We start from the raw sequence: 142,792 nt of genomic DNA on the forward strand, positions 1-142,792 counted from the left end.
TGTGCATGAGGTCATGTTGGAGCACCTCAAATCGTTGGGCCATGGATAACCCCACAACAGAGCAGGGCACTCCTGGAGGGACTGCAGCCATGGGTAAGGTCATGTTGGAGCAGGTTTACTTCTGAAGGGACTGTGGCTGTAGGTAAGGTCCCACTGGAGCAGGTATATCTCTGAGCATTGTGGCTCATGGATAACACCATGCTGGAACAGCTACACCTCAAAGTAAGGTGTTTATCCACCGCTTGTGGCTGTGGATAAGCCTGTCCTGCAGCAGCTATACCCCTGAAGAGACCTTGGCCCATAAATAAAGCTTCACTTGGAGCAGATGCACCCTAAGGGACTCCAGACTGGATAAGTCCAAGTCAGAGAAGGGGCGAGGGAGGGAATTCATTGCAATATTAAATACTACAACCTAACCCACAGGACATGGGGTTGGTATATCCTGCACTGCTTTCCCTAACACAGGGAGTTAGCTGAAGAAGCTGAAAGAATTTCTTCGGAATATATTCCAAAATCAATTTAATATATGATGTCTGCCGGGACTGGGTGAGTCAGAGCACTGTGATGGGCCTGTGAATATGCTGCAATTTATTTGTGCTGAAGTTTAAACAAGATTTATGGAGCCATAAAAACATTATTGAAGAGACTTCATGGTGGAACTGAGAGGGGAAAATAAAGCACAGTAACAGGCTCTTGGTTTTGCGGCATCCTCCCACCTCACTGTGGGGTTGTGATGGTTGTAGGTCTTTGTTAGCTGGGTTTGGATCCACAGAGAGCTGTGAATGGCTGTAGGTTGAGGTGGATGCCTGGGACTTGGAAGAGCCACCAAAGCTCTGCAAGAAGATTTCTCAGGAGATGAGAGATGGTTTGTGGAGCTGTATCCAGTAGAAGCTTAAGGTTAATCTGAGTTTTCTGGTTTAGATCTGAGCTCTTGTCAGAATTGGCCTTGAGGAAGAAGACTTGCAAATCTGCTGAGGTCGGGGGCTAGTTTGGTGCAGAAACCTTGGTGGGAATGCAGAGGCCCAGGCTGATTTGAGGATTTTTTTAAAGCATCTCATAAATTGAGAGCTTGAATCTCCTCCTGTATTCCTTGAAAAGGTGATAGTAGAGTAGACCAGAAGTAGCCTTCCGGCTGCCTGGGATGAGCCAGGGCCATGGCAGGGAAACGTGTTTCGGAGCAGAAACCAGAAAATCTGGAACTGCTGCAGGTTTTGCTGAGTGTTACTGGTGCTCAGACAGTTCAGAGGTGGCTTGGAACTGTAATACCTCCTGGAAAAGAGCATTCACACTCCTACGGGAGAAACTGAACCCTGCTGCTGGTTGTGGTGCCTGCGAGAGTCTTTGCAGCAATGGGAGACTGCAGTTAGGAGTAGAGATGCTTTGAGGGTCCAGGCACCTCCTGCTGAATCTGAGGCTGTCCCTCGACAGCCCTCTCCTCACCCCACTTCTCCTCAGTGCCAGTGCCTCTGCCCGCAGTGCTGTGCAACGAACCTCACCAGCAAACCCCACTGGGCTGGGACCTAGAGACGGCCCATCTGCCACAAAGGCTTTTGGAAGCAGAGCAAAAGAAATTGGATGGATGGGATAATAAAACTACAAAGGATTATTGGCCTTGGTTTGCTTTTCAAAGATTAAGAACCTCTTTCAAGTGTCTCGGGCTTCATTTATCACTTAGATGTAGACCAGCACAGGCAAGTACATTTATGGTGCAAGATATCTCTAAAGGTCTTTCTTTATACTTCACAGCTGTGAGGTATCAAACCCTCAGCTCTTTAATGATAATTCAGTCCAAGAAAGACATAAAGAGCACCAGCAAGTGTACATGGAGCTGTGGCAGTCTGCAGCCACAGGCTGGGCATCCATGGGCCTCAGGGCAGCTCCACTTTCCCAGCACTTATCACACTGTTACATTGCCTTCATGCTTCAGGCTTCCAGGGGTGGCCTGGCAAGGTTAATGAAAAACTTGCTGTCAAATGTTCACAGGCTTCCAATTTTGGCTGAACTCTCTCCATGTGGACCTGTAGAAAGGTTTAGTGGTGGCTGCTTCCTTGATGTTTTCAATGCCACATGTGTGCAGCCGACATGTACAGTATTTATCACTCAGAAATCTCTTTCCAAATGCACTAAGACCTCAGCTTAAGGGCAAGAAAGACCCAGGACACACCAGGATTTCCAACCGGGGTATTTCTATCGCTGCTGGCTAAAAAGAGCTGAAGCAGAATCCTTCTGAGTAATTCAGAGTCTCCCTTTGCGTCTGGGCATGTGAGTCATCAATGTGTTGACACATACTCATTTTAGTAAAATCTGGTATTTGTTTCACTAGTAGTGTTGATGTATAAAAGGCATTGAAATTAAGTGCTGCATGTTAAAGATCAATTAGCTTCTACTCCCACTGAAAATGACATTGGTATTTGGAAGACATATGTGCACACCCACGTCCCTGCTTATGCTTGCTGGGAAATTTATGGCCCTCTCCCCAGCTGCAGAGAGGCCATTTCCTCTGCAGTGAACTTGACACTTTGGTTTCTAGCTCTGCTCTTTCTCCACTTGAGTGCGTTTGTGTGTGCAGGAAGGAAAGCCCTGGAAAGAGTGAGTACTGGCCAGGAGAGGCTGAGAGCTGCCTGCTGCTCTTCAGACCTCACTGCCTTCTCACTGGGGCTAATTTAGGGTAACCAAAGGAGCAGACTTACATCATATGTGTGGGCTGCATGTGGACACATCACCTGATGTGAAAGCTGCACCCCTGGGGTCGTTAACAGCAGCTCAAGGGAAACACTGTCACAGGTACCTCCAAGGGAAGTGATGTGGAATCTGGTGCAGAGGTTTGCAAGGTTAGTACCAAGGGCTTTTTGTGCTGCTCGAAACCAGAAGAAGAGGGGAGGTAGGAGAAAGTATGCTGAGGGTACTTGCCTGGGTTACCAGAGACACTGAGTTAAGGTTATCCCAGTCCTCATGGGCATCTCTATGTGGGTGTCATGGGGCTCTGCTGATTGCTGGGTTGCTCCTCTGCTGGTTTGAACAGGTGGGCTCTTGCTGCTATTTTGCTACTCAAGCAGCTTTGTTTATCAGTTCCCTGTGGTCTTGGGCCACTCTTTTGAAAGAAAGTGGTATTTTGAGGAGCAAAGCACAACTCTTGGGTGCAGTATCTAAAGCAACAGCCATCCTTACATGTGCATCTGCCTGCACTTTCCTGTTCCTGTGGTTGGTGTTGCAAAGAGGTGGAGGAGGCTGTTGTTCAAGACCTGTAAGTAACACACCCCTCCCTGCCCACAGCTCTCAGGGGGAGCAGGCACCCTCCATCCCACCCCAGCCCTGCTGGAACCCGGGATGGTCAGCATGGGGCTCTGCATGAGCAGACCTGGGCCAAAATATCCCTGGAGAAAGGGAGGCAGGGGGCTCTTTTCAACCTGAAAATTTCCTTGATGTGGCTAAGGGGACTGCCATTCCTCTCTCTTATGGACTTGGAAACATTGCTGCACAAAGGATATGGACACCTTTTCTTGTGTTTTGGCTTATATCCTCTTCCATCCCTGTGTAAAGACAGATACAAACTGAGTTTAGTACGGACAACCTACAGAAGTGATTTTAATTGCTGAGAACAGATTGGAAAGAGAGGGGCAAGCATGCTCTGCCTCTCATTGGTACTAGAGTTGTAGCTGTTATTTGTCATTTCCAATCGTGTGCATGACTTTGTCAGTTTAATCCAATTTCTCCGTTTAACACCAGATTTGCTCAGGGGCTTCTTTCCATTCCCTTCTATGTCGGATGAGGATCCAGCTAGGGCAGGGCAGGGGAAGGCCATCCCGATGCCCTGCAGCCTCCCTAGAAGGCTGATGGCCAGGGATGCAGCTGGGGGGGCTGCTCCCAGCTTTGGGCACAGTCTGGGGCTGGACACACGAAGGCAGCACATTAGGGACCACCAGCAGTGTGATCCCTGCTGTGATGATGATCCCTGGGGAGACCCAGAGGAGCTGACCCAATCATGGAAGGCTGTGAATGATGGCAGGGAGGGCAGCAGTAAGAAACGTGATGTCACCGCTATGGCTGCTCGCTCCGTCTCGCCTGCTGGGGACTATTTTTAGCATTATCTCAAAAGTGCCTCCTCTCCAGGGTTTAGTTGCTTAGCAGCCGCCTGGCGGGGCGTGATTTGGATGGGAGCAAGCGGTTATTAATGCACACGTGCAGAGATTACCTTGTGGCTTCCACGTGGTGGCTGCCCAAAACCCTGGCAGCTCTCGGGTCCATGGGGCTGGAGACAAGGGGTTTTGGCCCCAACAGCAGATCTCCCCTGTGTGCAATAGTGACAACATGCACTGGCCTCAGGGGGCTGCCTGCATGCTGTCATGGGCTCATCCCTCCGGCACAGTGGACCCCTTTCCCTCTAGGTTCGCTCTGTTTGGGAACAAGCATCAAAAATGGGATTCAGGTTCAAAATATGCCTCTGTGGCACTCCACATCCTGCAGCCAAGAAAACATGGTGCACAAAAGATTGGCATGATGCTTTGTTTATTCTTTGGTGAGCCATTTTACTTTCAGATGATCTGTTTTCTCTGATATATATAGAATTGCATGTTTCTAAAACTGCCTACCAGGATCACTGGTGGAATTATGTTTGTCGTTAAGTCAGCGATACACTCAGAATTAGGGCTCTTGGAAGACAAAAGAAGTTATTTTCTCAAATTGAAAAGTTTAGTACTTAAATTATATCTGCTGAATTTGATTAAATAAGATTGCTGAGCCACAGGTAACTTTATAAATACATTAAGCTGAAGGAAAAAAGTCTTAAGTCTCCATGCACTGATAGGCTCCTTTTAAAGCTGGAAAATCCTGAAATGAGTTACTGTAGGTACAAATACAATACGCAAACAGGACTTCAAGGGACTGGTTCCCAAATTGGCTGGAGCCCAAGCTGGTGCACAACTGTAAGCATGTCCCAGCTGCTGGCAAAGTGATGTCTGCAAATGGAGACCACTGCAGCCCCCCACAGTCAGAGCATTGCAGCTCTCTTAGGAGCTACTACAAAAGGTTATTTAGACAGCAAAGTTGTCCTTCAGCCTCTGTTCAGGGATGGTCTTGCTCAGTGGTAGTGTTGGACAGTGCCTCTGGGACGGCCACTGTGCAGAGGGACAGTCAGCATGGCTCAGCCAAGGATCTGCTCTAAGGAACCTATATAAAGGCACAGGCAGGCCTTGGAGATCAGGTGGCAGACAGGGGTTTTTGTGGATGGGCAGAAAGAGACATCCACCACCTTAATGCCATCCTTGACCATGATCTAGCCCTCAGTGCACTCTTTTTGGGAGCAGTGTAATTCAAGAACCTCCACAGCAGCTCTTCATTAGCACCTCTAATCCTATTCAAATTCCTGGATAGTGCAAATAATACCCCTGAAGAGTGATCAAAAGCTTGCATGTAGACATGGAGCAAAACTGGAGAGTGCACAAAGTGGAAAATTGGGCATAAACTGATAAACCTGAAAAATCAGGCTGAGGCTGTGTGTGCCTACTGGGACCCATCCTATTCCTGTTTGCCCAGGACCTTTGGGGACATACTGAAGCTCCTGTTCCTGCACTTGCATCCCCTCATCGTGTATCACTAGATATGTCCAGGAGTGCATCCAAGCTGGAGAGTGGTGATGCAGAGCCACAGGTCTCTGAGCACGGGCAAAGCAGGTACTGGGAAGGAGAGCGGAGATCTGGGATCTCCTCAATAGCCTGCTGCCTGGTTATCAGGGAGGACCATGGCATTGCAAGGACAGGTGTTATTTCAGGAGTAACACTGTTTGTGAGACAGAAGGTCTCCATCAAGCACCAGAGCATGAATGTTGCTGGCAGGAGAGGGTTTCTGTTGCATGTCAGAAGCTGTCAGGAGAAATCCTGCAGTGTTCAACCTGGATCTCTGGATATCATCCCCTGTTTAATCCAGGGTAGGTTATGCTACTGTGTGTATTATGCCCAGGATCTCATCTGAAGCATCTCTACCTCTCCTAGGCAGTGGGTAGGGATAAGAGGTGGGAGCACTGGATCCCAGCGTGAACACCCTGCATGCATACCTGTAGTCTTACTGATTAAGCATAAAAGGCAGAAATTAAATATGATTTCAGCCTTCTCTGCCAGCTTGATTCACAGATCATGTATTTTTAGAAAGCCCTCCTACATCCTTCATGCAACTGAGAGCTATGGGCCACCACTCGTGATAAATGTCAGCCAATTAAGCAAGGTATGGGAATGGGGCAGTCATGTCCTTCCTGCCAGTGACAGTGATGCCAAAGGTTTTTCTGGTGGCCTGTGCTGGTACCCAGCTAGCTGGCAAGCTGGAACAGAGCTCAAACAGTTTGAGGAAAAGCAACATACAGTACTGCACAACAGAGGCGGCATTTCGGTCTGGCTATGGTTGGCACCCTAGAGTAACCTTTAATCACTTAGAGATTAAATGGCAATTCCTGAGCTACCATAAACTCAGCGTTTCAGGAAAACTGTTCTCTTAAAGCCTGCTTGAGTGATGGAGCTGTTTCCTCTTACTTGCTCCTCTTTAACCTATGTACAGTGAAGAATGTAGAGCCAGTTACTAAGCTGGTTTTTCCTGACCAGCCCTGGGTCAAGCAGCAAAATGCAGGTGTGTGTTTCTGTTACAGTTCCAAAAAGGCAATGGAGAATCAAGTACTGCAGTGCCTGTGCTCCTGTTCCTCTGCAAATACAGCCGTCTCCTGTCCACTGTCTGGCACATGTCCTGGCTGAATCAACCCAGTGCGCGCCCAACTGTCTGCACAGGCATGCCCCGAGGTGATGCTGGAAAGGTTATTCCTTGGCTTTTTGCTTCTATTAGTCATGTCAGTGCTTGCGCCTGTGTCGATCACTTTCAGACATTATGCAACATTATGCATGGAGTTGAAGCTCCTCTACCCAGGTGAGGCAGCATGAGAACAGATCCGTGTGCTTTGCTTCAAAACAGCTAAAACCATAAACCCGTGCGGCTGCAAAACCAGCCCTCACCAGGCCTCTGAACGCCTTTAATGAAACACTTTCTGCATTCAAATTCCAGTTGCCTCTCGCTCGGTGTGATAGTGCCTTCACTCTGCCACCTGCTGCCAGCTGCTGTGGGCACTGGCTTCACTGCCGTCAGGGTTGAGTGAAAGTAAGTCAAATGCCTTGAGTTCTTTATTGTAAATCAAATTTGAGATAAGAAATACTCTTTAGGTGTTTTAGGGCAGAGCTTTATCCTACTACTTGTTTGCTTGATCCTGTTTACTTCGGCAAGCGTGTCAAGAGTGGGAAAGGAAATGAGTGTTAACATTTGTCACACATTCGGTAATATTGCATATAGAAAGGTAAATGCCAAATGTACATATGCCATTTTATAAATAAATGCTCCTGGCAAGGAAAGGCGTTTTCTACCCATTTATGTGGCCTTTTTGATGTAAATGTTGTGAATGTGTGGTAATATTTGGCCATCTGCTGATGATAGTAAGAATTGCACTGGCATGGCTGAAGGAGTCGTGGCTCTGTGCCGCTGCAGGCAGGAGGAGGGATCATGGGGACCCCAGCGCCCCACAAAGGTACTGAGATCTACCCCACATAGCGAGATGGGGTGACAGCCTCATCCAGACTTCCTGACATCACAAGAAACCCAAATTCAGGTTTGGGATCACCACCTTGGTCCGTAATAGTACCTGTGGGTGGCAACTAGCAGATGACTCTGCTGGTCCATGGCAAGCTTTTCCCACACTGTTGACCACTTGTTGCTTTCAGTCACTGGAGACGTTTCTAGAAATGTGCTTGCCTAATGTCTGTAACCTATAGGGTCACGGACTGCAGCCAGGAACAAAACCAGGGTGCAGTATCTGAGTGAGAGGGGAAAAGGAAACGAGCAAGAATAAAGGGGAGATGAGAAAAACACAAAGCAGGAAAGGTCTAAATCAAAACAAGTCTTGATTTGTGTGGTTGAGGCTGTGTGAAGGAGGAGACAGAGGTGGAGAGAGTAAGGAAAAGCTGATGAGGGAAGACTGGGAGATAAGAAAAAGGCGAGGGGAGGTTGAAGTGATGAGCCCTTCTTAGATGAGAGTTTACGATCTGTCATCCAGATCCTGATATATAGAAACTCATTCCTTGAAAACCCCCTGTGCTCCCCCTCTGTATGCACAGGCTCTGGAACAGAGGGCTAGAGAGGAGAGTGCAGGAGTTCTCTGCTCCTGTCCAAACCCTGCCAGCACCAGTGTTTCACATCTTCTCAGTGGATGGGCAGTGGGATGTGATATCCCTGCATGTGTGGGTTGGGATGTTTCAGTGCCCTTTCAGCTCCTGGCTTTCTCAGTGGATTGGGGAATACTGTGGGCTCAGGTCTTGCACTCACAAGCTGGAGTTTGGATGAAGGAGCTGGGGCAAATGTGCTATGTGCTGGGGTAACAGCAGGGACACAAGACCATGACAGCAGAGATATGATCTATGCCTCGACTCCACTTCAGAACCAAAGGAAGTTGGTTAACAGTTTCATCAATGGTTTTGTTTTCCTTTTACTCTCTGACACTGGCCACGTTTTGTGTGCCAGCATAGACCAGCACTGTGTCACCCTGGCCAGGGTGGGCACAGGGACATGACTGTGTCACCTAGAAGACACCTGGTGCTGAGGTCTCCACCATCCTGTCCTCATCACATGCACATATTGCAGGATATTGGTACTGTGCTTTACAAAAACGAGTTGTGTAAAGGGATGTGATTTTACAGCCTGCCCAGCAGAAGGCAGTCAGGTGAGCTCTGACAACTTTTATCTCCTCCTCCTCCCATCAGAGGGATCTTTCAGTTCTCATCCCTGCCACCCCACAAAAGGTACCGAGGAGGTGTTTTAGAAGGTGAAAAAGGAGGACTTGGCTTTTAAACCCATAGAAACACAGTGAGTCAGGAAAGGCTTCTAAAAGAGACAGATAAAATAATAGCACAGCCATTTTCTTCTGATCTTTCCTAGATGTCTTAAATACATTTTTCTGCTGAATTAATTCTGAATATTCTCAGCCCACCTCCTCCAGACAGAGGGGCACCTGGCATCATTATAACACCAGTCCCACCTGTATCCATCCTGAGTCTCAGCTGTGGGTCATAAGCTGGGAACAGAGGACCATGTTCTAGAGCAAGAAGTAGAATTGGGTAAGGGAAGGTGACAAATACATGGTAGGGATGCTGAATTAATTGAATTCAATAGGAGTGTGGTCCTCAGGCTGATCAGTACTGAGAGCCTCCAGCATGAGGAGCAGTCCTTGAGGTGTGCAGTGCTGCTGCTCTGGCTTTTCTGGGGGAGAAGGAGAAATTCTCATCTGTCAAAAGTCATCCCCTGTAACCTCCCAGTCCCTGCTTCAGCCCTTCGGTCGTTCCACTGCTGCAATGAATTTGTGCCAGGTAGGGACTTTTGTTGATTGCATCTCTAAAAAATATGTGGGTTTTGTTACTTTCAGCTACCATGACTTTGAAAAACACTTCTGTATTTGACAAGCCGTGTATTGACTTGCCTCTGCTCATTTGCTTTCCTACTCTATTTTTCATTTCACATTTCTCACCATCTCACCATAAAGTTATTCAAGCTTGCACTCTTTCTGTGACAGGGCATGTGCTCAAACTGGAAACTGCACATGTTGGACAAGAGATGTCTGCTCCAAGGCTTTTAGCTAGGCTTTTTAGAAAGACCTGAACAATTTCCAAAATCTGGATCCAGCTGTGTTTCAAATGGATGCAGCCAAGACAGTATTAGGGAGCTCAAGTACAGCACCGCAGAACTATGATTTTGTTTCGGCTTAGAGTAAAAAATACATCTGATCTATATTAAAGGAATTTATGGAGATGTCATTCAGAAAAGTGAAGTACTTGTGTTAAGAGGTATGGGGACATATTTCCTGTTAGGGGATCCTACAGGGGACAGCCTGACTTCCAGGGATGGGATGTTCCTTTGGCTAAAAATCCTGTGTAATTCCTTCACTCTGCTAAGTGAAAAGCTGTGCGTGCTCTCTCTCTTTTACCACAGGCCTCGATCATAAGTGAAAATCTTTCCACATGTGGCTGATATCTTTCTGTGGCCTAACAGCATACATAGCAATTGTATTCCAATTTCCTCTCTTACGTGACAGTTTAATAATATCCTGAGTGGCATTTAATGCTACTGTTATACTTGCCTCATCTGGTACAGAATGAGTATCGATCCCTTACAAAACTGGAGGTTGGGATATTCATGAAAGCTTTCTTTAATGCCAAGTTCATTGTTGATTTGTTTAGTGTTCTATTTTTATATCTTCTCTTTCAACTAAAGAAAAAACAACTCTGAATAAGAAAGTAACAAGAAAAGGCAATTTCTGTGGGCTTATGTTAGCGTTCCTGACCTACACCCTCTTGGTTCTGCTTACCTTTAGCTCAGCTGAAGTCAAGCTGACATTCAACCCCTGTCGCTGTATCAGACTGGGCCATATGGATCTTTTAGCATAGATATCCCTAACTTCAAGTGGAATGTTTGACCTCTGAAGCATCTGAGAAACCCCCATTGCCTGGAATGGTAAAGGTGTGTTTGCAGGAGGAATCACTGAGCTGTATTTCAGACTACTGCTCTCTGCTCCAGAGATGGCTGCATTGCAGTAACAGTGAACGAAATCCCGGGCTGAAGTGCTGCAATGTTAAATTGAAGCAGACACGGAGTCGTTTCTTGCCACGAGACAAATGGTATTACTCACACAACGTGAACAAGATCTATCCCAGGACTTATGAAGACTGTCAGCTTTGCACATATAGATAAAAGGCATTAAGGAAATCTCTCTTATTCTTATGATGTGTTGTCTTTTCTGGGACTCGCCGGTTTGCTGGGTTTGTGCTCTCATGCTGAACGCAGTTTGAAGCTCTCAGGTGCTGTGTATTTAATTGGCTTTGCAGGCAGGCACCTCGCGCGACACATTCTGTCTTGCTGGCAGTCTCAGAAATATTTTGCCATTGTTGTCTTTCATTTGGCACACAAGGATCTGCACAGTGTTGGATAGCCAGGTCCAAGTCACTGATGACATCATGGCCTCTGGAAAAACTTCCTCAGGGAGCTGGGGCAGTGTGTGCAGCTTTGGGCTAACTACAAAGCAAATCCTGTAGAAAATGAAAAAGATGCTCATAAAGATAAAAGGAAATTATAATTCCTAGCAGAGGATGTGTTGGATGAGCCCAAAGTTGATGTGATTGTACTTTACACTGTATCAGCAGTTACATCTATAGTGTGAGCCCCATCTCCCAAAGAATTCATCCTCATGCATTGGTGGCCTTTTCCCTCTCTCAAGGGGCAAACTGTGGTCCAGATGACCTGCCAGGATTCAGCAGCAGCTGACCTAAGGGAAGCCTCCTGTCTTGGGAACCTGTCAGTTCCAGACTAGAGCCTGCTGGGCCAAGGGTTTCCCTTTTTTCTTCTTTTTCTTTACTTTTTTTAAGCTGATTGCACATAGCAAGTAGTAAAAGCAGCCTTTGCCAACACTAATGCAAATTCACAATTCCTCCTAGTTTCCAGGAAATACTGAAAACTCCAAAGCAGGGAGCAGTCAGTTTTGAGGGAGGCAGGAGGAACACAGCATGAGCTATTCAACTGTCCAGGGAGATTTGCATCCTTCAGCTATTAACTGAAGTAGGGAATAACAATGGAATCAAATTTAAATCACCTAAACAATCAAAGACCAATTACTTCCTTTCATTATAAGCAAGATGGAGAAAACAATAGGGTTTAATTTCAATAAAATCTCAACCAACTCAGCTATGATTTTTATTTAATACAAAAGTGACAGAACTTCCCGCTTTGCAGTACTCTCTGTGCCTGAAAATCACCATGCTTTATCTCCACCATACACAATGAACCATGGTACAGGCTTTGCTTAATACTCAGCACCTGACTGGAAAATAAACCAGGGCCCTACACTTTCTTTTTAAGTTATAATCCCAAGTCTGTACAGCAGTATCTGCTCTCAGTGCCAAAGTTCACTGGGAGTACCCAGCACTAAGTTGAATGATGCTCTGTTTGTTTTGGTATTATTTATTAATTATATATTTTTAGACCCACCCAAGTATCGTAATTCCTTTACAGAGCACACAGCCAACTCAATCTCTCCCTGGAGAGGCTGAGGGCTCAGCAAAGGGGATGTGAGAAGGACCTTTGGGTACTCTGAGCTGGAAAAACTTACCAAAACCTGGGTAAACAGAAAGGGAAATGAGAGCAAAAGTAACAGCTGGATTAGTTGGCCACTGGAGTGCTGCAAGCTTGCTGGTAAGTGGCACAGCTGTAGAACAGTTTTGGCTCATTTATTCCTGCTTTTTTGCCTTTGTAATTGCAGATTATTTTTTGCTAGTATTTTTAGCATTGTTCCAGTTTGGTAGCATTTAACCTTGCTGCTATAATAACTGCTGCAGAAATTGTCATGGGAGAATTTATTTTGTCTTGGTGAATGCGTTTGTATAGCATGAAATAAAGAAGGCCTGAGGCAAGCTATTGAACTACAAGCAAAAGACAAAATATTGACTCACCAATTCAGTAAGCATTATTTGCCTAGTGTGCTGAATAAGGCAGAGGTCCTGTAAGAAAAATCTCTCTTGGCCATGCTATTAAGGATTGTCTTGTAAGGCAGAGAAACTGGAGGACTGGAGACCACTGCATGGCCTATAGTAAGCCTGATAATTTTTGGATACTTGATTTCGCAGCATGTGACTATATAAAACTCATATATAATTCATATAGATAGGCAAAGGAACTGATATGCCCAGACATATATTTCCAGTTCATGTAAATCAATGGTAGTTTCATTCCTGATGTTCCTGGTTCCATTTATTCTCATCTTAGTGCTTGTTGCTTTTATTTGGAGTTGCCCCTTCTGACGTCCTGAGTCACTTCAGAAGAGGAGGACATGAGGATCCAGCTTTAGCTTCTCCAGGCAGCTCAGTCCCATGCCTCGGTTGTTGTCAAGGAGACATATCTCTGGCATATATCTTCTCTGTGGTTTCTCTTCTTAGTATGCTTTTCCATTGCTATGGAGACTATCAGAACTCATTTAGCAACTCACAGTGCCCCATGAGGAATGTGTATTTCATAACTCACTGCTCAGAACGAGGAGTGTTGTTTAATTTTTGGCCTCTCACCTGCACTGTCCAGCCTGACTATGCCAGGAACTGTCTGTGCTGAGACCTTCTGAACCAACACAGCACAGTTCTAAGGACAGAGCTATAAAAAGGTGTCTTCAATGGGGATGGTTTTTGAAGCTGAGGCAAACCTTGCATGTGGGAGGTAGCCAAAGGCCTGCCCTGGCTAGTTGACATGGCTTTCCAGGTCACAAACCCTCTTATTCTCTAGTTCTTCAGCTTGTGTTCTGCTGAGTTCCCATGCCATTGTTATCTCTGGTAGAGACCGCTTCAGATCAAGGATTGCGTGCTGTAGGTGAAATGTAGCTTTGGATTCAGTAAGGATTTCATAATAATTTATTTTGAAGAGACCTAATTACAATAAGACCATTAAGAGACAAGTCTCCAAATAGCAAGAGGGACTGAATTTGCTGGGATAAGAGCAGAAACAGCTCAGAAATTTGAGGATCGGGGCAGAGAACACAGGTATGGTGGTCTTTCATGGATACAATCTGAAGCAAAACAGTCGAAACCAAGGAAAATGCCTAACTATTATGGTGCCAAAGAGAGGGAAACAGAACTGCTCTTGGCCACCACTGCAGGGCAGGAGAGAGGGTACCATGCAGCAGGGCTAGCAGCGTGGAGATATAGAGTGAGAGGGAATCTGTGGTTTGGTTCAATCAGCTCCCAAGACTGTCAGCATCCTGATACTGCGGATGAAGGTGGCATCTTCCTCAGGGCAGTACCTGACTTTGCATCAGCCAAGTGGTAACACTTTGACTCCTAGAGAGCAGTGGGGCAGTTGCGTTAGAAGCAGCAGCGTTCTGACAGTGGAGATGGCAAGAGCAGGCTGGAGGAAATTAATTGTGTACTGGCACCGTGCACATGAACCGCGCTGGGCAGTACAGAAGTATAGGCTTTACTAAGAAAACCAAGACAAAAGAGAAGTTATCATTTGGGGTTTACAACAGCTGGTACACAGGAAAGCAGTCACTGCTGGGCTGAAGGGGCAGAAAACAGTGGGCAGAAAGCACACTAAAGCATCTTCCTCCTGAGATAGGAGAATAATCCTTGCAACCCAGTCCAACAGGGACTCAGTTCCATGGGAAGACCCCTTTCAAAGTGGATGCAAGTGAGCAGGCAAAAATTAGAAGTAAATAGGGCAGCCTATCAAATAATCAAGTTTCATGTTCAAGGTGGGAATTACAGCCCTGCTCATGAGCAATGTGGTTCATGCTGAGATGGTAGCTGAGGCTGCAGTTCCCAGCTCCCTGCCCTATTTCCCCACTCCAGTGCACAGTCTGACATATTAGCATAATCTTCAATTCCAGTTTGCATTAATATGTCAGTCCATACCCTGCAGTAACTTGGGAACAGATATACTATCAGTCAGCTCCTACAGCTAGAAGGCCATAGGAGGGATCTGAGATGGGGACAGTAACTCCATGACCCTCCCAAGGTAAATCGGAGCCCACCCATACACAGAAATTTGTAAGTAGCTGAATATGCCACACAGAGGCATAAATATTCAGCAGGTAATAGGAACAGCTGAACCCAACTAAAAGACTCTAAATATATTTTTTAAAATGAGGTAATTAATCAATTCAGGCATTTTACAAAAATGTACATAAAATTTGCATATTTTGCTAAGGCACATGATTTGTGATGAAGTCGAGTTTGGGAAACTAAAAGGAATCACATATAACCTGTCATTTATGCAAATCATTCTCTATTCAGTGATCTTAAAAATCAGTTACATATGAAGCTGCCTTAAGATGCTGATGTGCATCTCCATGATGTACTTGGCCTCTACATGCACTGAACTGCAGCTGGTTCAGCACAGCTCTGCGGTGTGCCAGTATAGGAGGCACACCCTCAAAGTACCCTCAGTGTTAGGGAGCCAGCACACTGCATCCAAAGCATTCACAGGCCATAAGCAATGAAAGGAGAGAAATGCATCAAAAATCAACCCTGAACAATTAATCTCAATATACCTTAGAAGAGATGGGTTGGTTTGTAATTTGCTTCAGTGTCATTTTTAACCTTATGAAGTTCAAAATTAAAAGGATATATTTCATTCAAACTTAGATGTTCTTTTTTTCAACTTGGATTCCAGATTTAAAGGAAAACAGTTATCTTGATCCAAATGGTATCTGTAGAAATATATGTAGAAATATATGTGTGGGCACATATACACCATACATGTAAATGCATGTCAGAGGGGGTACCTACACCCAAATTGCAATTACCTGTGCAGCTCTGGTTCATATCACTACATTTCTGAGTGTCACTTTTTTGTCTCATCATAGGTTTTCTTCACAGCATTTAAACGCTTAGCTTGTTCTTTAGCTGTGTGTTGGTGAAAGTATACAGCCACGATTTATGGACTTGCAAGCATGTCATTATGGGGCTGGTGGACTGGGTCTGCACTCTTGGAGCTAAACTCCATTTATCTGGAGATTAGGTATTTAACTAACAGGCACATCAGACATGGAATAAATGCAGGGCAGCTTCTAGTGTCAGTGTTTTACAAAAACATCTGAATTAATAGGCTGAGAGAGCAAAACACTGACTAGTTTTATATTCAGTGAACAAAAATAATAAGAAAAAGTACCATGACGAAGCACTATCCTGGTGGATTACTGATTATTTCAAGGTTAATTTTATTCACTCTGAATGATTGCTGTATCTGCAAGACTGAGGAACATGAAGTTCAAGGAACCGAGAGAATTAAGTACAAAACATAGGCTAAAACCAATCTAATTGATATCTCAAATAAGAATTTAGAGGAACTTATGTGAAAGACACCAATAAATTTATGTCACTTATCGATTACTTTCTAGCTGAATGAAAGATTGATCATGCTTGTTAAAAGGCCTCTGAGTTAAAGGATTGTAACACTGCTGTGTTCATTGGCTGTGTGAGCTGCGGTCTAAGGACAGCTGTGCAACAAGGAATCATGCAAAAGTGTGGTGTAAACTGTGGTCTAGGAAATACAATGATAGAAAGAAGAGAGAGATGTGCTCTGTTAGAGGGCTCATTCTGCTTCAAATAATGAAGCTACCACCAACTTCAGGCTCTTGAATTCTTCTATAGCAGAATTATTAGACTTAACATTATGTTGTGCTCCAAGATCCCAACTAGATCAAGGTCTTACTGTACTAAACATAAGGAAAGATGTAATTTCTGCCTAGAAAGCTTTACAATGTACAGAGTTTTATAGATTAACATGTTTTTTACAGGAGGAATCACAATCGGGGACTAAAAAGTATCAATTATATGTAAATCACAAAAAAAGGTAAAAGAACATGTCTCTACATCATGATGAGATCTTCGGTCTTCCTTCTGTTTATCTCTGGTTAAATTCTGGAATTTTCTCTGTAAACATGCAAAAACTGAATTAAAAGAACTTTATGAAGGCTGCAAGAGCAAAATTCAGGTTGACTAGGAATAATGTATGCTTTTTATGCACAAGAATGCATACTATTTTTTCATCCTGGCCTGGAGATGAGTCAAAGCTGCTTACTGAAGGAAGCTGTGGTTTGTGAGGCTGTTGTTAGAGAAACTGGCAATAGTAGTGATTTAGATCGGGTACAAGAAGATGATTTGGTGGTTACGATGCATGTATGTTATTTGGGAAATCAGATACTCTTTTACATAATGCTAGACAGTCCTCCCACACCAAGCTTTTCGAAGGCTCAAATTAATACCAAGTCTTCATGCTGAATATATCTGAAAGTAGAAAGCGATTTATTCTTACTTGATTCAGCTGGAATTGTGTCATTTCAATAACGGACACAGGTTTCTCACAGAAATAACACGCAATAACAACTACGCAGTTGAGATTTCAACCAAGTAGTGCCTGAGGCCTCAATTCCCCATATAGAGACTTTGAACTCTCCTGGGTTTGCTCTAGATAGTGCCAGGTCACTGCGGCCACAGGGATGCTCATCCTCTGCAGTGCCAAGCAGAATAGCCACGGCTGAGCTGGAGCAGAGCAACTCCTGCTTCTCCTCAGTTTAACCCAGCTTTATCTGTACACCACAAATGAAGGAGTCCAACTCATGCTCTGATACTATGTTTGTTCTCATAAAGGCTGGTTATTGAGCTGTCACTTTAAGTATGACCCAACTGACATCTCTAATGATATCATCAAAATCTTCTCCAGAGGCTTCAAGGAAAGATAGAGAGGTAAGGATTTGGTAATGCTAAGACCTGAAACACATTCAAAAACAGGTAGGAAAATAAGCCTAGAAAAAGCAGTTAAAATTAGTGGAGATTAAAGGATAAATACCCTGGGGGAGTTTACTGTATGTTTCACCTTCTAATTGTTAGACCTCTTAGACCAATCTTTCTTTTAATTTTCATAGCACTCCACTATCAGCAATAAACACCAAACTGAGATAAATTAGCAAGTTGGATTCATTGCACCATCCAAACAAATTCTCCTGGGCTTATTATGCCTTAAGGGCTTGACACTTTCCTGGCAGCCTCTTTCAAGTTACTCCTTCCACAAACACGACATAAACTTGGGTCTGCAGAGCATGAAAATTTATGTGAGAGAGCTTCTGTTTTAAGAGATGGAAATTCTCAGATTCACCAGAAAGGTGAAGTATCAAGTACATGATTAATTTTTCAAAAGGACTTCACAGTATAATAGTCTATTGGCATCCATGGTAAAAGATAACTGCTTCCTGCTTTAACTTTGTCTTTTTCTGCAGTGCAGTGAATGCCAGCTCCATTCCAGCACTGTGCAGCATTTCATAATATGCAATTGCTCGTGAGTCCTGATTCAGCTTTTGCTCTCGCAGGACGCAGTATTTCTCATTAAGCTTCTGCCCAGGCTCTCCAGAAATAATGCAAGCAGCACAAATTTCCCAACAGCTGCCAGTCAAAACAGGCAGCTCTTGCAGCAACATGAACTAATCTGCAGCCACGCTGCTCAGCTTGCAGATAACAGAACATCTCTGCCAGGACCTTGGGTACTCATTGAACAAAGGGACCTGCTGCTCGTGGCACACATTTTATTCAGTATGAGTAAAAGCATACTTGATTCTTGGCCAGCGCTGTCTACCAATCAGACATACAACTGTTCCACAGAGAGTCTGATTTTCAGAGATGTTAGGAATTTTTTTTTAACTGAGTTACTATGATGCTGTCACTTTAACTACGTAACACACTGCATGCAGACTGTGACTTTCCTCCAAGGCATTCTGTGTGGCTTCCAAAACTCATGAGAGGATTGCTACAATTTCTGCTCTCCTGAAGACCAGCACGGAAACTACTGCTTTGGGCTGTCTTGTCAGTTTTACTCTGGCTGAAATTTAACAGATGTAATATGGCTGATTTTATTGACAAAAGAAATTTACTTTTCTACTGTTTTTTTCCTTGGACATTTCAAGACCTAAATATTTAAAGACCTAAACCTGTTTTAGGCTATGTATTTGTCAGGTCAAAGTAACCTAAATGACTACTTGCCTAGGGACTGGTCACTTAAATGGACGTGTTCAGTTGATATATTATATGTAACTGCTGCTGGTAATATGTAAATATTTAGGACATTTAAGAAAGCACATAGTTAATAAACAGAAAATGAAAAAACAGCTTATACACACAACCAAGGACTTCTGTAGTCTATGATGTAATAGATCTATAATGCATGTCTGTGACAGGAACTCAAATATTTACTCATATACTGTACAGAATGCTACCTTATCTAGGAGATGTAAAATGTCTTAAAGATGCAATAGCCTCAAAGAAATTCAGTAGAGCAAAAATACAAGTTCTCAGAAAGCTACTGTATTTGTTGCATTGATGTAGGGGAATACTGTTCAGTAAAAGTTATCCTCTAAAAGACCTTGAGGAAATGGAGCAGATGGTTCCATGTCCTATCCCACTTAAATTCAAAGTGGGTTTATAAACACTCAGAAAAAGCAAAATACTATTTCCCTCAGTCTTTTATGTAAAGAAAAGGAGATAAAAGATGGGTTTTGTTAGTATTCAAATCACAGTGCATTTATTATGGAATTCCAAAATATCAGATTGACCTTTTTTTTGCATTAAAAAGATTTTCAACACAAACCTGTAGAGTGGTTCGATATGCCTTGCTATTAAGACTATTTGTAAGTTGGATTTCTGTACTGATACACCCCATAGGATATGGAAAAATTCCAGTTTGGGATGAAATAAGGTAGACCCCTATATAGTCTGCAGCATTTGTCCATGATAGACAGTATCTCTGCTTGGCAGTACAATCTCCATAGATCATTACACCTGCCGGCATTTTTAATGAAGAAAACAGTAGGAGTCCTTTGGAACCTCCTGTGCATGCGCTGACGGCTGTGCCTGCACCACAAGTACAGTATGTTCTGGACACCCTGGGCTCTCTATGCCTGCACAGATTGGCCATATATCACATGTGTTTTGAGTCTGCTGTGTCCAGAAAATCGTCTATGTGGCCATTCACCTGCAAATCTGGTAGGTAACTGATAAAAATAGGATTCTGCCATTCAAGCAGTAGAATTGGCAGGTATAGGGAATAACTGTTCTAGGGATCCTTTGCAGTTCTTAAGAGGTATCCATCTGCAATATACAAGCTACAGGATCTTGGCATCTGGTACTTCTCTGTTCTAGTTAAATACCCTTTTGCTCCTTGGCTTCTACCATATTTCCAGAGGAGGAAATAGCATCCCTTTTCCTCTTGTGGTTGGTGATTGTTTTTCTCTCAATCTGTAGCTTTGTTATGCATCAAAGCGAGCCAAGGGCCAAAAGTGATTTGTAATTCTCAGAACATGCTGTTTTTTCTAGACATACCGCTTAGTAAGGAAATAAACTAGTAAGTGATAAGAGATGCAACATGGTACTTACTGCCCTATTTCAGCACATTAAATGTATACAATCTGCACTTCATTCCAACTAAAAATAATGCTCAGATTAATACAGCTTTCTTTCATATATTAAATAATCATTACCACGAATTACAAAACAGGAAAAATGTGGTTCACAGTGTCTGTCACTCCAGAGTTCTGCATTAGTAGGGATGCGGACAGTTTGATGGAGTGGATTGAGCATACACCCAGCAGTGAGAAGAGAGGCAGACCTCTGCAAGTGTCATCAGCTCATTCTGAGATGCAAAACTTGTTTTTCAAGTTCATATAGTTCTATTTTGAGAGGGTTCCAGATTTAGACATCTTATTTATTTATTTTTTAACAAGACTCAAGAATCTACAGCTCCAACTGATGTCAGTGCCAGCCACTGAGTATCCAAAACTGAAGTCTCAAACTTGAGGACAGAAAGTTTGAAGGCAGTTTTGAAAATCCTGGCCTCACCTTCCCTGGGCTTCTTCATTCAGAGTGGTGTCTGAATGGCCTTACCCATCTTTGCAAAGTGGCTGTAACTGAGAAAGTGCTATATAAATAATTATTACCCTATCTCACAAATCTTGATGAGCATTTTCACTATTAATAACATTGAAATTTTACAATATAATCATCCTTGTAGAAACAGATCAAGTATGTCTTCTCATTTGGCAACTATAGAATATTTTACAGTTTTAAGGCTGTGCATAACAGCAGTTTGGAAAGCTAAACATCACTGATCCATTTTACAAACAGAGAACTGCACTCAAAAGAGGGATCTGCATTATACCACACAGACTGCACCAAATTCACCACTAGAATACAAGATTTCTGATACAGAATTCCCAGCACCAAACACTAAATCAGGCAGTTGTTTGTCATAGTTTGCCAGCTTTATTTCTTGCTTTCCTTTGCTAAATTAATATGAAAGATAGTTAAAAATACATTCCTAGTATTACCTTGCCCCTCAAGTGATTTATATTGTTACTGTTGCGATACTACTCAGTCATCAAATAAGAAAAATCACCTGATGCATCACCAAGGGCAGGATCTGCTAGACTTTGCTGTAAAGGGTGAGCAAATTTGCAGCAGGTATTCTTACTACACTTATAAACACACAGTTTTGCTGCATACTGTGTAATTCTGGATCTCCATTATAAAGAAGGAAAAAAGATCTATCATGGTTCGTGGAATTGATTGGTTTTGCAAAACTGAATCACTTAAGATTCACAAGCATGCGTCAGTTGAAACAGTCCGATGAGCACTGGGTCCTAGCACATTAAAATGGCATTATGTTGCAATGAACCCTCAAGATACAATTCTTATTGTTTTTGTCCTAGAGCTGCTTTTTAAATCCGCATATGTCTCGCACACGTTGCTTATGGACTCTAAGCCAGTAAGAGTGTACCAGCAGGATAGTGGCTGTCCAGCAGAATCCAAGGGAAGCGGCAGGATGCCATCTGTCTTAGCCAAGTCACCACAGGACCATGGCACATTAAGCACAGGGGAATTTTAAAAGTCCCCTCAGGTCTTTCAGTGGTCTCAAATCTAGGACAATGTAATTAAAAAGAGGTTTTCTGCTCAGGTCTCTTTGCTGAGTATCTCACTAAACTATTCTAATTTTTCATAACTGCAGTCAGGAATTCAATTTATCAAATCAGCTAATGTAAGTTTCTGGTGTTGCAGGAAAAATTATGCCTGACAGAGTCTTCACATTTTTGAAGGGGACAGACTATCTACCAAATTGAGGTGACACCCCTCACATTTCCTGCCTTCCTGTTTACAGATAGGCTTTCCCCACAATGGGCATCTAGCAATGTGGCAACTGCTTTACATGGAAAAGTAATCTGGGCTCAGAAAGATACCAGTTCACCATTCTGCTTTTCAAATGCATTTTAGCGGCTGTGAGGAAAAAGGGAGAAAGGAGAAACCTTTGGGGTTTAGTTAGTGTTTAGCATGGGATTACTCTGCTTTTTGCTGACCATTGCCAAACATCAGACTTCTCCTTGGCAGTCATATGTGGGTGACATGTTCCAGTGGGAAGAAACGTGGGGATGAGGATCTGATGTGAAGGGGACAGCTCCCCACAGTCACCCCAGCAATGTCTGGCGCAGCACAGACCCACATCCTCCTAGCAAACGGAGATGGGCCCCAGACTCCCCTCACACCCTGGGGTCCTTGGTCCCCTCAGCGCCCAAGGGCCCAAGCTCCCCTCAGGACCCAGTGTCTGCGATCCTCTGGCTCCCCTCGCAGTTGGGGCAACGGGTGCCTCCACTTTCCCTCATGCTCTGGGGACGCTGGTCCCCTCGGGCCGCAGGGGTGCCGGGACCCCCACATCCCTCACGCTGGTCAGGCTCACCAGCCCTCACGTCCAGGTTCCCCCACAGCTCAGGGGTTGGGAGCCTGTCTGCTGTCACCGACGCTGACAGCCCACGGCCTCAGGCTCCCCTCATGTCCCGCGGGCTGGGATCCCCGCTCCCCTCACTCCCCGGGGCGGGGTGACGATGACGGCCAACCGCTCCCACCGCCCCGCACGGGGCGGCGGCCGCCTAAAGCCCTGCGGTGCGGGCAACGACGGGGAAACCCGTTCCGCGGCTGCCGGGGGCGGAGCGCCGTCAACCCCCGCGCCCCGTCCCCCGCCCTCCCGGCGTGCCCCGCGGAGGGGGCGGGCGGCCCATGTCCGTGGTCCCGGCATGCTGTGCGGCCGGGCAGCAGCTGGAGCAGCCGCGGCGGCCGCGTCCCCTCCCTCCGGTGTGAGACAGCAGCCGCCTGCGGAGCGCGAGTGAGGAGCCGCCGCCCACGCCTCAGCTTCGCCTCTCGCCGCCGCCTTCTTCGCCCCTGCCCTGCGCCGCTGCCCGGCCGGCCATGCCGTCTCGGGCAAGGTAATGAGCCGCAGAGCCCCGGGGTCTCGGCTGAGCGGCACCGGCAGCAGGCAGCACTACCACCCGAGGGGCTGGAATGACTGGCAACCCAGGTGGGCAGGGCTGGGGCAGGGGGCGCGGCCTGGCCGCCTGCGAGGCGTGGGGCAGCGGGGCTCCGCGGCTGGCGGATCGGCCCGACCCCGCCGCCGGGCCTGGGGAACGGAGCGGGGCTGCGCGGGCCACGGCGGCTCGGGGCGGCGGTGGCGGCGAAGCCACTTCCTGACTGTTGGGCCTAGTTCGGGGCGGGCCGGCGGCGGGGCCTAGGCGGCGGGGAAGGGGTCGGCTGCGGCCGTGCCACGGCGGGGCGCGGAGGGGGGTTTCCGGATCCGTGTCTGCCGGCGGGGCAGGTCTGTCACCGCGCGGGGCTTGGCGGGACCCGGCCCGGGCTCCAAGCTGGCGAGTGCGGGTTCCCCTTCCTCCCCGCGCTGTCCCTTCGTCCCTACGGTCAGACTCGGCTCGGGGCCGTGTAGCCTACTGGCCTACAGGGCTGATATCCGGTGTGTGTCCGCAGGCAGCGGCTTCCCTCTCGCTGCGCTTCGCGGTGGGATACTCTTCCTTGGGAAGCTGAAGCGCTGGGGGGCCTGCAGCGGGGTGGAGACCGGGGGGTGGGCTTGATAGCCGTGTTCCTTCAGTCTAGTTCTCAGCTGGCAGTTTATCAAAGAACAGAGGCTTCAGGAATACCCGTAGTCTTCTGAGGGTTAATAAAATAGTATGGGATTATTACTGGGTTTGTGTTCACCTGAGGAAAGTAGTTGAGCTGTAAGTAGGCTGGGGTGAGAGCTTATACAGTGTGTTAGGTTTTAAGGTGTGTTTATACGTGGTACCTCCTAGTAAGTGACATTCAGAGTCTTCTCACTTTAGTCAAGTAGAGACAGTGTATTTCAGGTCCTTATTAATATCTGTTTAATAAATCTGATGCCAATGTATTTGCTGTACTGCTCAGCTTTGTTACTTTAAGAGTCTAAATTGTCATGTAGGAATTGTAAATAAATTTGGTATTTCTTTCTGGTGGAAGATTTGGGGCTTTTTTAGTGTTTTTGGAAGTTTAACATAATATGACATCCTGCTTTAAAACTTCCCAGGAAAGAACAGAGTGGCACGTGTTTGGGAATGTATTTACAGATGACAATCGCTGTTGCATGTGATTTAGACTAGGAAAATTGGGTGGATGTGAAAGTAAATCTTCAGATGAAACAGATGTAACTGCAGTATTTACTGTGAAGCAAGCTTTCCTTTTCTCAAACAGCAGCTCAGCTTCAAGGGTTAACACCAGAGGCTGTTCAGTTCTTAATGGTGTGTGGGGCATGGTTGTGTAAGTTCTAATTTCTTCCATTATTGAACTGCTTGGTTTAATAACTTACAACTTGAAAACCTCCTTGGTGACCTTTTCTTACAACATCTGGATTTTTTTTGGGAGAATTAAGAAGTCTGGTCTCTCTGTTACTCCTTAACTACTACCTTGCTTCAGATTTCTGGGCTGCAGCCTAACTCTTGATCTTCCAACCTGGAAGAAGTTGTATATACATCTTCTGTCTTTGCAGTGGAGAGCTTCTATAAATGTTTTCTGGTTGGGTATATTAATTTGTCACACGTTCTATCCTTTAGCCTAAAAAATTACATCTTGCAGTGTCTAGGAAGCTGACCTTTTCCAATATAGCAGTGTCTTCAATAGGTTCAGTTGTGTTAGCGGGGAAAGGAGCAGTGTAGCTGCAGAAATGCTTTGCTTGGTGATAAGCCTGGTTTAAGAAGTTACTGTTCGCTCAATGTCTGACTCTGGTTGATGCCCAATGATGTAGTTTGATGCCTCCTTAGCTCTCAAGTACCGCTGCTGTAAGCTTGTCGGCTAAAATAGTTATCCCAAAAGCCACAGCAGGAAACAAAAATCTGAAAGCACTAGAGGAAGCGTGGCAGACAAGGGTACCTTCATAGCATGGATGGGGCCTAGTTCTGTTTCCATCATGCTGTGTGTTAGAACTCCTGCTAAGAAATAGGTAACTCCTCTTTGCTGATCCTGTCACTTGTAAGGATTTAACTTTGTCTTTTCCTTTAAATAGTATTTTTTTAATCTGGTGAGAAAGGCCAGGAATCAGGAATATTCACACAGTCCCAGACACAGAGCACATTTTTCCCTATATGCTATGCTCAGGTTTTTTAAATCTCAAAAAGATAGCTTTGGTGATACAGAACCTGCAAATCTACACTAAGATCTCACAGAACTACACAGAGATTAAATCAGTCTTTGTTGTTTTGGCGGTAACTAATTTTTTAGAAGTTATTCGAATGCACGGTAGGAAGGAGATCTGTTACATAAAACCGGCGGTGAGTGGTTTTGTTTTTTTTTTCATTGATTGTTTTGAATGCCCTCTTGGACAAACCCCACAACACAGAATATACCCGCTTATTCTTCCCTTCCCCTTTCTTTTCTGTTAGTTTCGTTTAGCTTAGGTGATGTTGCTGGTAAATGCTTTCTTGCAGGGCGTGGAAGAGGGAATGCACGTGGCCAGAGTAATGAAAACTGCAGTAATGGTAGTTGTTTCAAGTTCCTGAAGGGGAAAGAAGGAACGGCTAATGCACAGGTGTATCATCAGATGGATTGTGTTTTCAAGCCCACATTTTTGTCTGTGTAAAGATAACTAGATCGATTGTCATTACTAGGTCTAGATTCCTCTCAATTTTTAATAATAATAATCAGCACTGGGGCTTGGGGGGAAAACACTGTGAAACTGAAAGTTGGAGCCCGCATTCTTCTTTAAGGGAGAGTAGTTTTTAATTGCAATCTGATCTTTTTTCTTTGTGCCTGCATGAATGCAGTAATATCTGTGAGATGCACATGGGCTGGTTTTCCTATAGTATGTGTATCGACAGTGTATTACAGAGGAAAAAGTTGTCCTAATATATATGGGCATATTAGTTTGTGCACTGAGGTGTACCGGACTCTAAATTAACATCAACACAAAAACTTCTTAGGTAAATGTTAGATGTATGTGATAAAGAACAGTGAGTGGGGTTTTTTTTTGAGAAGGCTTGATAAGATCTTGTTCCCCCTTCTTCTAATCTTTATAGCTTTCTAGACTTTTACTTCTTTTTTTCTTTTCCTTTTATTTGGTAAATTTCGCTGCATTTTCTCTGGTATGACTTCTGGGGGAAGAAAATAAAATCATATCAGTGTGCAGGTCTTGCATGTGAGCAGAGTTAATTCGGTAGAGTACTGAAGGCAGATTACGTGCTGAAACAAGCAATGCTTCCCTTTTATAGGAAATGCAAGTTTCACGCGCTTAGGTGGTACTAAGCAGGAGTGTGTGTTCAGGGCAGCAGATTAGCAAGTGCAGGGTGCACTATGGATTTCTTAGACAGAAGTGAGGAAAGGAAGATAAGATTTTAATTAACAGGACCTCTCTGTCTCTCCTGTCATAATGTAGGTTAACAGGGGAATATACAGAAAAGAGAAAATCATTTGCCTCTGAGAAATTCCAGAAGTGCCTTGCTACGTTCAGTACTGAAATTCATTCCTGAAAATAAAGTGTATTGTTCTCATGCGGTATGAGTGTTATGAATTACTAATTTCTGTTGGCATGGTGCCTGCCAAGCCAAGTTACTGCCTAGGTCCCCATAGGTCTAGACATGATGAGACAAGACAATGAAATATGCAGGTAGCTAGCAACCTAAGCTAGAGAGCAGTATTGGCTAGCACTTCATAACTTAAGACAAGTACCCCGTCTTTAATTAAAGTCAGGACAGGAGGTATTGGCAGGGAGCAGAGAAACTAATCAGAGCAAATGGCCTAAGAAAGTGATGGTTAGAACAGTCCTTTTTACATGGCTGTGAAAGGCAGAGGTATATCTTACAGAAGGCAAGCGCTAGTTATTGTGGATATTGTCTGTTTATAATGCTGGATTAACACATTGAATGACAAGCAGAGTGATAGTAGTGTAGGAGACAGACTTTAATTCTTCTCCATTTGCATATATAAGGAACTAAGAAAATGTTAGAAATTGGCTGAAATCTTAGTTTGAACAGGTCTGTAACTGAAAGTTGACAACATAGAGGTGTTCGAAGATGTCACTGAAATTAGCTGAGAATGGGTGTAGTGTCATGAAGGATGAAAGTTTGTGAGACTTATTTGTGTTGTCACGGATAGTTGAGAGGGGAGTGTGCAGTGAGAGGTGGATGGGGGCAGGGAGACAGAGAAATAATCTTTGTTGAAGGCAGTTTAGAAAATGAGATGCAATATTAGTTGTGAGGTGTCATTACGAAGAGGTCAATGGAAAGCTTAGGAAGAGATTCAGTGGACTGTGTGGGAGGTGCTGAACAGGAATGGGTTCAGCTCTGAACTGGCAACAAGTAATATTTGATGTCCTTTCACGTGTGAGTGTGTTGAATATGGTGATAAAGTTGGAAGGCTATGAGATCAAAAAGGGTTTTGGGTTTGAGTAAAATGGGGGAGCCTAAGTTTGTAATGTGAAAGCCCTTGTTTTTAATGTGAAGACAGAGGAGAATGAGATGCGAGAAAGATGAAAGAAGATGAAAGTGTGTCAGTAGGAACCAGAAGGAACTTGGAGAACAGAGTCTTCCATATAAGAGCCATACTAGATCGGACCAGTGATATAGCTAGCTTATTATCCTGTATCCAGAAGTGACTATCAGAAGATGGCTATGGAAGAATAAGGACAGGATGCATATATGTGATACACTTCCTAACATTCCCTCCCCACGTCCACCACAGGACAAAAGGGGACTGGTGAGCTACTGTGTAAGAATCAAGAGGTGACTTAAAAAACTACTGTGACTGCAGGTAGTTGTCCAGCAGTGGAGATGGCAGAATTGCAGTAGGAAAATAGTTAATTAGTTGTTATTTTACTAGTGGAAAACACTAGTAAGCTACTTCCACTCTCACTGTGCTCTCTCAACACAGAAGTTGAAACAAAAGCAGGCTTTGGGGTGGGCTCAGCAGGCATGGGGTGCGCAAGATGGACCAAGTGTTGATAGAAGAGCATAGGAAAAAAAGGCTGTCATAGCACTGCATGCCAGTGGAAGAAAGGTTGAAAACTTGGTTGGAAGCTGTTAAGTGAGTGGATACAGTGACTCTAAGTTTTAAGTGTTTTATTGATAAAGATTTTAAGTAATGAAGAATTTTTCTGCATTATAGCAAATAACCTTGTCAAATAGAGCAAATAAGCCAGTAAAATTGACTGGCTTGAGCAATAATACAACTCATGTGGTGGTTTTCTCAGAATAAATTTTCCATGGAGCTTCTGTACTTGGAAATAAAATTAAGTGATTTGTGTCTCAAAATAATATCCATATGGCAGGGTCACTCTGAAAGAGCTGCAGATAATGAGTGGTATATGCCAGATTGTTTGTAACAAGTTTCTTGGGTAAAAATTCTTAAGGCTTCCATGTAACTGAAAAAACATGATATATTTTTGATTGACCTGTTTTTCTTAGAGACTTTTTTTAAGCCAGTTGGTCCATGCTTTCTTCAGTTATACAGGTTGGCTAATCAATCAGGCCCATGCTTCTGGTGGAATGAGTAGACACTTATTTTTTGAAAAGTCTAGCTTTCCTTTTGTATGTGTGTCCCCCACAAAAAGAAAAGTTTTGGGCTTAGGGAGAACTAATGCCCATTTTTGCTTATTTACATAGGTGAATTATTTTCTTTTTCTGGTGGATAGAGGCACATTAAAAACCACCCTGCAGAAAACTGAATGTAATCTCTTCTGTATAAATGATGTTGCTGAACCAGCGTATGCAGGAAATTGGTGCCGGTGTTGGTGGTAATCAGGTAGTCTTCCACGCGGAACCAGGCACAGATGAAAACTGTCATGTGAGCTCTTGAAGTACTTTGTTTAGTCCCCATCAAGGAGCTTTTCAGGTGGAAATAAATCAGAGTAGCATCCTAAAGTGGCAAATGCACTTTTGCAGCTACAGCATAAGGTAATCATAGACATGTTCATCCTTTCAATTTCCCATTCCTGCTTTGTGTAATATCACATTTGTATTTCAGCTTATGTGTTGCTAACATTGTACCTTGTAGTTTTATTAATATACAATGTTTGCTCAGGTCTGTGACAGTGTCAATGTATGTAACTGACAGATTTGTTGTTACATAGACTTCTTTTGAAAGATGATGCCTTCGATCTGTGACATAACCTTCCATCTGCTTGGCACAATGTAATTAAGATGGAAATACTGCCATGTGAACAGGTAAAGGCTCTCCTGAAATGCAGGCATGAGTTGTGGTAGCTGGGAGAACAGTTCTTTCCATCGCCGTGTGGAATGGCTGCAGTGTACCTTAAAGGTATACTGGAGGGAAGTTGAAAAAGTAAGACTTTGACAAGTATCTGTCCATAGAGTGGCTGCATTTTGAGTTCTAAGTGGTTGTCTTTCAAAATCGTGAGTACATTACTGACATGAAAAATGGTATGTTTTTCAGAAACACATCTGAAAATTCAATGTGACAGGTACTGGGGTTGTGTGCCCAAGTCTTGACAAGCCCACACCATGAGCTCCCAGTGTGCTGAGGCAGGAGCCTGCAGTACAGTTTGCTTCCCACCTGAGACATGGTGTGCATCACTGAACAGCTAGAAATGTACAGGCCTGTGAGGTGGTGAGCTCTGCTTTTGGTGTGACTCGTAATGCAAACTTCCTTTAGTTCAGAATCCTTCTTCAAAGCAACATGGGTATAGCAGCCAGCTGGGTCATGAAACATGGTTCTCTGGAAACAGTGTCTTTCTACAGAGCATGTTTTTTCTCTGCCTCAAAGAAGGGGTGGAAACTGCTGGATATCTGAGTTACACATTTATTATAGTGGGAACAATGTTTTCAGTGGGAACTATTATGTCTTGATACATAGGACAACAATTATACATTTTTAATAAAATTGTGCTCCCCTTTTAGTCAGGTGATGAAGTGTGGACAGGTTAGCCTGCAGAAAGCTGTTCCCAAAGACAGAATGAAGCGAGCATGTGGATTTTCTCAGGGAAACAATAGGCTTATGTATTTTTATCACAGTGGAAAATTTTCCTAACTGTTCAAAGGCTGTGCTGCGGGAAGGGAGGTTAGCTGAGAACACGTGTAGTCTTTCAGTTGACTGGCATACACAGAACAGTCTTAAAAATTGTACGTTTAATCAGTTTGCCTTCAGACTTAATGCTTGACAATTGGAGATGATACAGTCTACAGCATGTTGCCTTGAAAAAAGCAATTTTCTTTGGGGAGGTACACTGTTAACCCATCAGTTCTTAAATTTGTCGGTTGAAACTTTGTCAGTCTGTTTCATTGAAAGGCTAAAATAATTTGAATCTTCTGTAATAAACTCTGCTGCTCCTCAAAGTGAGCTGGAAGTCTGCTGTTTTACAGCAGGGAGAAAATCTGGGAACTCTAGCTGACTGGAAAATTTGCACATGGTTTAGGCACATTTAAAGTTCATATAATTTGAAGGTACGGTGCAGAACTTTACCGTCGAACATTACTTAGGTGGATGATGAAGGTCCAACTGTATAAGTATTGCTGCAATCCTAGTTGACTGTCGTAAGCGAAGACTTTTAGTAAGGCTTTGCCTCTTGAGTCGTGCAGCCTATTTTATAAAATAGGCCAAACAGTGCTCAACGACAGTAGATGTGATGCCACACTGAATACTGGGTAAGAAAGAGTCTTATTGTGTATATCTAGAGATTAATTTGCTTATAGAGCAGAAAGGAATAATACCTGCCAAGCAAACCTGGTGTCAACCTTTCACTGTAAGAAAGGGCAAAAGCGCAATTTTCTTCTTTGGAACCTTGTTCCAAATTATAGTATATTGTCTTTTAATATTCGCATAAAATATGTGTATGGGGGTGTTTTCTATCCCAGTTGGCTTTGCGAATATCAACCCTCATGGTATTACTCTTCCTGTTTTACTGAGGGCAAACTATTTCTGAAAATAGCAACTAAATAGTATTTAACTCCTTTTCCCTGAATTTGTCTACTATTTCTAATCACAGTGTTCTTTTGAAATGTAAAAGTGAAAGACTTCTTCCCAAGGACACATGTAGTGTTTGTTCTTACATGAGTTGTAGTTAATTTACAAGAATGAAAAGGAATGAATGGTCTGTCTTACTTTTTGTTAAATAATCAAATGAACTGTCCAAAGCCTAAAATAAAAATAGTAAATCTTTAAAGTTTGCTTAAAGGAGAAGACCTCTGTAAATAATTTCAACAGTGTGATTCCAAATATATTTGAGTCAAACAAAACTCTGTGGATTTTTCTGTTGGGTGAGCATTGTTTTACTGGTTTCAATGTAAAACCTCCAGTACTGCTCGTAAGAATGTGTTTAAAGTGATTGGTTGAATGTGGGTTCCGAATTTTCATGTGTGCAAATTTCATATACTAAAGTTATTGTATGTTTGAAAATGAAATCACATAGTATATCCAGTGAGAGCTGGTTCCATAATTTTCACGTTTTTCCTTCAAAGCTTATTCTAGGCTATAAATCAGTTTTCTAAGATGAGTGATTTTAACTTAATATAGTTTTTTTTTTAACTCAGTTTTTATCTGCAAACATTTACTTTGAAGGATAACAACTCTTAATTTACATTCCAGGTTTTGCCACAGTAAAGCCTGTTCTTTTGGTTTGCAGTTTTTGTTTTACAAAAATTTAATGTACGATCCCTATATTGATTACCAGAGACAAGTTAGTGATACCTCCATCTAATAAGTGGGTATATTGCTCGGTAAGGGCCATAGCATATTATGTAAATGTTCATGTGTCGATTAGTAATGACTTTCACAAATGGTAGACACTGTATTGCCTAGCTGTGATGTATACCTGTACATAGTTGTATTTTATTTTTCACTTTTGGGAAGTAGTTTTTCCTTATATAGGCCTCCAACTGGAAAGGGACTTGACAGCATCCTGAGAAAAGGCACTGGCCCACTAAAATACATTTTTTTTGCATGTTACTGTGATAATGAGTCAATTGAGTAAATTCTAATCCCAGTGTGAATTTAGGGTCACTTTCTAAGCAACAAGTTCCATGTATTTTCCTATGTCAAAAAGCACATTTGGGATTGTCATTTAAATATGTTGCATTTATAAATGAACGTGAATCCCGCCCCTGTTATACCCCTACATAAAAAAAATATTTTTCTCTTTATAGAACTGACAGTGCATCAGCTGACCAGGACAATTTAAAATACTCTTCATCCAGAGATCGGGGCAGTTCTGCCTCCTATGGATTACAACCCTCAAATTCAGCTGTGGTGTCTCGACAAAGACATGATGATATCAGAGTCCACACTGACATACAGAATGAAGAAAAAGGTATACATATTGCTGTTTCATGTGTAAGTTGCGAGGGGACATTCAGAGAAAGGCAGTAAACTTGAAATGGTGGAGATTACTCCCCTCACCTCGCCCCCCCCAGAAGGACAGTGAACTGATAGCAACTCATTGCCATAGTATCGCTGTGCTGAGAGATTTATCAGGGATCAACAATATGTGGTTGATATGAATAGTGAGAAAAATGCGCAGTTGCGTTAAGAGAAGAATGTAAGAGAAGACTTAATGCATTAACAGAATAAGCAGTCTTCCCCTGAAGAACAGGATTCTGGATGTGTCGGTCTGCAGGCTGTAATTTCTTCCTGAATACTATCTGGTGCTTCTGGTGTTGAAAATTGACTGCTTGACTAATCTGACATTACCTACTGCAGCAAACTGGAATCTTTGGAATAAAATCTGTAGTTTCTTATTAATGGGAATTTCTACTTCTGTATGCCTCAGTCAGACTTCATAGAAATCGCATGATGTAGGGTTAATACAGACTTTTTCCTTTTTTTTTTTCTTTTATTTTTTTTAGTATGGAAATACTTTCTTTAGAAAATAGCTAAAATTCAGAATCGTCTCTCAGCTTTATTAAAAAGAAGTCTGTATTCTGATTTTTCTTTTTGTTTTTAAATTCCTAAATACAGGTATCAAATAGGAGGATTTTTTGCTTGCGGAGTCACTTTTTTGACTATGTAAATCTTCAGGCAGGCCAGACTCAAAAGTCTCACAGGAATATTAGTGTGAGAGTCTTTGTTCAGGAACAGAAAAAGCATTCGCACTCCCCTACTTCTGTCCTATAACTACATGTTAAGAACTGTGACATCTTAAGGGAAGTTACAGCCGGGTGTACTGATGCAAATTTATTTTTTATAAGAAGTAGGTATTATTAGCAGGATGCAGGAACATGAAATGGGTACTTGTTTATCTGCATACCTTGAGAACCTTAGGATTTGGCAAACTTTAACAGAGAAACTGCTTAGAAAGTATATTTGTCAATGTGTTTGCTACAAGGATGCTGCGGATGGACTATTCATCAGGAACTTTAGTGACAGGACAAGGGGTAACGGGTTCAAACTTAAACAGGGGAAGTTTAGATCGGATATAAGGAAGAAATTCTTTACTGAGATGGTGGTGAGGCACTGGAATGGGTTTGCCCAGGGAGGTTGTGAATGCTCCATCCCTGGCGGTGTTCAAGGCCAGGTTGGATGAGACCTTGGGTGGCATGGTTTAGTGTGGGGTGTCCCTGCTCATGGCAGGGGGGTTGGAACTAGATGATCTTAAGGTCCTTTCCAACCCTAACTATTCTATAATTCTATGGAGAGTTTTACTGTGTTTCACAGACTAGCATAGTAGGTTATTCTTACGCTTTGAAGTGTTCTAGTATTTAAAGAATGTACTGGTAATACATAGTGAAATAGTAAGTTTCAGCTGAATTTAGCAAGGTAGTCTGTGAAGTTGCTGAGAAAGTGCCATTTGAAAGGAAAAATGCACCTATCTCTCCCTGAAGTGCTGTATCTTAAAGTGCTGAGCTAGCAGAGACATGCCCTGTAACTATGCTGTTTTGTTCAGGTGTGACTCTGAAAAGAGATGATTAGGACATTCCATACTATAAAACTAAATTCCAGGTATTTTTAGTTCATTTTTATTTTTGGAGGAATTGATAAGCTTACAGATGCAGAATAGTTTCTTTGTTTACTAAGATTTTTCAATGAATCAGTTGGCGTCTGCCAGCATGGAATTTTCATTTTAAGAACTTCTAGCTTTTCTCTCCTGGATAATCATGTGCTGTAAGTACCCAGAATCCTTAAGAAGAGGTTCAACACATCCCCTACCCCCCTTCCTCCCTGTTTCTGATACTGATTATAAAAATTAATTACTTCTAACTTGATAATTTCTAGAAGTTGTTCAGGTTTAAAAACCTCCAAGGATAGAAGGTTCTATAAAACCTCCCTTAGCAGCCAGTCTAGGGCTTTGCCCTTCTGCTGGTAAATAATTGTTTTCTCATATCCATTTTGAATTTCCCTTGCTGTAGCTTGTGACTGTTGACTCCTGTCCTTTTGCTCTGCACCTGTAAGATTAGTCTGGCTGGTTTTTGCATTTTTATTACTACGCTTTTTAATAGCCCTTCACGTTAACTCGTGGAAGAGTACAGTTATACCTCTCCCCTTTGTCTTCTCTCCTTTATTTTGTAAAACAAAACAGAGGAGTTAAAAGATTTAAGTTTTTAAAACTAAATAGAAGGCTCTTGGGATTTTACTTTTCAATGAGATATTTGCCCATCCTGCGACACTTTCCTCCCTTTTGATTTGTAACTGAAGTGCTCAGAGTCCTTACTGCTAAAAAGATAATGCACTAGTATTTGTATGCCATGGTATCTGCTTTTTTATGCTAAAATTATTAACAGCGACATAGCTGATCATATTCTTACTTGGCCTCAGATTTAACACTTAAAGGGAAATTAATAGAATTTTTATATATCAAGATTTTAAAAAACTTTTTATACCAGGAGATAACTGAAGAGAGTTACAACATTTACAGCCTTATCACTGAAAAAAACCCCACTTTTTAAATTACTGTAAATGACAGTTTGTTTTACATTGTTGCCAAAGATGTACCATTTACATGTCAAGTGGGAGAATATAGGTTTGTGTTTAATTCATTTAAGAATATGACAAATATGCTGTAGCATACATGCCTTTGCAGAAAACCAAAAAAAGGTGGGATATTTTTTGTGCTAAAGTATAAAGTAGCTTTTAAGAACTCCCGTAGTGTATGATAGTATGTATGGTAGTCTGGTGTTGAATGCATGATTAGCTGATGTCTTCAGTTAAACTAATTTCTTTGTTGCTTTGAATTTTAGTGATACATTTCTGTTTAGTTATAGTTGTTGTTAGAAGTAATTTTCTTCATAGGACAGTGTTGGTTTGTTATGGTAAAATAATGTTTAAAGTATCGTACATACTAGTTTATGTTTAAAATTTGAGCTTAATGTTGTAAATGCAAGTAAACACAAATTATCTTTACAGTAATTGTAACTAATTACAACTGAGACTTTGGACAGGATTTTCTGTAGTGATAGGATAGTCCTGTTTGTTTAGAAATGCAAACTTCTGCCAGTAGCTCACAGCTTCTTATCAGAAGTTTTGCTTTCAAGATGATGTTCTGTACATCTAGTAAGGTCCAGATTCACCCTGATATTTGAAATAATTTCTTTTTAACTATCCTATAGGCTACCTCTTTTTACAGAAACTCTCCTTTTCCCCAGGCTTTCTTTTATAAACTGATGCAACTGGAACTGTGGAAATGTCTTTTCTGAAAGAAGCCTTGCATATCTTTTGTTGTTCTGGGTTGAATTTTACCAGTTGATTCTTCCCTGTCTCAGGCAGGGAGGCACTTTAGAGAGCTGCCTGCACAGTTGCCTCAAAAGTGAGCTGTAGTACATTGAGTGAGGTACTGGGCAGGCTCAGGGGACAGTTTCACTTCTCCACAGTACTGCACAGGAAGAACCTGCCCTCACAGTGGTGTAGCAGATTGGAAAAATCTTTGGTTTCAACATTTAAGCATGTAAAATCTTGTGGATCTAGTAGTAAAAATAATTGAATTGCTCAGAATGACACTTCTATTGCTGTTTTTTCTTGTTACCAAAGACGTAGCATGTGTATTTCAAGTGGGAGAATGTAGGGTTGAGTTTAATTAAAGTATTAGTGCGTGAAAATATTGACTGTTGTATGTTTAGGAAGAGTTGTTGAATCTGTACAGAAAATGATCTGTGGTTTTTTTTTAAAAGCTTTCTCCTTTTTTTTTTTTTTTTTTTCTGTTGACCATTTTACTGATCCTGTGTGGTGGATTTATAACAAAAACTGAGTAAAAAACTATTCTGCGCAATCAAAGACTTTGACAAGAAGGGCTCTGTAAAATACGGGGTCAGAAGTCATAATAAGAAAAGCCCAAATGCAAAAAAATCAATGCAATAGAGATTTTTTCATATGCTTCAAAAAAAGACTGATAGATTCTGAGTATCTGACCTGGAACATTACAGGGCATAACAAAAACATTTTTGCATGTGAGAGCGAAGAAGGTGGTAGAAGTTAGAGCTGCTGATTTGCATATGAATTGAATAACTGGTACTACTAAATATGTGGTCTGATTGCCTGTTTTGATCTCTTCTTGTTTTTTCCACAGGTGGCTACAGTGTCAATGGAGGATCTGGGGAAAATACTTATGGTCGGAAGTCGTTGGGGCAAGAGCTGAGAGTTAACAATGTGACCAATGCTGATTTTACCAGTGTTCCGCATGGGAATCGTGCTTTAGCCACAAAAGACATGAGGAAATCACAGGGTAAGGTTACCACTGATTTTCAGGAAAGAAGGATCTCTTTTAGCAACATCTCTTTTTCTGAAAAGAAGAACTAGATGATCTTAAAGTCCTTTCCAACCCTAACTGTTCTATGATTAGGCAATCTATATGGATTTTATTTTTTGTGATACATGATTAGATGATGTTGATGGAAATTGTCATCTTGTATTTACTGTTCCCTGCACTGAGACTTCCTCCACACATTAGGCAGATCTCTCGACTATGTAGCTTATGCTATCAATCTTTCAATTTCGTTTAAATAGCTTTTGAACCCTTATACAGGTTAGCCGAATTTGGCAAAGAGATCAAGGGCTTCAGGAAGGAAAAGGTACTCTTAGATTTGTTGAAAATCAATGCCTGAGTAAAAAGTTGTTAATTAACAAGTCCCTAGTGTGGGAAAACCTGCAGTGGTGATCTCAACAGTTATCTGTTCTCGCTGGCCTGCAGGTCAATTAGTCATCACCTCATACCAGCTGATTAGTCAGTGGATGTGCGCTCCTGAACCAGCCACAATTCATGCTCCCTCTTGCTCAGCTGCAGATTAGAGGCCAGGGAGGAACTAGAGGCATCATAAGGTCTTGAGATGTAATGAGAGGCAATCTGGAGTTTCAAGAGGGTACAGGAATGCTGGGCACTTTTTTGAGAAAGAAGGCTTCACTTTACCCACTATTTGGGTTTAATTTATAGGGGTTTTTTTAAAAAGCAAAAGTGTTTCCAAAGGCTTTTGAATTAAAATAGAAACTTAGTTATGACTAAACACTGTCATTTATTGCATCATTTAGTATAAGTGGTAGTTGATCCACTGACAAAAACTGTGACTGCTTTATGCCACACAGGTTATAAACATATGCAGACATGGTGTTTCATCTCAGGAATTTGTATTTCAGAAGATACAAGTGAAAGAAGAGTGAGTGTGCTTTGCGGGTAGAACAACCGAGGTGCAAGTGGTGACATGACTGTTGCAAAAGCCTGTTCTTTGGAATGGGTTAAACTTAGACTTTGTAATCCCATTGTGGCATCTTGATATAAAAATTATTCAGTCCTTGTAGTGCCTTGAATTATGTTTACGTTAAAGAAATAGAGAATTGTCTAATAGAGAATTATGTGTAAATAATATTCCTGATAGCGGGCTTGTGCATGAATTTACTATTAGTAGTGGCAGAAACTGTTCTCCTATGTATGAAAGCACCTCTTTAAGCCTTAAAATGTTAGGAATGTAATTTCAGATGATTGAAGCTGCTGCCTATGACTTCTGTATTTCTATACGTGTTGTGTCCTCTGTCTGGATGTTGGTTTTCAAGAGTTTCTCCTTTTTTAACTGGGCTGTGTTTGTGATTGTAGGTTTTGGCAAGCCATTTTTATTTTTCATATTGTCCTCAAAATACAGTGGGATTATGTTACAACAGGATCTTTTGTATTTGTTTATGTTTTCTTGTTTGCTTGGTGTGAGCTTTGAGCCATTTTCGTAACGGTTGTCTTCTGTGATTTAGCATGTGGCTGAGACCTTGCTGATATTTCACAAATGGAAGTTAAACAGCTGTTTATTAACTAGTGCTTTGATTTTAGTATAACATCAGTTGTGCTCTTGGTTAGCTTATTCTCTTTTATTTTTAGGTTATGATTATGGCTCAACAGACAGCTAACATTTACTCTCTTAGGGAGTAATGCCAACGTTCATCAGATATTAACTGGATGCTGCTTTTAGTAAAGAGCTTTGAACAGTGTGTCTTGTTCTAGCAGCAGTTAATTGTGTGTTTCATACCAGTAGCCTTGGTAGTGGTAGCTTTATCTATGCAGTCCTGGTTTTAGGATTTTTTTGTGTGTAGAACAGCACAACCATATTTCAAAATAAATTACAGCTTTCTATGAAAAGATTACAAACAAAAAGCTAAACACTGAGAAGACAACACTAAAAAGTTGCAAGTTATATATTTAATGAATTCAAGGCTTTTATTTGTTGTTGACTTTTCATCTGACACTGAAGAGTCAACATTATTAGGGATGGGAGGGAAGACTTACTAGACCTTACAAAGATCTAGAATATCTTTATTAAAAGTTATTTAGTAAAACCAATTTTCAGTGTTTTCCAAACCACTGCATCCTGGTTTGTCCTTCAGGAGCAGTATGTAGTGCCTAACCCCACTGTGCCAGTGTAGCTTCCCATGTGCTTGCTGAGTGGCAGAGATCAGTGCAAACTGGAAATGACAGAAGTGATGCATACTCTGTGTTTCAGGTCACTGTTAGTGTTGGTAGAGTGCAGCTGTAGGAATATTGTAGAATAGATTTTTCTCTTTCTCATGAGGCACATCTGTTGTCTTGGAGTATATTATGTTGTGGCAAATGCATTGAATTATTCAAGGACAGATTTAGATTGCTGTTTTGAGAAGCTTCATATAGAGACAGTCTAACAGTGAAATAAGTTTGTGTAGATTTGGATCAGCTTAAGCATTCAAAATACATTCAGTAGTGTAGAACACAGTACTATCCTAGCAGAAGAGTTTTCACATGGAATTATTAATGAATAGCAATTGCACTTTTTATTTTGTCTGCTGTAGTCTGTATTAATTTCCATTGTAACCAAGCTTTAAAAGAACTTCCATTTTTATTTGCATATGTTTTGTTTCTGAACTATTCATTAGAACTTTCAAAAAAGAAAAATGTTTTTCCTGGTCTGGTTATCTTCTGCTGCCCAGGTTTTAAAGAGAATGGTAGGTATGGTGTGGCCCGCACAGGCTGCGTTCTTCCTGGTAGTCCTTTTTCAGGGCTTGCCAAATTTTCTGGTTGGGTAGCTGTGCCAGGTCCATCTTTCTGGAGCTTTGCTATGTATTGACCATTGGCAGGCAAGCCTTGGACTACACCTTCTAGGTCAGCTCTGGGCAGAAATAAAAGGAGATCTTTAGATGGAAGTGATCATGTATCAAGGATTGTAGGCATTAGTTTGGCACCATCACTTGGGAAGATGTCTGATACTTGCTTCAGAAGGTGTCTTTGCTGATCATGATTCCTTGTGTGTTTCTCACCAAGCACGTGGCTTTTTGTCCACTACTTAAGACTGTGGTTTCCACATAAAGAAGCTTTATTCTTACTAAATGGATACATGTACCTTAGTCTCCTGTAAAATCAGTAGCATCTTCAAAGAAGTGTCACATAACAATTCAGCATGTCTTGTGTAGTTGTGCTAGCTAGGAACAAAATGTAGATTTGATCCTTCAGACTTATGCTATTTTAATGTTTGCTAAGCCTGCCTAGTTCTTCAGGATGTCAGATGTCTTCAAAACTAATTGCTTAAACTGATGCCTGGCAAGAAACAGATTATCAAAGCTATTTTACTCATACTCTCTTTTAAAAAATCAAAAAAAAAAAAAGACAGGAAAATAAGGTTGAGAATATTCTTCATTACTATAATACAGTAGATATGCTCTTCTGTAGAAGATGTCATGAGCTATAAGAGTTACTGGCCTGTGTGTGGGTTCACAGGATTCTGTAACATACAAGGGCACAAAGGTTTTTGTTTCTTAAGTTTCTTTATTACAACTTACCACAAATGACCACTAGTAAAGGAAGTATATACTTACAATTAATTATTTATATGCACACCTATACATACTTTTCAGAGCCTTACTGGTAGAGCACTTGTCAGATTTTTCCCAGGAGTGGGGCAAATTGATGACAAAGTCTCACTTCAAAGATGATCTGCATCAGCCTGGAGTCACTCAGGCATTCTCAGTGAGGGTCCGGTCTGTCCAGGCGATCTTGTGTAGTGAAGTCTTTGCAGGGGAAGTTTTTGGAGGAAAGCTTCATTTTGGGTAGAAAGCGAGTTATTTTTGTCCTGTTAGGGACATAAGGGGGTGTAGGGCACAACCACCTGGAGCCACCAGTAGCTTTTACTAACTGCTGATTTTCACCTGGAAGCAGGCAATAGATGATGCTGTTTTCTGTTTTCTCAGACCAGTGTTTGCTTTCTCAATCTGTTTTTCCCATTTGAGCAGCCAATAACTGTTGCTTTCCAAGGGTGTCTTCCACCAGTGCAGTCTATTTTTCACGTCTCCAGACAGTAAGCTGTTGCAGTTTCTTGGCTTGTACTTATTCAGGGTATGTTGGGATGTCTCAGGTTCCTAGGTACCCAGCTGCCCTTCAAGGATGCTCCAGGTTCCCAGGCCAGGTTCTTGGGCTGGCAGACATCCAGGCTGGCAGACATCATCTTCTGTCAGTGTTTTTCCATTATAACCTTCCCATTATAAGCAGGTTGCCTTTATGGCTTTATCCCAGCATATGATTGATGTGTAACATACTAGAGAAAAGAGCTGTCTGTAGTTGTCTTGGGTGTTCGTATAAGAGTCATGGTGACTAAGAAAGTCTCATTGTGTTCCATGAATCCTGTAATTTCAATCATCATGGAACATCCAATGTTAAACTTCCAACAGAAACTTTTTTCCTTTTTGCAAATTAGGGAAATTAATTATTCATATGAATTCATTGTAATTGGTACCTAAGGGAACTAAATCCAGGGGTTTGTGTAGAAGTAAAACAGTTCTGCTTAGTTCTGAATGAGTTCTACCCAGGTACGGGAGAGTCCGCTGGAAGAAATTAAACATTTAGGTAGCTAAATTAGATTTTACATTTAATCCTTGTATTAGCTTTAAAATAAACCAGGTTTTATCTTTTTGCCTTTTTTTCTCCAATTATGACTTTTCAATTGCAGAAATACGTATTTCAGACAATACAGGTCTTACTGATCAGGTGCTGCAGAGAAAGAAATGCCTTTTCTTTTTCAGAGCGATCGTTGTCTTATTCTGACGAGTCTCGACTGTCAAATCTTCTTCGGAGGATTACTCGGGAAGACGACAGAGACCGAAGACTGGCTACTGTAAAGCAACTGAAAGAATTCATTCAGCAACCAGAAAACAAACTGGTAACTTCTCCTTTCCCATAGCACTCGTTTTATAAAGCTGTCTTTTTAAAAATCTATGTATGGGGATATGTTTGTGAGGAATATCTTACATGAAGAATTTCCTTCCATAACAAGGCATATTCCTGGATTTCATGTCCGTTTTCTGGCATTGAGGAAATTTTTTTTTTTGCTTGATTTCTTACAACATATTGCCTTAAAGCAAATTACTGAGTGCATGAGCTGTAGGAATAAATATGGTATGCATGTGGGGGTTTTGACTGGTCTTAGCAATATCCTCTGGATCCTTCAGCAAGGAAATAGAAAACTAATAAAATGTGTTGTCTTGTTCAAGAACTGTTTCTGTACTTCAATTTAAAAATATGCAGATATTTAAATAGTCTTGTGAATAGCTCATCTTAGAGTTATTCAGCTTCCTAGCTGAACACCTTTGTATGTGGACTTCCTTTTATGGGGGAGAACAAAATGAGTCTGTTTTCATTACATCTTTGTTATTTTTAATGGGTTGTTGATCTAATATCCTCAAGTGTTTCTTAAGGGTTGGGTGGGGGGAGAGTATCCTGCTGTGGATATATGTTTTTACACTACTTGAATGAAGTATTTATTTTGTCTGACACATTTTACCCCCACTGTTTTGGAGAGCTTAGGAATTCTCCAAGTATTGAAAAGGCAGGAAGTGATAGTTTAATACCCTGCCACTCATTTACTGGCAGTGCTGTGATTTTTCAGTTGTGGATAATATGTCTATCCATATTTATAAGAAGTTGGTTCATTCTGTCATTATATATTGATTAACCAGTGTTAATTGTGCTCTTTTTCCAAAGGCATGATAATCAAATACCGAGACTTTTATATTCTGTGCACCTAGGTATAAGCAGACCATGTGCAAGCCCAGCTAATACTTCAGCTTTCCTGTGCAACAAAATCCTTGTTAGCACAAGTACAAGTTAGTACTGTGAAGTAAATGTGTTCCCTGTTTTTATTTAGGTTTATTGGTATCTCAGATATTAGAATAGTAATTCCAGTATGTTGTAACTCAGTGGGAGCAATCTTTGTTAATGGTCAGAATGCTAGAAGTTTGTCACTGAGAAATTTTTCTTTAAACTTCTTCCAGTTTGGTAATGAGAATAAGATCAGATGCCAAGTAATAGCCATCATGTCAAGCCTAAAACTATAATGGACTATAATAATAGCAGTAGAAAATAGCAGTAGCTCCTGCAATTCTTGACACTATAAAGTGTAGCTTGAGTTCCCTTCATTCTCAGGGTTGAAATGTGTATTCAACGAAGTGAAGTAGTAAAAGTCACTAGGCAGTGGCATTGTCATTGTCATGTAATGGCATCGTGCTCCAGCTTCTAAATTGTATAGGTACTTCTCTTGTCTCTTTTGTGGATACCAGGCACATTTTTAAAATGTCCTTGTGAGTTGTGAGGGGCCAAGTATGTGGACTTCTTTCCAACCTGCCCCTCCTACCCCCTGCAAAAGGGTGATGTTGCTCAAAACTTAGCAACTAAAACTAGATATGAATCTTTTAACACAGTAGATGTTATCTTGTTGAAGAAAAGAGAACAAACCTTTTTATTAACTTGTCAAGAAAGCTTGTTGTTAATATCTTAAACAGTTGCAGCTCATGTATTGTTTTGCAACTCAACTCACTAATGTGGAGAGGTGTTTTTTACTGCATGTTAGGAAAACAAGTATTTCTGGTTATGTTTGCTGAGAAGCACTGGTTCATCAATAATGTTTCATCCTCCTAAATAATAATCCATTTTCTGAAATTCAGGTTTGCCTAAGGAGAATTTTACTGCTTCAGATAGTATTATCTGATGAATTAAATATTTAGCTGACTCAATTGGCTATTAGTATAGGAGACTAGGTCTTCAATAGATGCTACTGATGAGCTGTGAATTTTATATTTGTAATGTAATGTTATCAGGAAGAACTAAACATAGAGCAAACCCTGATAGCAGGCTGCCAGTGTATTTTTGTGGCTACTGTAAATAAATATAAAATACAACATGTGGGATAATATTGCAGTATTGCTTAATATGGTTCATCCTAGTCTGCAGTGGCCATGGAAAGCATAATAGCATTCTATTAGCAAACACTAACATGGATGTAAAGAGTATCTAGTTTGCAGAAGTTATCGTGCCATTATTATGCTTATGGCTTTTATGTATCTCATAGGTACTAGTTAAACAACTGGATAATATCCTGACTGCCATTCATGATGTACTCAATGAAAGGTAAGCTGGAAAAACAAGGCTTTTCTGAAGAGGAAAAATAATGACAGTGTTAGGTTTGTATTTCAATATAGAAATGGAATGGAAGGAGGAAAAGTTGAAAGAAATTCATTCACTAATTTTGCATGGATGTGACATTGCAGTAACAGGACAGAACTGCGAGAGAGTTAAGACTCTCTTAGGCATATCAGCAATACTGTCAAGACTGTCTAGAGTATGCGTAACACAAGAGAATTTGAATGCACACCTGTGGTTTTCATGTTGTAGGTAATACTAAGTCTGTCTCAGCTATGTTTAGTCACCTGGCTGTAATAGTAGGCTGCTGTAGTTGTCTAGCTTGCAAATTGAATTTCAGTTTTTTACAACCTGATCTAATTGGTTTCTATACAACTAAATGCATATGTAGAGGGAGCTCAGGTGTTGGGGGGAGCTTTTTGGTGTTCAATGTTACTACCCAAAGTCATACGTTTGTTAAGAATTTTCCTCTTTGGATAGTGTGTTTGAAGTAGAATAGCCTATTCATTGTGTATTTTATTCAAGTTGCTTCATTCCATAGAAATAATTATTTGACAGGATTTTTCAGATTATTAATTTTTATTTTAGCTTCATTGCTGCTGCCATTAGGTAGGAGAGAAGCAGCTCCATTCATGCATATATTTTTCTGCTTTAGAAATGTTCTAATTTGTTCATTGTTTATTCTGCTGTCATGTCTGGAGATTCCACTTGTTTTTTCTCTCCCAAAATACAGTAGCAAATTGCTGCAAGAACTGAGACAGGAAGGAGCTTGCTGTCTTGGACTTCTTTGTGCTTCTCTGAGCTATGAGGCTGAGAAGATCTTTAAATGGATTTTTAGCAAATTCAGCTCATCCACAAAAGATGAAGTTAAACTTCTTTATTTGTGTGCAACCTACAAAGCACTAGAGACTGTAGGAGAAAAGAAAGCCTTTTCGTCTTTAATGCAGGTAAGACTACAAGTTAAAAAAGGATTATTAGTGATTTTTCCAGTGCAAGGCTTGAATCAACTTTTTAATTGGAATGAGTGATAAGTAATGCTGTATTGACATAATGTGTAAATATAATTACAGCTGAGAGGGAACTTTCTGACTGCATGGGATTCTTTGGTTCTGATAACATTAGAAAGGAATGTCAGGTGTTTGTAGGACAACATATATTTTGATGCAACTTTTTGGTATATATTGCAAATTTAAGAGGAAGAGTCTTGTTGAGACCAAAAAGAGAATTCTGGTAGAATGGTGCACAAACCCCAACCTGATAATTGCTTTGTACTACCTCTTACTTACAATTTCTAACTTGAATTGGATTCAGATCTGAGAGGGAGTAGGATGGGTGCAGACACATCTGGTCCCCTGGTTCAAGTTCTAGGATCTGTTATTTTGTATGTAGAACAACTAGGTCCAGGTCTGTGCTCCAATTGAATAACTAATAATACTTTACAGAGCCAAAAAGCTTCAGCAGGAGAAGCAGGAACTTAACTGGTTGGTCTGTGTCCCCAGCACTAGAACTTGGTTCTGCTGCATTTCAAGCAAATACCCACTTTAAATTTTTATTTTCATGCAGTATATGTTATGCTTTTTACATTTTTCCTTCCTGCAGAAAGAGTATTACAATGGTTCTGATGAGTTGAAATAGTTCACTAAAAAGTGTTCAACACTGAATAAATCTGTGTCTAATACCGTAACATTTTCACATGTTGTTTTAAGGAAGTGAAATGTCTAGTGGCTTTGCTTTACTTTTTAGCTTGTAATGACCAGCCTGCAGTCCATTCTAGAAAATGTGGATACACCAGAGTTACTGTGCAAATGTGTCAAGTGCATCCTTTTGGTGTCCCGATGCTACCCACACATTTTCAGCACCAATTTTAGGGTAAGCTTACTTCTTACTCTGCATCTTCTTTCTCACATGGAAATGTTGGTGCAGCAAATTGGGTAATAAGTCTTTCTTCAAAATTGCTTTCTAGGACACAGTGGACATACTAGTTGGGTGGCATATAGATCACACTCAGAAACCTTCCTTGACACAACAGGTGTCTGGTAAGTTTGGCCAAGGAGTCACTAATGTAGTACACTGTGGTTTGCAGATGATATGGGTTTACTTACACAAGTCTGATCCTACTGACATAGAAGTTAACATAAAACCAAAAGGAGTTTCTGTCTACGTAACAAGAGATTTTGTTCCTAATTTTTTATTATAATTGCATTTGCCATTTTATGCTATAGCTGGAAAAATGGGATGCTTTATTCGGGCTAAAGTTAAGCATTGTTAACTTTTTAACAGTTGTAAGTAAGTTTATAGATCTTAACATATTCTCTGTAGAAGAATATATTTTCTCCTATATACTTCTAGAAAATCTTTGTGATAGATACTGTACTGGCATTTAAGAAGTTGAGAAGCTTCTTCCTATAGCTAGAGCAGTTGTCTTGGAGTTATTCACAGCAAGTCTGTTTCCTTATCACAGTCCTGGATTCCATCATTAATGTTTAACTGCTGTGGGGCAGGACTGAACCTCAAAATGAATTTGCCAAAGGGGTAAATGAGGGAAATACAATTTATTTTCAAAACTACATGTTAACATTTTGATGCAGATGACCTTCTCTTACCTTAGCAGCTTTTACCTCACCAATATGCAATTAAAAGTTAGTTTTCATATGTTACCTTGTTCTGCTGTTTTAATTGCCCTGGTTTTTTTTACACAGGATGGCTGCAGAGCTTGGAGCCCTTTTGGGTGGCTGATCTTACTTTTTCCACCACACTCTTGGGTCAGTTTTTAGAAGATATGGAAGCTTATGCTGAGGTAAACAAGATTTTATGGTATATACCAGAGTGAACTATTGCAGATTTCCTAATAAATCTGTAACTGTGATTCTGATGGATGTATCGCATTTGTAGAAAATAAAATTATATGGTTTTCCTGGGGAAAAGAGGATCAAATTACCAAGTATACTAGAGGCATGTACAATAACAATTGTACACGAATCCTCATGAACTACTTACATAGGATCATAGCCAGGCTTTCAGCCATTGTTTATTGAGAATAGGGTGATATAATAAAAATAAAACCAACCAAGTAGGAATGCCTTCACTTTTAAATATCTGCAGTAAAGACATTTCCCAGTCTTTCCTTGGTGTTATCTCTTATCATCCAGCTTCAGAGTTTTTTCAGAAATAGTGACTACTGGGGGGAGAGGGATTTTTAATGCTTCTGGAGATTAATGGTAAGTTTGTCTTTTTACTAAAGTAACAAATAATACTGTGCAGGAGATAATGAGCCAGGATCTGATAGAAAACTAAAGTATATTGATTTAACATACTTTGTTTTGACTTTTGTAACCTTTGCTTAGGTAACAGAGTGTAAAGTTTATCTGACGCTGGCATTAAAGGAAGAGCTTTGGATTTTAGGGGGGAGTGTTGCCTTTTTCTTAAGGTGCTCATATGTTTATATGCTTCTAACTACATCATGCTATATTATATGTGTTAGCATGCAGTTCCTATAGGTGAAATTGTACTTCCAACTTAATCTGTTTCATTCAAGGTAGAATAAATGATTTGATATTATTAATGTACTTATATATACATAAAGCTTCTGATGGTACAGCTTGAGTTAAGATTCACAGACCTCTTTGGTATTGTCAAGCGCACAGAAACGTGTGTGTGACTGCAGGCACAGAGTTGAAAGTGATTAGTCAGGGCAGTAAGTCGCTGCTTATCAACTTCTCTGCTGAACTGGACAACTTGTGTATTCTTAGTCACAGAAGAGTTTTAAGGTAACACATATTAACTTAGATCATAGAGGAGGTGGTTCCTCCATGTGTATGTTTACCCCACACTGGGGTAGACCAAGGCTATATCTATACTAATGAGATCAGTACGTCTGGAATGTTCCCAGGCACTGATGCCAGCTGGCATGAAGTAGCCTGCCAGTAAACTCATGATCTCCAGATCAAGGTAGCTACATGTAAACAGTGTGATGGGAATGGCCACTCGAACTTTTTCACTCCGGTTTGTGGATGGGAATTGTTTGGCAGAGTGGTAAAAGTGTGCAGACAACTGTACGTGCAGCAGTATGAATGATCATGTTCTGGGGGGCCAGGAACATCATGAGTCTGTGCTTTAATTTACAAGATATAGCCTGAGCACTCCATTTCAGTGGGTAAACTAATAAGCAGCATCTTATTACTGCTCTGTGGCTTGCTCAATGTCATTGTGTGACTCTATCCCATCTTCATATATATATACATATATATATATATGATTAGAGATACTGGATAAATATATCTATAATATGTCTGGAAAATAGATAAAATATTTTCAGTCTCATATTTTGATCTTTTATACATGTATTATAACTGCTAATGATGTGTACTGAAATAGAAAACTTCTGTGCTGTAGGACCTCAGCCATGTAGCTTCTGGGGAATCGGTAGATGAAGATATTCCTCCTCCTTCAGTATCTCTACCTAAACTGGCTGCACTTCTTCGGGTTTTCAGTACTGTGGTGAGGAGTATTGGGGAGCGCTTCAGCCCAATTAGAGGACCACCAATTACGGAAGCATATGTAACTGATGTAAGAATTCAAGGTTTTCTTTCTGTTTTTTTTTTTATTGCTGACATGACTTATCACCATACAATGATGCTATTCACTGTCGAGTTTGTTTAGGTTTTGTGACTCGTATGTGAATATGTATATGCTCAGCTTTGAGCAAATGTATTTTTATTAAATATTAAGGTATAGATTGCGGTAGTGGTAGATGGGAGTAGTATATAGCAGAAACTAACTACTTTTAGGCATTTTAACTTCACGTAGCTAGGCTTATGCTTTTGTTATGTCTTTGTAACCGTAATGTTACCTTTATTCAGATTGCTATGATGCTATAAAAGCTGAATTCATGTTATGAGTTTGATTTTATAAAATGCAGGGGACTTGTTCATGCTGAAATTGTATCTATGAAATCTGATAGCAAAATCCTCCTGTTGTGAAGTATAGTATAGGATGGTGTAAACTTGGAATAAATATTATATAATATGCTAAGTAGCTGCTATACTTCTGTAAAAGAAACCGTAGATGAGGTGAACGTTAAATAAGAGAAAATAAAATAAAAAGAAAGAAAAAAAGATAAAAATACTTGCAGTCAAATTCTTGTTGCTGCTGTGCTGCACAACAGGAACTTACGCCTTTGCAGAGTCTCGGGTAAGTGTGTGTGTGGATTTCCCAATTAAAGCCAAAAGAGTTATGTAACTTGTCTCCTAATCTGCAGGGGATTCTTGTGACAAAAGAAAACTAGTCTGTCTTTTACACAAGGAGTTCTGTTGACATCAGCTGCAACTGAACAGAATTCTGAATAATTAATTTAGTTTTTCTAGGTCTTTTCAGGTCTTTAACTGAGTAGGAAACCAGACAATTGAAGGTTTGTTGTGTCTTATACTTCTGAAGTGTAGTGCCATGATGCATTATTTAGAATATTGTATTGACAGAATTTGCCAGGCTGCAGAGTAGGTTATGGGACAGGGTATCAGATAGATGTGAATATAATCAAATAGCATGCAGCCTTTGTCTCTTTTTAATGGAGCTTAATTTAGGTATGTTTTTAATTTTCTAGGTTCTGTACAGAGTAATGAGATGCGTGACTGCAGCAAACCAAGTGTTCTTTTCTGAAGCTGTACTTACAGCTGCCAATGAGTGTGTTGGTGTTTTACTTGGCAGCCTAGATCCAAGCATGACCATACACTGTGACATGGTCATCACATATGGATTAGATCAAATGGAAAATTGTCAGACTTGTGGCACTGATTATATCATTTCAGTCCTGAATCTGTTGACACTGGTTTGTACATATTGTTATTATTGTGGGGTTTTTGCATTGGGAAATACTATTTTCTAAGCAACCTTGCTTTTTCTTGTGTGTATTAGATAAATATTTAGAACTCTTCCTGACCACAAACAAGAAATGCCTTTTCTAAATGCTTGTACTCTCTTCTCTAAAGCTTGTGCTACTAGCTCGTTTATGCATTTGGCTTGTTGATAAAGTGTCATGTAGTTTTAGCCTGAGTGTTAGCATTTTGTCTTTTTGGGTTGGGTTTTTGGGGGGTTTTGGTTTAGTACGTGGTGAGGTTTTTTTTTTTATCTGGCTTGGCTGTTGAACAGTGGCACTCTCTGGCCTTTGCAGTTGATAATAGCACCTGATGAATTTCAGAATCTTAGTGCTTGATATGTTCTATTTATCTACTTATGCCATGACCTGGAAAATCAGACTTCTTCAAAACATAGCTCTGAATGTATAGGCCACAAACTCTTAAACCCACAAGGATCTAAATTAAAAGAGCAACTTTGCCTCAGGTGTGCCGTTAAACCCTGAAAATAATTAATTCTCTGTGAATTAATGTTTGGAACTATTAATTAGAACTAATTCTCTGTGAATTTAAATGTGAATTTGGGAAAGCAGATACTAGATACTTGCATTACTGGGAAGCAGGGTTTTTTTCCTAGATGTAGTGTATACAAGCTAGAAAAGCAGTATTTTAATTAGTCTTTAATGATCTATTCTAATAAAAATTAATTCAGGTAAAAATATTTACAATTTTGATTTTTATCCCTAGATTGTTGAACAAATTAATACAAAGCTACCCTCATCATTTGTAGAGAAATTATTTATACCAGAGTCTAAACTACTTGTTCTTCGTTATCATAAGGAGAAAGAGGTAAGAGTGACTTCTACATGTGTGTTACAACAGCCTTTGCATATTTCCTAGAATATATTAAGCTGTTCAACTTTGTTAATTTTAAATATGTTTTTTATCATAGGTAGATATCTGTGAAACTTCTGAAAAGGCAGATGTAGGTAGTTCTTGGTTTTGGCATTTAGATTTGATAATGAATTGGTAAGCTGGCCATCGTGCCAGGTAGATAATTCCCTAGTTGATGTGGTTTCCATGCTCAGTGTATTATATGGATGATCCAGAAAGTAATTAATAGTTTTTTGTAAGTAAGTAGTACTTAATTACAGAAAACTAAATCAGATTAGGCTGTTTATAGGTAAAGAAGCATAACTTTAAATTCTACACTGGTGATAAATATATTTTAGGATTTTATGCTTATCACTTATTACTGTAATTATTTTATATTCTCAAGGTTGTTGCAGCAGCCCAGGCTGTATACCAAGCTGTACTGAGCCTGAAGAACATTCCTGTTTTGGAGACTGCTTACAGGTTGATTCTAGGAGAAATGACCTGTGCTCTAAATAGTCTTCTCTATAGTTTACATCTTCCTGAGGCCTGTTCTGAAATCCAGCATGACTCTTTCAAGAAGCGTATACTCAATGTGGATAATGCAAAGTTTGTTGTTATTTTTGACCTCAGTGCTCTAAGTACTATTGGAAATGCTAAAAACTCATTAATTGGGGTGAGTAAAACTACAGATAAAGCTTGTGCAATTTTTACTGAAAATATACCATAATGTATTTCACCATGAGTGCACATATGTATAATTAAATTAATTGGGTTTTTTTTTTCCTAGCTTAGGTATGGAAAAACTTCCAGTATTAAAACTTAGGTGAAATGGAATGCATGGATTGTATCTGTAACTGGTGCATAATGAAAAACAGTTTTTAGGGAAGAGCATCTTATTGGGGTTGTTAATGGATTGAGTCTGATTGTCATAGTAACGTCTTTTTGAAAGCCAAGACAGATGAAAGCAGCTTTTAGTGGTCCTTTGCTAGTATCAGGCATGTGAAAACATTTATTCCAGATCTTTCCAAATAAAACAAACTGCTTTAAGAGAGTGTTTAAAAAAGGGAAAGAAAGTAGTTACAATTAAGGCCAGAAAATTAATAGAGTTAAATTATTTCCCATGGGAAGAGGCAAACCACAATAATTAATGTTATGGAAACTGCATTTAAAAATAGATCCTATTTATTATGTTTCTTTGCTTATGTTGCAATTGTTTTATAGATGTGGGCCCTTTCACCGACTGTGTTTGCACTACTGAGTAAAAATCTGATGATTGTTCATGGTGACATAGCAGTTCATTTTCCTGCTGTCCAGTATGCAGTACTCTATACGTTATATTCACACTGTTCCAGGTATGAAGGTCAATAATTCATCAGTATTTTAAGAGCAATAGGATGGACTGGTCTGAGTAAAATATATTGTTGGAGGGATTAATTTAAATAGACTATTACAGTCAAGCTTTTGTCCAAACTTCCCTAATCAGTTTTTACTTTCATTAATTGCAGGGAGTCTGTATCTCAGCCAAGAAAGCATATCCTGGCTTAAAATTTGGCATTTTATTCAAAGGCAGATTAGAAGTCTTGTGTTTGAATAGAGAGAACTGAGGGAGAACTCTACTGAAAGTAAATAAGGAAAGATTATTTACTATTTTGCTTACTGTGAGATCTAGGAGAGGTAATGAAATGTAAACAATAGATTTAAACACATTTTGAACTTTACTGCTACAAAATGTTGGCAAAGTAAGGGAACTAGTTTAGCTGTTACTCTGTATGTACATTTCTTGAGTTTAATGATTTTTTGCGAATCATTTGGTATCAGCCACAGTTAAAACCGGGTTACTGGGCTGCATGGACTGATGTGAAATTGTAGCTTTGTTCTTTTAGACCAGTGATTAAAATATTTGGGTTTTGACATGATATGGTTACTGTGTGGATGTACATTAACTTCTGTTGCTGGGATTTTTTTGTTTGTTTTGGGGGGGTTTGCTGTTGTTGTTTCCTCTCCCCAATACTGTAAGGAAGTATCCCTAATCTGGGGGTGGGTTTATATTCTGTTTTTCCTTGCCTTTTCAGGCACGACCATTTCATATCCAGTAGCCTCAGTTCTTCCTCTCCCTCTCTGTTTGATGGAGCAGTTATAAGTACTGTAACCACAGCAACAAAAAAGCATTTCTCAATCATACTAAACCTTTTGGGGTTACTGCTTAAGAAGGATAACCTTACTCAAGACACCAGGTAACCAACATTTTCTTACTAATCAGGAGTCGTCCTCCCCTTCACAGTAGAATGCCTTAATTCGGAAATCAGGATAATTTTCATCCTGGCATAAATTTTAACCACTCAAGTATTTGGGCTTCGTTTGTTTGTGGTTTTTTACCTTGGAAAAAAAGTTGATAACAAAATACGTGTGGAAAAAGTAGCTGCTCGTTATTATGTGTGAAGACTAGAAAAATTGAAACCATCATAAGATCTATGCAGTAAAAGCAAAGCTATCAGACTTCACTGAAAAAGTGGTTTTGCTCACTGAAAGTACCCTTTTACAATAGTTATAATCTTCTATTACCTAAATGCTGTGAAAGTTAGGGGTATTTTTAATGTTAACTCATTTTTTAAACAAAAGCTTTTTTATGCTATAATACTCATCTGTAAAGTGACATAGTTTTAAGTTACATTGAAAGGTATCTTTCTGTAACTGTATGGAGTGATTAATACTTTTGTTTTTTGAAGGAAACTACTTATGACGTGGGCTTTGGAAGTGGCTGTTCTGATGAAAAAATCAGAAACATATGCACCATTATTTTCTCTCCCATCTTTTCATAAGTTTTGTAAAGGACTTTTAGCAAACAGTAAGATATCGCATATTTTTACTTTACCATACTTTAACATGTCTTCTACATGGCATAATTAAGTACATAATCGACCTTGTCATATACCACTGATAGCTGTAACTACTCGTTTCATTTACATTAGGGATGCTTTCGGTTTGTATTGTACAAAAACTTACACTATATTTTTCTCAAATGGATCCTTACCTATTACTTATGCAAACAATTTTTTTCTCTTAAAACTTGTGATTGTGAAATTGATCTATCAAAAATGTCAGTGATGTGCCAAATCTTACTTGTAAGATTGCGTTTTATTTTATCAAAAGCAGTGGAACCATTCCATAATGTGATGTACTGTTTTGAATTTCAAAATTTGGAAATGGAAATACGGGAACTAATGCTTTTAGTACCATAATGCTAGCAAAAGCAGTAACTTTCCAAGGCCAGGAGTTACTAACTCCACCTTAGGGTTTTTTTATTTAAATATATTGTGTATAATCTCCAAGTATGAACCGTAGAAGCATTAGTCAGCTGCCAGGAAAGGCCTACAAGTAACACATAGCACAAGTGACTTTTTGTTATTAAACATGTACTCGTCATAGTAAAACCAGTCAATGAAATCAATAGAAAAGTGTTGCTTAAAGCCTGTGTCTCCTTCTACCAGATACGATGTTAAAACATCTTTAGATGTTCTACCACAACCAGAATAATGCAGAAGTTATCTGACTCTAGCAAGAATAACTTTTTTTTTTTTTTTCCTTTTAATTCCTTAATTCAGCCCTTCTGGAAGATACGAACACTTGTCTTCAAGCATGTAGTAGTCTCCATGCCCTGTCTTCCTCCCTCCCAGACGACCTTTTACAAAGGTACTTGTGCTAAATTCTGTATTTTACTTTAGTTATGCTGTTAATGGAAATATTATCACCTCTTTCTCTTTGATTGATGCAGGTGTGTTGATGTATGTCGTGTTCAACTAGTACATAGCGGTGCTCGTGTAAGGCAGACTTTTGGAAAACTTCTGAAGTCAATTCCTTTAGATGTTGTGTTGAGGTAAGTTGTTCAGATTAGCTTCAATATAGAGAATGGTTGGTTTCTTCAGTGACAATTATCTAAAAAATAAGGCCAGTTGAATGTCATCATACTGTCTTAAAATCAAAAAGCATGAAGCATGTTGCTATCTGTTCTACTGTGTTACAGGTTTAAGAGTGGTAGGTAGTACACAAAGTAATTAGCAAGTGTGATACGGCACTTCTTGCAGGAAATATGAAATGAAGTTTAACCATGCCAAGTGCAAGGTTCTACACCTGGGTCAGAGCAATCCTAGGCACAGCTACAGGGTGGGCAGAGAGGAGATTCAGAGCAGCCCTGCAAAGAAGGACTTGGGGGTATTGGTCGATGAGAAAATGAACGAGCCAGCTTCAGTGTGCGCTCACAGCCCAGAAAGCCAACCGTATCCTGGGCTGCATCAAGAGGAGCGTGACCAGCAGGTCGAAGGAGGTGATCCTGCCCCTCTACTCTGCTCTCGTGAGACCTCACTTAGAGTATTGTGTGCAGTTCTGGTGTCCTCAACATAAAAAGGACATGGAACTGTTGGAACAAGTCCAGAGGAGGGCCACAAGGATGATCAGGGGACTGGAGCACCTCCTGTATGAAGACAGGCTGAGAAAGTTGGGGCTGTTGAGCCTGGAGAAGAGAAGGCTGCATAGAGACCTCGGAGCAGCCTTCCAGTATCTGAAGGGGGCTTACAAGGATGCTGGGGAGGGACTCTTCATTAGGGACTGTAGTGATAGGACAAGGGGTAATGGGTTAAAACTTAAACAGGGGAGGTTTAGATTGGATCTAAGGAAGAAATTCTTTACTGTGAGGGTGGTGAGGCACTGGAATGGGTTGCCCAGGGAGGTTGTGAATGCTCCATCCCTGGGGGTGTTCAAGTCCAGGCTGGACAGAGCCTTGGATGACATGGTTTAGTGTGAGGTGTCCCTGCCCATGGCAGGGGGGTTGGAACGAGATGATCTTAAGGCCCTTTCCAACCCTAACTATTCTGTGGTTCTGTAAAATATGAATGCTTGTAAGTTCCATGTTATCAGTATTGTGTCCTGCAGTTCGTCTCAAAGACATGAGCTCTTAAAGCACTTGTCTTGATACTAAAACGTATACTTATTTCCAGTCATTGTGCATGTACATGTATGTGTGCATGTGTAACTTCTTGCACAACTTTTTTATTCAAGTACATTACAGCATGGATTGTTTTTTTTTTTCCCCTTGTCCCTGCAGTAACCGTACCCACACAGAAATACAAGAAATTTCTTTGGCTTTAAGAAGTCATATGAGTAAAGCTCCAAGTAATACATTCCACCCACAGGATTTCTCTGATGTCATTAGTTTTATTTTGTATGGAAACTCTCACCGAACTGGGTAAGAACTTCTTTTAAAACTGAAATTCATGGACGTTGAAATCATAGCAAACAATTTCAAGCTGTATTTATTTTAGGTTTTTAGAGATCACATGGCTTTACATTCAGTCATTTATATTTTTTTAATACTTCATAAGTATTTATAAATATCTTTAAATGCACACCTTTTTGCATGTTTGCCTATGTACATTGCTGCTTGGAAATAATCCTGTGAGATTTGTTGGAGAGCAATAGGGAGCTGAAGTGTGTGCAGTATAAACTTGTTTCCACGTGGACTTGTGTTAATGTACTGATATTTTCTTTCAGGAAGGATAATTGGTTAGAAAGATTATTCTATAGCTGTCAAAGACTAGATAAGAGAGATCAACCAACCATCCCTCGCAATCTGTTGAAGACTGATGCTGTTCTTTGGCAATGGGCTGTTTGGGAAGCAGCCCAGTTTACTGTTCTTTCAAAGTTACGAACTCCTCTGGGTAGAGCCCAGGATACATTTCAAACAATTGAAGGTAATATAAAAGCTATAGTTTACTTTCATGGGATTTCTTTTTTATGTCAGGTTGCTCAGCAATGAACTTCATGTCCAAGGCAAGGAGCGCAATGATGTTATTTTTCACTGATTATGGATTTTAGCATGTTCTTGATTGAGGCATCAAGAATGTAATGGCAGAAGAGTGGTTGTGTAATTACTATAAACTTTTGAGAGGTTTTGAGAGATAGTATTTCTGTGTCTTGACATACTTAAAATACTGTCTGGTAACTCTTTTTTCCCATGTTTTGGTAAAATGCGTAGGTATTATTAGGAGTCTTGCAGCTCACACGTTGAACCCTGACCAAGATGTTAGCCAGTGGACTACTGCAGACAATGACGAAGGACACAGTAGCAATCAACTTAGGCTTGTTCTCCTTCTACAGTATCTGGAGAACTTGGAAAAATTGATGTACAATGCGTATGAAGGATGTGCCAATGCCCTTACCGCTCCACCCAAGGTTGGTTTGTCTTACAGTGCTGATGTTACTTGAAACAGTCTACCGAATGAGCAGTGTTTTGAGGTTTGTTTGGTTCTTAACCGTAGAACTTCAGAAGAACTTCTCAAACAAAGTTTGAAACTCTTAATTTGTCTGGCTTTGGCTTATGCCTAGAGAACATGTGAAAACCAGGATTTATTTCTGGACTACCAACTTGTATAGTGATGCAAATCAAGCAAGTCTGTAGTACCTCTAATTTGTAGCAGTCACTTACTTGAAGATTGTCAACAGTCTTGTTAAAGTAACACAATTATTTGAGGCTTTAAATAGCTTTCTGAGGTATATAGTAATTATTTATGACCAGCATACCCTTTTGTGTAGTTCTTACTGCAAAACATTCTTCACTGTTGAAATAAGCTGTTATATTACTGCCATGTCAATGCCTGGTAATTTCATAATTATAGCTGGTTCATTTCAAGATTTTTAACTTGCTGTTAAGCCTGGCCAGTTGCATGCCACACATCATTTCAGACTATCTGCATTAATAAAATTAAAGATGCAGAATTTTACCTCTTTGTTGATCTCCCAGTTGAAAACTCAACTGGAGAAAAGACACGTGTCCTGACTTTGATTGTTATAAATACAAAGTACTTAATCTAGCTATTTGGATTCACACAGAAGAATGGTATTGTAAACCTTACCTTTTCTGTCTTTAAAGGTTATCAGGACATTCTTTTATACTAATCGTCAGACATGCCAAGATTGGCTAACGCGGATTAGGCTTTCCATCATGAGAGTTGGATTGTTGGCTGGCCAGCCTGCTGTGACAGTCAGGCATGGCTTTGATTTACTCACAGAAATGAAAACTAATAATAGTCTCTCTCAGGTACTCTTTTCAAACTCTTTGTTTGTAAAATTTATAAACTGTTGCAAAATACTCCCATGGTATTCCAGAAGAACTAAGCTAAGGCAATCAACAGTTATTAAACCAACTGGTCTGTAAAAGACTGTGTAATTTAAAGCCATGTTTTAAACGCACACTTCAGTATTGACAAACTTTTGTGGTTAAGTGATACTGTAGGTTGGAGATTAGGATGTACTGTGTATGTACGGTGAAATATTATACTTAAATGAAGGTTATAGTTCACTCAGAATTTGCGTTTAACAATTTCTTAAGTAGAAGGTTCTGCTTAAATTTTATGAAACTGCTGCTGTATTAGTGTGAGGCCTTCCCAAGCTTGTAGTAGTGTAGTGTCTTTCCTTAGCTGTGTATGAGCAGAAGGGGAATGTGTTGTGAAGGTATCCTTCCTCTATAAGTAACTAGCAGATATGTGCAGGGGTGGGTTGAGTCTATAAAGTGGTTAAACCTACTTAAAAAGGTTGAATAGTTTCTTCAGTACATTACTTGATTCGCTTTAATATTTTAACAAAACAGGTTTGATGGGTAATTACTACTTCCTGTTTCTTTATGAATTCTCATACTTACATAGGTATAGAGCATCATGTAGTGGTAGCTACCTGTTGACCTTCAGGCTGTGGATTCACAGCATAGACTTTTCCCTTAGCTCCCCTGCTATTCCAAAAGCGGTTTAATGAATGGATATATGCAGAGCATTTCACTAGTAGATGCACATAATGAAATGCTGCTTTACCATTTTCAAGTGGTTAACTATGTATATAACTGTTATTTTATATGAGATTTGCTGAATAAAGCTGTTGGTTTGATTTTAGGGAAATGAATTGGAAGTGACAATTATGATGCTGGTAGAAGCATTATGTGAACTTCATTGTCCTGAAGCTATTCAGGGTATTGCTGTGTGGTCTTCTGCTGTAGTTGGGAAGAGTCTTGCCTGGATCAGTTCTGTAGCTCAGCAAGCAGAAGGGCGGTAAGTTTTCTCAGTTAACTGAATGTTACAAACTTGGATGCTTTTTCCTTCTTACATGTAATTCTACATCTGAATCTTTCACATTGTGGTGTGAGTGAAGGCTACTGATCTGATTTCTTTTTCAGTTAGTCACTGTGTCTTTCAGAGATACCCAGTGCACCCAGCATTTCTAGGTATTTTAACTTTTACTTTTAACTGAATTAACAGAATTTGAATATAAATGATGTTTCTGAGCTGGTTTTCACTTAGTTTTTCATACACAGCAGTACTATTTTCATATTGTATTTAATTTTCCATTGCAAAATATTATTAATTTAAATATTTTCTAATGAAGTTTCTGACCAACGTTGTGATCTGATACCTGCCACAGTCTGCCAAGAGAGGGACTCTGAGGGAGATGCTTTGCAATTTTAGTTCAGCTTTGAAAAAGTGGCTTCTATATCTATTGAAATAGAATCTTTAGCTGCAGATACAAATAAATGGGTGGATGTTCTAGATAGGGTATGCATTCTTTTTAGTGTTTTCATCTACTTAAAAGAATGCATCCTTTCTTTTGTATGAAATAAAAAAGAGATGCCTTTCATTATTTACCTATCATGTAAAAATCCCCAAATAAAAAAAAAAAAGGTAGGTTTTTGTATTTATAATTATCTTTCCCTCATTTTTGTAAGATTCCTTAAATTAATGTGCAGCTTTGTAATCTATGAGAAACTTCTCAGAAATGTCAAGTTAAAGGTGTGAATTGTTACCCTAGACCCAGTTATAGAATTGTCTCTTAAATGGTATGTAGTTAATCGGTACTCAGCTTTACTCATCCATGTAAAAGTTGACAGAGAGCATAAAACTAATTTCTCTCCTGCAATCTGTACTTGGTTTGAAGTTGGCATGGAAGTTTGAATGGAAAAACTCTTATATTCTGCTATAACTGGAAATTTAGCTGGTAAACTTGTATTCAGAGCTAATCCCTTCCTTTTGCTGAAGGTGATGTGAACTTTTTGGGTATGGTGGTAAAGGAATATTTAAGATATAGTCTATTTACCAAGAAAAGAAAAGATTCTGTGAAATGCTGACTCAAATATTAAACCATTTAAGGTTTGAAAAAGCAACTGCGGAATACCAGGAGCACCTGTGCTCCATGACAGGAGTGGATTGCTGCATAACAGGCTTTGACAAAACTGTTCTGAAGTTGGCCAATTCGAACAGCGTGAATAATGCCAGTCCAAAGCATTCCTTGAATGGTCAGTATTCCTTTCTTTTTATGAGAAATACAATTTTGTAACTGTATATTCATAAAATTAGAACATCCAATGATGTAGCAGCATGGTAATGATAGTGTCTAATTCTTAAATCTGAAAACCTGCTTCTGCTTACAGTTAACTGAACCACTTAATGTCATTTAATCATAGAATCATAGAATGGTTTGGGTTGGAAAGGACCTTAAGCTCATCTAGTTCCAACCCCCCTGCCATGGGCAGGGATGCCTCACACTAGAGCATGTCGTCCAACGCTCTGTCCAACCTGGCCTTAATGGCACTGAAGCCAATGTTATGTGTAAATATGAGGGCTTGCAGTATTGAAGTCTAGCTGAATGAAACTAAAAGTAATAGGTAAAATATTTTGTATCTTACTGGTTTGGTTCTAAATTATTTTAGATAATCATAAATTAAGGTTTAGTATTTATGATGGTATCATAAATTCAATAGCGACTTGGAGTTTTTTAACTACTGAGACTTTGTTTCCTCTTTGAAAAGGGACTTTCTTTGTTCCTAATTTAGTTCTTCTGTTTTTCTGTTTTGATACTTCTTTACAGATATGGACTATTTCCAAAACCTCATTTGAAAAGGTTCTGGTTTTTTATAAGAAAAATAAGTGGAATAAGAATACTGCAAATGTTGTGTAACTATTTGGGGTTTTTATATTAGGTGGTTTTCTTGAGAAAATACATAGAAATTGCATTTGAGTGATAGAATTACTGTTTAAAAATATGTAAGTGTAAATATATATTGAAGCGTATATGCTTTTTTGCTTGTTTCACAGGAGAAACTAGAAAAACTGTTCTGACTAAGCCAAGTGACTCTTCACCTGAAGTTATAAACTACTTGGGTAACAAAGCATGTGAATGCTACATTTCCATTGCTGACTGGTCTGCTGTTCAGGAATGGCAAAATATGGTTCATGACTTGAAGAAAAGCAATAGTAATACCTCAATCAATCTGAAAGCAGATTTTAACTACATAAAGTAAGGATATAATTAATTTTTTCAACAGTATCTTAGAGTTCAGTATCTTAGAACTGGAATATTACAGTTGTTATGCGTTGTTAGAAGCTAGATGTCTGAAATAGAGGAGTGATAAGAAGAAAGTTGTGTTTTTGGAAGGCAGGGGGAATGGTTTCCTTCATTAATGTGAAAGGCATATTAAGGAGGTGGTCTTGGTTGCTTTAAATTTTTCTTTTTTTAATGGTGTTTAGAATTGTAGTTTTTGCATGTATTTCCTAACCCTTGATATTTGTCTAGTTCATGAAAAAGTATCTGTCCTTGAAATAGTCCTTCAAGGTGTAAGGGTCCTTTCTGTTGCATTTGGCAACTCTGTTACCTTCCACCCCTGTGCTATTGTGGTAAAAATTGTAAAATCATTTTTGCTGGATTTCATTACTTGAAAACGAAAGCATAAAGGGAAGCTTTCAAAATCAAGTCTTTTAGGTCTGAAAAGGTGACTACTTCTGATAGAGAATAGGGCAAGCCTTTTTCTTACTGCAGTAACTCAGAGTGCTGTGCAGTTAATCATTAGTAAAGTGAGTGCTTGTCACGGATGTGAAAACGTGTCATTTCTGAATGTTCATGTTTTTGTAAACTGAAGCCGCTGTGCTTTTGATAAGCATCACTGTTGCAAAGGTCTGTTGCACTGTACTTTTGGTAAGCATCACTGTTGCTGGTTTGAGTTAGTTTTCATCCAGATAACTACTGAAAGAAAGATAGTATATCATCAGAAAAATCCTGTAAAGAGCCTTTGAGGATGCACAGCACTTGGACTCTTACATCTCTGACCAGGCTGCGCAGAGATTCTGTAGTAATGAGGGTTAAAATAGTTAATCGGAAAGGGGAGTTTTCACATGCTGAATAGATTTATTTGGGTTTTCTGGTTTGTTTTGGTTTTTTTCTTCTTCCTTTTCTAATGCAAATACTTAGATTCAGTGAATAGTAACAAGAGTATAGAATCTTTGAGTCTTCTAAGCCATGAAGGCCCTTAACCTTTCAGTGCTTTTTTTGTGTGGTTCTGTAGAAGTCTTCAATGCCCAAATTACTTCCAGTGGGGAAAGAAAAGTTAAATTTGCAGCTTCAGGCTGTTAAGCAATATAATTTTGTAAAATCTATGACCTGAACAATATATCAATCTGGAATTTCATGTAAACTGAAGAGTTGAAACCATGGCCTCATGGAATTCTGCCCCAGAACTCACCTTTCTGTGCATGGTGGGAAGGGGAAAGTTTTGGGGGATTCTTTGCTTGTTTTTAAACTCTTCCAGTCAACCTTTCTCTTCCTGACTGTGGTAGAAGAGTATTATATCTAGTGTAATGATAATATGAAAAGCTTCATACCTGGAGAGGTGTTTTCCTTTCTCTTTGATACTGAATGTATTCTTTTGGTGCAGTAATATTGGCTTTTATTGATCTATGTCAAAATTGGGATTTTTTGCTTAGAATTAAAGATAAGCGTTCTGTAGGATTTTGAGTAGGCTTGAGTCTTTTTCGCTGCATAAGATATTTAGCAACTGGAATGAAGTAAGAAACATGAAAATTAAACTATAAACATTGAATTGCAGATCTTTGAGCAGCTTTGAGTCTGGACAACTTACTGAATGCACTGAACAACTGGAATTATTACCAGGAGAAAATATCAACCTACTTGCAGGGGGATCCAAAGAAAAAATAGGTATAAATGCTTAAGTTAACATTGCTTCAAATACAAAAGTAAATATTTCTTCATGCATCTGTATCTATAAATGACAGACTGAAACTTCTTCTGAATGCAGTTTACTGTGTTCAGTGGGCTGATTGTAAGCTTTATGAATCGAGCTTCAAGAATAATCACTTGGCGGTGATCATTCTGTATGTTGATACAAGTGTGTTTTCTGGAGCTAATGTGTTTGTTTATAAGTAATCTATCATCAATTTCTTTTATGAATGAATACAGACATACATATTAAATACATATGTTTTAAAAGTTCTTTTTCCAAACTTTCTTGCTCTCAAAAATTCACTCTCAGATGATGATGCTTTAGTAAAATTTGGCTGTTCTAGTTGGTTTCAATTGTTTAATTCCCATATAGACATGAAGAAACTCCTTCCCAATATGTTAAGTCCTGATCCGAGAGAACTTCAAAAAGCAGTTGAAGTACAGCTTTTGAGAAGTTCAGTATGTCTGGCAACAGCTGTAAGCCACATAGAACAGGAGCAAAAGTGGCAGTCAATATCTGAGTAAGTTGAAGTGTGCTGTGAATGAGTGGATGTTCTGTACCGTGAAAAGCTGTTCTAGTTTGTTAAAAACATTGCATACCCTACTTTGCAGATTATGAAGTTTTTTGATAAAGTACTGCTTCTGGTCAGTTTAACAGTAAAATATCATACTGCGACTCGTGTGAGATGTTGCAAGGTTTTTCTTGTAATATCTTTTGAAGATGCTGAATTTGCTTTTTATTCAGCAATTTTGATATCACTGTTTACTCTTTAAGTCTAGATTTAAACAAACAGAAATGACTGTTGTGATTCTTCTATTTCAGAAATGTTATTAAGTACTTAAAGCAAACATCACGAATTGCGATTGGACCTTTAAGACTTTCCACACTCACTGTGTCTCAGTCTCTACCAGTGTTGAGCACTCTTCAGTTGTATTGTTCTTCTGCTTTGGAAAACACTGTGTCCAACAGGCTGACATCAGAGGTATGTCTCCGTTCAAAACCTAAATTGGAGTAATGTCTTTCTCCATGTCATGAAGTATTGAATATAGAACACACATTAATTGCTTTGACAGTTGTTAATAATACTGTAAAAAGACAGTTTTCTGATGGGCCTTGACCCAAGTTTTTTTAGATTTAAATCTCAGTTGGATTTCTTTCTATATTTATAAATATTGTTTACAGTTTATATAGTAATATAACTATATATAGTTATAAATATACCATATCTTTCAATCAACAAAACTTTAGTCTTTTTAAAGTTTTACTGATAGTTGCTTTTTAGAGAAGTGTCGATTTCTTCTCTAAATGCATCGTAAAACTTATTCCTACAACATACACTTGTAGTTTATTTTAAAATAACTTTAAATTTTTATCAGAAGACAATCACTGAAGCAATTAAAAACTCGATGTCAAACTTCAACCAGCATCAATGATCTAGTTCTAATTTCTAATCACAGTTTAGAAAACAGTTCTGCTTGATTTTGAGCTGTTCTTAGTGTTGTTCTCTCAAATATAGCATGTTTCTACAGAGTTGTGTAATGCATTTGAAATAACACTTACTCTGCACTAAGATGGTCTTTGGTTTTAAGAAGTGAAAAATACATTTCGGTAAAGATGTCTCTGATGACAACTATGTGACTTCCATGCCTCTTTCAGGACTGTCTAATACCTCTCTTCAATGATGCTTTGAGGTCATGCAAACAGCATGATGTAAGGCCATGGATGCATGCACTGAGATACACGGTGTACCAGAATCAATTGATGGAAAAACTTAAAGGTATATAAGCTTTCATTTTAGTGTTGTGAAAGGTAAATGCAGAACTTGAACTAAAATCTGCTGTTGAGAGCAGCAGTCATCTTTTTTCTTTATTAAATGGTTTACTTTTTAAAAGCCAAGTTTGAGTTATTTAGGTGTCTTGCTCTACAAACAGGGGTCTCAATTACCGCTGTAACATAGACAGTGTTAAAAGGAAAAAAATATTCCAAAAAGGTTAGCAGTTCTATACTCACTCTTCTAATTGCCCTTTACTTGCTCATCTCTTCATACTTTAAATGCTTTCCCTTTTCAGCAGTTCAAGACTCTTAGTAATGGGTCTTTTAAAAACAGTCATGAAAGCCATTTTAATGTGTGGTATGGTAAGAGATAATTGGGAAAAAGAAGTATCAGGGGACAAGTAGATTTCTTAGTAAAGAATAATATTTATGATGAAAAAAATCACTCTTTTGCCCAGCAGATAGTCTATGGATATAATTTTTACATTTCAGGTGGGTTATATGAATATTCTAGGCAGAAATGAAGTAATCTAAATTTCTGAGGGAGGTGTTAGGAAATATGAAAGAGCTGAGCAATTTTTTACCGATGGCCATGTGCAGAATATGTTGGGCAGAAGTCATCTGTGTAACCCAGGTGCAGTTATTGTTTAATAATTTCGTTTATGATGTCTTGCTTTCTTCAGAACCAACAGTCCCAATTAAAAGCCATCTAATGGAGCTGGGCTTAACAGCAGCAAAATTTGCACGGAAGCGAGGAAATATTGCCCTAGCTACACGACTGCTTGCCCAGTGCAGTGAAGTTCAGCTAGGAAAAACCACCACTGCACAGGACTTAGTCCAGCACTTTAAAAAATTGTCTGCACCAGGCCAAATAGATGAAAAATGGGGTCCTGAACTTGATATTGAGAAAACAAAATTGCTATATACAGCAGGTGAGTATTTGCTAATTGTGTTGTAAATACTTGAGCTTACTGTTCTTGTAACTAGACCAGTTCCCCTAACCTTAAAGAAATTGTAATAGGACAGTGTGAGTGGGAACTGATGTCATCCTATTAACTGTTGATTCAGTCTGAAAGTGTTTTCACAAGTCTTTTTTTTACTTGTCATTTTTAACTTCAAAAGAGAATATTCTTTGTAAAAATATATTGTTACAAGCTGTATCTAAACATGCTGAAGTGCAGAAGTGTTTTGAATAAAGTTAGTGCTCTAATGAAAATATGCTTTTCATAATATGCAGGTCAGTCAACGCATGCCATGGAAATGCTGAGTTCTTGTGCCATATCGTTTTGCAACTCTGCCAAAGCTGAATATGCAGTTGCAAAATCTATTCTCACACTGGCTAAATGGATTCAAGCAGAATGGAAAGAGATTTCGGGACAGTTAAAACAAGTATATAGAGCACGACAGCAGCAGAATCACACTGGTCTCTCTACCTTGTCTAAAAACATATATAATTTGATTGATCTCCCAGCTGTCAATACACTAGAAGAAGAATATCCTAGGATTGAAAGTGAATCTACAGGTAGATTTGTTCTCCTTATTCTTTTGTTGTTAAATTTGTTACTGACGATCCCCCTGAAGGATAGCACCAGTTACATTGATAAGAGTAAGAGCTCCATTACTCATGTATTTGTTTTCCTAAATGTATGAACAGTCTGTTTTGTGCAATAGGTAACTATGCAGTTAAAAAACCCAAACACCTTAATAGTGATATTTCATGTTTCTTTCACATTTTTTCTCATTCAGGTGATGGTGGCCTCAAAAAGAAACTCGAATGTGTTTATTTTATGAGGAGGATAATAAATTTTGCCTTGCTTTTTTCTGCTTTCAGCTCCTGTATTTGCTAAAGCTTGAATGAGATCTTTCACATCAAGCACTGACAAGATTTAGATTTTGAAGGCCCTGATACGTGTGAAATGCAGTTACCTTAGTTCTTCTCATGGTCTTTATGTATCATTTGAACACTTCTGTTGACACAAAATGTACTCAAATTCCTAATTTTCTGCTGACTTTCTTCAGATGTCAAAGTTCTTTGCTTAAACATGCATTTTATAAGAAAACTTTGTTCCTCTCATGCAGAGTCAGAATTCTGTTAGATCTATTAATGGATATTAAGCAGTAGGTGCTTTCTGACGTGATGGTGAAGAAAGTAAACACTAACGCGCTGCCCTAGATGCTTCATAAGTCTGGTCTCTGAAACATCTTGCTCTTTTAGACATCATGAGTTCTTGCCAAAGTTATATCTCTCTGTGAAAGAGGAAACAATTGTAGACTGTAAGCAGTGATTGTTAGCAAATGAAAAGTGGTCTTTGTTTTGCAGCCACTGTTAGAACTGAAAAATAGTTGCATTTAGGAAAATTTTACACTTTTGGACATTAACTTGACTGAAAAAAATACTATATACTTAAAATGTTTTGATGTTATTTTCTATGTTAAGAAAATTAGAAGTAGGTTTTACATACTGCTCTGTTTCTCCCATTTACAGTAAACATTGGAGTTGGAGAACCTGACTTCATCTTGGGGCAGCTATATCACTTGTCTTCAGTACAGGCACCTGAAGTAGCCAAGTCTTGGGCAGCCCTGGCTAGTTGGGCTTATAGATGGGGCCGGAAAGTAGTTGATAATGCCAGGTAAATTCATCCTAATGTTTTAATCTATACACCACAATTAGTTTTCTTAAGATAAACCATAGCTTTCTATTTATGATTAGTGTTCTTTGTGGTCTGAAATCACATGTGAGCAGAGGACTGAGTATTTTCTCTATTACTTGCCCTCTATAAAAAGAGATTTTAATTTTGAGATAAGGATGAAGATTTCTTCCTTCAAGAAGTTTTATATATGCAGTCTTATTACATTCAGTAGCTCTACAAATATTAATTTATTTGGGATCAATAATTCATTAAATGTTACAGTCAGGGAGAAGGTGTTCGTCTGCTGCCCCGGGAAAAATCGGAGGTTCAGAACTTGCTTCCAGACAACATTGCAGAGGAAGATAAAGAGAAAATCTATGGGATTCTTGGGCAGGCAGTGTGTCGTCCAGCTGGGATTCAAGTAAGTGTATATTTGCCTGCTTGAAAAATGTTCAACCTCAGTGAACCTTACTTTTCCTCTACTTGTAATTCATATTAACTCTTGTAAATGTTTTGAAGTTAAAATCGGACAATACAAGATTTCTCAGAGAAACCATCTGTTAGCTAAATGGTAACACATCTGTTCTATGGACTGTGTGAATATTATCAAGTAAAGCAGTTGCATGACGAAAACCACATTAGGAGCTAATGTGGGTTATAGAAGTGGTTGGAGGACTTGATCAAATTGTTTTCGCTTTATTTGCATGTAGGATGAAGATATGACTCTACAAATCACTGAAAATGAAGACAATGAAGAAGATGATATGGTGGATGTTATATGGCGTCAATTATTAACAAGTTGTCCCTGGCTTTCAGATCTTGATGAAAATGCAACAGAAGGGTTAATTAAAGTGTGGAGGAAAGTTGTAGACAGAATCTTCAGCCTGTATAAACTCTCCTGCAGTGCATACTTCACTTTTCTCAAACTCAATGCTGGTCAGGTTAGTGTTTGTACTGATGAGGAAATCCAGTTACAAACTCTTATAAATGATTATATGAACTGTAAACTTAGCTTAGAGGAGTAATTCTTTCTTTCAAGGTTCCACTTGATGAAGATGATCCCAGGCTACACCTAAGAAATACTTCTGAGCAAAGCACTGATGATGTTATTGTGATGGCAACCCTCAGACTGTTAAGACTGCTTGTGAAACATGCTGGAGAGCTTAGACAGTATCTAGAGCATGGATTAGAAACTACACCTACTGCTCCTTGGAGAGGTGAGTTTGTGTTATGTAGTTGTTAAAATTGATCTTGGTGCATTTACTCTAAAGACAAGCGGAAGGCATTGCATTTTCATAAAATTTTTATTTAAGCCCGATGGAAAGAGAGCCTGTCTTGTATTAAATAATTTTATTAAAAGCATTGAATTCTGCTATGCATTCTGATCCTAGGACAGGAAAGTAGGAAAGATGCTGGTCCCCTTCCTCCCCTGCCTTTAAGACATTGAAAGGGGAAAGGAGATGTAGTTTGTGGAGTATTATGTTATATTGCCACCTTAAAGGGGGGTGCGGGGGGTGCAGGGGAAGGGTGTTTTCTAGCTACGTTTTAAAATGAAGTTAAGAGAAAGATATATGGCTAAAGCCAGATTATCTCAGAAGTAGCTGTTTGTCACTACACTACTGGTTCTGGTTGCTCAGGGGCTTTCCCACAGAAGGTTATTGAGTGAAAATGTGGAAGGCAGAAGGGGCTGACTGAGGCAAAATTGTTCTTTCTTTTGCAACATTGTTACTAACTTCAAGAACTATTAATGAGACTTTCCGTCGTTTTGAAAAAAATGATACAAGAGATACAATGTGCAAAACTCAATTCCTAGTGCTTGGCTAAAGGATTCATATGTTGCATCTGATGTTATCTGTATTTGAATAGTAGAAGGAAATAAGCTGTTGCCTGTACTTAAAAAAAGACATTTACATTCTCTCAAAGCAAAACCAGTGGACTTTTAAAGATAAAAGGTAAAATTTCTGCATCATTTAAGGTGAAATGAAATGGGTGCACTTTCTTTTCCTGTTTATGAAGGTATTATACCTCAGCTTTTCTCCCGCCTGAATCACCCAGAAGTGTATGTTCGTCAGAGTATTTGCAACTTACTATGTCGAGTGGCTCAAGATTCTCCTCATCTCATACTGTATCCTGCAATAGTGGGCACCATTTCCCTTAGCAGTGAATCCCAGACTTCAGGTATGGAGGAAAAATAAATATTCAAATACACTTTAGCGAATACATTTTTACATACTGGATAAAAGGATATTGCATTCCTTTTGTTTTCCCCAGTAACTCTGATACATTCTGTCTTACACGGGACCTCACCGATACCTTTCATTTGATTTACCCATTTGGCAAATAAGTGTTTTCAGTTTCATCATCATATACTTTGCCGGTACTTAATGCAATATGGGGACCTGATGTGAAAGGAAGTGTTGATTGATACATCTTTCAAGGCCAGAACAGCATAGCTGATATTTTAACATCTGTTCTTAATTTAGGAAACAAGCTGCCTTCTGCCATCCCTACTTTGCTAGGTAATATTCAAGGAGAAGAACTGTTGGGTGGTGAATGTGATGGAGGGAGCCCCCCAGCTTCTCAAGAAAGCACTAAAGATGACACAAAAGTTGGATTAAATGAAGATCAAGCAATGATGCAAGATTGTTACAGCAAAATTGTGGAGAAACTGTCTGCTGCAAATCCAACAATGGTATTGCAGGTAAATAATCCAAATGTATGCTACTTGTGCAGTTATTTGAACCACAAAATACATAATTTGTGGGTAGACCTATTGAAAGCTTGGTGCATCTTGCTGTTAGGCAGTCATCTTTTTCCATGTTGTACATCTACAATAAGTCTTAATACTCTTAAAAGTGAGTGAATCTTAATTTGTTTTATACAGGTTCAGATGCTAGTGGCTGAGCTGCGCAGAGTTACAGTTCTTTGGGATGAACTGTGGTTGGGAGTTTTACTGCAGCAGCATATGTATGTCCTCAGAAGGATTCAACAACTGGAAGATGAAGTCAAGAGGGTCCAAAACAACAACACTTTACGGAAGTATGTCTTTTTTGATTAATTCAAGTGATAATTGTAACAAATATTTGTTCTTAGGGAAGTGTACACTCAACCAATCAGTAGTGGTGCTGCTCCTGAATTCATTCTATCCTAGCTGCTTCATGTAAGCCAGTGACTTTATTTCAAGAACATTATGGTGCTACAGCTAGTACTGTAATCAGATGAAAACCAACAACAATCTACCTGTGAATCCATGGTGGAATTTCCTTTGCAATAATGTGTTGGGAACCAATGCATATTCAGTTGTGGGTTATGAGATCCTGTAGTTCTCATTTCCAAGGTCTTTCTACAAGTCAGCTGAAATGAGAACAAACACATTGAAGAGTATAATCCATTTGGAGTAAACAGAATGACTTAATCTGCTTTTGAGTTTCAGTGTTCAGCAAGTCTTTTTCTTCTTCATCTGGGTTCTCCTGTGAATGGATTTGTGGAAGAGGGAAGCCATTCACTAGGGTCTTGGCTAAGCTTAAGAGTGTCTCTTGAATTCTTATGGTCAGGACTGATATGGAATGGGAGAACAGCATGATCCGAATTTCTCTTTTCATTATAGTGTGGTACATGTTCAGGCAGTAGTAGTAAAGAGCTCTTTAATAAAAGGAAAACAGTTTGTTAGAGTAGTTTGAGCTCTGAGCGTCTCCTCAGGGTTTCCAGTGATGAAGAACCCAGTTAAAATGTTTCAGTTATTAAAAAACCCAAAAGGGGGTGAGGTGTGGAGAGTGTGGCTCAGAGGAACATGCATTCAATGTGGAATGAAATACTCCAAATTTTAGTACAATTATCCTTGAAGACCTCATTTTAGAGATGTAATCATTTTTGTCTCATTTGCAGTCTTATTTTATTGCTCTGCTTATAAAGTAACTTGTTTTTCATGGAGTTTAGAGGAAATTTTTGTTTTTACTAGAGAGGAGAAAATAGCAATCATGCGTGAAAAGCATACAGCTCTGATGAAGCCCATTGTATTTGCTCTGGAACATGTACGGAGCATCACTGCAGCTCCTGCAGAAACTCCTCATGAGAAATGGTTTCAGGATACCTATGGAGAAGCAATTGAAAATGCGCTGGAGAAACTTAAGAATCCTTTGAATCCTGCTAAACCTGGAAGCAGCTGGCTCCCATTTAAAGAGGTACTGTATGCACAGACAGTACAATGTAGACATGCTCAGCACTCTTGCTGCACTGTGTCCTTGACCTTTCTCCTTAGTATTCTCTTGCCACATCAAAATTACGGTCTGAAACTTTCTCTGCTGTCACCGCAGGCCTGCTAGATTTGCCCCTGTAAGAAGGCCTGCTCCCTGCCTGCAGTATTGCATTTCTACCTGATGAAATTGTTCTGTTTTCTTCAAATCTTGCATCTTCTGCTGTCTGAGATGCTGTCGGTTTTGGGGACAGAGGGCTTTATGGTTTTTAAGTGCTGTCTGTCTGAAACTATATGCCATTTGAGTTTAGTGGATTTAAATTTTACCACGTTTGGTGTAGTTCTCTGGCTATGCAGCAAGCTTTGAGTGATCAACCTTACCCAAAGATACTTTGTTTTTCAATTATGTGATCTTGTCCTAATTGGTCTGAGGAGAAACAAAATATATATTTACTTGGATATCCGGGACCACGCTGATGGTTTTAAAAAGTCTTGCGAGACATAACCTATGTTTTTCACACAAATAGATGTTTTTTGTAGTTGCTCTTCTGCCTTGCAGAACAAGCAGATATGTAAACAGGAGGTGCTGAATGCTGCTGCTTTTGACTGCAGCTCAAATATTTATAAATGCAGGAGCAAACTTCTTAAGGAATCATTGTGACTTTGGTGCTTATCACCAGGCAGGGTGTATTTGCTGTATATAGGATGGGTTTGTTTGGGGTTTTTTTTAGTCCTTGTCATCTTCATCCTTAACCGTAGCTGGATTCATAGGGTGGCAAGGATGCTTTCTGGAAGGTGGCCACCATTACGTTTCTTTTGGTGATGGTTCTTTTCTACTGCTAGGTCTTAATATGAACATCTGCTTAATTAAACTTCTTTGGAACAGGTTATGCTAAGTTTGCAGCAGAGAGCACAGAAACGGGCTAGTTACCTTTTACGCCTTGAAGAAATTAGTCCTTGGTTGGCTGCCATGATGAACACTGAAATAGCACTTCCTGGAGAGGTATCGACAAGAGACACAGTCACAATTCATAGCGTGGGCAGCACCATCACAATCCTACCTACTAAAACCAAACCTAAAAAGCTGCTTTTCCTGGGCTCAGATGGGAAGAACTATCCCTATCTCTTCAAAGGTAAGAAATTGAAGTTTTCTCTTGCAAGTTACTGTCTCTTGTTATAAATTAAACTGCAATAAAGCTAGGAATCCACATGCCTGCAGCTTGTGTTTTATTTGCCTGCCTGATACAGAGAGAGTTGTTTTGAGCATCTGCTCACTCTCTTCCTCACCACCCACTTGACCATACATTTTCAAGGAATTTTGCCCTGTGAAAGCTCTAAGTTAGGTGGTTTGTGCCTTTTCTTTAGCAGGGTTGCATTAGAAACAGTATTTTGCTTGCATACTGATAGGATTAGCTAGATGCACTTTTTCAGGAGTTTAAGGTAGCACCCAGAAGAGAGCTTCAGAGACTTTATGCCTTCTCTAAAAGGGAAAGACTTACTTATTATATTAGTAACCTCGTCTGTACTGCTCACAGAGTGAGCTGTCATAAACTGGTGATTCTAGTAGGCAAATGCTACGTAAACACTTAAGTTTAGGCTGAACAACTCATCATTAATCTACATAATTTATAAAGCTGTTCATAGTCTGAAATGAAGTAGGATTTCAAAAAAGGCTGAATTTTTATCTAGAAATTAAATTTTAAACAAAATTTATCACAGGTTTGGAAGACTTGCATCTGGATGAAAGAATCATGCAGTTCTTATCAATTGTGAACACAATGTTTGCTACTATTAACCGTCAAGAAACACCGAGGTTTCACGCGAGGCATTATTCTGTGACACCTCTGGGAACAAGATCAGGCTTGATCCAGTGGGTGGATGGAGCTACACCTTTGTTTGGTCTTTACAAGCGGTGGCAACAGCGAGAAGCTGCTTTACAAGCACAAAAGGTAACAACTGTGTTTTATGCCAGCTTGAACAACTCAGAAGGAAAACATTTATTCTGATTTGCTTTGCAGTTCTCCATAATGTTGTCTTAAAAAGATTGTTTTGTTTATAGTAACCCAGAATGGTTCTGTATATTCTTATCTCTTGGGATTTCACCAGATGTCAATATGTATTTTCATATATATATATATATATACATACAGTATATATTGCATAAATATACTCTTGTATGATAATTCAGGGCGAATAGGATTTGAACAAATAGAGTTAACCGTGATTAGAGCTATTTTAGTTCGGTGTCTTACTTTCTCATTCTCGTTTGATTCTAAGTATGGTTTTTACAGTTATATTTTTAAAATTTCCCTTCATAAATTGTACAGTTAAGCCAAAACAATGTGTTTTGTTCATTTAGGCTTTTTAACTATTGAATCTTGAAAGAATTCCGAGGTTTAAATCATCCTCAGTAGGGGAGTTGATTTTTTTTTTTTTTTGTATTTCATTCTCAACAAAACTGAATTTGGGATACTTCTCTGTAGTAATGAGTTGTAATAGGTAAATGACAATTTTTACCTATTCTAGGCTCAGGACTCTTACCAGACTCCTCAGAATCCTGGAATAGTTCCTAGACCAAGTGAACTTTACTACAGTAAAATTGGACCCGCTTTGAAGGCAGTTGGGCTTAATCTTGATGTGTCACGTCGTGACTGGCCCTTGAATGTAATGAGGGCTGTTTTGGAAGAACTGATGGAAGCAACTCCCCCAAATCTCTTAGCTAAGGAGCTCTGGTCATCATGTACTACACCAGATGAATGGTGGAGAGTTACACAGGTGAGTTATAACAGATATCTTCCCTTTGAAAGGCCGTGTTTTTAATGGGGTGAGGGGCAGCCAATGCCTGGGATGTGTTCCGTGATACTCTTGAGTTACATGAGCTGGAGCTGCTAAAGTTTCATGTAACAGGAAATGTTGGCAGTTGTACCATGTCAAATAAGAAATGGGTATACACGTGATAGCTCTATATTATTATACTGGAATTATCAGCCTACGACATGAAAACTCTTGTAAGATATCAGGCAAATAGAAGACAGCTTAGAATAAGTTGGGTTTTGAATTGTCTTACACTTAAGATAATGTTTTAAGATGGTAGTCAGTCCAATGTGTTGGCAGAGGATTCCCACAAATAATTTTTTCCTGAAACTCTCTTTAAAGTCGTATGCAAGATCCACTGCAGTTATGTCCATGGTTGGCTACATCATTGGTCTTGGAGACAGACATCTGGATAATGTTCTTATAGATATGACTACAGGAGAAGTTGTCCACATAGATTATAATGTTTGCTTTGAAAAAGGTAATTTAAAAAAACGCTCTATGTTACTCAAATAAAAGGTTTCCCTTCTTGCTAGTTAAGAGAAACAACTTAAATTTTTGTCTTAAAGGGAAAAGCCTTAGGGTACCAGAGAAGGTTCCGTTCCGGATGACGCACAATATTGAAACAGCACTTGGAGTGACAGGTGTAGAAGGGGTTTTCAGGCTTTCTTGTGAACAGGTAAGTTAGGAAACATGCAGAAACCTGAAGGCTCGCATTTGCCAAATACTATCCTAGAAGTTTTCTATTAAACATTCTAATACTGATTTATTTGTAAAGCCTTTGCCTTTTCTACTATGATTTTAATAGGACTTCGTGTGGAAGACTAGCTAGAATGCAGTCTTTAGTTTTAGTGGTGTTACTACAGGCTAGCTGCATTTGTACATACTGTGGTGTTCTTCCTGTGTTTGTAGTGGTTAGAGCAAAGTTACAGATTTTTGTACCTACTCAAGTACAGTATTTTGCATTTAAAATCCCACTGTTCTGTAGGGGTAATTTAAGATCAGAATGAGTCTGTTTAAAATATGATGCAGGTCCTTCACATTATGCGGCGTGGGAGAGAGACTTTGCTCACGTTGCTTGAAGCTTTTGTTTATGATCCTCTGGTGGACTGGACAGCAGGAGGCGAGGCAGGATTTGCTGGAGCTGTCTATGGTGGTGGTGGCCAGCAGGCTGAGAACAAACAAAGCAAACGAGAAATGGAAAGAGATATTACGCGTAGTCTGTTTTCTTCAAGAGTGGCTGAGATAAAGGTGAGTTTACTGCAATAGTTTTCTTTTTTATAACCAAAGTAGGCTCTATGCTTTCACTTCATTTATTTGCATCTTCAGGTACTGGAAGACCCAAAATTCATTGGTGATCATTTATTACAAATAGTTTACAGATTTTATTGAGCTGAATTCAGTTTGTATCAAGAAAAGTGCTTATATGGAACTTGCAAATACTTAGTTTTCATTTTCTGTGTGCTTAATACTAAAACTTGTTATAACATTTTGCCTGAATCTAAGCTAGAGGAATAAAAATAGAGGTTTAGAGAGCAGTCTACATGTCTGTTAAGCTTTAGCACTTGTAGCACTTGTAAAACTTGGAAGTAGTCCTAGATTAACAAGATAGTTGAAGGGTTAAGTGCTGCCATATATTACTTTCTCCTACCTGTTTAAGTCCTGTTGTATAACGTCTGTGTCTTGGTTATAGGTTAACTGGTTCAAGAACAGAGATGAAATGCTTGCTGTACTACCAAAATTGGACAGTAGTTTAGAAGAGTATCTAAACCTGCAAGAGCAGTTGACAGATGTAGAAAAGTTACAAGGAAAACTACTGGAAGAGATAGAGTTTCTGGAAGGTGCAGAAGGAGTGGATCATCCCTCCCACACACTTCAGCACAGGTATAGAGGAGCCAGGAATCCTGTCAGGAATCTCACAGTCCAATACAGTTGGTGATTTAGTAATGTGCTTACGAGTTAAATGTTCCAAATACATATGTATGGGGGTGATTAATAGCTGGGTAGAAGCTATTCTTAAGAAAGCAAGTCACTTCCTGTACGGAACTGCTGTTGAAACTGTTTTCCTACTGAATAATCTTATTTATGTCCTGTGTCTCATACTCCATCAGTATAACCTGTGCTAGTCTATGTTCTACACTTGATCCCCAAGACAAGAGACAGCATGTGCTGTATGTAGTGTCACATCAAATTAATCCACATAATGCAGCTGTTGATAAATACCACAAAAATGTTTTCATCTAGGCTTCTAGTTCTTTAACTTATTTTTGAGTTTATTTGAAATTGATCAAAGATTTCAGAATTGCATGACTATGCACATGCATTATTCTGTAGGAAGATTATTAACACAACACTGTTGAAGTTTTATGTAATTGGTGAAAACATGTTTATTTTCTGGTCAACAAAGTAGTTGTATTGTTCAATAGTGTTTTCTATTCAATATAGTTAAGTATTTTTTTCCTTCTAGTACTTACTTAACTCTGTGGCTTTAATAATTCAGGTATTCTGAGCACACACAGTTGCAGTCTCAACAAAGAGCTGTCCAGGAAGCAATCCAGGTGAAGCTGAATGAGTTTGAGCAGTGGATAACACATTACCAAACTGCTTTCAGCAATTTAGAGGCAACGCAACTTGCAAGTCTTCTTCAAGAAATTAGCACACAAATGGACCTAGGTATAAAACAGTATTTGTGGGGTTTTTTAATGGTTTGAAAATATCTAGAGTTTAATATCAGGAGACATTATGAGTATCCTCCAATTTAAAGGCAAGGACCTGTATAGTAAATTAAAAGAAAGGGTATCCTTCAGAGGGCGACTTATAACTTTCAAGGCTTCTGTGCCAAGCTGTCTGAAGGAACTTGTCTATCTTACCCTAGCCGGGCATGAGATTATTCTCTTACCTTGTGCTCCAGGTTCTCAGTGTGAATTCTCAATGTCTTCTTTATCACAAGTAAAAGAATATTTTTTTAAAATGCATCAGCACTCAGTATTTGTATGTTATAAAATGTGTGTTTCAGAGATGCGTCTTCATTTTTAACCATCTTTCTTAAAAGGTCCTCCAAGCTATGTACCAGCAACAGCATTTCTGCAAAATGCAGGCCAGGCACATCTCATCAGCCAGTGTGAACAACTGGAAGGTGAAGTTGGTGCTCTTCTCCAGCAGAGAAGATCTGTGTTACGTGGTTGTCTTGAGCAACTGCACAACTATGCAACAGTAGCTCTTCAGTATCCAAAAGCTGTGTTTCAGAAACACCGAATAGAGCAGTGGAAAACCTGGATGGAAGAACTCATCTGTAACATGACAATAGAGCGTTGTCAGGATATCTTCAGGAAGTAAGTTGACAAAATGATGGATTGTTTGAATAACTTAATTTTCAAGCTACTTTGGGATTTTAATTTTCTAATTAAAACAAATAATTTTGTGAGGACTGATCTAATTAGAAAGCAAGGCAAGATTAAGTTGTAATTCCAGAAGTTTGGAAAAAAATAAAAAAAGATGAAAAACTGCTTTAAAAATACCGTTCCAGAGTTTAATCTGTGTACTGCAAAAAGAAAGCCAAGTAACATTGCTATGAAGAACCATGCTTGTGGCTTTAGGGTAGTGATATATAGGGGTTTTAGGAAGTTATAGTATTTAAAAATCACTTCAGTAAAGATTTTTTAATCTGTTAAAGCAGAATTTCAAGCAATTATTTTTTCTAAAGTCAAAGCATTGGCATTATTACTGCTTGGCTTACAAGATCTAGATTATATTTGAGCATTTACACCAAAACCCATTTTCTTCCTATTCTATTCATTCTTTGCCCAAGGACCACTGATTGCCTTCTGTACTTGCAAATAAGCATGAAATACGGTGCATTCTAGGACTTCATGACAGTGTCATTATGGTGGCCATCAGCTGCTGTGCTGTTTGGAGTTGATATGGAGTAGGTAATGGGGCAACTGTTCAAAGGCAGAGTATTTTCCAGAATACAGAGCAGAAAGCAATTTGCTAGCACTTGAGAAGGGAGAATTTTGTCATTATAGTTTTGCTTTACAGGTATGAGATGCAATATGCTCCTCAACCACCTCCAAGTATGTGCCAGTTCATAACTGCTACAGAAATGACTCTACAGCGTTATGCAGCAGATATAAATAACAGACTTATCAGGCAGGTGGAGCGTTTGAAGCAGGAGGCAGTTACTGTACCTGTTTGTGAAGAGCAGCTGAAAGAAATTGAACGTTGCATTAAAGTTTTCCTTCATGAAAATGGGGAAGAGGGCTCCCTGAGCTTAGCCAGCGTCATCATCTCTGCTCTTTGTACGCTGACGAGGTGAGTTGCCTCTTGTGAAAATTTTTGGTGTGTGCCTATGTTTGAGGCCACGTAGAAGAAATGTTCAAGTGATGGTTATGTTGGGAATGCAATAGCAGGCAGGTTGTCTAAGGAAGTGTCATTATTCATCTAGGCGAAATCTGATGATGGAAGGTGCAGCGTCTAGCGCTGGGGAGCAACTGGTTGACTTGACTTCGAGAGATGGAGCCTGGTTCTTGGAGGAGCTTTGCAGCATGAGTGGGAATGTTACATGCCTTGTGCAGTTGCTGAAACAGTGTCATCTTGTACCCCAGGACTTAGATATTCCTAATCCAATTGAAGCATCAGAAGCTGTTCACTTAGCAAACGGAGTATACATCTCACTTCAGGTGACACTTTTGTATTACTTTTCCTTTCCTAATCCCCGAACTTCTAAGGCTTCAGCTAAGCCATTCTTAACATCTTCTTCCTTAAATGGCCAAATGTTTGCTTATGGTGCTGCTGAGATTTTTGTTTTATTGGACCTTAGTTGTCTTCATTGTTTTATTTGGCTGAGTTGCATAGGCTTTTCTACTGCCATTTACATTGATTGAAAGAAAACATTTTGATCTATACATGACAAATTGTAAAAAGTGCTGTCAAGTAACCATAATAATTGTTAGTATCAGATTTATAGACACATCAGCTTTGTTTTGCTTTCATTCTTTTATTCTGTTGCTGGCAGTCCAGAACAATTTCCAAGCTGTTTAATCTGTGCTCTGTCCATTTTCTGCTCCTATTAAGTCTTACTTATTTTCACCTAAAACAAGTAGTTTGAAACAAATTCTGAAAACCTGTTTTACAGGCCCCTATCTCCAAGATTGGGAAGGAGAAAGCTGGGTTTATAATTTTGTGGTTTAGAAATGTTTCCACCTTAACCAGCCAAACAAACAAAAGACATTAGTGGCAGATTGAGTGAAATACCTGCTGAAGACTCAAATGGTTTATAAGCTGTGGCTGGTGGAAATAGCTTATTGAGGCTCTTGGTTCCACTGCATTGTGTTTGACAAATATTTTCCTACCAACCTGTGTAAGCACATTGAGATTTTTGTCACGTTTTTTCACTCCTCAAAGTATTAACACTTCAGAAACATGCCTGCATTTTCATTGCATTGCAGCTGAGATCTTTCACCCACATTGTTTTCTTCCCTGTGAGCTCTTAGGTTAGATGCGTAGCTCACTGAGCAGCCAAGATAACTAATCTTTTTTTTCCTTTGTGTCTTGTCTCATTTTGGAGACAGAGCATATTGGTTGGTTCTTTCTATAACTGCCTTTAGCCCTGTGGTGCATTCTGCTTGCAGAAAATTGCTTTATGCCACTTAAGGTACTGTTCCTACCTGCACTGATTTCTGTGGTGTGAGTAGGACTGTAATAAAATAATCAGTGTCTGGCAAGTTTTTTGATTCTTTTCCTTGCCTATTGCAGTCAGTTTAACAAATCATAAATTCTGTAAATAATTTAAGCTACTCTTTTAAAGGTATGTAATGGAAAGAAAAGCTACGTAATTTGATTGAATTGATTTGTAAAGTGTGATGTCTGTACAGCTAATGCTCTGCTGAGGATTGCTGTATAGCATTGCTGATGATGCAGTTGAGGTAGTTGTTGCTATATTATGCAAATGTCAAACCTTTGGGTTTGTACAGAGTGTAATGGATTCCTGATTACTTTCAACTTAAGAAAAGAAGTCGATTTTGACCCTTGGTTGACCACCATCATGTTATCTTTCAGAGAATATCTACTACTAAAATGAGTAAGATGCTGTATATGGTACTTCTTGAGAGGGGAAAATTCCTAATGTTTTCATGCCTACTTCCCAACAGGAACTGAACTCGAACTTCCGGCAGATCATTTTTCCAGAAGCACTGCGGTGCTTAATGAAAGGGGAGTATACTTTAGAGAGTATGCTCCATGAGTTAGATAATCTCATTGAACAAACAACTGATGGAGTCCCTTTGCAAACTCTGGTTGAATCTCTCCAAGCCTACTTACGAAATGCCGCCATGGGGCTAGAGGAAGAAACACATACTCATTACATTGATGTTGCAAGGTAAATCACTTCTTAGTTCAGGTATGAGAGAATGAAGACTGCACAACATTAGTTTGTCTGAATATTACTTGTTTGATGTAGAGGCTTTTCTTGTCTAAGAAAACCCTTAAGCGGAATGCAGTGTCTAAAGTGCACATTTCCTCTCTATGTGTTTGTGCATTTATTCACACACATACATAGACATATAGAGCTATGGCAAGTTACATTTACATTTGCCTTAAGTTGACTTTTGGTAGTCAGCTTCGTTCAAAACATACAGTTGTGGTTTTATGCTTGAAGTTAAGGGATGCCAAAAATAGAAACTGGTCCATTAGTTTGTGGGAGGAACTTGGGAAAGGGAGAGCTTATAATTATGGAACTTCTCCATCAGGAGGTTTGATGAGCAGCTTTTGCTTGATGAATTGGTGACTTCATTAAAAAAAAAAACAAAACCAAAAACAAATAAACAAAATCTCAGCCAAACAAAAGGACTTGTGCATCTTGTAATGTAGGACAGTACCTTTGCATGGAAGTTCTTGGTAGACACTGAGCCAATTCAAAAGCTTCCTGCTACGTAGAAGTGATCTTGATGCTTCTCTTGTGCCAGTTATGGTGGCTCCATCAGTGCTGCAAGGAAGGGTGCTATACCAGTTATAAACAATTTACTTCTTTCTCTTAGGTTAATTTTCTTCCTGGTTTACCCATGGGCAAGCCTGCTCAGCCTGTTAGTTAAGGGTCAAAAGTGATATAAGAGAGGGAGAGGATAAGACCACCTTTCAGGAGCAGTAAGCTGTTAAACAGTCTCAGCTGCAACTGAGACCTCATCCTCCACCTTTTTAACCCGTGGTGCATTCAAGCATTTCCATGTGTTATGTTTTAAAACCAGTACTTGATTTTCATGAACAAAAGATATTTACATCACTTATTGTTCATAACTTTAACATGCTCATAGGAAGTATAGTTCATATCTTCTACCTGCATTTTAAGTTAGCTTTGTAGCTGGTCCCTTAATACAGTCCTGTCTTATGTGGTATCTTTAGCTGTTCTTATGAGACCAGCATTAAGATTTATGTGGTAAGTAGAGGAAGAAGTGTAAGAAAAGCATGCAGAGATTTCACCTTGTTCAGATGCATCTTCATTCCAGTCTGCTCTGGCTGTGGGAATCAAATCAGTTTAAGAAAATCCTATTGATTTCTTGTAGACTAACCAAAGCCATGTAAATTTTCTTTTTTAAGAGTCCTTCATGCTCAGTATGGTGAACTGATTCAGCCAAGAAATGGTTCAGTGGATGAAACTCCCAAAATGTCAGCTGGACAGATGCTTCTGGTAGCCTTCGATGGAATGTTTGCTCAAGTGGAAACTGCATTTGGTTTATTGATTGAAAAGGTATGGATTTGTCCTTTACAGAGTACTTTGAGTCAGAAATATGAAAGCTTTGCAGAAACAAACTATATTTCCTTTACATTTCTCAGCTAAACAAAATGGAAATACCTGTTGCTTGGCGTAAGATTGACATAATCAGGGAAGCCCGCAGCACCCAAGTTAACTTCTTTGATGATGACAATAATCGGCAAGTTCTAGAGGAAATTTTCTTTCTGAAGAGACTGCAGACAATTAAAGAATTTTTCAGACTCTGTGGTACCTTCTCTAAAACATTGTCAGGTAAAGAAATGTTACCAAATATTCAGTATCGCTTTGTCCACTTCTCATAGAATGATAGAATAGTGCCTTTTGAGAAGAATGTAAAATGGTCACTTCTGCTGTAACTTACCTTTCACATATGGCAAGCATGCAGAAATTTAAAATCAGTTCCTCTAATCTTGCTATGTTTATAACAAAAATACCATTTATTTCCTTTAAAAGGTATCAGTTCACTTGAAGAGCAGAATGCAGTAAATGGACCTGTTCAAATTGTCAATGTGAAAGCCCTTTACAGAAACTCTTGTTTTAGTGAAGACCAAATGGCCAAACCAATCAAGGCTTTTACAGCTGACTTTGTGAGACAGCTTTTAATTGGACTTCCAAATCAAGCTTTGGGACTGACTTTGTGCAGCTTCATCAGCGCTTTGGGTGTTGATATCATTGCTCAGGTAGAAGCTAAAGACTTTGGAGCAGAAAGCAAAGTTTCTGTGGATGACCTGTGCAAGAAAGCTGTGGAGCACAATATCCAAATTGGCAAGTTCTCGCAGCTGGTCATGAACAGGGCAACAGTATTAGCTAGTTCATACGATACAGCATGGAAGAAGCATGATCTAGTGCGCAGACTTGAAACCAGTATTTCATCTTGCAAGACCAGCCTTCAGAGGGTACAGTTGCATATTGCCATGTTCCAGGTAAGGCCACAATGCACAAAACACATTTCTCTCCAAATTGTGTCTGTAGAAAGTGAGCTTTAATTACTGGAGTACAAGAGCGGCTTTATTTTGTTGAATGAGCTGTAGAGTATTTTAATGGACTTGAAGTATTTTGGTTTTAAATTATTCTGTCAATGTATAAGGAAAAGAAGCGTTACAGCTTAGCTTCTTCTGAAGACTAGCTGCTTTGTAAGATTCAAATGTGGAAAGGTGTACATTTGGAGTCAATGGTTATTGAAAGAATTACAGGTATTAAGTCATTTGTTAGAAAAGAAGTCGTTCACTGGCTTTCTCACTAGCAATGTTCTCCCATTCTCCACCCTTTTCCAAACAGACTATGACTTTAAGGGAGGAGATTGCCTAAAACAGAGGTTATGCATTGCTGAATGTCGATTTGCACCTTTCCATCTAAGTTTCAATGCAGTAACTGTCGTCTTGCTCACTGTTTGCCTCATGACATATACTCAAGACATATACAACATAAATAGTTGTATCAATTCTGAAAATGTTCCTCTGAGACTTTAGATAAATGCCATTGTGCAACTTGAGCTCTATGCTGGTATCTAGTTGTGTTATAGTATCATTGATCTTCATTTTGTAGTGATTTGGAGGTAAAGGGAAAAGCTTTCTCCATGTCAGTTAATGAACCAGTTAACAGATTGGTAAGCAAAATTGTGTTTGTTTTAGTGCATCAGAAAGGAATTGTTTCTGACTATTGATGGATTTTTCTTCAGATAGGGAAATGCGTGTAAATCACTCCTAGTAAGTTAATGACTGATTAATGGTATAAATACCCAAGCTAGCAAAATGTAGTTTACAGCTACTTATGTAACACTAACAATTTAGGACTTTTAAGCATGCTGGTATTGTCTCACATTTAGCCCTTTTAAAATGCCCTTACTTATCAAGTATGCCAGAGCACTACAATTACTATTTGTAAAGCAAAGTATTTTGTGCTGATAAATATGGCTGATCAGGTGTTCCCATTATTTCCTTAAAGTGGCAGCACGAAGATCTCCTCATTAGTCGCCCACAAGCTATTTCTGTTACTCCTCCACCTCGTTCTGCAATTTTAGCCAGCATGAAAAAGAAACTTCACACGCTCAGTCAGATTGAAGCTTCAATTGCAACAGTCCAGGTACTATTACCTTTGGGAGGTTTGTTCAGGAGTGTATTGGAATGTGACATAACGCAAATGGCAAAATTATCTCCCACCTCTGGATTATGTTCTCTCTCTTGCTATCGAAGCACAAATTTAGTGGTATTTTCACTGATCTCCTTTTAAGCCTGTCTGATGTACACTGGTACATTGCTTGATTTTTGCCGTCTCATACAAAATATTCTTTCTGGAATATCACTCAGTTTGTTTCACAAGTGAAAATATGGGTATGTGAAAGTACTTTTCCTTCTGAAGGCTGATCATGCTCCTGTTCTTTAAGTTTGTCTAACCTAGATCATCATTATTATCTTACTAAGTGTTAGAAGCTCCCTTTGTAGCTCCAGGCAAATCAGTTATTTTGTGTGTTAAGGTTTCTGTGTGCTGTGCCTTGGCTCAGCTTTTTAGGCTTTTGTGTACCAGTAATATAGAATGTTTAATAGTTTAAATAATGCTTAGCTTCTTGAATTTTTATTTCCTCTTTAGTTGTGAAGTTACTGTTTGTAATAGGTTTTTGAAGATTACTTGTAAAATAATTCAGGACTCCTATGATTTTATATAATTTTTAGTCTAGAAATGTGATTAGTTTCAACCTGCTTTTGATTTGGTGTGGGGGGGGTGTCTGATGTGTTATAACCTAGACGGGTGACTTTATTTCCGTAACAATCAAATCCAGTTGTGATGTGTGCTGAAAATAAACCTGTAAAGAGTGTAAGATAACGTTTGTCAGTCATGAGTGCCACATTCTTTTCTATATATGAGTGTAAGAACGTGCCTGCATGTGATACATGCCTAATTTTTTTTAAAGTTAGGCAGTTAGGTTTAGGATTATGTGTATCTGTATGGATTATCTATATCTGTGTATGTGTTTTGGTCACCAACACAGGAGAAACTAGCAGCACTTGAAGCAAGTATCGAGCAGCGTTTAAAATGGGCAGGAGGTGCTAATCCTGCACTGGCACCAGTCCTGCAAGATTTTGATGCCACTATTGCTGAAAGAAGAAACCTTGTACTGAAAGAAAGTCAAAGAGCAAGCCAGGTACTGTACAGCAGTATGGTACTATGGACTTTGTAAGTGTGTTTACTCTGTATTTCCTACTTGAGGTTTATGTAAGAGACATTCTTCCTCCTCAGCATCTAAAGAGCAGACATAAATAACCAAATGCTTCTGGGAATTTCACTTGAAAACCATTACGAATAACCTCTGGGGGGATTGCTGCGGGGTTGGATGACCCTGAAATGATACTGCTACTGTAACAGAGTAGCTTTACTGTTGTATTTAAAATTGTCCCTTCTAAGGGCATGGAACAAATGCAATTTGTGTAATAGACAGTTTAAATGGAATAATTTTTCTTACTTGCTTTGATTTTCAGGTCACTTTCCTCTGCAGTAATATCATTCATTTTGAAAGTTTACGTACTAGAACAGCAGAAGCCTTAAATCTTGATGCTGCATTATTTGAACTTCTCAAACGCTGTCAACAGATGTGTTCTTTTGCATCGCAGTTCAACAGTTCAGTCTCTGAACTGGAACTTCGACTACTTCAGAGAGTGGTAAGTAAAGGTCAAAGCAAAATATGTAACATTACAGAATCATTATAATCACGAGTTCCCAATTTTGACTTTCATTCTAAATGTTATGTATCCCTCCTAATGGGTCGTGCATTACAGAGTTTTTTCCATCAGCTGCTAAACACTTGGCAGTAGCATCCAGACAGTAATTGAATTTTATCTTTGGATACAGATACAAAAGTGTTTCCGCTATTTTTAGGGCACTGGTCTTGAACATCCTATTGGCAGCTCTGAATGGCTTCACTTGGCTCACAAGCAGTTGACCCAGGAAATATCTACACAGAGGACAGTACAAACAGAAAGAGAACAGCAAATAGAAACAGTTTGTGAAACAATTCAGAATCTGGTGGATAGTATTAAAACTGTGCTCACAGGTCATAACAGACAACTTGGAGATGTCAAACATCTACTGAAAGCTATGGCAAAGGTATGCCTAAAACTTTGTTAAACTTATTCCTCAAACCTGTATAGTTCAAGGAAAAAATAACACTTTAACGATGTACTTTTTAAAGTATCTAGAAACAGTGAAATGTTTTTATGCTTATGGAGTTCAAGACGTAATATTCATTTCACCTCTAAGAATTTATAAAGCTTTATTTCTAGAGTTAGGCTGATCAGGCTTTGGCTGAATCAAGCCTTTTCTCTCATTCACGAGTTGAAACATTTTCTTTTGTGTTTACAAATCCTCTTGGGTTTTAATCAGCAAAACATTTGATCTTTTACAAATTTATATTCTTGAAATGTAACTACTGAAATTATGGTTCTTTGTAGTCAAATGACAGAGAGGCTGCAAAGGTTAAGAAATGCTCAGCTTTATTCTCTTAGCCAAAATATAACGAATAGTTAACTTTTTTTGCACGTCTTTGTTACAGGATGAAGAAGCAGCTTTGGCAGATGGTGAAGATGTTCCCTATGAGAATAGTGTTAGGCAGTTCTTGGGCGAATATAAATCGTGGCAAGATAATATTCAGACAGTTTTGTTTACATTAGTTCAGGTTATGGGTCAAGTCCGCAGTCAGGAACATGTTGAAATGCTGCAGGAAATAACTCCCACCTTGAAGGAACTCAAAACACAGAGCCAAAGGTAAGAAAGTCACCTCCTGGGAAAAGGCATGTTGCTTGTCTGTCTACCTGTACATAGCAGAAACACAGCTAGCACAGGGTGCCTGCTTGGTACCCTGTCTGCCTTAGAATTCATTCCGAGTCTTAGAATGTGGAAGTCTTTTTGCAGAATTTGACTTAACTTTCTTTTTGAGTTTTCAGTAAGGCACGTAGTTGCATGTATATTTATCAACTCCATTGTTTCCTAGTGTCTACAATAATCTGGTGGGGTTTGCATCACCCTTAGTCACGGATACATCAAATGAATGCTCAAGCCCAACGTCAGCTGCTACATATCAGCCAACCTTTGCTGCAGGTAATACTTGAAAAAGTACAAACATTCAAATACCAGGAATTTATATAGAGAAGGGGGTCGTAACTTTTAAATCTTGAAATACAGACAATCTCTATAAGATTATAAAAGCCTATAAAATTAAAGCTATTGAACATACAATAGTGAATGAGTGATTATCCTAGCCTTTGAATAGCCTTTTGAGATCTGGATTCACTCCACAAAGCCCAGAACACATGGAACACATTGTCACGTATATCAACTGAATGGTAACTTCTGTTGAAATCAGTACTAAAATGTATGGTGACCTTGAAATCAGTCCAGAAATCCTACAAGGTCATTCAAGCAAAATGTTCATGACTTTACAGTTAAAAACAAAAATAAATTTTCTCATGAGCATGGATTTCTTTCTATTTAAGGATTATTCTACTGTCAATATTTGGGCTAAGCACAGGTTCCTGATTTCTGTCAGGAACAAGAATTGCATTTTCTGAGTGCTGTACAAAATGATAGAATTCAGTGTTATACAGTGGAACTAAACTTCTTGTTTATTAAGTGAAGGAAATCAGAAAACAGGAAGATTGAAGAGAGAAGAATTGGTGCAGAGCTTAAAATACAATTTAAAATGCATTTGTACACACGTACCGATAGCTGCACTTTTATTTGTGCTTTTTCTTGCATCTACAATATATTCTTGAATAACTTCTTTACAGCTGTACGTAGCAACACAGGGCAGAAAACTCAGCCAGAGGTGATGTCGCAGAATGCAAGAAAGCTAATTCAGAAGAATCTTGCCACGTCAGCTGATACTCCTCCGAGCACAGTCCCAGGAACTGGCAGAAGTGCTGCCTGTAGTCCCAAAAAGACAGCCAGGGACCCTAAAACAGGAAAAGGTAAATACAGGGCTAAAAAAACCCCAAACAAATCAAATCAAAGCTTTAACTAAAAAACCCATCACTGACAACAGCAAGAAAATCCCCAGACACTTTAGTGGGCTTCTGTGCAGGAATGTAAAATTGAATAGATTTTATTTTGTACCTTTAGCTGTGCAGGAAAGGAATTCATATGCAGTTAGCGTGTGGAAGCGGGTCAAAGCCAAGTTAGAGGGCCGAGATGTGGATCCCAACAGGAGAATGTCTGTTGCTGAACAGGTGAGTTCAAAATAGTGAAGTTCCAGTACTGGTCTTCACTTTAAATATTTGGTAGAAAGCGCATGTGTGTGGATGCTGAAGTATGCAGATTAAAATCCTACTGTGAATGAGGCATCCCTTCCAAGGTATGTGATTTATATTCCAATACTAATCAAGGTATGCTGCTGCCTTGTATTGCTGCATTCTTTTCTTTATATAAATCTATGATACAGAAAACAAAAGCATCTGATAAACTTAAGAATTGAATAAAATTATCTTTTGTATATCAGCAAGCTAACAAATGTTACACAGCTGTTGATACCCAGGGAGAACATGAGATCTGTACCGCTGTCTAAAAGACAGAACTTGTCTGTGTTTTCTGGCATAACACAGCCACACTCGTGACTCTGGGAGGCTGAGTCAGGGGACCCAGATGCCTATGTGAATTTGAGAACATTGTGACTATCTTCAAGATAGGGGCTGTGAATGAGATGTGTGATCTTGGTCTGCCCCTGCAGTATAAATTCCTATTCCTTACGTGGACTGCACAGAGTTATGCAAGATTTACAGTTACTGTAGATCTCTTCTCACTGAAATTCTGTATTTGCAGGTGACTCAAATTTTAAGATGGCTTAAACACTTTAAAATATCTGGCTTATTTTTAATTACTTGTTTGACCTTTTTAATAGGTTGACTTTGTGATTAAGGAAGCAACTAATCTAGATAACTTGGCTCAGCTGTATGAAGGTTGGACTGCCTGGGTATGAGTAGGGAGAAAGCAGATCAGTCTGGTTCAGCGAGGTCAGACATCCACCAGAATCAACTCGGCCTCAGGCATCCATAGCCGCACCACAGTCGGTGGTGATGCATACTGGGGCTTAATCTGAGGAAACCTAGGAAATCTCGGTGCACTGGGAAGTGAATCCTGCAGGATAGATGCACTCAGGGATACGCTAAACACAATGGTCTGCAACCCCTACAGTCAAGGGTGAAAGCTCACCGCTTGAGCAACACGGTTTGTCTTTCTGCTATGGAAGAACTGCAGACGTGTCTGGGGGTTAGCTGCAGAAAGAAATCGGGATGCTACAAACCGCAGAGTGATTTGGAACTCAATTCCACCTGACCCTGTGAACACTTCAGGAAACACCGAACCCTGGTCAAAGAAAAACAGGAAAAAATGGGGCCATGAAGAAATCACAGCAAGGGAAGATTTGATGCATTCAGATTCTTGTTACTCTTGTTGCGTGGCAGCAGCGCTGGTTGAGTTGACCAGTTAGTATGGGAAAAGGCTACAAAATGTACACTTCAGAAATGGACTGAAAGCGAAGAGCTGTACATCAGATATATGCCGCATTGGAAGAACTTCTGAGATAGAAGAAAAAGCCTTTGTTCTCTTCTCTCTTTCCTCTTTCCTTTCTTTCCTCCCTCCCAGCCTCCTCTTGCATATACCCCTCTTGGCTTATTCTTGTAGGTTAGGCGTACTTCCAATATACTTTTCATTTCAATCCTTCTACTTCACAGTTTAGTCAAATTTACCAACTTAAATTTCATTTGGTAAACAAATTTTCCAAAAGCACTGAAAATACGGAACATCAATGATTACATATGAGTTGGATGGTCAAATGCAAAGTGTGATTTTGGTTATTTTAAAGTCATCTCTGTGATTCTATTATGTACAGTTTCTCCAAATTGTCGCTGTGCATTTAAAAGTAATGAATCCTACAGGCATTTGATTTAATGTGCACTTCCCTCTGCTTGCAGTGTACACTTTTTTTGTAATTCAAATTGTCCCTCCAATCTCATTCTACTGTGATTGCTGTAGTTTCTTTCGTACAACGTAGCTAATCCAATGTAATCTTTACCTTTTTAAAAACCAGGATAGAGTATCTAGTAGTTTTACATTGTTGATGACAGATAAACAATAAAGTGATGTTCTGGTGGAGGTAGAGTGATATGCTTTTTACTTCACTTTCCTAATACTTTTAGTTCACACTTGTAAATTACAGTGCTTCAGTTCCCAGGGGTATATGTATAATCCAAGAAATGAAGGACTCTCCAATTTTTGTTCAACTAGATCTGTAAAGATATCTGCAAAGTAATTTTCCTTTGCCATATTACTTCTGTAGATGGTTGTTCAATAATGCATCCACAGTGAATCTTCCACCAGTTTTCTGCTTGGTTGAGTGTTTCAATCAATTCTGCACTCAAAAGTGTGATTATGGTCAGAAAAGTCTCTCTAAAAATGGCATCTCCTTACTTAGATCAATGTTCTGCTTGTCTGCCAGTTGTTTTCAAGTGGGACGTGTAGGAGAAGGCAGCTTCCTTTTCGTAGAGCAAACCAACCTACCACAACTCAGTAACAACCACAGAATCTTACAGGTGCTGATAGCTAAATCAGAAGCGCACACTAGTGTTCTCAACCCAGGTAACTTCGCGTAGCTACGTATAAAATGTTTCTCTTTTGTAAACTTGGGGAGTTCATTATGCACAGTTGCTGAAAAACGATAGACATGGGAAGATTCTTTATGCCATTTTAGTCACTTTTCAGAGTAAAAACACACTTTAAATACAGCATTTTTTCAATCAAAATACAAGTATTAAAGGATTTGAGCCAAGCCTGCTGCTGACATAAAATTCATTTAACGGAATGGATTTGCAGCAGTTCATCTGAGTAGAAAGCTTGGCTAGTAATTTTTGGATGACATAAAGTAACACCAGGCAGAAATAATAGCCAAACTTGTATTATTTTCAGTATTTGCACTATGCTGACTGCTCTGCCTCCTCAGTAGGTCTTAGAATTCACTTTCTTCTCTGTTGCCAATTTTTTGTGGACATGCACTTTGAAGTGTGAGGATTTCCAGCAGACACATGGCCTTTTTTGCATTCTGATTGCCTGATTAACTCTATGGAAGTCACAGGCTTCATATCTAACGATACCCATGCAAATGCATTCCACTGCCATTGCTTCCTGAACCCTCTGCCATCCACATGCTGTGAGAAGGAAGGTGTTTGCATGTTGCATTGAAGAGCATTCATATGCAGGACAGGACACTTGACACTGTCAGTCCTTTTTACTTTTCTCCAGTTAAAAATAACCTTACGAGCAATCTGTTTGGAGCACCATAGACAAGAGTGTATTCTACGTGCTGTTTTATGTCTTGGAAGCTGGGGGGAAGGGAGGGGTAATGCACTCACCTGTGGCTCATGTATTATACTTCTGCCATCCAGAAATGAAACACTTGTGTGGAGATGGGTTCTTACTGCGTAATTTAATAAAGTTTTAAAAAAAAAAAAGAATATGTATCCATAATTTCCTTGTATGCAAAACTACTGTGGTTGTGAAAATTATGGGGGAGAATGAAGTGCCCAACACAAACAAATACAAAATAAAGCCCAAATTGAGTGCACCCTCAGCAAGTTTGCCAATGATGCCAAGCTGTGTGGTGCGGTTGATACGACGGAGGGAAGGGATGCCATCCAAAGGGACCTCGACACGCTTGTGAGGTGGGCTGATGCCAACCTGATGAAGTTTAACCATGCCAAGTGCAAGGTCCTACACCTGGGTTGGAGCAATCCCAGGCACAGCTACAGGTTGGGCAGAGAAGAGATTCAGAGCAGCCCTGAGGAGAAGGACTTGGGGGTGTTGGTTGATGAAAAAATGAACATGAGCCGGCTTCAGTGTGCGCTCGCAGCCCAGAAAGCCAACTGTATCCTGGGCTGCATCAAAAGGAGCGTGACCAGCAGGTCAAAGGAGGTGATCCTGCCCCTCTACTCTGCTCTTGTGAGACCTCACTTGGAGCATTGTGTGCAGTTCTGGTGTCCTCAACATAAAAAGGACATGGAACTGTTGGAACAAGTCCAGAGGAGGGCCACGAAGGATGATCAGGGGACTGAAGCACCTCCTGTATGAAGACAGGCTGAGAAAGTTGGGGCTGTTGAGCCTGGAGAAGGCTGCGTGGAGACCTCATAGCAGCCTTCCAGTATCTGAAGGGGGGCTATAAGGATGCTGGGGATGGACTGTTCATTAGGGACTGTAATGATAGGACAAGGGGTAACAGGTTCAAACTTAAACAGGGGAAGTTTAGATTGGATATAAGGAAGAAATTCTTTACTGAGAGGGTGGTGAGGCACTGGAATGGGTTGCCCAGGGAGGTTGTGAATGCTCCATCCTCGATGGTGTTCAAGGCCAGGTTGGACAGAACCCTGGGTGGCATGGTTTAGTGTGAGGTGTCCCTGCCCATGGCAGGGGGGTTGGAACTTGATGATCTTAAGGTCCTTTCCAACCCTAACTATTCTATGAATCTAAATTGGAGCAGGATTCTACAGATTTCTAAATTTACATGGCTAATGTTGAAGCAAGAGCTTACCTGCTGAGGCAGTAGTGGGACCATCAGCTTTTGTGTGCTGACAAGTTTTTCTTCATAGATGTTGACAATGTGGTCAATTGGCACAGTCTTGGTGAAACCTAAGATGCAGATTCCGTTTGTGCATCTTGCATATTAAATCAGATTGCATTAGTTACGATATTTTTTAAAAGATGGTATGTTTCTGCTAAAGATAAGGTTACTTTTTTTTTTTTTTAAAACTGAGTCATTTGCATTTTTTCTGCAATAATACAGAATTATCTAAACCAACATAAATCTAGAGTCAGATCTTTGTAAATACATACAAACCAGATGAAGTCAAACCATTAACTTGATGCCCACTTTGCGTGTGCTATTTGCCTGCAGTAAATGCCAACCCAGGGACCATGCTATAAACTCATTTCTCAAAGTCACATTCCAAATATGCTCATCAGTTTTAAGCTGTATTCCTCTCCCAATTATACAGGCTAGTGGTTGACATACTCTTAACCCTTTGAAAATCCAGTTACTACTTTGCCTTCTCTTCCCGCTCCCATTCTGTAATGCCTAGGTGTGAGCACTGCTCTACCAAATGCATTGCTGGGATGTCAGAAGTGGGAGTCCTTATGTTATTTTGCTGGAATAACGGCAGTATCAAGTTAATATAACTGAATTGGAACGTGTACAGTTAAGAGAAATTATCTTGGTACTTTGCAGGGGCTCCGTGATCTGGATTTGCTTTGCAAATGTTAGCTCTGCCTTCAGAATTAGTCTATTTAGGCTGAAAAGAAATAGACAATATGTTACTAATAGCTGTAAGAGACTTGACTCTCCTATATAAATCAGTCAAAAGTCAGAGGGAGCTAGTTCTTCAAGGAAGAATGAGATGTCTGTAAAAGGCCATGCAAGGTTACCATGCACAGGCAGGGGGGTATTTCATTGCACAGACCCTGTGGGTGACACCACGCAGCGCTCTCCACCCTCCAGTAAACTGATCGATAGCATTTATCCTGTTGCCAGCTGTGGGATGACTGAATGGAAAGCACCACATTAAATCATCCCTTCAGAAATGCTGGAGGGGATTGGAGACATTAAAGCTCCATCTTTCTAAATGCTGCATTCCTGAAGGTTTATCTGCTTCAGTTATTCATCAGTGTCCTGTGCCAGGTACATTCGGCGATTTTGTTTTAGCTCACTCAAATACTTCAAAGGTTTTGGGTTTTTTTTCCTCTTTTTTTGCAAGCTTTTCCTAAAATTAGCAGACATCCCCCTTTATACATTAAAGAATTGGGCTAGCAAAAATGTTTCAAGATTACACCTGCCACCCATCTTTTTCTTTCTTAACACAGTTCCTAGTTATGTGCATATATTTTTATTTAGTGGAAAATAATTATTTCTGAGTAGCCTCTAAGCATTTTAAAGAATTTAATTGAAAATACAGATATTACATAAAACTACTGTTGTATGTACTTAAATGCATAACTGATTAGAACAATTTTGCCATTAATCAGACTAATGTTTTATGAATGGCATAAGAAAGTTTGCCATGCATTTGTTATATTAGGTGTGATGAATGGGTGGAGGTTTAATGTGAAATCTGTGTCTCTAACTGCACACAGCTATTAAACTGCTCCTTTTAGAGGTGCTTTGAAGTTAGCCTGGGCATTTACGTTTCTGTGCATCTGCTAAGTGAAAATCTCAGCAAAGGAAAGATGCATCACACTAGCATGATCTGTGTCATACATTAAAACATACAGAAAACAACTGGATTTTGCAGCTCAGGTAATGTATGGGAGGTGATGAATAGGTTTTTCCACACTCTTGAGTTACTGTGATTAACATTCTCTGCCCTCCACATTAGGGCTCTGATTTTAACAACCAAATTTATAAACATATACATGCATATATATGTGTGCACACACAGCTTTTATCCACTTCACATTGTGCTGCAAACGGCCTGGCTGCCCAGCAAGGAAGGAGCCCCGCGCTGTCCTGTTCTCTGCAATGCAACCATCCATCTCCACTGATATTTCTGGGAGGAGAGGGCATCCTGTAGTGCTCGCTCTTCCCTCTGCCCCTCCAAGTTATGGAGGAACACTTAACATGAGGGAACCGCACCTCTGTGGACCCTCTGGGGTAGCAGAAGCCGTATTGGTAGGCTGGCATTTGAAAGTCTGGCTGGAAGATCATGAATCTGACCGTGGCTGGGGGTGATGGAAATACCTGCTGTTTTCATGGGTAAGTGCTTCTGGGTTTGTGGTCAGAGTCACACAGATGGGTGAAGCCAGGAGCTGGCTGATGGCATTGAATAGCCAGAGAAGTGGCTTCTGCAGGACATTGCAAATACCCCTAGAAACAGCAGTGCATCATGCTTTTATGTCCATGCTTCCTTAAGTCTAATTGGAATTATTGCTGGCATCACTTTCTTATGAAATTAGCTTTTTTTCAGCTTTGCTAAAGTTTGGTAAACTTACAGATTCTGAAGGTGGCCTCCACCATTTTTAAGTACAAAATGGTACACAAAGCTACTCTGAACAACATGTAAATGAATTTGGAAGTTGTTCAGTAAGCTATCTTGTTTATGAAATCTTGAAAAGTGTGAAAAGGACCTTGTAAAAGATCAGACTCCTCAGTACAGGCATGTTTTGCTTTTACAGTGTCATCCTTAGTCCTTTTTTACCTCTCCATCAAGCTGGTGAGCTGGGTTGGAAAAGTATCGCACTTTTGGTGCCAGAAATGATAAGGCGTTTTCTTTGTCCTCAGTTGGGAATCGCATGCATGACATCCTGGGGGCTGTGCTCAAGCTCATTGGCACGCGAGCCTGAAACATTTAGAAAGTTGAGTCAGAAAACATTTATATCCTGGTGCTTTTCTCCTGTGTCTATCCCTGTGCTCCTGCTGCTTCTGAAATAAGCAAGCGAGCTATGGACAGAGGTTAATTATCAGGGGTAGGTCAGGCAGTGGCTGGAGCTGGAGAACCTTCCTCTGGAGTCATCTCACCCTTTTCCTGTGTGCTAATCTGGAAACCTTGTACCCGGATTCTGGTCTGCAACTGACGCCTCAGTCATGTGCACTACAGGAATACCTGTGCTGCAAAAACAGGTATTTTTAAGGAAAAGGGTTTTAAGCAAAACCTTACATCAAAGAAAGGTTGTTTGGCGATTGCCTCCGGTGCTGTTACTTCGGCAGTAACGGGCTATTGATTAGCCTTGAAACATTCTCGACCTGAAGGTTCCGTCTCGTTTGTAGGACACGTACACTTACAATGTCAAGAAAAGGGAACATATTTTTAGACAGCACATCTTTTACTAATTTGCATCCCAATAATCACACCTTCGGGTTATATGCGTCAGGGGTTTTTTTACATAAAAGCATTATCCGCTGCTGTCCCGGCGGGGAGGTGACTGCACCGCCGCTGCCAACGGCTGGCTGCTGGCTCGCTCCCCTCAGCCGAGGCGGCAGGTGGGCTTCCCCGCTTCCCCTCAGCTCCACAGGCAACGCCCGGCCCCGCCTCAGCCAGGCCCCAACGCCCGCTCCAGTCGCATTGCGACGGCGGGAGGGGGAGGAGGCGCGGAGACCCCACGCTGATTGGGCGTCTGTCATATTTGAATCCCACCAGCCAACCGGCTGCCGAATGGCGCGGTAGAAGCTCTGGGATTGGCCCGTGCTGAGTTTAAAGAAGGCCAATCAGGATGCCGAGAAGAGCCGCGGAGGCTATAAAAGGCTTCTGCGCGGAGCGGTGCAGGAGGGCGTGGCTGGTCTGTGAGGCTGTTTGGGCCGTGAGCAAGATGGCGGATGATGACAACAACAGCGTTTGCCAGCTGGTGAGGGCGGGCGGCGCCGGGAACACTCGTCCTTTCTGCGGCGGGGAAGGTGCCCTGCCTCCCCGTAGCTGGGCAAGGGCTGGCGGCCCCTCAGCCCTGCTGGTGCTAGGGGAGGTGGGGGAGCCGGGCCTACCTGCGCCGCAGCTGCCGATGGCCGCCTCGGCTCCCGAGCTTGTGAATCGCAGGGGAGTTACCTCACGGCGCTCGGGTTTGCTTCTCAAAGCTCTCGTAAGGGATCGGTTTATGCCCTAGGGCCTGGCGGGGGCTGGGGTTGACGAGGCTGCGCTGTGCGTGTGCCTGGGAGCGGGCCGGAGCTCATCGTAATAGCTGGCTCTACCTGATGTGCAAGGCTTTGCGCTTAATATTCATGTTTCTATGTTTTAGCACTCTTTGGCAGTGTTACAAATGCTTCAGTGGTGCAGGAGACTGGGGGGAGTTAGATTATTAGCTTCAATACGTCAAGGGTGGGCTGGAATACTTCAGTGCTTAAATAAATATAAGGATATGTATATTGATTTTTGTTATGGTAAACAGCTGCCGTGGTACAATGACTGTGAAAGCATCTGAAGGGTTGGAGCGGGGCAGCTTTTGATGGCGTAATTGATGGGTGCTGCACGCTGCAGTAGGGAGTCGCGCAGCCTGAAAGATGACTGGGAACCTGCCGGGAGCAGAGGGGTCGAAAGGAGGTTCGAATTTAAGCAGAAACAGTGTGCAGAGCTGTATTGTCAAAAAACCGTAAAGGGATGCCCCTTGCGGGTCTCTCAGTTCATATTCTCAGAGACTTTATGTTGTTTGATTAATGAAAAACCACTTTTTTGATAGCTGGGCCCAGGAACAAAGGTGGTGTTGACAAAAACTGATTTGCTTTCTCTGTTTGGCCCAGTGGGAAAGCAACTTATAATTGTAGTCCTTTAGGCAGACAGACGCTGTTGTTAATAATGCTCTTATAGTCCAGCCGGTTTTCCATTAAGTTTTCTGTTAGTTGTGATGTTAAATATGGACACACAGAGGTAATAAAGAAAAAGTTTGTTATAAAATGTTTTCTGGAGAAATGCACCTCCCCCCCATGTGACAGTTTGTGTCAATAGCATGAACTAGACAGGAGAACTGGAAGGTGTTCAGCAGCATGTCAGATAGTTTTCTACTTTTTGTTTTGGCCTCAACTGAAGTTTCAAATAGTTTCCAATATTATCACACAAGAAAACTGCTTTACCATGATAGCTGCACTCAGCTGTCCTTGTTATTCTAGTGGGGTCAGGCTTCTCATGTGGGTTAAGTGACAATGAAACCTGCTCTAGCTCTGCTTAGCACATGTGCAGGTCTTGGGCAGTGATGGGTTCTGTTCATGGTTACCTGACTCTTTTGATCCCTGAGATACACCTTTTCCCTGAGGGGAAACTATTAAGGTATGTTAAATATGGAGCACCTCGGGTGAACTGCTTAGCAAGCTGATGCCAGAGCAGATAGGGCCTCCTTGCAGATGTCTGGGAGGAAATAATTTATGAAGGGGGTTTAAAGGCTGCCTGGTCTTGGGCAACCTATGGAAAAACTTTCTATGCAGTCCACATGGGTTCAGTTGGATAAGAGCTCAGAATCCACAGTTAAGTTATCCGTCTTCTACATAATAAATTGCTGATGAGTAGCAACTAGAAAGCTTCAGTTTAATGTGGTAGAGTTGGCTTTGAAAATGCATACATTTAAAGTAGTTGTCATAATTTTCCAGATGTTGACACTGAAAACTTGAGAGGTTTTTATATTGACTTTAAAACTTTCTACTAATTGCGGGGGGGGAGGGAGTACGGTAAATGGGAGACTGGGGGGAAAACACCTTGGCAAAATCTGGGAGGAGATATCATTTGGTCTAATAACATATGCTGCTACTATGTTAGGGTCTTGACTATTTTAAAGAATCACTGCTGTAATGTCATAACTTAGTGCAAAACTTACAACCTTGTTAGTAATGAAGTTATTCAGAAAAGTTTGTGACTTGGGTCTTTAATTATGGCCTTTTTTTTTCTTTTTAAGTTACTTGGAGTGTGGGAATTAATTTGATACTCTGATTAGCAATAATAGAGTTTTTCTGTGTAGGCTGCTGAAACTGCAAGCTTGGAAGAGCAGTTGCAAGGATGGGGAGAAGTGATTTTGATGACCGATAAAGTTCTTCGCTGGGAGAGAGCCTGGTTCCCTCTGGCGCTGATGAGTGTTGTTTCCTTCTCTTTTCTGTAAGTAGCTTGTGAAGGGAGCCTAGAACACCATTGCACTTTCATGGCTGGCAGCAACCCTACTAAGTAAATTAGTAAGACATTTTTTAAAGCCTGACTAGGAAGGCTTTTACTCCACACACATTTAGAAACAAAACCTGAACTTTGCTGAAAAAAAAAACCAAACCAAAAAACCCTTAAGTATTGAGACCAGGAAGTAACATGATTCCCATCCAGCTCAGAGGGAGGGAAGTGCTTTCTGTGAAAGCTGTTTGCCAGCAAAGGTTGCTGTGGTTTTTACCACACGCAGCTGTATGTCCTTCCTCAGTGTGTTCATATTCCTGCTTCTTAGTAAGATCTTGTTTCCTCCTTTGGCTTTTTTTCCCAAAACCAATAGCAATGTCATTATGGAGAACTTATTTCCATAAGGCAAGCACAGGTTTGTTTGCATTCTCTGTCTTTTGAGAAAGGAGGAAAAGGAAGGACTGCAGGTAACTTTCAGTCAGCAGTATGGGAGGATTTCCCATCCACAGATTGGAGATACAGAACTGGCTTGCTGGAGGCACTTGTACATGTTTTTACATTACATGGTAGTAGTCAGGCTGACCCCAACCTGCCTTGTACAAATAAGAGTCCGTGCCAGCTGTGCAGTTTGCCAGTTGCCTGTGGCTTTGGAGTAAGGAGAAGAGAGAAGTTACAAAAATAAATGCTGAACCAGGTGAGGCAGGGGATAATCAGTCTTCCAGCTAATCAGAATTTATGGTCTTCTAGGGAGGTGAGGAGGGTGGAAATCAAATGAAACTGAAAATTGTATGAACTCCAGGGTATTATGTTACAAATGCTGAGATTATAGCAGGAAAAATCATGCGTTGAGTAATACTTTGAAGAAATAGAACTAATTTAGGTTCTGAGTTGGTACTTCATCAAAAATAAACTTGAATGTTTGGCACATTAGCACTCTGCAAAGTGTATAGAAAGGCTATCCCTACAATGGACTGTGTTGTTTCTTCTATTACTCCAGTGTTCAGAAGGCTCTGTTAAGTGCAAATAGGTAGCATAGGGCACAGCTGAGCATTCAGAGACACTTGTGAGATGGGCTGATTCTTGTCCAATATACATACTGCTGTATTTGAGTGATGCACACTTAATACATGAGAGCACAACACTGTCCTAATTGGAGATTTATGGCTGCTGATCCAGAACAGGTTTGGTTAGCTCTCACAGGTGAGACAGAGCAAATGACAACCTGTAGTGGATCTGAATTCTGTGACTTACTTAAGAACCAGGAAGATGAGAGGTTTCATTCTACCTGGTTATTTTATATGCTCGCTCACTCATCCTCATCCCCCAGTCAGTGCTGAGTTCACTAGATGTCAGCTTCTGAGAAAGCAGTGGTGATGAATTTTTACTTCTACCAAACTTCATACTGTGCTTGCTGTATTGTAGCATTTTTTTACCTAATACTTAAAAAAAAATTAAAAAAAAAAATCTGGTTTTCATCTGTATTTCTCTGTAACAGTGTTGAAATACTTAAACATCTTTCAATTAGCAATAGAAACAAATTTTCTTTTTATGTTGGGCAAGAGGGTAGGTCTGCTGTTTGCAGTCCTGAGCCAGTCTGAAGAGGTGACTAAGTATGTCTTGTATTTAGCAGTCTGAGATTCGAGAAATCATTTGTTATCTTCTTTCTGCAGGATGATCTACTACTTGGACCCATCAGTTCTTTCAGGCGTCTCGTGTTTCGTTATGTTCCTCTGTTTGGCTGATTATCTTGTTCCTGCTCTTGCACCTAGGATCTTTGGCTCTAACAAGTGGTGAGGAAATAAATGAATTAAACCAGCTTCTTGAGTGTAAATAAATTATGAACTTCATAAAATTGGATGTCTGACTTACAAATACCACGTGAATACTTTGTAGAGTCATGGTAGTAAGAAATCTGCAATCTCTATAAAAGTATGAAGTGAGAACTCTAGTAAAATGTCGTTCATTCTTATGTGCTGTAACTAAATTTTGAGTTAAAAGTAAGTTAGAATTTTACTATATCTGCTTTAAGATGGCGAGTGGATAAATGTTCTTGTCTAATAATGAGCTAACATGAAAGCCATAGAGATACAGACTGGTGTCAGGTGTGTATCACACTGGTATCAGTTTTAAATCAATGATCTATTGGTTTGAATGGGGTTGCTCCTGGGGAGTCGATTTGAGCATCTGTGTACAGAAAAATTATGTGGGCAATTGCATTGCAATGCTCAATAAAGATATGTATAAAACTAAGCGAAGCAAATGGCAGGATATATACCAGGTAACTTTTTTACTGATGGAAAAATACCATGGGAGATTTTTTAAATTTCAGATAAGATCTTGAATTCTTATTTCTGGCTTTTTTTTTTTAACTTAACAAAAGGACTACAGAACAGCAGCAAAGATTTCATGAAATCTGCAGCAGTTTGGTGAAATCTCGTCGCCGAATTGTTGGCTGGTGGAAACGTCTCTTCACACTGAAGGAAGAGAAGCCTAAAATGGTATTGAATGCCAGGAGTTCATCTCTCTTGTCTTAAGGTTTTGTTTTTCTCAAGTGTGGCAAGGGACATGATCTGAAGTACTAGTTTATTCAGACAAGAACCAGCAGTTCTGGTATGACTTAATGCCAGTCACACAGCTTATTCAAACCTGGAGTGGCAAGATACATAATTTTAAACTTGCAATACTCCGCAGTAAGGTGCATGCCTTTGATATAGGCTAATTTTTGGAAACACAGCTTGATTCCAGTGTACACAAACTGCCAGAAAAAAATCAGATCTTGGTGATGTGTCAGCTTAGGTACATGAACTCTATTTAGCTTACTGTCGTGAAAGCACCTTCAGGTACTGTGTGAGGCTGAGGTTGTGTCAATGGGGATGGCATAGTCTGAGACTTTAGGGATATCTGGACAGAACAGAACTGCCATACCTTAAAACTGATGATCTGAAAATAATGAGAACATACAACTGTAGACTCTGTAATGTCAGTTTTAACAAGCCTGTGCAGGAGCCGAGCTTCAAGTTAGTTTTATATGTTGAAGTGTTGCTGAATACTGAAGGAAAAGGGGGAGAATTCCCAACAGGTCTGTGATAACTGTTCCCTTTTCATTTTTTAGTACTTCATGACCATGCTTTTTTCTCTTGCTGTGATTGCCTGGATTGGACAGCAGGTTCACAATCTCTTCCTGACCTATCTTATTGGTAAGTGTGCAGCATGCAAAACAGAAGTAACTTTTTTGCTGGCTAACTGAAGTGGTGTGAGGTGGGTAGAAGCAAATTTTGATTGAGTGTGGTGATTTTCTTTTTGTTTGTTGTGGGGTTCTTTTTTGGTTGGGGGGGGATATTTTTAGGGTTATATTTTTCTGTTTAATGGCTTAAGGGAGTCACAGGAATCGCAGGTGACAGAAGCTTGTTAAAGGACTTAAGTAATTCCTTTTTTTTTTTTTTTTCCCCCCCTCTCTAGTAAGTTTCCTGTTGCTTTTTCCTGGACTAAACCAGCATGGGATCATCACGAAGTATGTTGGAATGGCAAAAAGGGAGATTAACAAACTTCTCAAGCACAAGGAAAAGAAAAACGAATGAAGACTTAACTGCTGTTCACTCTTGTAAAAGGTTTCCTGGGGAACAGTTTTGGGAGTTAATGTATAGTTTTGGTAGAAGTTGTATTGCTCACTGGCTTTTGTTGTTTTTGTTTTTTTACTGGCTCCCTGATGAAGTGAAAATGTCACTGTAGCAACTGCTGTGGGTTTGTGTCTCTTGCTGTGCTGACTGGGGTTCTGCAGCCTGTGGTTGATCTTGCGTGAAAGATCCTGTCTGTTGATGTACGAAGCCTGTTCAGTGTCTTCACCAAACTAGGGGAGGCCCTGTGAATAAACACCCCACTTGACAAACAGCTGAATTGTAGAGTGTGGTAGCATTTCTGTAGCTCTGTTCAGTTCACCGATCATTAATTCGTGGCTACAGGAAGTATGAAAAGCTTGAAGTTTTGAAAGCTAACTTTTCTTGGGAGGTTGTGACTACTGATCCTTGTGGAAGGGGAGACCATTTGTTGAGTAAGAAGGATGATAGCTGAGGGGTGTACTCAAAATTGGTGCAAGAAGGTGATCCCGTTGTCTCACTGAACCTGTTTGCTTTTTTTTTTGGCTGCATATACCCAATAATGTGTTGAACAGGGATCTGGAATATAGAAATCTGTAGTTCAGTCATTTAGCTGTAGTGTAAACTTCAACTTGTTGCACTGAGACTGTAGGAAAATGAGTTAAGGTGTGTGTTACCTTAACAGCTGATTGTTTGAAAACCTGCTGTTGTCACGGAGCTATGTAGCATGTTTGGTTTTATGAATGTTGTTGTCTGTAAACAAAATCAGTTGAATATGCTAGGGTTGTCTCTGTAAATAAGCCTGTCTGAACTGTTTGTGCTTTTCTATGACCTCTCCCTCCTTTTTTAAAAACTGAACTTTTTTTCTTTAAACTGCTAAAACCTGTGTTGATATTTTAAAAGTTTACTGTTCTAAAATGAACTCTCCTCAGTGTCCATTGTAACTGTTCAATAGGTAAATACAGATTAAAGAGAAACTTCTTTAAGTTCTTTGTTCTTTTTCTTTGTTCATGAACTGGAGCTGGAAGTGGTGTTTTAGTGCTGTAAGCACTCGTACATGCCGTGCACACCTTGTGTTTGAAATAGCTCTCTGAAGAGCAGAGCTACTGTCGGCTGTGGCAGTATGCTGCTGCTCCTGCTGCAGAGGGGAGGGCCCTAATGTCACCCGTGGCTGACTAACACCGATAAAAGGGGTGGGTGTGGGCACGCTGGACCAAACGGGTGAAACTTGCGGTAGATCAGGACCGCGGGGGGTGCAATCCTGTTCCTCCCGCTGGAGCCGGGTCCCGCCGTGGCGGCTGTGTCCCCTTCCCACCTCCGTAGCGTCCAACCCGCCGCGAAGCGTCCTGGTTGCTATAGGAACCGGGCAGCGGCGTCGCCCCGGAAGTGCGATTCGCAGCTCTCGGCCAATGAGGGTGACCACACCTGGCGCGAGCCGCCACCGGACTGGGACGCCAAGTCTCGCGACAGCTCGCGTCGCGCCGCGCACCACCCCGCGCCCATGGCTCTCCCATAATCCCGCGCAGGTGCCCGGCCTCTTCCTTTTCCGCCATCTTGCTGCACCGGTGAGTGGGGGATGGCGCTGGGTCCCGGTTGCTATCCGCCGCCTCCCAGCCCCATCCGAGCACCGCGGCCGCCTCTGACCGCCTCGTCCGGGCCGTGGGGGTGCGCCCGACCGGTCCCGCCCCTTTTGAGCCGTCGGCGCGTTCCCTGTCGCGCTCTAGAGCCCGCCGAGTGGAGGGTGGGGGGAAGTACCCTCTTGCCTGTGGCTCCGCTCTCCGCAGAGATGCAGGGCGGGAGCAGTGGGGCGGGGGCTGGCGTGGCAGCCAGGCACGGGCCGGGCTGGGCAGGGCTCGGGGGAACTTGACTGTGGAGTCTCTGGACTTCGGCGAGTGAGGACTGTGCTGCTTGGGAGGAGGTAGCGGCGGGCTTGGGGAGCGGGCGGTGTGCTGGGCCCTGGGAGAGGAGGCGGCCCTCGGGGTGGGGGTCTGTCTGCACTCGGCCTCCTGGGCAGCAGTTAACGAGGTCTGCTCGTCGGGGAGTCTTTGGTTCAGTGGTAAAAGCTTCATGTGCTGCAGGACTTGGCCATCTCGGGAGTGGCCCTGTAGCCCCTGTGAGGAGCACCGTCGTGGCTAGTTCTGGCAGGGCGACAGTACCAAGTCATGTCGTGGCCTGTGGTAGTCTGGGGGCTCTTGACTTTATCACGAGAATTAAAGAGTTGAATCCCGGTTTCCCTTCTCAGAGTGCTGTGTTGTGCATTCATCCTGCAGGGTTATTGCAGATAAGCAAGCTGAGCAGTATCTGTTTAATAACAGCTATGAACTAGTTTTTGAACAGGGCTAATGTTGCATAACTGGCTTTTAAAGTCCCAAACGATTCACCTGTTAAAGGTGTCATACCCATGAAGTGTTGTCTGAATGGTGGTTCTAAATGTTTACGTGTGCATGCTGATAAAGCCAAGTTCAAGTAAGTGTGTCAGATTCCCTGACTTGTCATGATAATAGCAAATCCTCTTGAGCAGACCTGAGTATGTGGTTGAACCTGCTTTTTAGCCTAAGGGGGCTTTTTAAGGCTGTCAGTGTTAGATCTTTTAGGTCTAAAATTAGACTTTTAAGAATTGTGCTGCTCAGCATTTCTGTGCTGGAAGGCCGGTGTCCATAACTGCCTCTCCTCTTCCCTGCAGGCACCATGGTGCGCATGAACGTTCTAGCCGATGCTCTGAAAAGCATCAACAATGCAGAGAAACGTGGGAAACGCCAAGTTCTCATTAGGCCGTGCTCCAAAGTAATCGTCCGGTTTTTAACTGTGATGATGAAGCATGGTAAGTGCAGAGCATGCAGCGCTGGCTCCTCTCATGGCTTCTGCGGGTGCTGTTGTGTTAAGGGGCTCTTTGGCTAAAAAGCAAATCAGGATGCTTGAACTAGTTTTGTACAACATAGTTATATAAATAAGTTGAGTTGTGTTAATGTGGCTGAATGTTGCGTGTTTGATTTGTCTGTTTCCTGATCTTCTGTAGGTTACATTGGCGAATTTGAGATAATTGATGACCACAGAGCTGGGAAGATTGTTGTCAATCTCACAGGCAGACTCAACAAGGTAGGGTTTGTCTTTCTGAATTCTGTTCTCTAGAAACATGTCTTTATTTATTTTAATTGCTTGCATGCTCCAGTTCTGAAAGGGAGATCATGTTTATGGGATCCATGTAAAATGAGAGTAATATGGGTGTTATCAGTGGTTATTGAATGCTTGTTAACTTTTCTGGATTCATAATGGTAGGGGTGACTAGTTAAATTTCTTTTAAACGCTGAATATGTCAGATATATTTTCAGGGAACTCTGCTTGCAAGTGTGCTGTATTTCTCTCTCTTTAAGGGCTTTCTGGCTACCTAGTGAGTTCCCACTTTCTTTGATGTTTAAGGTGTCTAGAAGACTCTCTTTAAGAGATAGGAACTGAGCTGCTTTCCAGTTGATGTTTGATACCTGTAAGTGCTGAGGATTCAAGCCTTTCTCCTGCCACTAGATGGGCTTGTAGTTGAGGAAAAGTTGAGTGTTGTGTAAATGTTTGCCTTTTAAGTTCTGGGGCATCTGAAGTATTCATGTGTGGTTTCGATTTTATTTTAATGCTTTTGTCTCAGAATACTGAGCTGTGTAGTTCTGTGGTGACTTGCTGTGCACTGTGGTTTCCAGTTAAGCTATTCAAGTTAGAGGTGGCTCTTCAGGGAAGAAATAAACAAGATTAGATATTAGCTAAAAATTCTTTACTGTGAGAGTGATGAGGCACTGGCACGGGGTGCCCAGAGAAGCTGTGGCTGCCCCATCCCTGGCAGTGTTCAAAGCCAGGCTGGACGGGGCTTGGGGCAACCTGGTTTAGTGGAAGGTGTCCCTGCTCATGACAGGGGGTTGGAACTGGATGAGATCCCTTTAAGGTCCCTTCCGACCCAAACCAGTCTGTGTTTCTATGAGAACTGCTTGGTCAGGACATGTTGGGGCTATCTCCATGATGAAATTGCAGGTGAACATTGCTTGAGTGTAGCATGCAGACTTCTGAAGCCACCCAGGTTCCTAGTGGTGTGTATCTGTAAAACAAAGTATGTCAGATTTGAGTATAGTGTTGCCTGAACTCCTGGGATAATTTTGTAACAGATCTTCTGGAGTGCAGCTGGATAGAATGTTTCTCTCAAAAGCTGCAATAAGGGAGCGGTTGTTTGGTTCAGAAAAATGGCCCTCAATGCAGGAAGGTGTGCTGCTGTTCTGTTCTTGTGAAGTTATTAAGACAGTTGGAGCCAGCGAGGTAACTGGAGGCAGTAGCAGCGGTTGATTAGAAGTAGAATGTCCCTGAGCAGTCACAGGATTTCTGATGATACAGGATGCTTAATAATCCTCAGTGATTTGTAATATTCTTATGTGCTCTCCCAGGTTTAGCCATTATTAGTTTAGCTTCAGCAGTGTAGCGTAAGTCACTCTTAAGTGAATAGGAGGAGGTCGTGAGGAGGAGGCAAGGCTGCTAAGGAAATAACAGCTGAGTTATTGTGGAAGAGTCTTGACTTACCTGAGCGGAAGCGCTGGTGTGTTTTGTTGGCAATGGAGCAGGCTTCTTAGTACTCTGATCTTTTGCTGCCAAAAATATTTTAATTGCAGTTGTTAAATTCCTTTATCCAGTGAATGGGAATGACAAATGTGCAAATCCAGTTCATAAAGTTCTTCAGTTTGTAATGGAGTTCTGTTTTACAGTGTGGTGTAATCAGTCCCAGATTTGATGTTCAGCTGAAGGATTTGGAAAAGTGGCAGAACAACCTGCTGCCTTCACGTCAGTTTGGGTGAGTATGAAGAAGAGTTAAATCCCTGTTGTATGTAAAAATGTGGGTGTTCTTTTTTGCGTTTTAATTCTGTGTGAATGAGACCTGCCTGACACCTTTCCTCTCTCATCACTCCGGAGGTAGATATCAGTCTAAAAATCAGTCTTCCATATAAATGCTCTTTTTAACCCATTTTAAAGGGCACTAAAACTAGGCAAGGCCCTGTTTTTGCTTGGCTTTGGTAAATCCTGGTCTCACCAGTTCTATAGTTTAGTGAGAAAATGAGACTTCTCTTACACGTTCTAGTTTCTGAAAGGGGCCTACAGGGATGCCGGAGAGGGACTCTTCATCAGGAACTGTAGTGATAGGACAAGGGGGAATGGGTTTAAACTTAAACAGCGGAAGTTCAAGTTAGATATAAGAAAGAAGTTCCTTACTGTGAGGGTGGTGAGGCACTGGAATGGGTTGCCCAGGGAAGCTGTGAATGCTCCATCCCTGGCAGTGTTCAAGGCCAGGTTGGACAGAGCCTTGGGTGGCATGGTTTAGTGGGAGGTGTCCCTGCCCATGGCAGGGGGTTTGGAACTAGATGATCTTAAGGTCCTTTCCAACCTAAACCATTCTGTGATTCTATGATTTTAATTGTATTAATGGACATATATAGAAGGTGGGAGGAGTGATGTAAGTTGTCAGGTCAGTTGAAGTAAGTTTTATACTAGTTTAAATTAAGTTTCCTGTTCATGTATAAATTGATTAGATATTACGTGATGAGAGACTCGGACCCTCTGTTAAACAAACCTCCACAAGATAGAAGATCTTCCTGTTGTGCGCTGTATTTTTCTTTCCAGGAATTCATTTGAGTCAAATACTGAGAAGGCAGAATAGTGTTTGTAGTGGTGGGACAAGAGGTTCTGGGACCTGAAGCAGTATGGGTGAAGTAGGCTGGTAATCCAGATGGTGGTGTTAGCAGTGGCAAAGGCTGCTTCACGGGTCAGTCCGGATCCAGGTACTCATCTATGCTCAGAACATGGAGAGACAAAGTGTTCTGAGTGGAGGAGCTGTCTGCCACAGTGGCAACTCTACCTGCTCTGAAGAAAAATGTCTTTGTAAAATAGAATTAGGTTTTGTCTAGAAACTGTGGAGTTGTTGCTGCTACAAGAGCTGAATACAGTGGGAATGTGCAAGAAAACGTCTTGCTGAGACACAAATATTTGGAGAACAGAAGCCTATAGGTGTTTCTGATGCACTGCAGAGTTGTACTTGTGAGAGGAGTTTCTGTATTGTTGTCTGATAACCTGACCTTACTGCCATTAGGCCCTTTCTTAGAGAAACAGATGTTGCTGTTGTACTGAAACTTATAGACATGAGTACGACATGACTATACATACAGAAAGGAAGTTAGTGTTGTCAGCTCAGTGTGAGCGTAGGACAGAACCATCAACTGAACATTTGTTCTTTCTTCACAGGTACATTGTTCTGACAACCTCAGCTGGCATCATGGACCATGAGGAGGCTAGGCGAAAACACACAGGAGGCAAAATCCTGGGATTCTTTTTCTAAAACTTGTAAAAAAAGAGGATACTAATAAATTGTTCAAATGGACTCTGGTGTTTCCAGTCAGTATTTTAATGACTTCGAACACTACCTGTGCTAGTGTTTGTAACAGACAGCTCTTCAGTAGTGCTCAAGTTCCAACTTCAGAGGACGTTTGGGTTCCACACCATCTCCGGTCACAACTTTTATTTCTGTTAATGGTATAACCTACTTCTAATAGTTATAACTTGTGGGACAGTTATAGGTTGCTGTGCAGAATCGCCTCCACAGGGGAGCTCTTGTGCTAAGCTATGTACTTATATTATGCTGTGGGGTCACCTCTCAGGTGCTAGGTACGTCTGTCTCTAGTTACATAGTGGGACTCTGTAGTTTCACCTGTTGGCAATAATAGAAGATGCCTTGCCAGAAAATATTTCCTGGTTACATTTGAACAGGTTATGAGATGTAGGGCAGTAGAATAATTAAGATGGTTGAAGCTTGATTTCAGATCACAAATTTGTTCCTCATCTTGCAGCTAAGGAGTACCCGAGAGGTGGATTTTTTGCTTAAGATTTCTGCTTTGAAAGTCCTTTGAAGCAGGCATTTTGAATGGGGTAGTTGCTGTGCAGCTGCTCTGCGTGTTGAATGAAGATGTCTCTAGGAGTTTTTAAGTTTCTGGAGTGGGACAATAAGGATGTGTGAGCTTGCACATACTGAGTATTTAGTATTGAATGAGTTGCTCTTCGTTTCAGGCGGCTGATGCATAAGAGTGTAATGTACTCAATACAGAAAAATCAACACCTTTCAAAGCAGTACGAGAGCAGGTGACTGCGTCTGAAGAGCTGCATGCAGATGGTGTGGAATGGGGAGCAAGCTTCTGGGCGATTGCATTGTCCTTTAACAGCAGCTGGAAATACCTTGCCTTACTTTGCTTTGTTTGGAGTCTGTTGGGAAGGAGCCTATTGAAATGTAGCAAGCCTGTTTCACCATGCTGTGTAACAGCTGTTGAATTGGTGGTTCTCATGATACAAACAGCTGGAAACAATTTTCCTTCTTGGCAGTATGCCCTGACTGTTGATACCTGTAGTTGCTCAAGTCAGAGGGGCTGTGCTGGGAAGGTGACGTAGAGAGCCTTGGGGTGGAAGTGACTGTCTTCAGGCACAAAGTATTCATAACTATGTAACCTGTTGCAGGGCAGTCTGTTACTTGTTATGGAGAAAAGGGGAAGATGCTGCTGCTGGGCAAACAGGTGTTGACTCTTTGTAGACAAGCAGCGCAGTCTCACCTGCGGTGGCTCTTCCCTGAGGAGCAAGGAGCCAGCAGCAGAGCTGTGCAAGTGCTTGCGCTTTGTGTTCTGGGGTGCATGCCAGCATCCTGTAACAGGGACTTGCACCATGACCAAGAAGATGAGGGGAATAAGAGTTACTTCACCTGTTTTGTCTTAGTCACCTGCTGCTTAAGGTCACAGTGTGTGGATTGCAGATGGCAGCAGAACATTCAAATGTGATCAGTACAGTTCTCCGTTTGATATGAAACAAATTTGCTTAACTGAAGAAAAGGATCTGTACATTGAATTACAAATAGTAGTTGTAAAGTCAGAAGTCTGCCTTGACCTCTTGTCAAATGAGCTCTTGTTACAGGGTTGTGGATTTTTTTGTATCATTAGTGGAGATAATTCTGCAGTACTAAGTGCTGATGCACACCTGAGCTTACGTATTTCTTGCTCAGAGTAACCCTGAAGATCACATCAAGATTCCACTGTTCCATCTTGACTCAGTCCAGAACAGAGCCCAAGTTTCTGATACATGGTGGAAGAAGCTTCCTTTAGATGAATTTACTAGGGCTTCAAGTTCCTTGCTGGTCTGACATGTTTTAAACCAATTTTATACAGGACACACACGTCAGTTATTCTGAACCAGTTACCTGTGTATGTCCTTCCCCACCACAGAGACTTCGAGGTGACAGTATTCCTGATGCTCTGAGTTGAAGGAGCACTTCAGAATAGACTCTGTTAATTTATTTCACAAGCCAGCCCAAAGACCTTTGTAGGATTATTAAATGGAAATTAGAGCTCCAGTGTAGACAGAAGGACTTTGAGCATGCAGCAGCAGCAGATGAACCTTTTTCACAGCACAGCTGAAAATGTGACCACTCGCTGGCTCACTGCAGCTGATGTGAGTTCATAAGGTGATCTCTGAGCTTGTGCCTCACTGATGAGAGCTTTACTCCTGGGCAACTGCTACTGAGATCCCGGGAACTCCTGAAGTAGGATTTGGGAGCTGACACACAGGATTAGGATTGGGATGTGTGCCCTGCAACACAGCTGCTTTTAAGTCTGTTTGCAGAAATTCGTAATTCTCAGACATGTTTAAATCTGAAAGTGGTTTGTCGGGGTTTTTTTTTAAGCTCCAGTGCTGTTTTGTGAGCTGCGGGCTTGTGCTTTGGGAAAGCAGTTTGTGGGTAAAAGTTAACCGTCATTTTGGGTAATAAAAAGATTAATAGGGAGAGGTGAGAGGGAAAGCTGAAAGAGCAGTACAGGTTGCAACTGGCAGTGAAGGCAGGGTGTTAGTTTAGAGAGGGTGCTTGGTAGCAATGGAGCAGAGGGGGAATGCTGGTGATGGAGGAGTCCCCAGTGGGACAGGGGCAGCTGGCCCTCCCATGGGGAAACCTGTGAGGGTGGGGTGACTCCTCAGGAGAGTATCTGTACTGCAAACAACCACTGGAATTACTAAGGTTTCCCTCTGGTGCTATCCTGGATACCTGCAGCCTAACACTGAATGAGTCTGGAAGTGGTGTGTCACCTCCATACCCTTCCAGGTGTAGAGAGAAGCCTCAGCCTTTAGGCTGGGGGTTTGCTTCTGCTTGCTAAGTCAAACCTCAACACCCAGGTTGTGTGAGCACAGCTGCTTGCCTGACTGTTGTGCTGTGGGGAGGCTTGTTGTGTTACAGTATGGATAGTGCATGGTGATGCTCAGCTGCCTGCAGTCCCTCTGTAGCTGCTCGGCTGATCACAAGAAGTTAAGCGTCAGTAGTCCTAGTCACAGGTGGTGAAATAGGGTCAGAACTTGGTTTGAGTCATGAAAAGTATTTAGTAAGTTAGCAGTAGCTGGGAGAGGATTTCTGACCCATCTGCGGGGCACAGCCTGCTCTCACTTCTCCTGCCAGATACATGATCAGTACTTCCAGATACCGATTGCTCCTTATGCCACTGTTTAAGAACAGGATGAAACTGTTCCAACCTCATTGAGTATCTATTTATTGTTGCAGTGAGAAGTTGTCAGCAGATGGCAGCATCCGACTTCGAGGGCGATCTGAGGGAGAGGCGTCCAGAGAGGCTTTGGCTTTGCTGCTGGTCTCCCTGCTCCTTGCTAACCACCCTGACTTCTTACGTACTCTGGCTCACAAAGAGACTTTTTTCTGTCTTTGATGCAACAGAGCCTGGTTTAAGGTAATAAGGGAGGTGAGATAACTGTGGATCTTCAAAATACCCCAATAGGGTAAGAAGCCTGGTGCGTAACAGTGGCTTCACGGGAAATACACTTTCTTCTTCTCATCCTTTTGTTTGTTTTCCACAACAGGTAATTCAGTCAGCTCACGTGTGTTTTGTTTCTCAAATTCATGCACCAATTACTTTCACCAGAAATGCAAGCAGTAATTACACCTGGATCTCCAGTGTCTGAACAGTTATCGTCTTGTCTCTTTTTGCCTACCAGACTCTAGATGAAAGCCATCAGCAATAGACAAGGATGTGTGCAGTGGTGTGGCAGAAAGCAGGGAGAGAAAACGGGCTGAAGTGGTAAGCGAGGCTTTAGAACTTGCTCCGGTGGATTTTGCACTGAGTAGTTACTTCACAGCAGCGAAAGAATGAAGAGATGCTCATGGCTGGTGTGGGGTCCTGCTTGCAGGATGCAGGAACAGGGAGCACAGTGATGTGCAGATCAGGATATGCAATGAGGCTGATGGGAGAGGACAGAAAACACCATTTGTTTGTAAAGGATCTGGGACTGGCCAAGCCATTATTTTGGGGGTTTTAATTAAAATTGCATGCTCTGAAATAACAAGATTTGTCTTGTCTAACGCTATTTAATTTAGATTTAAGACAAGGCTATTGTTCAGTGTCTTACTGCCAGTTAATGCAAATATCAGGCTCCCAGTAAATATTTTGGTGGATTTAACCACAGTTTAGTCCATGAGACTATTCTAGTAGAGCCAAGGAGTTTCAGTAGCTGGTGGCCTCTGTTCTTGCTCCTGCCTCTGATGCTTTCTCTGCTCAAGAGCTACCACTTAACTCATGCAGTTCTTTTAAAAAAGAGAAGTATCTGGTTTTCTGTTCACCATCTCCTTGCTCTGGTACACTGTATGTTGACTTCCAGCTCATGACCTGGATTAATTTGGTCTTATCTACAACTATTTATACAGAGAGAAGTGCTGACATACCAAGTGGTAAGAATAACTGGGCAGACTTTATTGCTTGATACGCAAAGGTGCATCTTCTGCTGGGAGAGAAAAAAATCCATTGACCTTGTCCTGTTTTCAGGCAAAGCAAATGAGGATGTCTGGAGGCGTAAAGCTTTCTGCTTAGTTTCCAGTTGATCCAGTTTCATTTACTGTATGAGATACGTAAGGATAATCTCAGAAAAGCACTAGAAACAGATGAGAACATGTACAAGGAAATGTTGTGGTTCTGGTGAAGGTAATGAGAGTTTTGAGCTTTGCTAGGACCACTCTTACTGTAAGGAGGTTGTCCTGGTACCCACCATTACCTAGTTGTACCCATGGTTTTGAAAGCTGTCCTGCTGTTCTTGATCCAGCTACGCCAGGTTTAGCAACCTTCCTGCCCACTGTGTGGCTGCTAACATGGACCTATATGTATTTATACAGGGAGCACAAGTTAAAATCCATACCGTTGGCACACTGGGAAGCACAGAACACCCCATCTCATCATTCTTGTGACTGGCTTGAGGATAGTGATGCTGTTGGTGCAGTTGTGCTGGTGGGATGGACGTGTGCCTTTGATTTGGGATTAAAAGGACAGCATTCAAGTTCCACATCTAGCTTAGTTCTATTTTATTGAACTTTTTATCTGCTAGTGCTGCAGTTAATCACTGTGCATGCATTCCAGCAGCATTGTCTGCTTTTGGACAGGCTGCCTTAGCAGGGTATGTGACCCATCCCAAAAGTCCTGTCTTCCAAGGAGGTGCTTTTCTTCACAGTTTGGGGGTGGTGTGTGAGGGCAAGCCACAGAAACAGACTGTGTTCCTGCTACTCTATAATAATGCATTGCTGTTCCCTCTTGGGCCTTAGTTATTTATAACCAAGAGTTGATTTGTTTCATATTTCATTCATTTTATTCATTGTTCCTGCTCTGTAACACATCGTGCTACACAGAAAACTCTTTTTCCAGACGCTTGCAATCCCCTGCCTGTGATCTCTAGATGTCTCCCTTGCCCTAATATAAGAAAATAAGAAAAAGGCAGGAGTAGCAAAATACTTGGTATGTGATCTTGGATAGAAATGTGTGTGTGTGTATCACCCTGCCGTCTTCATCTTCCCAGCTAGATTAGAGCAGGATTTGCTCCTTCTATTGTGGGAAAGAAATGTGGCATAACCATTCTTGTTGTCTTCCACTGATGCAAGTAAATTGTGCTTTCAGGCTGTAAGCAGGAAGGAACAAGGATTATATCTGGGAGCAGGAGAAAAGCAGGTGACGAGTGAGGTCAGAAGAAAAGCTGCTGCTGAAACCCACCTCTGAGGTACTTTCCCAGTCTCATTAGCTCTATGGATGGAGCCTAATTGTTGTTTGGTCCACTGTTCTGTGCAGTTTTAAAGAGCAAAGTCCAGGGACATCAATGAGAACTTTAGGTTTTCAGCACTTTACAAACCAGGCCTTTAACTGTACAAATGAAAAAGAGAGAAAACGGAAGGATTTTCTTTTCCTTTTCTCCCCACACCTCTGCAATTCACATGGATGGCTGTCTCCTCACTTGCAGTAACACGTCTAGCTGTATTCTTGCATAACAGGATCCTCGACATATAATCCACAAGTCTGCGTGGGCTGGTAATTAGCTCTGGCCCTCGTTTAGTCCTTGGGATTCATTCCTTAGTGCATGAATGTCAGCCTCAGTGAAGCATCTGTGCTCCTCAGACTTGAAACCATTTTTACCTGTCCAGGCTGGCTGTGGGTCATTGCTTCTGTTTACATGGTGTGGATGGGCAGGTGGACCTGTCCCTCTTGGGCCGCATTCAAAGCCTTGGTTGTTTCCCACCACCGGTGGAGGATTTCTGACTCAGTCCTATTTATTTCCAGTTTAATGTGAAAAATGGTTATAGTTCAGCCCAGGTAGCGGGAGTTTGAGCTTGGTGTGATGCCTTACTGTGCTTGTGAGGCGCTGTCAGGCGGATGATGAGACGTGTGTCATAGGACCACTAAATTCATCTGCTACCTGCCAAGCAGACGTTTGCTCTGGGAAGGAAGCAAAAATCGTGAGAGTATTTTTAGCTCCGAAATACTTTTCTTGAATGACATTTAGTCCTCGCCAGCCTTTGATGAGCACAGAAATAATCCCTCAAGGGAGCAACTGAAGGGTGCCTGGATTGGCTGCCGGTAGCTCCCATTGTGGCTGTGGGAGCACTGGGGCAGCTCTCGGTGCAACAGTCTCCCACAGATATCAACTAACACAGGTGCTGGGTGAGCACGAAATGCCTGTGGGGTGTCAGGGAGCTGGGGTACAGGAATGTGTCTGAGCATGAATGAAAATTACTCTGAGCCTGTTTCCTCATAGAGACCCAGTCCTACATTGCACGGCGTGGAGCTGAGAACCACAAGCCCATTGCTCGCCAGAAGTCAGCCCTGTTCCCATGCTCATGTGGGAGAACCCATCTTGCAAACTGGTGAAGTACAAGCCCAGTGCTGCTAGGTGATGGCTCCAGAAATAGAAAGGTACAGTGATAGCAGATAACGCTCCCTGATAGCTGAAATTAAAAGAATTAAATTGTACAAAAGTGTGCTTTAATTGCTAACTCTCTCTGTCTGCTTAAATCACTAGAAATAAAGGTCTCCTCTTTAGTGATGAGCAATTCCAGGCAGAACAGACATGATGGGGGAAACATGTTTGGAATAAATACTGATGTGAATGACACTTATTAGCTACAGTGTGGCATATTTATTTCTCTGTAGTTAGCATAATAGCACAGCTTGAAATGAGAAGGGTTCCTTACTCATGTCTGTGTGTGCATGCGTAAAAATAACAATGGATTGTTATGGGCAGAATGCAGATGATTTTCTTCTCTCTGCAATTAGCACTGACATTTGGATGGCATCATTTGTTGTGGGAGATGAGTGAGTGGCCGAAGCATGGCTGTGCTTTGAGAGAACCCTTCCCTTCGTTGTATCAACCAGAAGACAAGTGAGACAACAGCACAAGAGGCTGACTCTTCTCCCCCTTCTTCATGCCCAGCAGTTGCCTGCTCTGGTGGCTCTGCTCTAAGTTTGGGTGCCTCAGTGAGCTGTGGCTGCAGTGGAAGGGGAGTGGAAGCATCCCAGGTATCTCACAGGAATTTAGTTGCAGACGTGTGGGTGGTGGTGTGAAAGCTTTATTGTCTTGTGAGGAGTTGGGTGCTCCAAGTGGAGATCGGCGATGGAGATAAGGTTCAATGTGCAAGTTCCCTGCCTTTCTGCTGGTAGGAACCTGCTCATCATCTTCTTGTCCCGCTTTTCTGTGCTTGTGTGCTGGGTGCTCTCAGGTGCCCCCATACCTGGCGCTTTTAGCTGGCAGTGGTAGTGGAAGCTCTGCAAGGAGGAGCTTTTGCTCACTTGCCCAAAGCCTGCTCCATCGTGCTGGCTCTGATGGGGTCTGGCAGCCTCACTGCTGCCCTGCCCCTTCCCATTTCGTGGGGCTTGGGGTTTCTTACCCTTAGAGAATTGCTTCCCACTTTGAGTGCCATTTCTTTCCCAAGTCTCAGGAGGGAAGGAAGGAGGGAAAGCTTTGCTGAGGGTCTGTGTGTTGGGCAGACACTAGCTGCCAGGTGGCACGGGGTGAAGGGACCCCTTGCAACAGCTTCTGGACTTGAGTGGTTCAGCAGGCATCATCTTTGAGTTGTTGCTGTGCAACAGCAGTAATATCTCTCATCTCTTATGCATACATTTTAATATAAGAACGTTTGGAAATGGATGATCCTGGACCTTTACTGTCCTGTTTAAGCCTTGAGTGAAGCTGGCTGGTGGATTTCAGAGCTGTTTGGAGAAGGGAAGAGAACTGGGAGGACAAAATAAGGGACTGTCTGAGCTCTGTTTCCTTAAGAAAAATCATGAGACATTTCAAATGAGGAGCCAAGAGGTTCTCAGGTCGGCTGTGAATGCCGAGTACTGTCTCAGAAGCTGTCTTGGAAGCCTTTCCATTGAGGGGAATAATTATATTGCGGCAAAAGTATTTACTTGCCAGGTATTTGCCTGCCTTATTTGTACTGTATTCTTCCATTGCTGAAATAGAAGATGAAAAACCTTAAGACATATGCCTGGGAGTAACAAACTTTCCATTCTTTCTAAGTTCACTTGATTGAGTGCTTGGTTTAGAAATACCATAAAAGTGCCAGCCCATAGCTTGAAATATCTCATTACCAGGTGTCAGGCTGCTTATGACTTTCACTCAAGGGTTGTTGAGGGCTTTTTTCCTGTTGGTCTTATAATGAAAATGCCAAAGGGGGGAAAACTGTTACAAAAAATAAAAAATGCTGCTTTGATTGAAAATAAAACTGCTGAGCCAGCAGTGGCTCTCAGTAGTGCTTGCTCTATTGTAGTGACCCGACTGTATATTATTTCACAAGCCTGTGGGATGTTGTATAGTGTGAGGGTCTTGTATGGGCATGGACATGCTTGGAGGTATTGCAGAGCTGAGAGATGAGCAGTGGAGGAACCTGACAAGTAGGCACGGAGGAAAAAACTCAGATGCTGAGGTTACAGCACTGACTTGGCTGAAGCCAGACAAGTGGCCCTTATAGGGCATGTGCATCAAGGTCAGCTGAGGGAACAAGAACCTTGTTGCACTTTTTGTGGTTGCTGTGACAATGTGGGGACAGTGTTTTAATGTTCTTGCCTTCTCTTACAGTGTTGTCTGCTGCACTAGCTTTGGATACTAGTGCAATAAGTGATGTGAGAGAGCTTATTGTATGCCCTAGGTAATATGTATGTAGGACCAGCGAGACCACTGTGCACCTGTAAAGGTGGCTGAAGAAGCAGCTGAGAACTGGTGGTCCAACATGTGAGTAGGCAGCAGCGGTGCTGGGAAGGAAATGTGGGGAAGGCTAATGATGGAGAGGCGGGGGAATGCATATACCCTCTGTCTGAAAGAAGAAGGAAGGTGTTTTTCCGAAGATGTTATTCCTGGTTGGAGATTCATGTGGCATCTTCAGGAGCCTCCTGTCCTGGAGAAAAAGACACTCTGGAGGACAGTCTTGGCCAGGTCCAGCTTGTACTTTTGGTGGCATCAGGATCTGTCTTTAGTCCTGGTCTTCACCAGTGCTTCCCTGCTGCCCAAGCATCTCCCAGTGCTGGCAGCAGAAGTGATGGCTTGAGGATCTCCATGTCATGCTGGATAATATGCTGGTAAGAATGGAGGTGTCACAGCTTGTGTACCAGTGCCCAAATGTGCTGGCTGTAGGGAAGCCTGTGATCCCATTGCTGGCTCTCATTGAGCCATGCCCTGGCACAGGAATGTCCCTGCTGCCTAGGGCACGCAGTCAGAGGTACTCAAAGACACTGTGGTACCAGCCGGGGAGGTCACAGTGCCTCAGAGCTGCTTGCATTTGTGGGAGGTTTCTGTGGTCCTCTCCAAGATTCAGCTGATTGCTTCTTCAGGCCTGCCAGAGGCTGCAGTCCCCTCCTTACAGCAATGCTGGCACTTTCCACAGCAGGGAAAGGGAAACTTGGAGACGTGGCAACCAATTTGCAAATAATAAAACACTTAAAGCTATATGAAAAGCATCTTGCATGGAAAATCAGACAGGGCAGGAAAAACAGCACTTACCATCAACATAATGCAGCTGAGAATTCTTTCTGCGAGATAATCATCTCTGACTCCAGCAGTAAAAATAAAGGACAAAAGCTGAAAGATGCCAGAAAGCACAGTCATGGAAGTGAATCTTGGTGAAATGAAAATTAAAAACACAATGAAAGGCATAGAATCGCCTTAAGTAAAAACAGAGCTGTCTGCCTAGAACAACAACTGAGATTATATGGGAAGCACATGGGGGTGTGGGGAGCTGGGCTGAGCGTGGGGCTGCAGCAGCGTTGGTGCTGTGCCAGTGCTCAGCTGTGAAGGGAAGGGAAAGAGCCCCTGGCTACACCTGAGAAAGATCCAGGTTCCAGGTGTCCCTCGCAGTCTAGGAGACATTCAGGTTCTTGCTTTTAGCACCCAATCTGAAGGATACAGTAATTAATGGTCTGTCTGAAGGATAATGGCTGATCCTGGCCAGTGCCTGTTTCTGCCTGGTGAAGCTCATTGTTGAACTGCTGACCTTTAAATGGACAGCATGTGCTGAACTGGCCTTCAGCAAATCTCAGCGAGGCTCACATTTAAAGGTCTGTGCAAGTCAGTCCTCATCCAAAACTCAGACAATTGAAGGGAAGATTTCCACTGGCACAGATCCAACCCCCACCAGGCTGTGATGGCTCAAGAGGCAGTGCTGCCAGCTGGACCCGGTTGGGAGCAGCCCATGGAGTTCATTATTGCCCCTGCTATGTGAGAGCATGGTCTTACGCAAATCAAAGCCACAAAACTGGGCTCTAAATGCTGTTTCCCACTCCAAAACGTCATTTGGAGACCTACATTTAAAAATAGGTACTGCTTTTTAAGTGCTACAGGAGATGCACAGCCTTTTATCAAAGGATGCCAACGTATGGTGTGAATACCTGTCTTGTGACTGTTTCTGGCTGACCTCTTGCTAACTATCATAAAAATCAAACTGCTCAATGAACTGTCTGCTTTTTTCCACAACACCGAGAAAGCATCTGAGGCCCTTTTGCTCCCTATAGACAATGGCACACAGGGGCTTATGCACCTTGTCTGCTCTGCTGTTGGCTGCTCTCTTCCAGAGATGCAGAGGAGTGTCTCCTAACTATACGCTAATCACATTTTCAAGGCTTCAGCTGATGTTAAAGTGATTCAGCCATTGCCTGAACTCACTTCTGTTTGTTGCCTTTTGTGTGCTGTGTGTAGCTTTTCATACGACTCTGCCTATTTTCTACCAAAATCATGGTTTGGGAGCTGCTGTACAACAAAGGCTGGTTTTATCCTTTCTGAAGACCTTTTGAGTTATCCTTGGGCCCAGCTACCTGAAATACAGACTCGTGCGCTGTATTTCTCTCTGCAGGCTGGAATAGACTTTCCAACTGTGGTTCTTAAAATTTATTAGTCAAAGGGCTCTGTGACCTTCTGGGGGGAAAAAAGAGCTGGGAACCATCATATCTGATGCTTCCACCCTGGTGTCCGTTTATGACCGAATAACTTCTTTATAGGATATTTTTTTAATTAGTTTTGCTTGCCCTTTTGTTTACTCGTTTGTCTGATGGGAATGTGCTCAGTAAATGTCTTTGTCTCTCTTCATGGCTCACTGGTGTCTCACACAGCACCCTTGGGTCTATACTGAATGTGGGTTTTCAGCCCTTGTGGCCTCTGCCCCATGAGTCTCACGTGGAGCCTGCTAAGCTGGGGAGAATGGTCACTTCTCTGCAGATGGTGTGACATTAGTCCTTTTCTTAGTAAAAAGATGCTGCATGCTCAGCCCAGTGCATTATCTGCTACTGAAGAAGCGTTCTCAAATTCTATCACAGAATAAACTCACTATACACTTTTATGAACAACGAACACAACAAGTGATTGACTTAGCCTTTCCTGGTTTACCAGGCACTGGGGAGGACGCCAGCTTGGAGCACGGTCCTGGCTGCTGGGTTTCATTGGGAATGAAGAGGAGGAGATGGGAAGGCCCAGCTGGGCTTTGCTGGTGTTCCTAGACCCACAGCGCTGCTCATGCAGCCGACCAGGGCTGTCAGCTGGGGCACGCCGGGGTAATCTCTCTGCAGAGGTAAGTGGGGTTTTGGGGTTCCCAGTGTAGGAACTGGTCCTTCCAAAGCCAGGCCTATCAGTGGCAAAGCAACACCCAGGTTTGCTGCTCCCAGATGCAAGGGAACAGCAAGGCCTGGAACCAACTTGGCCTGGTGTGGAGCAGCCAGGCTGGGGGGCACTGGGCTGCTCTCCCAGGCATTTTGGGATCTCTCCCTTCGCCAAGCTCCTCTCCTGGTGCCTTGTCCTAGATAGGCCAGGCACCTATGTGCTTCTCTGAGTGGCACTTGGACATGGACAGAGGCTCTGCCTGTCCATGGGTTTCCTTTCAAAAGCTGTGGTTCTCTGTGACACACATGGGAAGCGAATGGCCTCCTGTGGTACATCCAGCAAGCATCACATTGATGCACTATGCTCTTGTCACCATGTTTCTGGAAGTGCCCTGCTGCTCCATTTCTCCTTCAGACTGTTGTGCCTCCTGTGGGTGGTCGGGCCCCCAGCAGGGCTCAGCTCCTGGCCCACTGAAGTCTGTCAAAGCCACACAGCCACCACCAGTGCCAGGAGGGCAGTTCTCTGGGGATCCTGCCTCTCGCCGCGGCCTGGCCATGCAGGACTGCCGCGGGCTATGGCCCGACAAGACAGCCCAGGCCCTAGTGCCGCGGCCCGCAGGTGCGCAGGGTTTGGCCCTGCCCCTCCCGAGGGGCTGTGGAAAGCGGGCATGGAGGGAGGCTGTGGGGGTTACAGCTTCTCTGGGCTCTTTCTGCTGGGTGGTCTTTTGTTTGTCAGCCGCTCTGTCGGTCCCTTGTGTGTCCCTTCTCTCCAGCTATGAGGGCTGCTCCGGCCTGCCACCGCCGTCCCTGAGTGGGAGCAGCATCCCTGGAGGGCAGTGAACAGCTCTGGGCCGGGCTCTGGCGCGGTTCCTGCGCTGAGGTGAGGCACGGCGGACATCTTGAAAGAAACTAATCCTGTGCAATTCAAGCACCAGAGGGAGCGGTTTGCGCTGGTGGAGGGTTTGTTCTGTGCCCACTCTCTTCCGTGTGCTGCTTTTCTCACCCTCCTCTTCCTCCTCTTTAATCCCCATCTTTCTTGGATTTAGCTTTTTATCTTGATATCCAAGGACCAGTGCAAAATGCTCCCAACAGCGCAGGAAGCTGATCAGATTCGCATTTAACTTACTTAAACATTTAGGGCTGAAGTTAAAGCAAAGGGAGACAAAATTGGGAACAGACCAAAGAGTAAGTGTATGTGTGTGTATACACAGGGAAAATAAAACGTGGGGAAGAAGACAGAGCCCAGTCCCTCTTTGTTGTTGTATCAAACACTGTGACTAAGGGCGATAATTTCCACACACACCCCCATCAGTAACATAGTAGAAGAATAGAACTAATTGTCATCTGCCACCCACTGTTTGTAAAGCAGCTTCTCTTAAATAGTTCTTCTGTATTGAGTTAAGCAGTCAAAAGGAGCTGCTCTATGGTCTGCAAAATGCATTTCAGTATGAACACAGCTCCATGCAAAGGTCACCCCATCAAAAATGTTTTCCCTCGGTAGTGAGTATAACAGCATTTTGCAGTCTATTCTCACCATTTTACTTGATATTTCTTACATGGTAGACAGCTGGAGATTAAATTCTCTTTGATAGGCAGAATTTGAGGGAGAGTGTTTTGTAGTGTGCTTTAGGTTTCCCCCGCCTCTCTTCCATGCTGCAGTACAGGCTCTTTAATAGCTACTTATGACAGGTAGTATGAGCCATAAAAAGAGCTGGAGACAGAAGAAAATTACCTATTGTTTTTCAGATTGGCTATTGTTCCTTAGGTTATTAGTGTGTGTTCCTGTATGTGCTAGTGTTTTAATGGTAGTTTGGTTCCTGGATGCTTAAATTACTCTCTCTGTCAGTGTTTCCATTTACTTGACACATTCCAAACATGAAAAGACTTTGGGAGCCAGCCTACACAGCGAGGGAGACCACAGAGACAGTAAATATTGGTATGGACAATAGGCAGAGGTCAGACAGCAGCAGGAGGGAGGTTTCCTGCTAACACTTCCACAGGAGAATCAGGGTAAGCTGATTTGAAATTATAATTACAGGTGTACTCATGTGGGGGTGCCTGCTCTCTGTGTGTGCTGCTAGACCTGCCTGTAATGTAAGCTGGTGGGGGAAAGAAGAGAAAGGTCCGTCTCCTGCCAGGCATCTGAAAGTGGGTGTTACCTCTTCAGGGATATAACTGGCATATTTCACACATGTTTTTACAATGACTTTGCTATGTTTTGGTGTCGCAGAAGGGAACTTTGGAGAAGGCTTTATTGGCCTCCAGAGGAAATGGTTTCCTCTGTTGTGCTGCCTGGGTTAACCCGTGGTGACCCTTGCCCAAAGGACTGTGTGTAGACAAAACAGTGGCTCTGCATCAGCTCCTTCCAGGTGCATGTGAAGTGATCTTCCAGCAATGGCAAAGGGAAGCTCAGGATAGCTGAGAATGTAATGCCAGTTGTTCTCCCTCTCTAGAAGGAGGAACCTGTCTTGCAAAGAAACATTTCTTATAATTTCATCTGTAGTTCAGTTGTGTGCATTGATTTAGGCATCACTCTGCCGATGTGAACAGAGATCTTAAAAAAGTAAAGAAAATGGCAGGGAGAAATGGTGCTAAGCTTTGAGATTTAGGACCTGCATTAAAGGCAGTCCTCAGGAGAAGTTCGTGTTGTAACAGTGATTGGTGATCAAGTTGTCCTGGAAGATTCAATGGTGGTGGTAGGTCACCTCAGCAGACAGGAGGTTGTACTGCCTTGAGAATAGATGAGTGGTGATGATCTACAGGGAGAGCCAGGGCTTGCCTCAGTGAAAGTAATGTAGTGTCCCAGTAGTGTCCTTGTATAGTGACATGGGCAGACTGTGTCCTTGACTTTGTGTGAAGACAGTCAGGGCATAACGACAGCTTGGAGTTCCTAAATATCAGCCTTCAGCTGGGGCCTTGGATGTGGATTGAACCCGGAGTGTCTGATTGATTAAGCCTGGGCTGTTAATATTTGATATGTTAGTGAGTAGTAGTACTGGATGGAAATTTCTGTTGGACCAGCTTCTGAGACAGCAAGGGGCAGCTGGAATAATGTAGACCACACCTTACCTGCAGGGAGGTACTATCCAGTAAACTCTGAACAACTTCTGGTGGTAGGTGTGTTGCTTTTTCTTAAGCTATCCATCAGCACAGAAAACTTATAAGTCTCTCCAGGCCTTATTCTTCTCTTGAATGTGAGATTTCTCTTTTTTAAAGGGGAACTGTACCACATGTAATAGATTTTAGTTACAAGTGTGCTCTGAATGCAGCAGAACCTGCTTTGATCTATTGTGCTAGTAAAAATGTCTTGACAGGGATGGGTGTCAAAGCCCTGGGCTGAATTAACTGGCCTGGAATTAGCGGATGTTTTGCAAGGGTGTTCCAGCCAGGGAAAACCACATGGTCTCGTCTCTTCTTGCTTCTATGCTGCTGTGCAGTCCAGAGAGCTCCTTTGTTTTAAGTTATGTTGTTCATGGCAGAGTAACAAGGGTGAAAGAGTTCTTGCCTCTGGGTCCGTCTATGGGTGACAGTGCCACGAGGTGGCAGTGGCCACCAAATAATGCCTGGCCAGAAGTACAAGGTCCAAGCAGTGCATTTGTCCAGCTCTTTGCAGTCTGATGTGGGAGCACAGTCCAGCACCTAAATGCCAGCCAAGGCACTATTCTGGCTTATACTTGTCCTTTGATTTTCAAGTAAACCCAGATTCCCATGTCTCCATTTTCATGTTGTCTAAGCACCTCACTAAAGTGAGGGTGAGCAATGACTGAATTCTTGCTGAACGCTGCATTGCTTCACTGTGTGCACGCTTCCCCAAGCTTACTGCCTCTGGAGGGCTTGCTTCTGTTCAGGCTGCACCTTCTCTGAAGGATCATCTCAGGCATTTTGTGTAATGGTGGTTCTGTCTCTTTTCCAGCTATTCAGTTTTTGGATGACATTTTGCTCTTCTATGCCTGGGCTACATGGAATGGACAGCAGGAATTGCAGCCTGAATTAAAGCTAAGTCACTTGAGGTTCTCCAGGCTTGGCCAGTTCAAGAATCAAACCAGAGGCAGATAAAAATGTTTTTATGATGCAGCTGATGGCTTTTTGTTGTCTCTGGTGTAAACAGTGTAAAGTAAGACTAACCTCTCTAAGGAGAATGGCCACGAAAGACAGGATGGCTTTTGTGTTCTGCAGTCTAGTTGTTGGAGAATCTAAAGGCAGGCCAGGAGGATGGAAAGAAAGCAGAATCCTTCTACTGATAAATCAAGCACAACAGCACAAAATGTAATAATGTGACATTTGAGGTAGAACATTGCACATGAGTGAAATGTACTGCCTACCTGTAATGTAAAACCTCACATTCCAACAAGGGTCTCTATTGCTGTCGCATTAATGGGGCTGGTAGATACCATGAGCCATAGATTTCTGTAGGCAAACCTCCCATTTCAGGTTCTTCTCTGTAAAATGGTTCACCCATTCAGGGGTAATGTGAGGATATGTTTGTAAATATTCTTGGGGTCCTCATCTGTTTTTGGGAGAGTACTGTGAAATGCTTGAAAGGGAAATTCTTTCTGTCAGAGCATACCCATAATTAAACTGTTCTGTTTATTCATGAGTTCAGGCAGGCTTATTGCTGGGTTTTTTTGACCTTGATCTAACAAATTGTGCAATGTGGTCTGCCACATATCTGCTGTTCAATGTGTGCTGGGGAGGGTGGACACCTGGTGTCAGTGGACGGAGAGTAGTGGGCTGAAAACAGTGGCCTCACTGGGAATTTCCTTCTAAGGTAAAACCCCTGCATGGCTATTTGTGAAACGTTGCTCTTGAAGCAGCAGCATGGGTAGAGTTGTTACAAGCAGGAGACTTTATACAAGCAAATAACTACCCAGTGCTTAATGAGGGTCTGTGGGCTCTGATGGCTGAACTCTTCTGACAGCAACACTGACTGCATTGCTGTGTCACACACTGGTGGTTGCTTTTGAAAGACAAATCTGTATAAGGTACGTGGTGCATGTGTTGCTCCTCCTTGGTGTAAGACACGAGCTGTTTCCATCGTGTTGTATTGTGGGTCAGATAGGCAAAGTACCCATGTAGTCACGTGCAAGGACCATGACTGGTTCTGCACTCCTAAGCTGGAGGAGGCAGAGAGAGGAATGTCCCCTTGTGGACACTTTGGTAGGAAGGGAAGCAGTCTGCTGGAGAGAGGCGGATGCCTGGGCACTGCATCTGCCAGCGTGGACTCTTGAGTCTTTGCAATATATGTAATGGGAAATGTGTGTGCTTTTCTCATTGTGTCAAAGCCAGAAAGCCCTGGCTCAGCTGGAGGAAAATAAGAATTTGAACAGAGATCTCGTCAAGCAAGATGTTCCAGCTTGTTACAAAACAACTTGCTGTATGCTTGACAGGCACCTGCAATGCATAAAAAGAAATGGCTCAACCTTGCACTGGAAAATCTAAAGTAAAATAGGCAGGTATGACCTCATCTTTACATGCTGGAAAATTACTGCCACTTAACTTGCTGCTCTTGCCATCTTAAAGTGCTTACTGGGGAGTCAGTGATTCAGGAGTAAGTGTAAATGTGGCTCAGTTGCTTATCAAGTTGCAGCAAAGTCTCTTGATTGGAAATACGTTTAATGAATGGAAAAGCAAATGAATAAGCAATATTGTTTGGCTTGTAACTGGCCTATTCAACATGTCTGGAAGGCTTGAGAGGAAGAATTTAAAGTGAAATGTGGTGCCTAATGCTTGCATTGAAGGTAACTGTGGTTTTGCTAGTCACAGTACAGATTTCTGGTCTGGTGCCCCACCATTTCATTCAGGAAGCATGGTCCCAGTGACAAACACTGCCACAGTGTTTGGGAAAATGAGCTGGTTCCATGATGCAGGTGCAGTGTACAGTTTGGGGGTGCTCTAAGTGGGCTAACAATAGGTGGCATAGATGGTTGTATCAATCTGTCCATTCCTTATGCCAGTTCAGAGTACTGGGCTTTCGTTGTGCTTGCAGAGCTGGGAGAACCCTTTCAGGTAGGCTTGGAGATGAAGTCTGCTCATAGGCTGTGTTCTACTAAGAGAGGAGATAGAGTCATAGAATCATAGAATAGAATCATAGATTCATAGAATAGTTAGGGTTGGAAAGGACCTTAAGATCATCAAGTTCCAACCCCCCTGCCATGGGCAGGGACACCTCACACTAAACCATGTCATCCAAGGCTCTGTCCAGCCTGGACTTGAACACTGCCAGGGATGGAGCATTCACAGCCTTCCTGGGCAACCCATTCCAGTGCCTCACCACCCTAACAGTAAAGAATTTCTTCCTTATATCCAATCTAAACTTCCTCTGTTTAAGTTTTAACCCATTACCCCTTGTCCTGTCACTACAGTCCCTAATGAAGAGTCCATCCCCAGCATCCCTATAGCCCCCGTTCAGATACTGGAAGGCTGCTATGAGGTCTCCACGCAGCCTTCTCTTCTCCAGGCTGAACAGCCCCAACTTTCTCAAGCCTATCTTCATACGGGAGGTGCTTCAGTCCCCTGATCATCCTTGTGGCCCTCCTCTGGACTTGTTCCAACAGTTCAATGTCCTTTTTATGTTGAGGACACCAGAACTGCACACAATGCTCCAAGTGAGGTCTCACGAGAGCAGAGTAGAGGGGCAGGATCACCTCCTTTGACCTGCTGGTCACGCTCCTTTTGATGCAGCCCAGGATATGGTTGGCTTTCTGGGCTTCAAGCGCACACTGAAGCCGGCTCATGTTCATTTTCTCATCAACCAACACCCCCAAGTCCTTCTCCGCAGGGCTGCTCTGAATCTCTTCCTTGCCAAGCCTGTAGCTGTGCCTGATCACTCTGTGGTGGGCTGCCATGTTAGAGATCTTCAGAGTAGAATGTGACCTTTGGGAGGTGAGTGTTTTATGAGCAAAAAATAGTTAGGCCCAGCATCTCTGATACTACAGCTGTTCCCCGAGAGTGCACCCAATGAGAGAGAAGTTCCTAAGAAAGGGAAAGAGTGGTGGCAGTGGCTGGAGAGCCCTGCAGTCTGCATTACTAATTGTGTGCTTCACTCATGAGCATTTGAATATACCTTTTTTTTCCAGCAAATTACATTGCTCTAAAAAAATAAATAGGATCTGTTTCTGAGTACAACAGCTCAGGAGTTCTGAGCCTGGTGTTTTCTGGAGGTCTCCAGGTTCCTATAGGCCCTGCCAGGGGAGTGAGAGCCAAGCTTGGGCTAGGGAAGATGCTCCTTGGCTTCAGGCTCTTGTTTCACAGGAGGACACATGTAAGCCAAAAAGGCCCTTAGCCTTGAGGCAGGCCATGTGGGATGGGACCACTGCAATATGTCTGTTTGGCACACATGAATGTGTAGGGATGGACAAAGCAGATTAAAGTATATCACCCAGCAGTGCTTAACTTCCCGGTGGGGAAGTCTGACACTTCCCCAGGGAAGCCATTCCAATGGTTTAATTGCTCTCAGTGCTGGGAAACAAGCTTTTATTTCAAAGCTGAATTTGTTTGACTTCAGTTTCTGCCCATTGGGTCTTATTTTGGTGAGGCTTACTTTTGGCTAACTCTTTCTTTTGCAAGTACCTGTGAGTATCAACTGAGTTGTCCCTTTGTTTTATTCAGACACACTAAATTCCTTATGTCTGTCTCTGCAGGAATTGTTCTCCAAGACCTGGTTTCCTTTCAGCTCTCATTTAAACTCATTTCCATGTCTTCCTATTCTCTGAAAGCTGACTCTTTGATCTGGGCACAGTTCTTCGGATTTAGGTCTATGTACAAAGTTAAGGTCGCTCTCATGCTGCCTGGCTCTTCAGCCACGCAAGAATGGCATCAGCACTGCAGAGATCATTACTTTCTTCTCTGAATCCTTGTTTTCTCTCCTGCAAACACATTGTCTTTTTGGTTCCCAAATCTCCAGCCTTGCATTGTATTCTGCCGTGGTAATGCAGCAAAGCCTGTTCTTACCTCTGCAGACAGTGCAGCAGGTCTGGTTGGGATCTGGGGCTACATGACACTCGTGGATATTGGCACAGCCTGCCAGGTTGCTGTTTTCTATCGGGTTGGTTGTCTGTGTGTTACTAGCATTCATGGAAATGGGAAAGTTCTCCCTATGACCTCCATTTCACAACAGTTTGCTTTGCAACTCAGTTGTTGTTTGTCAACATTAGGAAATGTCTTCAGGTTTGACTAGGCTTCAGCAAAGTGGGGAATGGGTACTGCTCTCGCTTCTGTTGGGGTTTTGCTGTCTATCAAGGGAGAGGTGGGGATGGGAATGTGGCAGGGAAGCTGGGTCTAGTGTCAACCATGAAGGCATTAGGGTACTACTGAGATGGCTCTGTTTAGGTGTATGAGCTTATAGGCAGTTGCAGTGAGGAGCTACTGAATATGAGTCAAAACAACCATCTGGGCAGGCTGTGCTGCTGTCCAGAAGAGCCATCTCTGTTTATGATTAATATTTTTCTTTACTATGAACTCTCTGTTATTTGTCCGCTTTCCACAAGAATTGGTTAACCCCTTGAAAACTCTCAGGAAGTAACATTGCCTGGATTTGATGTTTAATTAAAGGTTAAATGTGTCTTTCCCCCTGTACAGTGCAACCCACATTAGCAAAATCTAGAAGGACCAGAGAAGGACAGATGTTGCCTGCAAGACCCAGTTTGCACATCAGAATAGTAAATATCTGACAGTAATGAAGCAGTGCTGGAAGGAATAACAGGTCTCATTCTTCCCACCTGCTCTGCATCTCTGCCGTCTGCAGTGTCTTTCTAATGCTGCTGGGATTTCAGTGCAGTGCTTGAGCATGTACTTAGTTTCTAATTTCTCAGATTTAGGAGGGACTAAAATGTGTTTTAAATGCTTTGGTGAATGGAGATATTTTGCCAGAAAAAACCCAATATAGAAATCTGAACCAGAAGGCAGGGTATCTTTTTTTTTTTGGTTTTGTTTTTCAGAGTTTTTCTGTTTAAACACGAATATTTCTCCTTGACACCCTGCTTGAGAACAAATAAGGTGATTGCTCCTTATGGCTATGCAGGTTTCCTCATCTGATTCTGCTTAATGACAGTCAGATTAAAAACAATAAATGGCAGACAGTTGGGCAGAGATGGGATGTTAAATGTTGTGGAGAGCATGGAAACCCTGTGTCAGCCCAGAGCTTGTAAAGGGAAAACCGTCACTTGGCAGAGACAGCTTAATAGGCTTGTAAAATCTGGCACCATCAAAACCATGATTTGGGTTTTATCAAAGCATGGCAGTAGAGCCTTGAGAAATGACAGCTGTATTATCCATCTTCAGATCATCCTGAGAGTAACATCAGGAGCAGGCTGAAAACAGTTCAGAAAATAATTTCATATAGGAGTTTGCTGAGGGCAGAAATGTATAGGTAAAATTGAAATGAAAGAATAGCAGTATCAATAACCTTCCTACAGCAGCTATCAGGCATGACATGAAAATGACTTGAAAGTTGTCACCTAGTGTGTATTTTATTCCCATCATGAAGGTTTGAGGGATGAGAGGAGAATCCAAACAAGGCAATTAGAAGACTGGAGTGTGTTGGGGAAAGGAGTTACGGCTGATGTGTAGAATCTTTCAATGCAATTTTCCCTACTAGACATAGGGGCTGGGCCAAATGCTGATGTAGTGGAGCAGATATTAGAGTGAGCAGATTTCTGGAGTGATTGCAGTGTCAGATGGTGAGTGCAAAGGCGGTCCATGCAAGATGCTGATTGTTGCAGCAAATGACACAATGCAGCTCTTCCTAGAAGAGTGTCCTAGAGGCAGAAGACTCTAGCTGGGGTTTCTCACTCGGCGCCAAAACCTGTGAGCCTTTGAGCATGATTCAGATTCACTCAAGTCATTGCCAGGATTTCCAGTACTTTTTCTGGGCTGTGGACCAGTCCTACTTAGTCAAATCCAGGTCGGATGGATGTAAGGGATAGTAAAATGTCCTTTTCTTTTTTTTTTTTCTGTCAGTGTATGCTGACTCTGAGCCATTTGTACTCATTCTTTTTCTCCAGGATGACTTGACTCACAGCCAGGAGTTCACTGTACTTGCTTTGGGACTCTGGGCCCAAACTGGAACTGGCCATAGCTACTGGAAAAAAGAGCCCAGCAAGTAGTTTAAACCACTTATGAATGATGGCATGGCTGAGGCAGCCAAACTCTATTTCTGAAAGTGACTTAGTCACCTAAGAAATGCAACCACATTGAAAATGTTCCCCTTCCCAAGGTCCAACTGCTTTTCAGACATTACCTAAGCCATCAGGCTGTGATTGGGACAGACTACTGTGATCCCAATTTGCCAGTTTCAGGTCATTAATGTCCAGAGAAGGGACTTGATTTTCAGACTTTCCCAGAGACGGCAAGTTTCTATTGCAGTTTATGTTCAGTTTGCACATTTCATCCAAAATTGATATTGTTTTTTGACCCATATTTAGCTATATTTTTGCCACATAGCTGGCCAAACTTGCAGTGTTTCCAAGGGAAAAGGGAAGAAGTGAAGGTTGCAGTCTCTATTTTCTGAATTAACGATTGTATGTCTGAGAGCTTGAAAGTCCTGATCAGAGAAGCTAGCAAAGAAGAGAAACCACTTGCATGAATGCGTGGTGAATGCTGAGGCACAGGCTCAGTTGCACAGGGCTGAGAATACTGTAGTGTTTATATACAGGGGAAAAAAATGGTATGAGAAGAGCAAACTAGTAATTTTAGAAAGCTGGTCATTACTTTCTCTTTTGCTCTCATCAGTCTCTCTGAAATTAATTGGTTATTCCTTTGTACTGGAGATAGATATAAATAAAGAGGTTTATGCTTTCGGATGGAACACAGGCACTGAGCTGAAGAGCAGGTACTGCCTCTGCTGCATGAGACAGGCTGAGGTCTGCCAAGCAGCTGGAAGTTGCTGGGGAGGCAGGGGAGTAGTTTGATAGCTGGAGTGGGGTTGGTCACCTGTCTGCAGGTTGGTCCCATGCTGCACTCATGACAGGACTGTATGCTATTCAGTCCCAGGCCTTTGGTTCACATTGGGAAGCCTCTGATACGCTGGTGCTCAGAGCTGCAATGCACACAGGCCGTTGGTTCCTGAAGCCAAAGGGCATTTGCGGTGCTGGAGAGTGGGAGTCGTAGGGTGGGTTCACTTGTAGGGTGGGAACATGAAATTCTAGAGCAAAACAGGTCTTTCTCCATGTCCATTCCTATAAGCTTGGTACAGAAGGAGAAATGCCTTTTCAAGGGAAAAAAGTCAATGTATTCACTGATCACAGTGTTCGGTGGATTTATTTGCCAAAATAACCTATGTGCCCCCAAAATAAGAAAAGAACTCCATAGATCCTTTCTCCTTTTGAACGTTTGCTTTTCTTCTGCAATATGTAGTTATTCAAAGGTAGCTTCAAAAGATCAGAATTGGATCCAGTCTTTATAGCATTCATGTCCCTGCCATTCAGTTTATGCAGATATTAATGAGGTGTATTTTGTATGGCCTGACATTCATGTCTTCTGTTTACCCTAATGAGATTGTTCTGCTGTCCTTGTTTTAATAAGCAACAGAGTCTCCATGATCATGTTCCACAAAGATATTTTTCCACTTTAGGCCTATCAGGAGCAAAACTAGAAATGATAATTTTAACAGCTGTAAAACATCAGGATCTTGCGTCTGATGCCTTCAAAGCAGTGCTTTCTCCCCTGCTTCGCCTACTCTGTATTATCACAGGTTTCAGGCTAACACATACATTTCTTGCCCTTTTATCTCTCTAATTGTTTTCACAAGTTCATTAATGATTTTGCAAAAGCTGTAGTGAGACTAAATGACATGCTCATAAACCTTTAAAGGAGAATATACCCGGTCGGTGATGAGAAAAGTCTCATTAGTCTTTTCAAATCGCTCCCAGCAGGTTTTTCTGCAGATTTGAACTTGTTAGGCACATAAATAAGCTTCTCTAATTTAGTTGGCTGTGCTGATTGTGTGACGACCAAAGTTTGCTCTGCTTTTAAGCAGCCGCTAAAATCACCTTTCTAAAGCAGATGTTCTGAGAGCCACAACCAGGCTGAATTCTGAGAGGTTTTTTGTTTGTTTGCAGTCTGTGGAATTTCTTGGGCTACTGATGTCACCTATGCTTTGTTGCCAAGAAAATCCTGTGGTAGCTCTTTGGAAAACTACTGTATTTCTCTCTGAACTGGGAATATTGAGGTGATGATGATACAGCATCCACAATATATCTTCAGGCTAAGATGAAGATGGTGTGGGATTTTTGCTGGGACTAAACCTTAAATTCTGTATGATTAACCATAAAGTGATAAGCGAGCTCCTTTGTGTTCTGTACAGATGATATGTCCTGACATGTGCCTGGGGCAGAGAGAAGGGCTGGGTAAAATGAAGGCAGCTGCAGCATCTGTAGGACACAGCCTGTCCTGTAGGAGGTGGTCCAGCGGTAGGAGGTAGAGCCTCATAAAACAGCATTTCAGTCGAGCAGGCAAGTGTAGAGGGCTGGCCTTGGCACTGAAGCAGCCATGGAGGAGCAGGAAGGCTGGAGGCTGGGCAGGGCAGGAGTCCAGGAGCGGAGGAGCCAAGGGGAACTGAGTCCAGAAAGTTCACCACTTCTGCTCTGGACATCCCAAACTGCTAAAGCAGCACATTTCCATTCCCCCTCATCTCAAAGCTGTTCCCTCTATGCTGAGATAAATATGGAAAATGATTTTCCAAGTCTGGAAAATGCTTTCCTTTGAGCTCATCTAGATGAGGATATTTCTACCACAGAAACCTTAATTGAAGTATTTGATTTCACTTTTGTATGTGAAATTAATTTATGTGACAATTAAACCACATTTTATTTATACAATAGGAGCTTAGAACTAGAGTGATTAAAACAACTGAACAGCCTCTTCTGAAATTTTAACTTTGCTAAAAGCATAATGATCTTCCGACATGATTTTCTAGTCAAGCATTTCTGAAAGTAAGTTAAATATAAGAATGCATTTTAGAGAGATACTTTACCATGCAAGCTCTGTTTTATGCCTCACACTAAAGATTCTGGAGGAGTTTCGATTGGACTAGGAAGGGAATACTAATATGTGTTTTAGGCTTTATTTCTCAAAGTTGCCTGAATGAAGTTGAACTGTCCAGTAGTGTTACTTCAAAGAGTTAAAAATCCCTTCTGGTTGTGTTCATTGTGTGTTATGTTGTCGCCTCTCCATGTAAAGCTACTCAGCACCAAACTGGCATTCTCACATTAGAAAGTGAGTTGTCCTTGGTGACACAGAGGAAAGTCAAGGCCCCTTCCCCAAGGAAGCAAAATAAGCATATCCAAACTCAACACTAAACTGCACTGAGTCAGGTTTGCATCACTATCCAGTGATCAACAACTAGCTCTGTGGAGCACTTCACATACAGCAGAGAACTGAGACATCTCTTTTATCTGTGAGCACAAATGTTATCTACTTGTCTTGAACAGGCCTCTCTTGGAAAGGAGATTCAGCTGTAACCGTTATTAAGGCCTTGCTTTGTCTGAGACTTTGCTCAAGCTGTAAATGGCTATTTTCGGTTGCTATAACTGACAGCTGTCGTAACCTGCACTTTTCACACAGCGCTGCATGGATCACAGTAAAGTGCAGCCGTCAGCCCTGGCCAGCCCAGAAAACAAGACATGCATCTGCTGATCTTTAACCTCGACTTTACTGGAAAGAGCAAAGCCCTTCCCAGAGTTAATTGCTCTGCTGAAATGTCTTGGGTGAGATGCTGCACATGTAGAAATCTCCTGACCATAGCAAGTGCTTGCAGAGCACGGCTGAGGGCCGTAGGTGGCCTGCACACCTAACTTTGCACACCTAACCCTGCGCACCTACCTGCAGTGGCTGTACCTTTTGCAGGGTGGCAGGAGCAGGAAGCTGGGAAGGCTGTGCTCTGAACTCAGCTGGGCATCTTCCTGCCCCAGGGTCCACCTTCCACCATCCATGCTGCTCATAGCTGCTGGCCTGAGAGGGACAGATAGCTGTGGCTGTGCTCAGGCTTGCACATCCCTCTGTTAGATGGTCTCTGATTACAGTTTCTCTGGGATCAGAGACTGAGCTCAGTATTTTTCAGAATGGGAGGTCACAGGGAAGTGCTGGTTTCTGCAGGTTTTCCAAACTGGATTTTGCTGGGTATCATCTGAAACTGTAGAAACAGGATTCTAAGTTTCCATTTTAAAATGCTTGGCAAACCTCCTTGATTCTGCAAGAAGCAGTTCAGGATAACAGATGAGACTCCACAAAGCTGATTGTTTGTTTGTTGCTATTTGTTTGTGAAAATGTCAAAATCTCGACCTGACCTCTTGGGATTGACTGGGGAAAGGCAAATCTCTTTCCCTTCTCCCCTGCCTCTGCCCAGGCCAAAAAAAATGTTTTTCACACAGATCTTTTGAGCCCTCATTATCTGAAAGTCACAATTTCCAGTCTGTCATCACTTTGGCTATTTTAATCACTTCTTTAGTGCCCAGCTTCCATTCACTTTTCTCACTTTCCATAACAGAGCAAATTTCCCCTTTCTGAGAGCATAGTTGTACTGCTGCATTACTGTGTACAAAGCTTTCTGAAATCTTTGGATAGGAGCTCCAATTCAGTGGAAAGTCCTTCCATTGCAAGTTATTTTCTCTTGTGTAATTAATTATTGGATGAATTCCTCCTTTGTTCTGTCTGAAAATGGCCTGTGAGCACATTGCTAAATTCTCTAACAATTCACTACATAGTTTGTGAGTTTCTTCACTAAATAATTCCTGGTTTGACTACAACAAATAGTTCACAATGTGCGAGTGGAACTCGTAATCTCTTAGTTTCTTCATTGGCTAATGTATGGAGAGGTTCCCTATTCAATGTGAACTGCAGGCAGCAGAAGACGTGACTCAAAACTTGCAAATGAAAAGTGCTTGTGACTGGGATGTGAGGGATTAAGCAGCTCACAAGTGAGGAGCTGGACACAAGGATGGGAAACCAGGACAGACTGGCTATGTAGCTTGTGTCTGGTAGTGCTGGTAGAGGTTGAGTGGCAAAGAACTTGATTGCCAAATCCTCACCCAGCCTGTCCAGCTAGTAAATATTACAGGAGCTGAAAAAATGAATGGGAGCAGGACAGAAAATGTCACTGACTGTGCCAGCAACTGCAAAGGGCTGGGCTAGCAGGGTGACACTGGCAGCCCTTTCTGTCACTGCTGCAGCCACAACTCCTCTGTGCTGCTTGCAGGCAGCTCTCGGGTATCTCTTTCGATCTGCATTCCTCTCTTCTTGGTATTTGGAAACAGCACAGGATGCAAAAAAGAGAGATGCCAGTTTTTGTTTTATTGCATTCTGTTTCTTTTTGCCTGTGGTGGTTCTGTTGCTTGACTTGGTATAAAAGCTGACTGGAGTATTTTCTCCTCTGTACTCTAAATCTTGTTTTTCACTCGTCTTGTTACAAAGAGTTGCATATGGCCCTTCTGAAGTCTGCCTGTGCTGGCTCATGATCAGCCATTTACACAAAAGTGAGCACTGGCTAATGAAGATGGAAGTGTTGGCATTCAGACTGGTGCTGATTTGCTAGTCTGTGGTCTCGATATCTTTGCCCCCCATTAAAACCACCTAGGTGTAGCATATGCCACAATATTCAGTTTGTCAAAACATTGGCTGTCTTTCTAGATTAGTGCAGCTCACAGACTAACTGCACTGGCATCAGAAATTAGTTCATTCTACCTCTGTTAATTAAAATAAGCTAAGATTATCTCATGTCATTGTGGCTTTTAAGAGCATACTTGTGTCTATCACTGTTTCCATGGCTGATTTGTGTTGTGACTGTGTAATGGTGGCTAAATCTGGAGTGAAACAGGAGCAGCAATTAGTGAAACCCAAAAGATTTCTTGCTTCTCAGCTGTCTTTGGCTCAGTGGCAGTTTATATCTCTACCATCTCTCTTGTGAAGAATCAAAATTAAAGAATTGTCCCTTGCTACTTGGGTGGTGGAGTGGAAACTGTCGAAGCAGCAGTCAGTAGATGGCACTGTTAGACCTGCTTGAGAGGTTACATGGTGGGTGGACAGTGCAGTCACAGCTCTGAAAGGTGTTTTGGTGTTTGTACTTGGCTTCTTGGGCAAATTGGTTGTAAGCTGCAGGCGGACCTTTTCCCCCCGTTTAATCTCTTATGCCATGTCTGGTGATCAGCTTGGGGGAACACGTCACTATTGTTTTGACATGGTTCCTGCTGGAAGGGTCCAACCCCTAAAGATGTTTTGTGACCTCTGCTCAGGCACCAAGTCAGACAAGGCAGTTGGCATTAGCTCCACAGATATCTTCCTCTGAGCAAGATAACTGATAAAAGTACCTAGCTCAGCTTCACAAGCACAGGGGGTGATGTTTCAGTTTTGATTTCCTTGAAGGTCATTGGGGCATTTCTAAGGGGTGGGGAGCACTGGAGCTGCTGGGGGAACCAGCATGGAGGCAGCATGCTGTGGAGATCAGCACAGTGCTTTTCTGTGCGAGCTTGGCTTGTTCTGTGTGGTAGCTGTCTTAATACTTCAAAATTGCAATATGGCCTTAATAGCCAATTCTGCACTGCTGATGAGAGAGCCTCATTTCCTAAGGGATGATTCCTAGAAAACTAACTAGCATTGCCGTAAAATGAGGATTTGTGATTTAATAGTTATCATGGGAGCAGCTCCAGGAATCCCTCTGCTGCACAGTCACCATCCTGCACAGGCTTCTGTTCTGAGCAATGCCTTTCTTCCAGCTTCTGGAGCAGACACCGAGCTTGACATCATGTTCATCTGTCCATGCTCTGTAATATTGTCAATGACATTCAGTACTTTAGGGATTTTGACTGCTGACTTTCAATGACATTTGGAGCAATCTCCATGGCCAATGTGAGGTACTCCTCTCTGCTAAAGAATATAAAAGAGACTATTGCATTTAATATATTGAAGGGCACGAGACACAGCAGCAGTTTGTGTGATTTATTGGGAAGGGAACAATGTGCCATAGCATATTCTGTAAATACAAGCACAAACAAATAGTGCTACATCCTACTGTAAATTTCGTTTACTGCTAAAGTGTCTAAATTAATAAATGCAGCAATAATGTATTAATTCAAACAACAGGTTCCATCACAAGCTACTTGGTCATTAAGATGGGGATGCACTTGAGTGCCCTCACAAGGATGCAGGACTTCAGGTGATGGTGACAAGGGACAAAACACCATGTCGTTTAGGGCATGGCCCAATGCCCTTGACTCTGCAGGAGGTGTTTAGTCCTGGGTAGATGGGGGAAAGGGGCTGCCTCAATTTCTGTGCTGTAGACCACCCTCTCTGAACCACTTTTGCATCTTACATGGAGGCTGAGCTGCATCTCTCATTGGCTGCCTGCCCTTGACCTTACTTTTTAAATGGGTATCAAGAACAAGACAGGTGATTTCTGTGTTTTAGTGTCTGAATCCCTCTCGCATTATATTCTTACTCGCTTTTGCTCTCTTTATATCTGGAGGGTAGGTACAGGGAGAATTGCTCTTGGTTTCTTTGGACAGATTCCCAAAAAAGAAGAAACAAATAAGTACATACATTTTTTTTTTTGAAACAGTATTGATTTTTACTTGTGATGAGGCTGACAGAAGAGAGAAGCTGGCTGATGGGAGGCAGTGTGGCATGTCTGCTATCACATTTCATGAAAAGTTTGATGTAGCCAGCTGGCAAATACCAGCGACTCTCCTGAGTTCATTGCTCACCCTGTTTGTGTTGACATTTCTGGCAAGAAAAGGTAAAGAGTTATCCCAGCTGCAATAATCTGTGAGGTCTCACTCTGAGTTTTCTTAATTTGCCTGAAATTAAAGTCTCATTCAGCAGGAGCGGTTCACATGCTAGGGTTTGCTATCATTACTACTTGATGGAGGACGTGTAGTAGGAGACGGGTAGAGGACCTGTGGGAGATGGAACCTGTAGTGATCCAGTCCCAGCTCTGTAACTGCACACCAGTAACCGCACAGCTTACACCTTCCTTTCCTCCCTCTTAAAACCTGACTTTGTTTTAACCTGGCTCCCTTTAAATGCAGTACACATCCTGCTACATCAGGATGGTGTGAGGTGCTGCAGCCCTGAAATGAGCAGTAGGCTGAGCCGTGCCATGTTTCTGGAGAGGCAGGTGTGGGGATGCTCAAGTAGCTCCTGAAGAAAAGCCTTCAAATGAGTATCTTGACCATGTGTCCTTGTACAGGGACTTGCCGTTTTATCAGGGAAGGCTTTGTGCTCCCGTGGCTAAGTTACCCTTCTCGTACTGTTCACAGCATGCCAAGCTTGTGCTGTTCACAATTGACATTAATTAGGATTGGGTTTTATTACTTGTTTGATATTAGCTGCTAGATAACATAAAGAAGCTTTATCAGAATTCTTGCCCAAGCATGTGAGATGCTGCTGATGGGCAAAGACTGTGTAAAGACACCATTAACTCTAAAGAAGAAGCTAATGCTGACAGTAGGTTTCCTTTGAACTATCAGAGTCCATTTCAGCTTCAGATGCCTTTGCATAGAACCCTTGACTTTACCAGTAATATTGAAGTCTTTGGACCTCATTCTCTTCTCCTGCCCGACTTACCCTGAGGTGACACTGGAATGATTTTCCTCTCGATTCTGATATATCAGAGTGAGACAAAAATCTGACTTCTAACATGAACCTAGAATATATATCAAAACATAAAAGAAACAACGAGCCAGAACTAACAGACCTTTTGCAATATAGTGGAAATACAAGGTATATTTGATATGTTGGTTGAAGGTATTGAGAAACTTTACTTGCATTGCAATGGGTTTTGGTCATGGAGTATAATGGCATGGCATTTTGTCTTAGTACATGAACACTTATTAAAAATAAAGAGTGGGTGTGGGATACTGGACTGGTATTTTAAATAATAATAAAAGAACCAGTGCTGATGTGTGAAGAACATTTTATTTAATTTTAAATAGTTGCTATTTTAGTAATCTAAATTTTCCTGCTGTACTTTAGATGGAATATGTCAAGTAGTTCTATCATTATCTGGTGTTCTTTAATAGACTTAACTGGAATCTTATTTACAGATCAAATCTATGGACCAAATAGCAGTAAGAAATCCCTTTTCTTTCTGAGAAGATGATGTACGTACCCTAAGAAAAGCAGTGGTGGCATGCTCTGCCAGCTCACATTCTCCTCTTGCTAGGGATCTCTGTGATGTATGCAGACAGAAAAATAAATACAAGGGGATGTTGGCTTGGTTGAATTCATCAGTCATTAGGTGAACTAGGTTCTGTCTCCCAGTAAGTTTTTCTTGCAAACTTTCATGTCCTAATCATTATTCTCCCACTAAGGAAAGAATGACTAGGATTTAGGAGAATGTAAGGTACAATAGAATTCCAAGAGCCCTAGCAAGGAAGCCTGATGTCTTCAACTTCCTTTTAAAAATACTTCTCAGGCTCTGCTCAGGTTCCAAACCCCCTGGTACCATTCACTGAGAGGAGGCAGCAACATACTTGACCTTTAATTCTCCTCTTCCATTTCCCCTACCCCAAGAAAGAAAAGGATACCCGTTCTTCCTGCACTGTTGAACGTATTGTAGAGGTTGTTGGGCAGTAAACTTGCTCTCACGTTCTGGTAACGTTGTGATAGCACTAGTTAAAAAGTCCACAATTAAAAGTCAAGAAGAAGAAAATGCTTAAACAGTGGTGATAAAACTATGACTGAGCCAGAGCTCATTTTTGAACGAATGCAGCTAAAGCACCAAGGCTCTGAGAGGGAAAGTTCTGTCTTAACTCTTTGGCCTTTTTAGCCTTTTGCACAAGCAGATGCTTGGGGATGGCAGCTTTTCCTGAAAACTTATTGATAGGACCTGCTAAATAAATGTGTAGAGTTTAAAAGTTGCTTTCTCTGTGCCTTTCTCCATCTCCTCTACCAAAATAGTTCTTGTTGACATTTCTCCTATTAACCAAGATTTTCAGGAGATTAAATTCAACGCAATAGTTAATTGCCAACTTTATTTAATGTTAAGGCAGTAGTTATGTGAAAAAGAAGTTCTCCAGACAACTATTAAGGTCTGCAGAGGGTATTTCCTCATTGCATAGGAGCTAAACTTCAATTTGAATCAATATTTAGTGTTCTGTGGCAGAGTCCCAGGTGGTATGTGAGTTATTGACATATTTAGATGTTTTTGTTTGAAGCATCTTGTTATTTATATGTCAGAGTCCCCATCCCCCCAAAGCAGTAAATTGTCAGACTTGGTTTAAGTATTAGTAGTTCTACTGTCAAATCTAAGTGAATCAGGTTGTACAGCTCCTAAAGCATAGTTCAAAACCTTCGCACCTTCATGTGGTGCTGCCTTTGTCAAAACCAACAGTTTCTGATTTGGTATTGAAATTACAGTTGTGAAAGAGAAAAAATGTCTTTTAATGCTGACTGCATGAGAGGCCGTGATGCTGAAGTGATGGACTTGCAACCCAAATTCCAGTGAGGCAGAAAAAGTCTATACTGAGAAAAAACAAATGCTGTTCTCATTGCAGCTTTAATCAGGTTTGGGACATGCTGGAACACAGAGATGAGGGCAAATAATAAGAATATGCATCTCCAGCCTCTTTGCAGGTGTCAAATGGTGTTTCGGGCAGGCACTGACTGGCTATGATCCAAATCCTGCTGAAACAAGGGAGTATTTTTGATGATGTTGGTTGACTGTGGCTTGGGACTGTGATGAGTAACGGAGGAGGGTCAGATTTTGTGTTTGCCTAGTGCTCTCTCAAGTGGTGGAGCTGGGCTGGCAGGGAGCGTGGTCTGAAGGCTTCATTTGAGAGCACTTTTCTATTCTTGGTTCTCTACTCCTGACCCACTAGCCTGTGGCTAACTGGCTCTGGTGATAAAGTCCACAGGGCACACCACAGTGGTGAAGGTCTCTGAAACAATCTCTTCCTTCAAATAGTGCAAATGAGAGACACCACTGAGACTTTGCGCTCAATGGGTGGACCTGTGTGGTCCTACTTCTTTGAGCAAGGTTCTATGTAAATCATATTTGCAGCTGATTTTCCTTTGAGTGAATCAGTTCTTGTTGCTACCCTGTGTGATGGTGCTTTGGGTTGTACATTAATGTCCCCTTAAATGTTCCCTGTCCCCACATGTTCCCTTAAAAAGCTGATTTCTGTCAGTGCCTCCTGGCACTCCCCTGTCCAACAACAGACAAATTGGTGTTATTAATTGCTCTTACCATACTGAGTGCTGTCTGGGGGAATGACCCTCATATCAAGCTTTCTGCTGAGCACAGGACGTTTGCTGCTCCTGCTGCTGCAACCCCCAAATCTTACTTTAAAAAACAACAGATCTTTCCTTCTGTCATCACCCCAACTGTGCTGTCAGCTCCACTCATGAAGGCACTCTGAATAATTGATTTCTGCCTTGTGCAAAGCCGAAGGCCAAGGAAAGTATCATCCACATGGTAGAAGACAATTTGGTGCAAAATCCTTCATGAGACAGTGACCTGGAATAACTGAGAGGCCAGAAGATGAGGGCCACCAATTCTGTTGTCCCTCTGATCTTGTCAGCACATGAAAGCTACTGGGGGGCAGGTACTGACTAAATCTGTGCACACACACTACATTACACCAGTGCAAGAGTTAAGGAGGGACAGATCTGCATGTAAAAAAGTCATTAATGGACTATGTAGAGAGTTGAGCTTACTCAGAGTTAACCACTGCTGGACAGATGTCTTGTGAAGCCTTCTTTCTCTCTGTCTTGAGAAGCAAACAAAAATACTTTCTTGTCCTTAAGAGCCAACAATTTACCTTCCAGAGAGGAGAGGAAATTAAAACCTAAAGGAAACCCAAATGATATGACTCTGTTGCCGGCATCCTCTGCTTCTTTAGGCTTTGCCCCAGTGCTTGCATTGTCTGTACTTGTAATAATACTGTTCTCCCGTGAAAGACAGCTACTTATATGTTCTTGCTTCTCTTTAAAAATGTGACCTTTAGCTTTTGAGATTTCATAATTGCTATTAATCTGTTCAATAAGGAAAAAATAAGGCATAAAATATAATCAGATTTGTCTGACTTCAGCCTTTGACCCCAGCATTTGCTCTTTTAGATATGTCTTCCCCACCCTTGGGAATGCTAACCCCTGCCTGGGGCACAGCCGCTGGGAACACAGAGTTCCTCCTGAGTGCATCCACTGCAGCCTTGTGCAGAGGCAAACAGGCTGCCTCTTGTTTCTGATTAGGCCTTCATGTCCTGCCCTCCCCACTGTCTTTTTGACCTGCTGTTTGTGTTCAGTAGCTATAGTCATCTTGCGGCTCAATCTCCAAGCCTCTTGGTGTTATGCATTCCCTGGAGCTGTGCCTGGGTTGTAGGTTTATATTCAAAACCTCAGACTTGGTCAATGTAAGATGATAGTCCTGTGATCAGGGCTGCCTAACTTCCTTATACTTTCTTACATGCCTTGCAATTTCAGAGCAAACATACTTTTAAACTACAGATATTTGAGTGATGGGAAGTTATTTTTTCAACCCTTTTCAAGGGCTGAACCTACTCTGTCACTGTACTTCTCCCATGTGGGATCCAGACCAAACTC

The 142,792-nt window shown here is 41.4% G+C and overlaps 3 protein-coding genes and 1 long non-coding RNA gene across 11 annotated transcripts; all 4 read left to right on the top strand.

Annotated features, from left to right (window-relative positions):
- The first annotated feature begins 22,642 nt into the window (after positions 1 to 22,642).
- Positions 22,643 to 91,143, top strand: SMG1 (SMG1 nonsense mediated mRNA decay associated PI3K related kinase). Of its 3 annotated transcripts, none has more exons than XM_080619780.1 (63): positions 22,643 to 22,932; positions 32,018 to 32,181; positions 36,367 to 36,522; positions 41,316 to 41,452; positions 43,637 to 43,695; positions 44,441 to 44,654; positions 45,451 to 45,576; positions 45,671 to 45,743; positions 46,407 to 46,504; positions 48,100 to 48,273; positions 49,307 to 49,531; positions 50,304 to 50,405; positions 50,836 to 51,105; positions 51,654 to 51,784; positions 52,505 to 52,666; positions 53,159 to 53,277; positions 54,035 to 54,122; positions 54,205 to 54,306; positions 55,531 to 55,671; positions 55,977 to 56,176; positions 56,461 to 56,657; positions 57,355 to 57,522; positions 58,368 to 58,522; positions 59,615 to 59,760; positions 60,560 to 60,761; positions 62,344 to 62,453; positions 62,851 to 62,998; positions 63,301 to 63,460; positions 64,135 to 64,255; positions 64,935 to 65,183; positions 65,489 to 65,773; positions 66,737 to 66,881; positions 67,164 to 67,302; positions 67,592 to 67,822; positions 67,921 to 68,098; positions 68,898 to 69,059; positions 69,365 to 69,582; positions 69,766 to 69,920; positions 70,840 to 71,062; positions 71,960 to 72,206; positions 72,793 to 73,022; positions 73,600 to 73,848; positions 74,230 to 74,368; positions 74,457 to 74,566; positions 74,920 to 75,138; positions 75,581 to 75,771; positions 76,388 to 76,560; positions 76,940 to 77,219; positions 77,926 to 78,198; positions 78,332 to 78,566; positions 80,037 to 80,263; positions 81,478 to 81,628; positions 81,715 to 81,904; positions 82,106 to 82,575; positions 83,597 to 83,734; positions 84,639 to 84,791; positions 85,126 to 85,305; positions 85,523 to 85,750; positions 86,196 to 86,407; positions 86,634 to 86,740; positions 87,430 to 87,609; positions 87,761 to 87,867; positions 88,536 to 91,143. In XM_080619780.1, exons 1-63 carry the CDS (start codon positions 22,844 to 22,846, stop codon positions 88,611 to 88,613), a joined length of 10,989 nt encoding a protein of 3,662 aa, XP_080475906.1. In that variant the 5' UTR covers positions 22,643 to 22,843; the 3' UTR covers positions 88,614 to 91,143. The 3 variants fall into 3 exon arrangements, with proteins under 3 accessions (XP_080475906.1, XP_080475907.1, XP_080475908.1); XM_080619781.1 differs by having other exon boundaries at positions 22,643 to 22,840; XM_080619782.1 differs by lacking the exon at positions 57,355 to 57,522.
- A 4,767-nt stretch (positions 91,144 to 95,910) lies between these two features.
- Positions 95,911 to 102,817, top strand: ARL6IP1 (ARL6 interacting reticulophagy regulator 1). 5 transcript variants are annotated; one of them, XM_080617417.1, is made up of 7 exons: positions 95,945 to 96,241; positions 98,102 to 98,235; positions 99,909 to 100,028; positions 100,619 to 100,736; positions 101,351 to 101,435; positions 101,698 to 101,846; positions 101,951 to 102,817. In XM_080617417.1, the coding sequence occupies exons 1-6, from the start codon at positions 95,978 to 95,980 to the stop codon at positions 101,814 to 101,816; spliced, it is 840 nt and encodes a 279-aa protein (XP_080473543.1). In that variant the 5' UTR covers positions 95,945 to 95,977; the 3' UTR covers positions 101,817 to 101,846; positions 101,951 to 102,817. The 5 variants fall into 5 exon arrangements, with proteins under 5 accessions (XP_080473544.1, XP_080473543.1, XP_080473542.1 ...); XM_080617418.1 differs by having other exon boundaries at positions 95,911 to 96,013; positions 101,698 to 102,817; XM_080617416.1 differs by having other exon boundaries at positions 101,698 to 102,817.
- A 290-nt stretch (positions 102,818 to 103,107) lies between these two features.
- Positions 103,108 to 108,225, top strand: RPS15A (ribosomal protein S15a). 2 transcript variants are annotated; one of them, XM_080617421.1, is made up of 5 exons: positions 103,108 to 103,396; positions 104,515 to 104,652; positions 104,848 to 104,927; positions 106,562 to 106,647; positions 108,090 to 108,225. In XM_080617421.1, the coding sequence occupies exons 2-5, from the start codon at positions 104,520 to 104,522 to the stop codon at positions 108,181 to 108,183; spliced, it is 393 nt and encodes a 130-aa protein (XP_080473547.1). In that variant the 5' UTR covers positions 103,108 to 103,396; positions 104,515 to 104,519; the 3' UTR covers positions 108,184 to 108,225. The 2 variants fall into 2 exon arrangements, with proteins under 2 accessions (XP_080473547.1, XP_080473548.1); XM_080617422.1 differs by lacking the exon at positions 103,108 to 103,396 and adding an exon at positions 103,664 to 103,749.
- A 3,207-nt stretch (positions 108,226 to 111,432) lies between these two features.
- On the top strand, positions 111,433 to 115,052 carry LOC308221600. Its single transcript, XR_013956926.1, has 4 exons — positions 111,433 to 111,604; positions 111,870 to 111,952; positions 113,810 to 113,909; positions 114,939 to 115,052. It is a non-coding gene; the product is annotated as an uncharacterized lncRNA (long non-coding RNA).
- Positions 115,053 to 142,792: the final 27,740 nt, after the last annotated feature.

Source organism: Psittacula echo, assembly GCF_963264785.1.
Source record: "Psittacula echo genome assembly, chromosome: 5".
Lineage (NCBI taxonomy): Eukaryota > Metazoa > Chordata > Aves > Psittaciformes > Psittacidae > Psittacula > Psittacula echo.

Coding starts and splice junctions, on each gene's coding strand:
- ARL6IP1 (XM_080617416.1), top strand. CDS start 95,978: ATGGCGGATGATGACAACAACAGCGTTTGCCAGCTGGTGAGGGCGGGC. Junction 98,236..99,908: donor GTTGTTTCCTTCTCTTTTCT/GTAAGTAGCTTG, acceptor TTCTTTCTGCAG/GATGATCTACTACTTGGACC. Junction 100,737..101,350: donor AGGAAGAGAAGCCTAAAATG/GTATTGAATGCC, acceptor TTCATTTTTTAG/TACTTCATGACCATGCTTTT.
- RPS15A (XM_080617421.1), top strand. CDS start 104,520: ATGGTGCGCATGAACGTTCTAGCCGATGCTCTGAAAAGCATCAACAAT. Junction 104,928..106,561: donor TCACAGGCAGACTCAACAAG/GTAGGGTTTGTC, acceptor TCTGTTTTACAG/TGTGGTGTAATCAGTCCCAG. Junction 106,648..108,089: donor CTGCCTTCACGTCAGTTTGG/GTGAGTATGAAG, acceptor CTTTCTTCACAG/GTACATTGTTCTGACAACCT.
- SMG1 (XM_080619780.1), top strand. CDS start 22,844: ATGAGCCGCAGAGCCCCGGGGTCTCGGCTGAGCGGCACCGGCAGCAGG. Junction 63,461..64,134: donor CCAACAGGCTGACATCAGAG/GTATGTCTCCGT, acceptor TGCCTCTTTCAG/GACTGTCTAATACCTCTCTT. Junction 73,023..73,599: donor CTGCTTTACAAGCACAAAAG/GTAACAACTGTG, acceptor TACCTATTCTAG/GCTCAGGACTCTTACCAGAC.